Source organism: Chrysemys picta, chromosome 15 (assembly GCF_011386835.1).
Source record: "Chrysemys picta bellii isolate R12L10 chromosome 15, ASM1138683v2, whole genome shotgun sequence".
NCBI lineage: Eukaryota > Metazoa > Chordata > Testudines > Emydidae > Chrysemys > Chrysemys picta.
Genome location: NC_088805.1, coordinates 29,905,674 through 30,049,852, shown reverse-complemented (window position 1 = coordinate 30,049,852; position 144,179 = coordinate 29,905,674). Strand labels below are relative to the sequence as shown.

Below are 144,179 nucleotides of genomic sequence, written 5' to 3'. Positions count from 1 at the left end.
CTCTGAGTGCACTGCCTGAACTGAAGTGACATTAAAACACAAGATAGTGCTCTTGCTACTTTGTCCATGAAATTGCCTTGACAGAAGAGAGGAAACAAATTCACTCATGATACATTTTTAAGGTCCATAATTAATAGTGAAGACATCTGCTAGAGAAGAAAGGGAAATTGTCACCTGCATGGGTAGCGTGGGGGGCATTTTGTTCTGTTCTCTGCTATTTAAAGCAAGAGATAAAAATGCACCAACTCAGAAATATGTAGGTTCATGTGAGTCCAGCAAAAATAGTTCCAAATGAGTCATTCCGCATGCATGAGTGGTATAGCGTATGCCTCGCATGGGGCTGTTCAGTCTTACGTGGAACGACTAGAAAGAGGAGGATTGCATCACTCACTTCTTGACCGGTCTTATGCAAATGTAGTAAGATTTCTGTTGCCATTCCTGAGAAAGGGAAGAATAGAGCCTTTGGTTTCACGACAGAAATGTAATCCAGAGAAAACGAAGTGGCGTTATCTTATAGTTACAGCTGGAGTCTGAGTGTGTGTCCCTGCCACTGACACATTGCGTGCCCTTGGAGGAGACTGTACCTGCCTCAGTTTCCCCAGCTGTAAAGTGGGAGTGATATTTGCCTCCATCTAGGTATTTCCCATTCCCTCACATCATGGTATTTGGCTTCCCCATAGTTGATTATGAGCCTATTTTATACCCTGAAGTGTCAAACATGTGGCACGTATTGCATATGCTAGTAAAGAATTCAGGAGGGGTAGGAAGAAATAATTATATGTAAAAAGGCTTTGAGATGCAAGGGGCTGTAGGAGATTAGGACTGATGGACTGCAGCCTATCACAACTCCTGAATTCAAAAGCCTACAGAGTGCTTTACCAACTGCTCATGATCATAGAGTGAGGAGACGGCAACACCTGCTCTTGATGACAGAGTTCGAAATTCTTGCCCTCCTTTCTCTCTCATGCCCACTTCCTCCTTCTCTCCCTCCCTCCTGTTGTTTAAAACTCTTGAGTATAGATAAAGCCAAGTGCGTGCTTTGGTCAGGAACTCCCATCCCCAGGGATCATGCTGCCCAAGGTGCCCCGGTGCCCTAGAGAAAGACAGGAAGAGGCACCAGGATCAGGCGAAAGAGCCTCTCTTACAAGGGGTGTTAGGGGAGTTGCTTTGTGGGTTAACAGCCGCTCAGCTCCTCCTGTCTCTAGGCCTGGCTCGCATTGACATTAGCCTGGCCTGTGTGATGGTGCAACGGTGAGGAAACCATAGAAATGCTCAGGTTCACTGACATCCCGCAAGAGCTGGATTTAGTAACATTCCCATGAGCACATCCTCGCTCCTCAACAAAGGGTTCTGGCCTACCAGAATTCCCTCAGGAGGCTGCTCTCTTCAATGGCTGTTCACCTCAGACTGTTGTTATCGGTAGTACGGAAACACCTAGGTATGTCAACATGGCAATTAAACACCCGTGGCTGGCCCGTGTCAGCTGGCTTGGGCAGCTGGGCTATGAAACTGCAGTGTAGACCTCTAGGCTGGGGCTAGAGCCTGGGCCGGCCGACCCTCCCCACTCAGGGGATCTCAGAACCCATGCTCCTGGCCTAGCCCGGACATCTACACGGCAGTGTTATAACCCTGCAGCCCGAGTCAGCTGACCCGGGCCAGCCACAGGTGTTTAACTGCCTGTAGACATACCATTAGAAGCCTCAGCCAAGATCAGGGTCCCCTTGTGATAGGCTCTGTATAAACACATAGTGCTTCAAAGAGCTTAACGTCTAAATAGACAGGACAAAGGCTGGGTACTGAGGTACTGAGACCGGTGACTTGCCCAGGGTGACCCAGAAAGCCTGTGGCGGAATGAGAAACTGAACATCTTGCGCCCCAGTCCAAAGCTTTAACCGTAAGACCGTCCAGAAGCCATTGATACTAGAGAGAAACAAACTCATGGTGTGTGGGAGAAACCTCAGCCGGGTCAGGGTTTGATTTTTCAAACCAAACCCACAGGTGGTTAAGATCTGCATCCTAATTTATCCAAATTCTCAGCATTTAGGGGACTTGAAGAAATAGTTCCCTCTACCAGCTGGTCAGCACTTTGTCAATAAGAGAAACCCCATCAACCTCTTTGGGTCAGTTCGATAAGTCAGGGACATTAGAGGAATGCTGTCACCTGGGTAACAGAATCTGCCTCCCTTGAAATGTGAGAGCAGCTGCAGCGGGTACTTTGAACATGTTGACAGCTGAAAGAGATTGGGAATTTCAATGAGAGTGTGGCACTTACCTCCTTGCTATTAGTCAGCTTGGAATATTGATCCCATTAGCAATTCCGGGCTTGTCTGGGGAAGTGACACATGGGATTATTTGCGTGCTTATAAATAGGAATTTTTCTTCCATCTGACAAAAGAAGTTTTACCATGGTAAGGAAAACAGTGTGATGGAATCTTGTTACCCCCTCCCCACACCACCACAGGCCAGCAACAGCTGTTGCTATTCGTGTTCACCAAAATGTTTGCAGCCTCTCGGCCTGTCATGGGAAAGTCGGGATGGATTAGAAGCATACACAGGGCATCTATGGTGATTTGGGGAGCGTCTTGAAAATACAACCGTGAATAAAGCTGGTGAACATCAGGAACCCAATAGGGAAAGACTGATTTTTATTGGGTATTTGGTTATTGATGTAAAGGTATGGGGGGTGGGGAACAACCCAAAAAAGCCCTTGTCCTCAGGGCACCTTTGCCAAAAATATTAAGAAAATCAAATTCAGAGTAAAGCCAGGAGCTGCTCCACATCCCCAACCTGAAAATAACCAACTCCAACTTCACACAGCCATCCGTCCTGTCCTTAGCCCAGTAATGGACAGACTTTGCAGTGTGCCCAATAGTCAACAGACTCAGGCTATTTCAGATCATGGGGGAGCAGATACCGAAGTCAGGGTGTCCTCATGGGGAACGTGCTCTGTTGTTCGGAGGGGGCTCCAGCTGGAGTGAACATGCCGTCTGCATTTTCTGCATCTTCCAAGAAGGCCTTTTAGAGCTTCCTAGGCCAAAACCAACATGGTAAACTACTTTTCTAGGACCCCCACAGGCAGCCAGTGCAGCCCCCAGAGCACTGGTATCGTGTGCTCCTAGGGAGGGATTCTGCTGAAGAAGCCGGCTGCCCCAGGCTGCCCCAGCTTGAGTTTGTGGGTCTCCTTAGCATGCAACCAGGGTAGCCAGGGCCACATCAGAAAGAAACAGTCAGCACCCGCTGGCCAGATGACACGGGGGTCACTGCTGCTGGGAATCACGGTCCCCCACAGGGTGTGAACTCAGGTGATGACTGGTGCCTGGTTACACTGGGCATAGAGGAGGCAGCACGTCTCACCGCCCAGCGTACTCTCCCTGCGCTCCTGGAGGCATCCTGCTATACAGACACCAGGGGCTAAAATCTGTGATGCTTCAAATCAGCCACCATTTTGCTCCCTCTAGGACGGCAGGATTTGGCCGAATGCCTCCCAGTCCCACCGCTCAGGGCAGGCCCAGCGTCGCTGAGCTCCACAGATGCGCAGCTGAGGCATAAAAGTGCCAGCCAGGGTGGGTGGCTTAAAATCGGTCTCTCTTGACATTCTTCTGTGAGCAGCAGAGAGAGAAAATTGATTTGATCCTTAGATCTTTCATCAGAGCATGGACAGAACTTCCCACACACATCTGCACACGTGTGCACATCTGTGTGCGCGCGCATGCACACTCTCTCTCTCTCTCTCTCTTTCTCTCTGCCTTAACATTAAAGTGCTGGCAGTGAGATTACCAATGTCCTTCGCAGGCAGCCCCGATCCCATGACCGGTCACATTTGGAAGGTGAAGTGCGTGCGAGCTGATGTGCGGTAAAGAAGATGTTCTAATAATCTGGCTGGGGTGAATGTGAGCATAGGACAGGGCTGCGATTTGAAAGGCAATAGGTGATGGACTGAGAAACACAAACCTTAGATTTAAATAATGTAGGTAATTAACTAGGGCGAAGGACTTGGCCTCTGGTGCAGGGTGTTTCAGACAGTGGAACAGGCTGCCAAAAGATACAGTGAACTGCCATGTTTTGCCATACCAGACATTGGACGTCATTAAGCTAACTTGTCTGCCAGCTCCTCATGGCAGTGTTAGAGGTAGGGCGTCAGTTGCATTATTCGCCGGCAAAGGGGATGCTGCTCCCGGATCAGCTGAATGAATGAGACTTCCATCTGCTGGACTGATTGTTACAGGCGTGCTGGACCTCTCACTCTATGTCAATAGCTAAGGTGCCCGTAGATGGCGCTCCAGAACAGGGAGCATAGTTTCTGGCTTTTGTAGGACCAAGAAAACATATACCCTGCAATGGCTCCCTCTAGCAGCTCTTTCCATCGGCTCTTGGCCTGGATCGAGTCTGCATTATGCAGCCTGGACTAGCTCCTACAAGTCCTGCCCCCGGGGTGGCTCAGAATCCAACTTGGGATGATTGTCAGGGGCCAGGAGGGGGGGCATTGGTCTCTGATCATTCCAAAGGCCTGGTTAGGAATCCTGAAGTGATGTGCCCAGGATGTGGAAAAGTGCTGAAAAGGGGACAGGAGGAAGGAGTTAAAGGGAAAATAAAGAGGCAATCCTAGATCAATGGTGACGCTCCCGTATTAGCCTCCCCCTTTGCATAGCAGGAATTTCTCGGGGCTGGAGTGTGGGGTGATACTCAGGAAAAGGGGCCAGAACAACTCAGGAGAGGAATTTAACCAGATCCCCTGCTCAGGGTTTAATCAGCTGGGTCAAATGCTCAGGTTCTGAAGCACTGAACAGCGTCTCTATAATCAAAGCCCTAAAGCCCCCAGGAAGGCTGTGAAAGCTCATTCTGACTAGGAGACTCTGCCTTACTTGCTAATCTACAAGCACCGTCGTGCACTTCTGGGGGCCGTTACACTCTGAAGTGCTCTGTGAAAGCAGCATGATGGGGCTCTCTGTCTAGTCTCCCTGTCACTGCCAGACAGACCCATCTGGCTCACGACTCGGTGAGTTCCAGGACGCTTCCTCTAACTGCTGCATCACCAGCTCCACCTGGAGTGGGAAAAGCAAGCGATGTTTCAGCAGGCAGAGTGATTTTGCCGTCTGAATCCTGGTGATGATGGGTGAGGCAGGGTTGAATTCTGCTTGCTCTCCTAGAGCCGGTTTATAGATTAAAGCCAGAAGGGACCGTTAGATCCGTCTAGTCTGACCTCCTGCCTAACCCAGGTGATTAAATCTCACCCATTTATGCCGGGGTGGAGCCTGATAACCTGTGGTGGGCGTGCCTTCCAGAGAGGCAGCCAGCCTTGATCTGAAAGCTTTGGCCCCGGGACTGGTTGTTACGTGACCACTTCTTTTGTGGCAGTGCCTTGTACTGCATGTGCCACGTGCCACAAATCCCAGCAGTAATTTGTAAGGCCTTGACCCTCCCCCCAAACTCCATGTGGACGCAAGAGTCCCTGCAGAGAGCTCATTGCAGGATCAGAGTCTATTCCATTAAGAATTTGGACTCGTAACCAGTTTTCTCCGCTTGTTTAGTAAGCAGGAGTGCTGTGGGTTAACCTTGAAGCCCCTCGCGTGTCTGCTCCGTCTCCGGCCTCCGACCAGTTTTCCAGCACTAGCTCCGTTATTTATGTTGTTCTTCATTTCTGGTGAGAGGCCACAACAGGGAGAGCTGTTATTGCTGGTAGAGAGCAGGCTTTGAACAGCTGCCACTGAGCAATGCAAAGCCCTTTGCTAGCAGAATCGCTCACAGTTTCTGTCCTGCCTCTGGAACACACAGGCTGCTCTGCTGCATTGCCTGGAGTGGCACAATGATGGGTGGATGGCGAGCTTCCCTTACCCTGGAGACATCAGCAGGAGCTAAATATGCAGTGGCTTCTACACCAGGACCTATGGCGAGCTCACTCTTTAATCTATGGGCCCCACACTACAAGAAGGATGTGGAAAAATTGGAAAGAGTCCAGCGGAGGGCAACAAAAATGATTAGGGGTCTGGAGCACATGACTTATGAGGAGAGGCTGAGGGAACTGGGATTGTTTAGTCTCCAGAAGAGAAGAATGAGGGGGGATTTGATAGCAGCCTTCAACTACCTGAAGGGGGGGTTCCAAAGAGGATGGAGCTCGGCTGTTCTCAGTGGTGGCAGATGACAGAACAAGGAGCAATGGTCTCAAGTTGCAGTGGGGGAGGTCTAGGTTGGATATTAGGAAACACTATTTCCCTTGGAGGGTGGTGAAGCACTGGAATGCGTTACCTAGGGAGGTGGTGGAGTCTCCTTCCTTGGAGATTTTTAAGGCCCAGCTTGACAAAGCCCTGGCTGGGATGATTTAGTTGGGAATTGGTCCTGCTTTGAGCAGGGGGTTGGACTAGATGACCTCTTGAGGTCCCTTCCAACCCTGATATTCTATGATTGATTCTATTAGCTTGCTCCTTGCCAGGGGGAAATGGGGAAGCTGCATTATCATGTGTACACTGGGAACAGAAGTAAGAAGGTACAGCGTACTGCAGACACACAAATATCTCCTCTTCAGAGCCCTGATCCAGTCAACAGAACCTCTATGGTCCCAAAGACAATTTCAGATCCTTCCCCAAACTATCTGCATCCCTTGAGTCAGGACACCTGGCCCTTCCAGGACAGGATTTCGCATGAGATTCTTGCTGCGATTTGGGATTGGGAATGCGATGGGACAGCCTGGCTCCTGGCATTCTGGAACACCCACTTCTGGAACACCTACTTCTGGAACACCCACTTCTGGTCCTGTTCCTGTTGGAACCAGGAGGTGCAGAAGGAGAAGGGTGAATGGAAAAAAATAAAATTATATATATATATATATAATATGTACGTATGTGTATGTATATGTATATATATAAAAGCTCACTAATAAAAGGCAGAGAAGAGCCCAAGTCAAAGGCTCATCTCCAATCAATCCCCTGCAGTTTGGATCCAGACAAAGCCGGAATGTGAGCTGCGTGGCAGGCTATTTGTTTGGCCTTTAGTTGTCGCTGTTTTCTTTAATAAACTCCCGCTGAAGAAGGGCTGTGATTCCACGCAGGACAGGCCAATTCCTAATGTCAGTTAGGACGTAAATGTACCGTGATGTAAATTCAGAGTAACTCCTCTCAAATAATTTTGCCTTGAGTGGAATCTCTCCAGATTGACATCTAGCTTATTAATTAATTAATTAAATTTTGTTTTACACGGGTTCCTTCAAAAGATCTGCCTCTGGAGACTCTCAACCCTGCACATCTGCAGTTCACATTCTATTTAAATCAAGCTGCCACACTGACCCCCATTATCTGCCCCAAACCTCATTTATCAGGATAAATGTGAAGAGCCTCCATTCTTGCTGGGTAAATGATTCTAGTGTGTTACCAACCGTATATAAAAGAGATGAGAAAAGAAATAAGCCATGAAGAGATAACAGGAGACCTAGGAAAGAAACATTACTTGGGAAAAGAAGTAATAGACCCTTAGCCATGTCTCTGTTCCTTTCCAATTTTTATATCATCTTCTCTCTAGCAACTGCTTCTGTTAGAGGTACAGTCCACAGTAGATAAACAGCTACGCAGGAAAGAACAAAGAGTTCCAGGGATAATGACAATTAGTGGATTTCTAGCTGGAGAGGCCAAGTGCTACTGAGTAATGCTATTACCCATGGTACTTGCCACATGGCCTGTGTGACAATACATGTACATTTACTGCTGGTTCTCAATGCGTTGCCTCTAGCCAGCCTGTGCTGCAGACAATTAGATGAGATACGTTCATAATCATTTCTGATTAATGCTGTTGTGAGGAGCTGGTTCTATTAACTGAAGCTGAACTCCTAGCTATAAACTTAATTGATATTTTTGCCTAGACTCTACTTATCCACTCGTGTTACAGCCCAGCATACAAGACCCCGGTAAAGGTTTATGGAGATTGGAGGCAATGGCACCTTTGGATCTGGCTTCGGTGTTTAGGTTTACAAATAGTGTTTTTTATGCAGAGAACAATCGGTGTGGGACCTGGAGTGTGCTTTTATGCTATGTGAGAGCCCCCAAACATGAACGGTTCCTTGTCTAGGCTATATTAACGATTTCAAACTAACTTCCAGGCATTTTCTTATTAAAAATAAATTTAAAAAGGAAAAATCTTTGCTGATGATTTCACTAAGCGGAGAGCCACATGGAAGGGCTGCACATTCCTCCGTAGTATTTTGACAGGGTGAAGAGTGTTAATCTTGTCACAAGGGAGAGTCGTTTAGAGGTCAGAGCTGCAGACGGGAGTCGTGTCTCCTGAGTGCTGTTCCTGGCTCTGACACTGACCTTGGCCTAGTCACATGCCTGTTTTCATGTGTGTTGTGAGACTGGTTTGTAAAGCACTTTGGGAACCGCAGATGTAAAGACCTATCAAAATGCAAAGTATTATCATTATTCTAGTGCCTCACTGTTGGTATAATAAAAAACGCCACCACCCCTCCTCTAATGCGGTCTTGGGAGGCATCAGGCGAGGTAGAGGTGTTAGTAGAGGTGTTAGTAGAGGTGTTAGTACCATTATACGAGGCACTGGTGAGACCTCATCTGGAATACTGTGTGCACTTCTGGTCTCCCATGTTTAAGAAGGATGAATTCAAACTGGAACAGGTACAGAGAAGGGCTACTAGGATGATCCAAGGAAAGGAAAACCTGTCTTATGAAAGGAGACTCAAAGAGCTTGGCTTGTTTAACCTAACCAAAAGAAGGCTGAGGGGAGATATGATTGCTCTCTATAAATATATCAGAGGGATAAATACCAGGGAGGGAGAGGAATTATTTAAGATCAGTACCAATGTGGACACAAGAACAAATGGATATAAACTGGCCATCAGGAAGTTTAGACTTGAAATTAGAATAATAGAATCATAGAATATCAGGGTTGGAAGGGACCTCAGGAGGTCATCTAGTCCAACCCCCTGTTCAAAGCAGGACCAATCCCCAACTCAATCATCCCAGGCAATCATCCCAATTAGATGAAGGTTTCTAACCATCAGAGGAGTGAAGTTCTGGAACAGCCTTCCAAGGGGAGCAGTGGGGGCAAAAGACATATCTGGCTTCAAGACTAAGCTTAATAAGTTTATGGAGGGGATGGTATGATGGGATAGCCTAATTTTGGCAATTCATTGATCTTTGACTATTAGCGGTAAATATGCCCAATGGCCTCTGATGGGATGTTAGATGGGGTGGGATCTGAGTTACTACAGAGAATTCTTTCCTGGGTATCTGGCTGGTGAGTCTTGCCCACATGCTCAGGGTTTAACTGATCGCCATATTTGGGGTCAGGAATGAATTTTCCTCCAGGGCAGATTGGCAGAGGCCCTGGGTTTTTTTTGCCTTCCTCTGCAGCATGGGGGACGGGTCACTTGCTGGAGGATTCTCTGCACCTTGAAGTCTTTAAACCACGATTTGAGGACTTCAATAGCTCTGACATAGGTTAGGGGTTTGATACAGGAGTGGGTGGGTGAGATTCTGTGACCTGCGTTGTGCAGGAGGTCAGACTGGATGATCATGGTGGGCCGTTCTGACCTTAAAGTACATGATTCTATTATTCTTGCATGGCAAACGGAGAGAAGTACGCACACGCAGAAGCATTGTCTATATAGTGGGAAATGTATCGATGTGAAAACAAATGTAAACAGCCAAACAAATTAGAAGCTTTAATACAAAAGTGTTAAATTAATGGTACAACCACACTCAGAACCTGGCTTTTCGAAACTATAAAGCAGGACTCATTTGCGCGTGCAGTTGCGCGGTGATTGTACGTCCAAATCAGATATTTGTGCGTGCAAGGGGATGGCTATTTGCACGTGGAAATATGCTGTTGACACGTTTGGTGGCTGGGTTTGGTGTTCAAATGAGATGCATGCTTCTTTGCCTGCTTCCCGTTTGGGAAACCTGGCCTCAATAGCCGTCCATTTCCCCACAAGCTGAGAGTTTGCTTGAAGAGGGGGGTAATTTATTTCCTCGGCACCGCAGGTGCTTATGGTGATTTGCAGGGAGCTAGGACAACGGGGTCCCTGCCCTGAGGAACTCACTCACTGGAATGAGAGGGGGTGAGGAGCTATAAATGAGGTACAGTGAGGGCCAGTGGCCGCCTGAGGTCACCCAGGGAGTTAGTGGCAGAGTTGGGATTAGAACTCTGCTCTGAGGCGAAAAAGGGGGCCCTACAGGTGAAGAACTAGAGACACGTTCTCCCAGTGGAGTTTCTGTGATGGAACGGGGGTACCAGTGGCTAGGGTGCGAGCCAGGGACTTGGGAGACCAAGGCTCAGCTTCCTACTGTGCCGCGGACTTCCTGTGTGACTGTGAGCAAGTCACCTCCATGCAGCTAAGACAATTCACACCAGCGGAAGAGCTGAACCTTAATTGTTCTGTTTCCTGTCTGTACAATGGGGGATAATTATTATTGATCATGTTTATTATGGTAGCATCTCAGGGCCATCTGAGAACGGGACCCCACTGTGCTAGGTGCAGTACAAACACAGGGTATTGGTTTGTCCCTGCCTCAAAATGCTGACAGTCTAAACATTTGAATGGGAGGTAGGGGGCCATATAAGTTCTGTAGCTAGATAGAGCTACAGGTGCCACGTTTAGCATATTGGTATTAAATGACCTTTTTTCTACGCTACAAACCGTGTTTTGGGACGGTCATGAACCTGCGCAAGTCAAATTATAAATACACTGGATTTCCATTTTCTGCAACAGTTGATAATGGAGACAGTAAATGTAGTTTATGTATTATTCACCAATGTGGTTTATACATATAATTTAGCAGGGGCTCAGGTTAGGCCCTTTCTTCTAAGTTAAAAAAAAAGCAAAATGGAAGTAATTTAAATAGACAGTTTATGCTGTTGGTGTTCCAGTAGCTATCATCAGCTCTGTTTGGGGTGTCATGTATTATTCATGAGATTTCATTAATATGTAAATTTTTGCCAGTTGATTGGCTCTCCTGGCAAGGTTCCAAGTATCTTATAAGTTATATAAGTGCCGGGCTGCGTGGCCTGACTGCTTAGTGACACTTCAGCTGCAGGGTGGTCTGTAGGCTGGGAACTCAGTGCTAATCAAGAAAAAAGGACCCCAGACCACAGTCATCTGCACATCATCTAAGCAGTTCACAAAACACGGAGGGTATCAGACTGAATTTTTTAAGAGAACCTTTATATACACATAGTATGGGATTTTTGTTCAGTCTGCAGCAACCAAGCTTTACCAATAGTGCAGGGTGCACTGACCGGGATGATACATTCCTAGAACTGGGAGCGGGCTGGAAACCGCTGGTCAGATCCCGGAGCTACTCTGGTTTATGGAAGATCTGGCCCCGTGGTTGGCAATACCAAGGAAAATAAATCCTAAAAAAGCAACTGCTCCATTTCCCTCCCTGGCCCAACAGTACCCCCAACAGGGACACATGCTTTGTTCTCCTTTTGACCCTTTCCTGAGAGTGAAAGATGGATTGTGCAGAAACCGCCAGCAGAGGGCAAATGTTGACTGCAAAATGGCTGACATTCCTCAGTGCTAAAATGGCCAGTGCGAGGCTGGAGAAGATCATACCCTGGTACCCAATGGACAAGGTGAGACTGGGGCTGATTCTAACTCTTCCACGGCCTTTTCATTCCTTTTGGGGGGAATTGGAGCCAGGCCTCAACACGTCTCTGTTTCTTGTAACTCTGTGAGGAAACAAATGAAAGTTCACAATTCATGGCTGGGCAGCAAATGTTTTTTCCAGTCGAGCAGGTGACATTTCAGACAGCTGGTAGTTTCCGGTCTTGCGGCAATCCGGATAGGGTCGCCACCTTTCGAAGTGCTGGTAATTGGTACCCCGAGGCCCCACCCTCTGTCCTGCCTCTTTCCCCAAGACCCCGCCCCATCTCCACCTCTTCCCTCAAGGCCCCGCCCCTTCTTCACCTCTTCCACTAGGCCCTGCCCCCTTCTCTGTGTCTTCCTCCCAAGGCCCCACCCCCATCACTTGCTCCTCTCCCCCTCTCCCCCATTGCTTGCTGGATTGTTTCCACCTCCCCCGCCCCCAGCTGGGCTCCCTCTGTTCTGGGGCTGGGACGGGAGCTGCGGCAGCTTGACAAGGAGCCCGTCTGCAGGTAAGAGTTGGCCCCCGCTGAGCAAGGGCTGGCACAGGTTAATGACCCGGCGCCTCTCCCTGCCCCGTGGTAACCAGACTTTTGGTGTCCAGTTAGTACATCAGACTGGACACTGCCATGTCCCCTTTTCAACCAGACTTGCCAGTGGAAAACCGGGCACCTGGCCACCCTAAATGGCACCCGGACACAGAAAACAAAACCTGGCTGTCCGGGGAAAACCCAGACAGGTAGCACTGGCAACCCTAAATCAGAAGGACCGATTTCCTTTTCCTGCTGCCTCCAGCCTCCCCTCATTCAAATCCCCACTTCTTGTATGCCGCCAACACATGTAGAAATGAGGAAACCTTCAGCCTGGAGCTGTGGAGACAGAACGTTACCTGGATTTGACTTTTAAACTTCAAAGTGGTTCCACTAGGCTTCAGGTGAAGATCAGGGACTCTCACTTGATCAGGATGGGGGGTGGAGGGCCGTGCCCCATAACGATGACTTTGGAGGCATGTGTTAGGCTGGACCATACCAATAGCGAGAGCACCGTGGCTACAGGGATGCTTCCCCACATGTATCATTTCACCCCATTTTTAAAGGATGATCTGGTCTAAAATAAAAATATGTTTCTCCAACCCATAGATTCCATGTGGGATAAAACACTCTACCCCAGGGCCCCACAAAAGCTGGGCTAGTTCAGAAACTGGGTGTATTTATTTTGTCATTAATGCTTTTCCTCTCGCCCTCTGCTGCTCCTTTCTCTCTCGCTGCCTGTTCATTATTACCCTGTTCCCCGCTCCCCCAGCCCGTAGTGTCTTTGAAGCACTACAAGTCTCAATGACATTGAGTTTGTGTTAGATTTTCAAAGCCATGATGTATTTGTGAGGATTCAAACTTCAGCTGAATGAACCGACTCCTCCTTGACTGTACATTCGGGAGGTCGGGGAGATAGGAGCTGAGGGCGCTAGAGAACCCACAGATCCAAACATTTACTTGTCTCTCACAAGGGTTTGCTATTGATTCTGCGCCACACAGCCCAAGTGAAGAGTTCTGAGTTTCCGTGAGAGCTGTAAGAAGCCATTGGGTCCTGCAACTGACCCCAAAAGTTCTGGTAGATAAATTAATCCTGAAGAGACTTTCCAGAAGTTAAAGGGGACAAAATAATCCATTCGATCACACAAAACATTGGAGCAAACACCTCTGGTTGGTAGCGACTCAGTTCCTCTCTCTCTACACAGCACGGAGAGCCATCATGGTCTGCTTTACACAGGTTGTGACCAAGACGCAGCAGGGAAAATGGAATTACGCATGGTCGCTGCCACCCTGGATAAAAGATGCGAGTCAGATGTGTTTGTAGCCTAATTAGGAGTGCGAAAGTCATGCAGTGAAAGCCCAGGTGTGACAAATCCCTACTACAGATTTGCCACAAGTTTCTGAGAGAAAAGACCCTCAGAGACACAATGTAAAAAATCTCACATGGGTCTAATAAGGCAGGGAAGAAAACCAATAACCCAGCTATAGACATTTTTTCCTTGCTAATTTTCTACCCAGCTGGGAAAGCATGACCGAGAGATGCTGTACGTGTAATTGTAATCCATCTAGGCCAGCCCGGCTGGCCAGGAGGCTAACAGGGTCTAGAGGGCGCGTTGCTACAGGAAATTAAAGGAAGATAATTGCAGAACACCTCTAGCAGGACATGTAATTAAAGTGAAATTGTAACAAAAGTTTCAGGGCTGAACTGCCTGGATAAATGAGGGGGTTTATCTCTCTAGCCATGCCATTGGGTCAGCAGGAGTGAGATTAGCTTTACTGCCCCCCCTCCCGCCCCTCCAAGTCCTTCTGCTAGCACTATAAAAACAATACAATGAAATTCAAATGATAGCCCGGCTGCTACTCAGGTTGCTGGCAACCTTGTGCCCTGTGGTTTTAAACATGGAGCCTTGAGACTAAAATGTGAAATGAGTTTGGCAGTCCTCAGCCCAGCTCTCGGTGGAGAGGTGTTCCCGTCACACGAGTCTGTTTCATCACGGCCACCAGCTGCCACCTTCTTTGCAGCCAAGATAGGACTGAATGGACCGTAAGCCTGTCTCTCTCCTTTACTTGGCTTGAGCACTGCAGTAGTGGGCTTTTGCTTGCTCCGCGGCTTTCCACGCTGCATTAATACGAGCGGTGGCAGGGTCCAAGCGCTCAGCACTGGGTCGGCGTTATGCGCTGAAGTGAAGAATGGCTTTTTGCTTCTTTTGTGGCCATAAGGCTTTCAGTACTGAAGCTGTTTCCCCCTACTTTGGGGTTATGGAATTTTTTACACTCCTTAATTTATGTTCCCGGAGAGAGACTTCATTTCCCGGTCCGTCATGCGTTCCGGGAGGCAGCGTAGTATGGTCTAGTGGTTACGACAGGGGACTTATTGCTACAACGGCTCCTGTACGCCATTCTCCTAGTGATTTGCTGCGGAGCTTTTAACATCTGTGTCCCTCCCTTTGCCTAGCTGCAGAGTGGGATGATAATACTTACCCACTTCTCGAAGGGCGTCAGCGAGGGTCTGGAATGAGAGGCGCACGCAGAGTGAAAAGTAGTAGTATTAAGACGCCAGGTTGTAAGCACAGGGGCTCATGGAACCTTCATCACTTAGAGTGAGAACCATTCTAGTCTCCCAGCTCCTGTTACAACTCCAGCTACTACTGTTGAGTATGAAGCATGGTTGTTATTTATATTACAGCAGTGCCTAATGCCCTCAACTGGGATCAGGGCCCTGGTGTCCTAGGTGCTGTACATCCATGTAGTGAGAGAGTCCCTGTCCCAAAGAGCTTGCACTCTACATAGCCATGAAAAAAGCCATGTTACAGGTGGGAAACAGGCGCAGATTGCTACTAACTCCCTTGTGTGATTTTCAGCTTAGTCAGAAACTGAACCCAGAGCTCCTGAGCTCCAATCTAAACACAGCGAGAAACGTCGTGTCTGACCACCTCTGCTCTGACCGGAATTGTCTGCAGCCAACAGTGACAGAGGGCAGCCACTGGGTCCAGGGTTTGGGGAGAACAAGCCCATGTGGGGCCCACCGGAGAAGGCAGATGCGAATGTTTTTCTTTAAGGCCTGTGTGAATTCCAGCCCCTCCCTCTTCTCCCCCAGTGCAGTAATGGGCTTCTCAGTAATGTCACTTACCTGCAGGAGGACAGGCTGGGAACTGCCAGCTTTAATTAATGACATTTCAGATGCAATTCACACATTACCGAGGTGAGAAGTTTCTACTCTCCAGGTCTGTTCCCAGGCTGCTGTGCAGAGCAGAATGGGTGCAGTTTCCCCCTGCCAGGAAAAAGGAGCCTCACTGCCTCCGATAGCCTAGGTGGGAAAGCAGTTGCCGGGCTCGGAACTGCGCAGCGGGGCAAAAAGGCAGGTGAGGGCACCGGGAAAGGAACGAAAGTGGAGGGGGAACATAGGAAATGGCAGAAGGGCGGAGCCATGTCCCCAGTGGTGGGGATGGGAGATGAACTAGATGGGGCCCAGTATGGAGACTTTGGGTTGGATCCCCCGCACATGGTCATTTGTATGACAATAGCATCTAGCGAGCTCTCTTGGAATGGGGGTGGGGATTTTGCTAGGCCCTGTATATACACACGTAAGAGTCAGATCCTACCCCAAAGAGCTTACCATCTAAACAAGACAGACAGAGGGGGCACAGCTGGGAACTGGGGCATAGAGAGATGAAGGGACTTGCCCAAGCTTCCACAGGGAGTCAGTGGTCAAGCTAAGAATTCAACTCAAATCCCCTGACGCCTGGCCCAGTGCTTTAACCACTAGACCATCCTTCCTCTCCATGGTGCTGAATAACTCCTATCATTGGCCGGCACCTTGCAGGATTGGCACGCTGCCGAGGAGAGAGGACCGATGCGTGCCTTGTCTCGGCGGTCATTGGCCAAGGCTGACCAAGGATGAAGGAAAGTGAAGCTTTCTGTGAGCCATAGGAAAGCGAGGAATGAGTGAGCCCCAGGCTGCTCCCTTTAGGAGTTGGAACGAGTCACATTCCGCTCGACAGCCGAACTGCAGATGTTCAAAGACCGTTGCACAAATAGCCAAGAGATAATGGCTGGGGCTACGTTGACGGGAAAAGGCCCTTCTAAGGTATAGATATGGTGCTGAGAGCCTATGGTTCCGGAGAGAGAAAGAGACGTGCTCAACGCAATTCCCCTTGAAATTTGGGCAAAAGTTCCTATTTACTCTGAATGGGATCAGCCCCCGTCATTTATACCCCCAACTCCAATAATACCCTTCCCGGGTTCTGCGCCTCGACGCAGCGGGAGGTTCCTAGACACCTTTGGGGAGCGGAGCCTAAGTGCCTAAGACACGTCTGGAAATAGGACTCAGGTTAAGGCACTTGTGAAGATTTTACCCAGGGTCTTTTATGCTGAAGAACTTGCAGGAGGAGTGGGAAAGACTGCTCTGGCGAGGTGTATCTAGCAGCTGTGCAGAAAAGGCAAAGGGCATATGACTTCATCCATATAAACCAGAAACTTCACTTTCACTGGGCCATATTCTGCTCTCTATTGCCCTGGTGTAAATGCAGAGTCACTCCACTGACCTTCAGCTGAGTTACTTTGGATTTACACCAACGGAACAGGATAGAATTTGCTCCATGACCAACAGATCGTTTCCATTCCTAGCAGTGATAGAAATGATCTAGGATGGACGACATGGACGCAGACTCCCTTGAGTGCTGGACCTGGTCATGTTATATCTGCAAAATCCAGCCATCTCTTGGCACGGGTCTTTGAAACTCAAGTCCTCTCCTGAAGATGGCCCTCTGGGTGCTGGCAATTTACTGCATTGCTTCCAAGCTGGGAGGAAGGCTTCGTATGATCTGACCGTCAATCTAACTTTAAATACAAGAGCTTATGGTCTGTCAGAAAGAAAAAAAAAAAAGAGACATTAAAAGGAAAACACGATGCTAAAATCTTGCCTAATAAATCTTTTACTGTTATTGCAAATAAATGATTTGATGAAGGACAGAAAACTAATAAAAACGCAGGCCGTATCTAAGGTGTTACAGCGCTCCATGTGTGATTAATTTAAAATAAGCTCTCATCTAGTGATAATATAATTGTTTAAGAATAATCACGTCAGACAAATGGTACATTTCTTTCTGAGTGCAGGGACTCATGCTGTGCATTTACGAGTCGGCTTAAATTAAGATGGAACTTTTCTCTCCCCTGTCTTGTCTTTCCCCTGCCAAAGCTACACAATCAGCAGATTTCTAGGGGCCTCTTTGTGGAAATGATGTCATGGAGTAGGGTCTGCGCTGCTTGTGAATTCCCTTCCCGCCCCCTGTTTTCTTTAAAAGCCAACCGTTTTTTTTCAAACCTTGGAACAGATTTGGGTTTGGTTTGAAAGGTGGGTTAAAAACAAAGTTTGATGTTTCATCCTATGGTACAGGGAAGGTTGGGCTAGTCTTCATCATCCTAGACCTCCAGGGCTCCCCCCTGTAGCCCGTGGCAGTGAGCCGCCCAGCCAGGCCTGACAGCCTCTCTCCCCAGCCCCCCAACCACGGTTCAGAGCCCGAGCTCCAGCCCCAGCTGCAATGGCTGTACAGCTATTTGTAGGGCAATAGTGTAAGCCCGAGTCTGAGCCTTGTTGCCACGGACTGTGTAGCCGTACCCCATGATGCACTCCCTGATGATGGGCTCTCCTTGGAGGGGGGCAAGAGGGGATTTCTGACCCAATTGAGCCATCAATCTACTGGTTATCTCGGATCTGATACTTTGATTGTAAACCCTTTGGGGCCAGGCTAATTGTTTGTTATGTGTGTGAACAGCGCCTACCACAACAGAGCTCTGATCCTTGGTTGGGGACCTCCAGATGCAACTGTAGCGCAAGTAGCAGCTGCGGCTCAGGAACTCGACTTTGGTTTCTAGTCCTACCACACTTCCCCCTCTTTGAAGTTCCTATTTGGTTTAAAATGCCGACTGTGATCTCCAAAGCAAACTCTTTCTGAACCTAAAGCAAGGAGCACATGGGTTTACCACTTGAACAGCTGTCCCACAAGCAGAAGCGTGACCTTGTGGTTAGGCACTACCTAGGAACCCGAGTTCCGGGTTCAGTGTCTTCCTGGGCCACTTCTTGCGTGCCTTTGGGTGCGTGGTTTAGACTTGGCGGTACATTGGCACAGCTCCAAAGTCCACGTAAATAGAATCACATAGCTGCCTCCATTTGCTTTGGCAGCCTAGTTCTTCAAGTGCTGAATGCTCTTGGCGTCGGCTAAAGTCCACAAGAGTTGGGAGCATTCAGCACTGCTCAGCATCTGGGCCTTAATTTGTGGCCTGTTGTATATGCTGCCACACCCGCAGAGAACTACCGTTTCAATTCACATCTGAGTGAGAAATCCCCGACACCTCACACGCCAGCCAAAGCTCTCCCTTCTCTGCCCGCCTCATCTTCCTCCTTGATGCAAAGTGCAGAAGTGGTTCCTAGACTAAACCCTTTGGTTTTTAGTTCATGATTAAAGCCATGGTATTTTCAAAGGTTTGCCTGGTGGAGAATGTGGGCAGCATTTCGCTCTCTCTTCTGGCTCCTTTGGGGTGACTTGGGCATCTTTAAGACAACACGGATTCCTGCCTTGCTATAAAACAACCAAACAGCCAGGCAGGTTTTGAACTGGAGATTGCTAGCTCCTCTCTGGGGACTTGAGCTTCACTCCCAGAGCTTATGTTTTTGGCACTTGTAAAATTTCCGGTCTTACTGCCCATGTTATGGACAAAATGATGTCCTTGCTCAGGCACATCTCCCAGTGTCGTTACTGGGTGTATTTCCTTAGTGAGCGTCTGATCCCGCAGACTCCTGGTTACATGAGTCATCTTTACCCTTGTGACACCTCTCACCTAAGGACGACTCACACAAATGCAGGGTGCTCGTAAGAGACAGTCCCCGTCCCAAAGAGCTTACAATCGACGCCGATAAAAAAGGCCAAGAGTGCCAGAAAGGAGTCGGATTACCCGCATTTCACAGATGGGAAACTGAGTCACACAAAGGCAGTGACTCACCCAAGAAACCCTGTGGGCAAGTGGGAACCTGAATGCTGCTCCAGTACTGCAGTCACAAGAGCATCTTTCTGCTCTGCCAGCCATTAAGGGGAGCTGCGGCTCAGGGTCACATTGTTACTACAGGCCTCTGAAAGTGCAACTGCCAGTCAGGCAGCAGCTTAGAAAGGGGTGATGCATGAGAGAGTCTGAAATGTCTTTTGCAGTTGCAATGGCCTGGATCTCACCAACCTCATTTATTCTTTGAGTGAGAGCAGCTCTGTTTTCAGCCAGGCATTTCTCCCTTAATGAGCTCCAGCCTGATTAAAATCACGCTTTGAAGACGATGTCCCTCTTGCTCCCAATTAACTTGGTGGCACCTTCGACAGATTATGGTGGTTTTTTTCCCCCTCCCGACTTTGAGTTGGCGCTAATTTAAAAAAAAAAAAGGAAAGCAAGAAAGTAATTATCTTTGTGGAAGCTGATTTAATACCCACACAACAACAAGACATCGGCATTCAAAGAGCATTACAGTGGTGGAGAAAAACCCACAAATGCACTGGCCTTTCATAGCTTGGGACCGAGGCCCCGATTTTGCAAAATTCTTAAGCACATTTCAGCTCGCAGCAAATGCGTAAGTTCCTTTGCTGTCAACAGGACTTTACGCAGACATGGGTTTTCTTGGGGTCTTCATATTGGGAGGGGAAGGGGATTGAGGGTGCAAATGTCATTTTGTTTAGATGTAGGTTCCAGACAACGTCAGGGAGTGTGGCTTCACAGAGCAAATACCCCATGCTGTTCCTGGCACATGGTGGCATGGTGATCAGATATAACTTTGGAGGCGTTTTTTCATTGTCTGTGTATAAATCCACAAAGCACGTGGCTTGCTTGGGTTAGAAAAAACAACAACAAGGGGGCGTGAGGAGAAAGCACCGAGACAGGAAACTAGCCTCATAAAGAAAATCGCCTGGCATCGGAGAGACGGAAAAGGTCTGGCGCCAAGCCCAAACCACTGCTTACAAGAGATGCAGAGATGGGGACACTGGAAGCATGCAGTACGGTGACTAAGACCAATGGATCCAGCGTTAGGAGACCCAGTGTAGCCACAGCTGATCTCAGTCTGACCATTATGGTCCTGAAAGCCACACACAGGGATGAAGAGATGCAAGGTGCCCCCCTTTGGATAAGGAGGTGGGCACCTCACAATGAAGCACCATAGGATGCTGCCTTCATTCTCCCTGTGCAAGGGCATGAGGGCAGCATGGCATGTCCACAGTGTTTGTCTCTTGCACAGCTCCAGGAAAGTGGATGGGCTTAAAAGAGAGGAAGGCCTGGCCCCGGAGAGACAGCATCATGCTGTGTGCTCTGCCCATACCAGGACGTTGGGAGAATGTCACTTAAAGCGGCCACGGGCAGCTTTTAGAAAGTGCAGGCAGGAGCCCCCAGGCTGTCACCCCCTAGTGTTCACCATCCTCTCTCTGCCCTCCTCGACGGGATTTCGGACTGAGCCAGCTGGTGCCACGCTGCTCCTGTGTCTGGTAGATGGGTCCTGCAGCCCGAATCTGCGGTAGTCCCATGGGTCATGCTTTCCAGGACATCGGGCAAGTCTCTTTCATCTTGAGAGTTTCTTTCAATGAAGTTGAGACTTTCAGAAAGTTTGGCCCTTTGTTGCATTTTTAGGATGAATTGGCAGCTGATGGCTCGTGTCACCCAGTGAGCGTTGGCCGCTGGAATCTTTTCTAGGTGACAGATCGCTTGTTTAACAGCTGTCCGCCCTCCGTGCTGCTTCTTTCCTTCATTATGTTTCAGTCATCTTGACTGACACATGCAGAGTAAAACTCGGACACTTTTTTTCTAGGACACTAGTTTTTTTTTTTTAATATTAAAAAGGAGGGGGGTGGGACTTTCAAAAATATTCTTGTTTGAAAGCTCCCTTGTGATGATGGCAGCTAAAGCAATGCTGATGAAAGGCCATTGATTCCCCCCCCCCCCACACACACTTGGGCTCATCCCCATGTTAAAATATAATAGAGAACACATTTCGATTCCTTTCTCTCTGATTTACCCGCACACGAAAAACGTCTTTGGCTACAGATGTGTGGGGGTCAGAGTCAAGGTGGTATTAGCTGTGGTTTCAAACAGCCTGCTGGCCTCCGTTAGGAAAATAAAGGAGGACATCCCCCTTCCACCTGCAGGAGCTGGGAATAGGCGTTGCTAACAATGGGCTGCCTTTACCCCTGGTGAGTGGTACGGTACTCCGCGCCCTGTGCTCCCATGGAGATCAGGAAGTCTCCTTAAGGCTAACAATATTACTGAGTGTGAATGAGCAGAGCGGACTCTGGTCCTGACCTGGGACGGCACAATGGCTTGTCCTGCCATCAGCACGGTTCTGCAGCAGGCAGAAGACCACCCCATAGCACCATTGAGAAACCCTAAAGCCCGCTGGTCCAAACTGGGGCAGAGCTGAGAGCCCCCTTAAATCTACAGTGACTGGCAGGAGGGGCTCGGCCAGAGACCCAGGCTGCAGCGCCGGTGGAAATGGCCATAAGTTCACAGAATATCAGGGTTGGAAGGGACCTCAGGAGGTATCTAGTCCAACCCCCTGCTCAAAGCAGGACCAACCCCAACTAAATCATCCCAGCCAGCAGCACAGTCCATCCAGCGCTTGGTAGCTCAAATATGAGTGTTGATTCTCTTCCTCTCTGGCCACGTTTCCTCCCATCCCTCCCAAAGTTGGCTCCTTGCTAGCAGGGAAGGAAGAGAGAAAAAGAGCCTGTTTTGGTCATTCTCAGGAGGTGCGCCAGGGTAAGGATCCAGGCTGAGAGAGGCCTGACTCCCCCCATCTCCCAGCAAACCAGCTCCCTGTATTCTCTATACACAGCTCACTCATCTCCTGGGGCTGCCCTGTTAATGGTAATGCCGCGGGGGAGGGGTGAGCACAGGGGTGAAAGTAACTTAAAGGACTTACCGGTACTCCAGAGTCCTGCGGAGGGGGTGGGGCCTCAACTGGAAGAGGCGTGGTGTCTACCGGAAGAGGTGGGGCCTTTAAATCCCGGGGCTTTTAAATCAGGATTTAAAGGGCTCGGGAATCCGGCTGAAGCTAGGAGCCCCGGGCCCTTTAAATCACCCCCAGAACTACCAGCTGCAGAGGCAGCCGGGAGCCCTGGGGTTTGGGCAGGGGTGAAAGTAATTTACATTTCTTACCCATATGGTCCAATCGCAAGCAAGCAACCCCACCTCTCCTATGTACTTCATGGATCCCTCCCATTGCATGACATAGATATAGAAAATAAAGCTGCTACTACTACTAAAAATACTGTCTGTAATAAAACTTTAATATTGGAATAAGCCTGAAAAAGTGAAAACTCACTGACACATTTTTCTCCGTGTCTTCCCTCCTCTTCCAGTCAGGCTGCCGACGCTAGGCCGTGCTTTCCCCCTGCCTGGCTCTCAGCATCGGCTGCAGGGACTCCCTCTAGCTTGCAGCAGGGAGCAGGGAGACTAGCTGAGGGAGGGAGAAGCCTGCCTCCTGCATAAGAACAGTTTAAACTCAGCTGTTCCCTGAGCGGTTCAGCCCCCGGGGTTAGGAGCTGTTTCTGGCATCCTTGTTAATTTCACTCACAGTTGTTGCGGTGGGAAGGGTGTGTGTGACCATGGCAGGGGCAGTTCTTTTCTGCCCCCTGGATGAGGGGATCTCCAATACTACTATAATACAATAGTAGGGGTCGGTTGCTGGGGTCGGGACAGTCGGCAGCAGGCGGCAGCTGCATAGTTTGTGACACACACATTCATACTGTATGTATTACTGGCCTGTGGGGAAGGTGCCAGTGCTCTTTTAAGGAGTGGGGGGGCGGGGGGCAGGAGACAAGTGTTTCTGGGCTAACACACCTCAGGAACTTCTGCTTAATGTGTGCTGCTTAATGGAGTCCGTCCTTCCCCAGGGAGCTGTTTGTTGGTCCAACTCCTACACTGAACAGCTCTCTTTTTTGAGAGCTCCATCCATACTGTACATATACATTTAGAATATACCTGGATCAGAGTAGATTTAGATCTGCGAAGCAAGACAAGAAGATTTTGTTTTCCCAGGAAGACATTCATGTGGCTGTTCCAAAGTTAGCTTTTGAGTGCCATACGGCACCCCCACCTGGGAATCGCGCGGGCTTGCTATTTACAACGGCCTCAAACAAAGCCGATCAAAGCCCACGTGAAGAAAGGTCTTCCAATTATAAGAACTTAATTAACAATTTGTCAGTTTTGAATCCCGAAAAATGGCAAGAGAATCCAGAGAATCCCCATTTTGGAGAAAAGGAAAGAAGAGCATTGGCTGAGGGATCAACTGAGGGATTTGTTGAATTCAAGGCTTTTGGAGGAAAAAACATTCCTGGTAAACTTAAAAAACTCGTCCTTGCAGTGGACACCCTTGCTGCAAGCGATGCTGACTGCGAAAGGGGATTCAGTGCGATGAACAACATCATTACAGAGAAACGGACTGCACTTACCACCCGTCATGTGGCGGACTTGCTATTCATTTCATGTGTGGGACCTCCTTATACTCAGTGGAATCCCATGCCATATGTGAAATTGTGGCTTGGAAAGGGCCGACGTGCAGCACATTCATCTCAAGGCATGGCACGACAACAGGGAGAGCAGCGAGAGCAGCTGTATGGCCCAGTGTGGGAGTTGCTATAAGGATGCTTTGCTCCATCCAGTCCTTCCCATGGATGCCCCTTTCTTGCCCCCGCTGGGCTGGCCCACTCACACCTTCCACGTGCCAGGACTGAGCCGGGGGCTGGGGCGGCTTTGCTGTGGGTAGTGGTTCCCGTTGGAGCTGCAGCCCCCACCTGCCACCCCCTATTGCTTGTGTTGTTGCTGCCGCATGTCCCCCAGACCTCCGTCTCCTCCCCTGTCTCCCGGGCAGCTCCCTCCCACAGCCTGGAAGAGAGAACAGCAGCTGCTGAGGCTGGAAGTTTTCCTGGGGACACCATTAAGCAGTAACCCAAAAGCTGGGCCCACAGATGCGCTGGCAGTGCCCAGCCAGACCTTGCCTCTTACAGAAGTTCCTGAGGGATAGTAATACATACAGTGTGTATGTGTATGTGTATGAATGTGTCACAAACAATGCAGCTGCACCCTGCCGCCGACCCCCAGCGACCCCAGCAACCGGCCTCTGTGGGCTGCTGCTGCCTGCAGAGAGCCAGCAGATGCCCCTGGGCTGGGTCTGCCTCGGAGTAAGTAACCAAGGCAAAAAACATAGTCAGCCAGCTAGGGAGGGAGCCGGGGGGCAAGGGACTGCGCTGCACCATGCCCACCAGTGCCCCGCTTTTAGGGTTACCATATTTAACAAATAAAAAAAGAGGACCCTCCACAGGCCCTGGCCCCGCCCATTTCCCAACCCCAGCCCCGCCCCAACTCCGCCCCTTCCCCACCCCAACCCCGCCCTAACTCCGCTCCCTCCCACTCCCAGCCACGCGGAAAAGGCTGCCCGAGGGCTACCGGCTTCACGGTTTGCCAGGCAGCCCCCAGACCCTGCGCCCCCGGCCGGCGCTTCCCCAGTGCAGCTGGAGCCCGGGAGGGGAAGCACCCAGCCGGGGGCGCAGGGTCTGGAGGCTGCCCGGCAAACCGTGAAGCCGGTAGTGCTTGGGCTTCGGGCAGCCCCTATGCCTACGGACCCTGCGCCCCCGGCCAGGGACTTCCCCTCCCGGGCTCCGGCGGTGCAGGGTCCGGAGGCATGGGGGCTGCCTGAAGCCCGTAGCGCTCGGCTCTTAAACAGAGCCGAAGAGTCAGGGGAGGAGCAGAGCCGCCGCGGCCGGAGGCTCTACTCCTCCCCTGACTCTTCGGCTCTGTTTAAGAGCCGAGCTGCCCGAGCGCTACCGGCTTCGGGCAGCCCCCATGCCTCCGGACCCTGCGCCGCCGGAGCCCGGGAGGGGAAGTGCCCGGCCGGCGGCTGGGGTCCGGAGGCAAGGGGGCTGCCTGAAGCCCATAGCGCTCGGGCAGCTCGGCTCTTAAACAGAGCCGAAGAGTCAGGGGAGGAGTAGAGCCTCCGGCCGCGGGAGGGGAAGTGCCCGGCCGGCATTTTCCAGGACATGTTCGGCTTTTTGGCAATTCCCCCCGGACGGGGGTTTGATTGCCGAAAAGCCGGACATGTCCGGGAAAAACCGGACGTATGGTAACCCTACCCGCTTTCCCTAGATCCTCCCTATTTCCTAGCAAGTCATTTTTTAATCTCCCTTCCAGGCACATAAAAGAGTACAGGGGGCACACCAATGGGTGGCTAGTAGTAGGGGAAGGCAGGGGTGAATGAAGGACAACTGAAATAGCCTTCATGAGATATATAAGATATTTAGAGAAAGTTTTGTCAATTTCAGCCTCTGCACTCTGCAGGCAGGACAAAACAAAAAGAGATCTGAGATTGCGCCCTATGTCCTAAGGACATTTCAGGTGTTTAAATCAATATAGAAAGAGGGTGGAATGAAAACTACTATTTCTTTCAAAGGAGGCACAATAATTTCCCTGAATATCCAGTTTTCCCCTCCAATCCCTGTGTGGTTTTGTCTATGGGGGCTATTTGCTTTCCCGGTGAATCTTTAGTTACTTTAGCAAAATTGTTTTGCCCAAAATAAACCCTGATCATCAGGACACATCTTCCCACCATATTCTCCATGTTTTTTGTGTTTTTTTTTTTAAAAACAGTAACATTTCAAAGAGGATCTGCAAGCAGTTTGGACATCACAACCATGATCCTCTGCTGGGGAGGGAATGGGATAGATTTGAACTTGGAAATGGTTCCTGATTTTGATTATATTTTTTGTGTATAGGAGATCCCCTCATCCCGGGGGCAGAAAAGAACTGCCCCTGCCATGGTCACACACACCCTTCCCCTCCCCTCCCCCCCAGCAACTGTGAGTGAAATTAACAAGCATGCCAGAAACGGCTCCTAACCCCGGGGGACGCAGGGAACAGCTGAGTTTAAACCTTTCTTATGCAGGGGGCAGGCTTCTCCCTCCCTCAGCCAGTCTCCTTTTCTTACAGGTCCTCTGTACTGGCCCGTACCGGCTTACTTTCACCTCTGGGTGAGCACTTCCTCCTGGGGGTGCAGGGCCTGGCACATCACGCCCCAGGAGGGTCCCACATGTGGCACGGTAGCCAGGCCACTGGGCTACCCCTCGCCATTAGCCTCACACCATCTCCTGTGCATGAGTGTCGGAAGAGCCCGCGGAGTTTGGAGGAACATCCCGTTCCGTTGTGGCGGGTGCGGACACCGGCGCAGTCCGGTTCTAGTTACTTATTGCGCGGCAACAAGGAGGCCAGGTTGCGATGTAGCGCAGCAGAATGAGAACCAGGACGCCTGGGTTCTATTCCCAGTGCCGCCGTGCACTCAAGAGGGATGCTGAGCAAGCCATGCCATCTCCTTGTGCCTTGTGCATGGGGCCCATAACGAGTTCTGAGGCTTAATTCATTTGTGTTTGTAAGGAGTCTGTACCCAAACGAACTAGTACGTATGTGGCACCTACTGTGCGGCAGATCAGACACTATGGTATAGTCCATGTGCCACACTCTTCTAGCCAGACTCCTGCTGGCCACCAGATGAAATCCCTGAACTCCCCAAACAGCGCATGCCATTAACCTGACAATAACATAGTTCCTAGTGCTGTGCTTTGCCAGCCCTTCAGTTCTGGCATCCCTCCCCGGCCTGTAATTAAAATGCCTCTTCTCTCCCCGTCCTGCTCTGCCGGGGGTGCCTCTCCTCCTCGTTAGTAACACTTGCTCGTCGGCTCTGGATGATGTATTGCGCTCATCCCTCACCAGAGCGAGTTATTGCTTTAATGAGGTGCTGGCAAAATGCATCGTCCAGAGCCAAGCCCGCTGCTGCTGCTGATGTATTACTCAAAAGAAGGCAGCGCCCAGCAAAGAGAAGGGTCTCCGGGAGCAGATTCAATAACAATTACAGAATTAAAGTCAGATAATACGCGGCCTTCTGGAAGTCACTTCCCTGGTGCCAGGTACAAATGCCGGCAATACATCAACCACAGACAGCAGACCCGCAACCCTGCCTGTTGGGCCCTGCATGCATTCCCTTTTCACAGGTGCTAGGAGCCGGTACCTTGGGCTGGGTTTTGCAATCGAGTGTACTTTGGTTCTGTTCACTAGTCTGCAGCTGTCTGGGCTGCTGTAGACTATTGCCTGGGCTCTCCCATTCTGCTACATGTTCTAAGTGCAGTGGTGCTTGGGAACCTCCAAACCTTGATCTTGTGAGTGACCTAGAGCACGTCCACTGGCACTGGAAGCAGCCAGCACTAGGATAGCACAAGAGGCTTCATGGTCTCGGGGGAGTCTAGAGTGGCAGGCGGAACTCAGAATAGCCTGAAGTGGCAGCACGAATGCGGTTATTAGTGGTGGGTACCGCTGCATTAGAATGTAAGACTCCGCAATCCTAGGGAAGGGTATTCAATAGTATTATGGGATGCAGCTCTGTGCAGGACAGTGAATGCCATCCCCGTACCTCTAGAAGGCCGTGAAATATGAGGAGTACAAAGAGAATCGGGTTTCAGGAGGGACCTAGATTGGTGAAGGATCTGGAATGCCAGGGGCCTGGAAGCTGAAAGAGACACAGCACAGCCTCAGCATGTTGCACTGGTCTCTCAGCCTGCCTGCTGCATCACTTGTTGCTCCTGGAATACAGGGGGGGAAAGTGGGATCACGCTGGGGTTCTGTTTCCCATGGAGACATCCCCAAACCTGATCCCAAAGTTCTGAGTTTGCAAGATTGAATTGGGACTCTCATAGGGATAATCTTTTCTTGTGAGATGTTCCTATTTCTGGCTGGAAACACCTCGCAAAAAGCCTTTCTCCTTGTGTTTTGGTTCCTTGATCTTACCTGTGAACTGGAAGAGATGATGTGCAAAAATAAAAAATCCCGGGGAAAAATGCTAAGACTTTTGTACCTCAAAAAGGTGTCGGAGATTGGGTCTGACCTGAGTCCTGGGTGAAGATTCAGGGCAGTTCTTATTGTAACAGAGTGGCTTGCCCTTTAAGAGACTGTTGGGATTTTGTTTTTTTTTCCCTTAGAGAAGATTTTAATTTCTTTCCTGTTCTGGGTTTCCTTGGTTTGTGTGGTATGAGTGTGTGAGAGAATGAGCTCTGAATGAAATGGGAAAGGGAGTGCATTCTTGTTTTCCTTCTTCTTTCACTGAAGCCTTTTGTCTTTCTCTCCAATCTTGGAAAATTAGGAACAGGACAACCTGAGGCATAGGACAAAGAATAATCCCCCCAGAAAGCATGGAAGTAGTTTATAATAACCTTTCTTGTGTGGGAGGGGTTTTTTGTTTAGGGTTTTTGGAGGGGTTTGGGGCCTCTTTTCTGAAAGCAGGAAGAGGACAAATAAATGCAATTTCTTTTATCCTTTCTGAACTGGAGGATCTGCTTTTGCTATGAAGAGCTGATCTCTGTGCCATTTATCCAACCAGGAAGCTTCAGAACTGAACCTAGGAATGAATCTTCCTGATTAGAGGTGGAAAAACATTTGCAGTCCATATGGAAAAGTCCTATAGGGTTTATTTAGGGATGAAACTAATGGGTTTTTATAGAAATGTAATAGGGTTCTGAGAAATTACCCTGTAACACGTAATAGAAAGTGATCTCCTTTCTGTCGGTTTCGGAGCCACCCTTTCGATGGTTTTCCAGTCCTGCTAGGGGGACAGTGTTTGAAGGTACAGTAATTCATCTTTGTCAAATGAAGATTGTGATTTTCCTACCTAGCCGATCCCATTTTGATTGCAAGTCTCATATCAGGTAAACATTAATAGCAGCAAGCTTTTTAAAAGGAACAAAAAGTGACACTACTGAATTATTTTTCTATTGTCTCTTGATGGCAAACCATAAATCATACAGTTGAGTATATAGAGCGTTTATATATCGTGGGCTGGGCAAGATCAAAATTTTCGGAGAGTAAAGACACCTTGATAATAGTCTGCCTTGGAGATAAAATTAGCTGTGGGGTTTGTTTGCTTCTGTTAATCAGATCAGCTATAGATATCTGGAGAGAGATTCCTAGTGGGCTGAGGATAAGATAATACCTTGCACCTCTTTAGTCCCTTCCGTCCAAGGATCCCAGACCACGTTCCAATCACTAGTGAATTAAGGCTCGCCTCCCCACCCCTCAAGAAGCAGAGAAATATTATCCCCATTTAAAAGGTAGGGAAATGGAAGTACAAAGATGATAAGTGGCTTGACCCCCAGGTCACACACAGGGTCAGGGACAGAGCCAGGAACAGAAACTAGGTCTCCTGATTTCCAGTCTTGTGCTTTATAAGACCAGCCTTCTGGTGTGGGATGGGATGTGGAGGACATCTGTATGATGCCAGGCAAGGGAGGAGTTAAAACTTTATTCCAAGGTAGCCAGGAGCAGCAACCAGTTCTGGACTCATACAATGAATAGCCATCTAGAATTCTGCCTCCTAGCTTAGGAACATAGGCTGTTCGTCTCAATGGGAAGACAGAAGTGTGCTGGGGGAACGTTAGAAAGTCTTGTTTGCAACATACTATTTCTCAGAGGGGGAGAATATAAACCAGCAGCAAGGAGAGAGCTAGGAGGTCAGGTGGTTTTGGACTTAGAGCCATAGGAAGTTCTCCCCTTTCTAGCTTTATTTTTGGGACGGGGGGGGGGGGGCATTAAATCCCTTTGCTCACATTCCTTTCTTCCTGGCTTGACTATCCACCACGCCCCCTTAGCTCATCATCACCTGGCCCCAAAGCCGAACTGAATCCCAGCTTCTTTCACGGTTTTAAAAAGTAGAGTCAAGTTTTTATCATGCCTTGTGGAATCTCCATCCTTGGAGGTTCTTAAAAGCAGGTTAGACAATCACCAGTCAGGGATGGTCTAGATAATACTTCGTCCTGCCTCAGTGCAGGGGATTGGACTAGAAGACCTCTCGAGGTTCCTTCCAGTCCTACGATTCTGTTTGTGAGTTTCTGCTTGTGACCTCCAGAGCTCAGAACTGAAATAGTCTCCAGATAGCTCTGACCCACATGCATAGTTCAGATCTGTGCTCTTAGCCTCATTCTCTCTTTACGGCGAACTGATCATAAAGCAGGGTTTCTATGGGAGTGCTGGGGGGTCATGGCGAATTGCAAAATTCTTCATGGCACCTCATAAGCTTAACATGGCTGCACATGAATCTAGCAGCATTAACAGCTTCCCTTTCTGAAGCTGGCTCCAGACTCGGCTCTTGGAAGACCCAGGGGAGACTGAGAACAGGCTATTTCAGATTTAGAGCATCCATGAACTCTGTGTATTTTAACAAGTTACTAATATATAAATGATTCATAGGATGTTTCCTTTTGCTGTGAGTCACAGATGCATCATGGCAGAAACTCAAACTCTTGATAAATATTTAACCCAGCTGTTGACATCAAGGGCCTGCATTATTCATGGGGAATGAATTGGGGGTGCCAGAGGTTACGTTTCTTGGAGGTCTGGTTTGGACAATCTCTAATCCTCAGTATCCGGTTTGTAGTACATTTTCCCTAGCTTTAGTGGACTGCGTACTCCTGGGATTGTGATATCTTCCCTCCATGTGGAAGCTGTCCGTCTGGTATTACTCTATTTAGGGAAGGTTTCTGATGACTTTTGAGCAGTGCACACTGGCTCTGGCAGTGACCATCAGAGCAATGAGCATCCTCCGTTAGTCCACTGGGGATGGGGTGGGGTTTCCGATTACTTAGGGCCAGCTCGCATAGCGGGGCAAGAACTCAGTGGCTGTTGGGGGATCTCTGAGTAGTCAGTCTTATTGCAGCTAGTATTCTTCATCCCAGTGGTCCCCAAATATCTATGGCCTGTCTAGGGCACTTGAGGGATCGCATTGAAGTCATTTTTGGCCCAGGGACCATCTTTTTGTTCTGTGATTGTACAGTGCCTAGCACACTGGGGTCCTGCTCCATAAATAGTAACCATAGTAACCATGCCTCATCCTCTCTCCAGCCCCTTGATAGGCTTCAAATTCTATGTTCATTTATTAACACTAAATACTTCCAATAAATACTTAGAAACAAGCACACAAAACAAAACAAAGCCAAGAGTCTGGCTGCATTGAGCCATAGAGATATGAACCTGCCTCGCTGAGCAATTCTGAGAGCTGATTATTGTAACCCGTATCTTTCCCCTCACCAGTTTATGACCCTCACTTCTTGTGGCCATGGGAGTGGGTGGATGGTGCTTCTGGGTAACTAACCTTATATGGACCCTCTCCATTGCCCATGGAAGTGATTGGCTCCCCTAAGAGCTGGAGCAGATCCTTCGATGGGTTTATTATTCCGTCACAAGGTCGGTAATTGTTCTTGCCATTTCTCAGACAGGGAAAGGGAGATACAGATTTACCCAAGGTAAATAGTGAGCCTGTACCGGAGCTGGGATTACAGCTCAGGTGTCCTGACTTCCAACCCTACGCGCACACAACTAGACCGCGCTGCCTCGCTATCACATCCGCAGCCTTGGTGGTGGCACCAGGGCAAACTTCCACATCCTCCTACCCTGCCTTGGAGGAACAATGCGAGAGACATTCACACGCCCTTCCCACCCAGCCCTGGCCTCTCTGCTGAGTCTGCCACCCGAGATGCCCCTTTTGTCAGTGGGCTTTGGGACGTGGACACCCGTCTACTGGGGACCAGCCTGAGGCCTCTTCGCCTCAGTTCAGCGAGGCCGCTGAAAAGCCAGCTGACTGCAACACAGGCTTTGAATTGGACTGGATTGGAAGCAGCATTACTACTGCCCTGAGCGATCCAGTATCTCTGCCAGGGGCTGGCTGGGGGGTGTCTAATGCGCCAATCAAGAGGGGACCGAAAGTTGCTAAATTATCCCCCGAGTATGCACCAGAAATATTTATGCAGGCCGCATTCTGCATGAGCCCGTGAAACGACTGCCGGATGGATGGAGTTAAATTAACGTGGGTCGCAAGGATGAATAATTTAGTTCCTGTCAGCTACTCTCCCAGCCCACGCCTCTCTTCCTTCCAGTGGCTCTTTGTCAAGCTCTCACGCTCCATGTTGTTGTCTACCCTCCCCCTAACTCCTACCCATCTTCCTGCCTCTCTGATTGTGATGCTAGGCTCACCCTCTTCCACACCATGTGCTGTCCCACCTTCTCCTTTGCACGTCAGCCCTCCGCCCCCTTCTTCTTTCTGTCCCCAGAGCAAAGGACGTCATCCTTCGGCTCCTGTCAGTTCTCACCCCCCAGTCCATACAGACCCCAGCTCCTGATCTATTGCTCTGACCACGTCAAACTCCCTACCCCCCAGCCACGCTTTATCTCCCCCCGGCTCCTTTTCCCGCACCAGAGCAAACTGAACCTTCTTGGGCCAGGTTCTCCACTGTCCTGCACCTCAGGTATGTGCCTGAGCGCCCAACGCTCACTTTGCACGGCTGCACCTTGCAAGCACGCTCACTTTGCACCGGTGCAAATGACAGCCCCAGGTGCAGGGCACCTGGGGATCTGTCTCCTTGGCTTTGCTTACAAGGAGATGACAGCTGGGATTCTTCAGTCCTCCACCTCCCGCAAGCCGTTTATCCTCCCTGAGCTGGTCTGCGAGGCCCCGCCGAAGCCTGGCTTCCATTGAGACACGTAGGAGCTGTGAGTCAAAACTACTGGTTCTTTGGTTCATCATGGAAAGCAAGCTCTGCATGGGACCCAGGAGCCATGCGCCAATCACCACCCGGAGCATTTTGCTTGTGTGATGCTTCCGTTCCCCCACGCTTTGCTTCATTGGCTTTTGAGACTGTGTTATTAGTAGCGCCCAAGAGGTGCTGGGTGCTATACAGACATATGGGAAGATACAGCCCCTGACCCACAGAGCTCAAAGAGTGGAACAATGGGCGCACACAGTACTAGGAAGTGAAGCCAAAAGACTGAGGCTGAGCCAGGAGTGAAAGTAACATAAGACTTAACGGTATGGGGGCCAGGCTCTGGGCCCCCGGAAGGGTGGGGCCTTGGGAGGAAGGGGCGTGGCCTTGGGCAGAAGGGGCGGGGCTGGGGTCAGTCTCCCCCAGCCAGTCCTTCCATGCAGCCCGGCCCGTGCTGCCTGGGGCTCTGGCCGCTGCCCCTCTTGCCCCCCTCCATCGGCAGCCCTGGGGGAGGGGGGAAGGGACAGCGACGTTAAAGCTGTGTATGGCTGTGTATGGGCTGGTACTGGCGGCCACTTCTTACCGGTAGGCCATACTGGCCTGTACTGGCCTACTTTCACATCTGGGCTGAGCTTAACAAAAGTGAGGCCCCCAGACCCAATTTGACACTGGGACCTGGGCGGAGGTGCGGAGAACCTGCCCTCTGAAAATCAGGCTCCTTTAAGGCCTCTCAGGTTGAGCGCCCCCAAGTCACTGGTCACTCTTGAAAACCTCGGCTTTGAGCTCTTCATCAGCCGGGCGATGTCAGTCCGCATTAAATGAAACTCGGCTCCTGTGCCGAACGCTGGAGAGGCCTCACAACCGCAGAACCAGGCCTAGCAAGATCCACTTCCGATTCCCTCCGGGAGGGCCTGACATTATTCACAATACACATTAAAATGCTGTCTGCATAGTTCTGTGTCTGTAATGTAATTTATTCGGCAGCGACACTGAATAAACAAGATGCATTCACTCTGTCTCTCCTGGGACATTACTCGGGGCTGGTGGGGAGAACTTGGAGCTGCCTCACACTAAACATTTGGAGCAAGATTAGAAACTAAGGGGGGGATATGATTGAGTTCTGTAAAAACATAAACAATGTGGATAAAGTGACTAGAGAAGTGTCATTTACCCTTTCCCACAATACAAAAGCTTAACCCGATGAAATTAATAGGCAGCAGGTTTACCACAAACAAGAGGAAGTACTTTTTACAGAATGTACAACTAACCTGTGAAACTCCTTGCCATGGGACATTGCGAGGGCCAAAAGTATAACTGGGTTCAAAAAAGAACGAGATAAGTTCATGGATAGGTCCATCAATGGCTATTAGCCAAGATGGTCAAAGATGCAACCCCATGCTAAGGGTAACCCTAAACCTCTGACAGCCAGGAGCCGGGAGGGGAAGACCAGGGTGGGTCATTCCAAGTGCCCTGTTCTGTAAGCCCCCCTGAAGCTCTGGTACTGGCCTCTGTCAGAGAAAGGACACTGGGCTAGATGGCTCATTGGTCTGACCCAATATGGTTGTTCTTATGTTCTTAAACACTTGCAAGCTCTCCTGCCCCTTACCAGATTCAATGAGTCTCCTTATTTGTTTTTCACATTACATCAGTCCAGGGCTCCGGCTGAAATTGGGAGCCCATTGTGCCAGGCCCTGTACAGACACAGAACGCTTCGAAAAGCTTACAAGCCAAATAGCGGAGACGGACAATGGGTGAGAGAAGGGCAATGCTCTTATCCCCATCTGATAGATGGGGAGTTGAGCCACAGAAAGATTAAGGGCCTGGCCCAAGTGCATCTGAGGCAGAGGCAGGAACTGAGCCCAGGTCTCTTGAGTCCCAGGCCAGTACCTTAAAAGCCGAAGCTGTTGACTTTATGTGCACGTCTGCTTTTCACATGACAGATCCCCGGCTCACACTAGAGCATGGGAGAACTGGCTGACGCAGTTGTGCTGATGCAGTGATGTTGCTAAAGCAAAGTTCCAGCTGAAGGGTTTGTCTCCATCTTCAATTGCTTTTTATCATCTCCTGGAAGGTAAATCAGGCTCTCTCCTTTAATATTTCTGAGCTGCAACCCTCAGCTTGGCAATTGAAAATCCAAAGCACAGTTTGTCAATAGCATTTTCTAATCCCATTCACTTCTGGCAGAGGCTGGCCCCTGCAGAATACTCAGGGTGAGTTGCGCAACTGGGAACAAAAACCAAATTCTTTTTTTTTTCATAATTAAAAATACATTCTTTGCGAATGCCTGGCGAGTGTGTGCTGTGTCATTGACGAAACCCCCTTGTTACACTTCCTCTGGCTTTTGTCCTCAGCTTCCTCAAATCCAAACATTGCAGCACAGTCTCGGGTTTTCCATTTTCAAAAAGGGCAATTTTGGCAGCATTCAGGACAGGCTCCATGGCAGTTAAACCGGCGATTGACTTGGTCCATTGCGTCAGAGTATGAGCTCCTACTTCCTATTAGCATGCTCAGGTTTATAGTCTTTATAGATTACTCTGTCCTCAGCAATTTTCAATGCACCCTCTGTCAGGGACAAACTGAGCAGTTTGGCTCATAAAAATAACTCACACCTTCACCCCAACCTTGAGCCGAACCTGAAATCTGAATGGCAGCATTTTACCCTTTATGTGCATTGATGTGAATGAGTGCACAAGGGGCAGGGCCTTTCACACGGCGCAGTCCCAGCCACCGTGTCTTGTTTACAGACCCAGGATCTGGTGAAATTTGCCCTGTGAGGCAGAAAGTACTGCCAGGGCAGGAGGACGTTTCAGCAGACGGATGGGTGTTTGCTGTGTCTGGGGATCACTTCCCAGCCACTTGGAGTGCAGTCACTGCTGGGTGGACTGCACAATGGGCTGGTACTTGCCACCCCACCCATTGCTTTAGCACAAGGAATCATAGAATCATGGAATCATAGAACTGGAAGGGACCTCAAGAGGTCATCTAGGCCAGTCCCCTGCACTCAAGGCAGGACTAAGTATTATCTAGACTATCCCTGACAGGTATTTGTCCAACCTGCTCTTAAAAATCTCCAATGATGGAGATTCCACAACCTCCCTAGGCAATGTATTCCAGTGCTTAACCACTCTGACAGTTAGGAAGTTTTTCCTTATGTCCAACCTAGACCTCCCTTGCTGCAATTTAAGCCCATTACGTCCTATCCTCAGAGGTTAAGGAGAACATTTTTTCTCCCTCCTCCTTGTAGCAACCTTTTATGTACTTGAAAACTGTTACCATGTCCCCTCTCAGTCTTCTCTTCTTCAGACTAAACAAACCCAATTTTTTCAATCTTCCCTCGTACATCATGTTTTCTATACCTTTAATCATTTTTGTTGCTCTTCTCTGGACTTTCTCCAATTTGGCCACATCTTTCCTGAAATGTGGTGCCCAGAACTGGACACAATATTCCAGTTGAGGCCTAATCAGCGTGGAGTAGAGTGGAAGAATTACTTCTCGTGTCTTGCTTACTACACTCCTGCTAATAAATCCCAGAATGATGTTTATATCATATCCAAGTGACACCCGGGGGCTGGGTTTAAGTAGGTAGAATGGCATTAGTTACCCAGTCCTTGAATTCAGCCAGGCCACCCAGGCTAACACTACTACCCCTGTACAAAGTGCCATGGAATCACTAGCAACCATGACTTGTCAAACCCTTCAGTTTGTCCATTGCAGGGATTTCTGTAGCGTCCACCATTGTAGTATCTCAGAGCTGTTTTGCATCTGATCTGAACGCTGGCCCCTTAGATGGAGCAGCGCTCCCTACCTGCATGCTGGGGTACGAGCTCGCCAGTGCTGACGCCAGGGAAGGCTGGTTGCAAACAGAAGTGATGCTCCGCATTGGGAAATAGCAGGAGCTGTTCTCTCCCCCCTACTCCCCCCCCCAGAACAAGTGAGAAAGCAGCTGGACAAGCTTCTGGTCAGTAATAATAATACAGAAGCCCAGGGGAGCCCCGTGACCTCACTCCAAACTGCAGTATCAGAACAGGACACGGGGCCATCTGAGAAGCCTGTGTCATGATCCATCAGGGCACTGATGTGTCCTGCCCCGCAATGCAGTGCACAGCTGGCACAGGGGGGCTGCAGAAACACCAGAAGCAGACGCGCTCCCTCAGTCAGCAAAAAGCAAGTGGTGTGGACATGAGCAGGTCTGTTATCATCCAACCAGCAGAGGGTGGTAACAGCCAGATCTGCTGGAGCCTATGAATATTTCTCATCGAGGGTTGGTGTCCCCTCCCTTATCCCTTGGCCAAGCGCTCTCTCCTTCTCTTTATAACTTAGATTAAAACACGACGACGTGCACAGGGAAAGGAGAAAGGTGCCCAGAGAGACAGAGAGGCTGCTGTCACCCGACATTACAGCTGGGGCTCAGTGCTGATGCATGCCTTAGACCTCGGGCTTTATTAGCTGGAGGGGACATCGCAGCATATGGAACAGCAGCGGAACAGCCTGTCCCGTCTCCTCTCACACTAGCCCATGTCCCTTTCTTACAAGCAGTGGCCTAGAAAATAACCTGCCATGAAGGGCTGTTCATCACCAGGGCATGCGTTTTTTTAGAGCAAATGCATATTAGCTTCGTTACAGCTTATTCGGGGGGGTTAATTGGCCCTGGTTGTCTGACCCAGCTCAGACAAAACACTGTGCTCCATAAATCAGAATAAAACGTCTGATTCTTCCAAGGTATTTCCAGATCAAGATGGCACCTGGAGCACCTGCCTCTTCCCCTTACACCTGGTCTGGATAGATACACCAGGATGGCGTTTCCTTTCTGACCGCTGGGCATTTTTAATGTCTCTGGACCCCTGCCAGTCTCTGGAGGCCAGGGACTTGGAGTCAAATCCTCCCCTGATTCACACCAAGTGCAAGAAACTGAGACATGCCTCCCTACTGTTTTCCAGGGAAAGTCTGACATCATGTCCCTGCTGACTTTGGTCTATGCATGTACTCAAGAGGCCACTGAATCGACGGTTTTTTACCCACATTAATTTTTGATCTTTGCCAACAGTGTCAAAGGAGGAGAGACGGAATGGGCATCATGCCACAGATGATAGCAAATAATGACTTTTGAAAATACAAAGGAAACTCAAAACCAAAGGCTCTGGTTTTGCTCCTAACTACGTTTGTATAAATTGGGAGTAAGTCCCCTCTAGCTGGTTGAAAATTTTCCACCAAAACATCTTTTTGAAGGAAAATGGCCTTTCCAACTAAAAGGGAATCTCTATTGAAAGGGTCCATTTTTGTCGATAATTTTCAGATTTTTATAAAAAAAAGCCAAAAAACCAAACCAACCAACCAACCAAAACCAACAAACAAAACTGAAAATGTTTAGGGTTTATTTTGACAAAAATCTAAAAGACATTGAAGAAAAATGGCAAAAAAGTCATTTTTGTTGGAACTTTTTGGGTGGAAAATAATAAATTGCCAACCCTCACTAAAATCCACTGAATTCAATGAAATTACATTAACAGAAGAGAGATCAGACCCAAATCTGTGTATGGAGAGGAAGAGGAAGGTCCTTCAGGGACAATGACTAGCACAAAAGTAAAACCAACCACTTAAGTTTTACTGTTCATAGTGAGAGAAATCCAGAAAGAAAACAGAGATGGCGAAAAGTAAATATGATAGTTAAAAATAAGTCCCTTATAATGAGCCGAAGTGACATTTGTAACACAGATGATTAATATTTTTAAGTTATATGATTTCCAGCTGGACACAATCCTTTTTAAAATATCATTTGAGTTATAGAAAACCCATATTTTAAAGATCAATACCATAATGAGTCTGAGATTTACTGTTGCCATCAATAAAGGAAAGGGGATAAGCTCCCTCTAAAGTTCCCCTAGGGTTAGATTAGACTGTCTGCAAGGAAACTTAATTGATTCTTTCAGCTAAAACCTTTTCATCTGCACAGACAAGCTGAAGCATTCATTCTGTATAATGTGACACGGGACATTTGCATACAACTCTCAAGCATAGATTCCTCCCTGTTGGGCTTTGATTTGTTTTCTTTCCAAGGGAAATTCTGGATCTGGCTTCCATCAACAAAATTAATTAATTCGTTTTCTCTAAGTTGGGGAGGAGGGGGGTTGTTGCAGTTTTCAGATAACTGCCTCATGTAGGAAGCAGATTTGTGTCTGTGCACTGCCCCTGGGATTGCTCTCAGCGGATTGCTCTCAGCATTTTCAGAATGTGCAAATCCAAAGAGCCCTGTGTGGGTGCAATGGGATGTCTAGCAGCCACAAATAATCTGCCAACCTCCTGGTGCGCCTGCAGCTGCCATAGGGGGACATCTTCTGCATGGACTGCCCAGCAGCTGAACAGAGAGGCACATGGCCAGCGAACGGCACATAGAGGTCAGGTGCTGGGCTTCAGCAGAACCCACATCCTGACCCACTCAGCTGCAGAAAGGGCTACTGTGAGGTGGGGCTTTAAAGGTGGCGTTTGGGGGACGGGAGAAGAAGGGACAGGGCCAGCCTTTGGGGCCGGAGACACGGCTTCACATTGCCTTACTCCAGCGTCAGAGCACCACAAATATAAAGGCTGTTTGGCCTCGGGCCCTTTGCCCCCCAGATGCAACGTTGGAAATGTAACCAGTGAAGCTGGATTTGGCCATTTGCATTTGTGATTTCCCCTAAAGCTCCTGGGTTTCTAGCCTCCTTGGGACCAGGGAAACCTGCCAAGAGCTCCACATGAAGAGACGCAGGCTGGGAGCCATTTCCAGTGCAAAATAACAATAGCCACTTCCACTGGGCCTCGAAAACCTCTGGACAGCCCTGCATCTTCCTGAGTGCCGTCTACCGCGGAGAAGGGAGCGCAGACTCTAAAGAAGCTGCCACTAGTAGCTCCGCCGAGCTACGTGCATGGTGACAAAGGGAGGCGATTTGGTCGAGTGGACTGAGCATGCTTCGGGGAGCGAAGAACTGCCACAAACACGCACAGGCCCAGCACAAGACGACAGGTTCCGGAGAGACTTGGGCTAGTGCTTTCCCTCCAAATTTTGTGTGAAAGGGAGTCGTCTTCCTTCTGAAAAGGCTAGTTATCTCATAGTGCCATTACAAACACTGGGGGCCTCACAACCCCTTTGGGAGGCGAAGCACCATATTAGAAGTGAGGAAACTGAGGCACAGAGAAGACGGGACATGCTCAAGGCCACTCCTCCGGCAGTTGGGAAAAGAAACACGTGGCGTGCCTGCTCCAAGCACTACCCCATGCATTACCTGGGACAGCTTCAATTAACTGCCCCTTCTGACGAGCTGCTGTGTAGTTTCCATCTCGCCTCCGACATAGGGGCCTGGTTAGTTTATAAATTAGGCCCATCAGCATTTCGAAATGCCTGTTTGGCCAGCAAGAGAATTGTCTGTGGGAATAAACCGGGAGTGCCAAATAATAAATTCTTGAGTCTGGTTCTAAAGGTTGCAGCGCATGTTGAATTATTCAGGCTGCTGTGAGGTTAGTTGTTAGCTTTCTGTTTCTCTTGCCGTGATGGCTTCATGGACAGATTGATAGATGAAGTCGCTAAAACACATGGAGGCTGGCAAGAAAATTCTGCACTGTAACTTGCTGACACAAGGGGCTGTGTTGTTGTGGCAGTAGCATAGGCTCCAATCTGCCCGAGCCACCTGGATCTGCCCCGGCTTTCACATGCACTGATGGTGCAAACGCTCGTCCCTACATACGGGGCTTGTCATTCGGGTTTGAACAAAAGATGGGAATGTGCACGACAACACGCACCCCGGGCTGTGCAGAGAGTCCCTGACTGTCATCAGCCAAGTGTGTGGGTTGCCTCGCAGCCACAGTGTCAGAAAAGATCCTGCATTCTTAACAGAGGAGACGGATCGAGGAAAGGGGCTATAGCAGACAAAGCTTCCTTCCCCCTTTCGAATGTGACCCTCACCATTGTATCTGGCTGCCTGTTAGAGAGACAGGTTCGTCTTATGGCTGAGGCTTTGGACTGGGACTCGGGAGAACTAGGTTCAATTTCTGGTTCTGCCACAGATTCCTTTGGGCAAGTCCTTCAATTTCTCCGTGCCTCGATTTCCCCTCTGTGGAATACTTTGCTATCGAGAGCCCTGATCTACAGGCTGCTGCAATCAATGGGCATCTTTCCATTGATCTCATTGGACACTGGATCAGATGCTGTGGATGGAAGCTCCTTGGGGCAGGGCCTGTCTCTTACTATGTCTTTGTACTGTGCCTAGCACAGTGGCTCTCTGATTTCTCTGGGGGCTACTGTTACACACCCAAATCTGGGGCAGTGGCTATCAGGTACATTGACCATTTGGCTTCCAATTGCCTCTTCTAACGTGTGCAGCCAGCGCCTGGGGCAGAGCAGGGACTTGAACCGGGGTCTCCCAAGTCCTAATGCTCTAACCACTGGGAAATCCATCCTCTCTATAGCTTCCTGCTATTAGTAAACTCACCCAGCCATTTCCTGACCCTAACATGTCACTCTCTCATCCCCCGCCCACCCTGCAGCAAGCCCTCCTAACTGCCTGCCTCCTAACTTGCTCTTCAGACACCTTCAAAGAGGTTGTTTTTGAGTGTTTGCCAACTGTTGCCTGCTCATTTCTGCAGTTTTCCCTTTGGAGGAGGCCTGCTGCAAGCTCTCCCTGCTGTGTGTGGAACTAGGATACAAACACCCCTGTCGCAGTTCCCTAGGTAACAATTAACAGGCAGCTAATGGAATGTTGTGGTAGTTGCTCACCACTTACAGCTGTGAGCCCTGAGTTTCCTCATTCTCTCTCTTGATATTGCCAATGGAGTAAGACAAGCTAGAATGTGAGAGAGGCAGCCTGAAACACCCCACCCTGGTAGCAGGTGTTGATCCTCCTGGGGGTTTTGCTGACTCACACTTGGACATAAAGGCGGGAGGAACAGTTCTCTAGAGAGAGAAGATCTAGGGCACGGGCTGAGCAGTGCAGGGGGAGGAACCTGAGTTGGGGGAGAAGGTCTGAGCTGAGCTTTACGGTGTTTGGCTGTTTAGGCCCATCGTAGGAAGGGGTGAGAGAAGTGAGTCTGGGTTCTGCATAGTGTGTTGACTGTATTTGATAGGATAGCAGGTGGCACCTGATCACATGTTCCATCCTCCCATTGGTTTTCCTGTTCATGCACTGCTGGGTTTGGGTGGGCTCAGAAGTGCTGAAACACCATAGGATGAAGCTGGTGGGGGGAGCAAGCTTCAGTGGGGAGCACACAGGCCTCTGAGTCAGGAGATCCATGTTCTACTCTCTGCCCTGCCATTAACCGCAGGCAAGTCGCATCCCCTCCTTGTACCTCGGTTCCCCTTCTATAATGATTACTCTCCTTAGCAAAGGGCTTTGAGATCTAAGGATACAGCGTGACCTCTGGTCTAGTCAGAAACAAAACACACTTAGATATCAAACAATCATTGAGACGTCCAGCTTTGGAGAGCCGGAAGGTTCAGAAAACCATCCAGACTTGTAGGTGTTTATCAGAGCTAGGCCTTTGAAGGCTCGCTGAGTGCTAAACACGAGCTGTTGCTCCGTGTTCCTCGGAGGGATCCCAAACCTGCCAGAGGTGGAGCCATGTCAAGCTCCACTGAAACCCAAGGATCGATCACTAAAAGGAAGGAGAAGCATCTCGACTAGTGGCATCTGGTGCACACTCTGTAAAACTCAGAGGATCCCTTGCAAAGAAACTTCATTTGGGTTAAATTGACACGTTGAAAACTTAGAGCTCAATTTTTTCCCGTGGCCCCATCACAAAAATTAAATCTGTCTGTTGTGGCTTATGCCCTTTAAACACCTTGGTAAATGTGCAGTTACCGGAGCCACCTGACAGCTTTGTGAAAGTGACCACCAGGGAGTTTGAACCTCCCAAAACCCGGTAATAAACTCGTTTCTTCTTTATGGAATCAAAAAAAAAATCAATTTTTTCTCTGCAATTAATTTCTGGGCAATCGCTTTCTATTACAGGCCTCATTTTAAATGTCACTTGGGCTGAAGGGGAGAGGAGAGGCAGAGAGTCCACTGTGCCGGCATGAGAGTCACACAGAAGGGCATTTTATAGGTCAGGTGATGCTTATTAAATTTGCAGACAAAGATCCAATCCCATTTCTCATCATCAGCATCATCTATTAGTGAGTAGCATCAAGACATCATAGCTGCAGTCATGCAGGAGAACAGTAATTGCCAGGTCTTGTAAGCTGAACTCCCAAATTAGTTCTGCCCTGTACTCCAAAAAAAGAAAGGGGGGAAAAAAAGTCTTGGAGCAAGTGCAATAGACCGCCGATCCCACCCTATGTGTTAGCGCTCGTGGCAGTTCTTCATTAAAGTGTCTGCTGTTGCTCTGAGCAGAAAATCGCTCCCTGGAGAAACAAAACTTTGGTCTAGGTGGTTGGAGACAATACTAGGAACCCTGGGGGCTATTCCCAGCAGTGCCACTGGCTCTCTGAGTGTGCCTGTGCAAGGCGCTCCACCTCACCTGCTCCAGTTCCCCCATGGGAAATGGGTGCTTTGAAATCCTTGGATGAAAGGAGCTATAGACACGCACGCTGCTGTTGCCTTTGGGGCAGTGAGACTGCTAAGGGTTCATGCCAGGGTGTGTCGCATCTGAGTCACAGACCTGGGGAGGAGTTTGAACCAAGATCCTGGATCCTGACAACTCCAAATCCAAGCCCTCTATCTCTGTTATAATGGGCTGAACCTCAGGGTATCCGCGACTGTGCTGGAAACAGCCGATGAACTGATCCTCCTGCATATCTCAGGCCTGTTTTTTCAAGAACATTTAAATGAAAGAGACATTGACCAGGAGTGGTGGATTAATGATTTTGCCGCCCCTAGGCCCTGAAATAATTGTCACCCGCCCGCCCCTGGCCCCACCCCAACTCCACCCTTTCCCCGCCCCCATTCCAACCCCTTCCCCAAAGTCTCGCCCCAACTCCGCCCCTTCCCTGCCCCTATTGGATCCCTACCCCAAATCCCCACCCCGGCCCCGCCTCTTCCCCCAGCGCGCTGCGTTCCCCCTCTTCCTCCCTCCCTCCCTGCCCCGCGAAACAGCTGTTTCGCAGCACAAGCGCTGGGAGGGAGGGGAGAGAAACAGGACGCGGCGGCGCGCTCGCGGAGGAGGCAGAGGTGAGCTGGAGTAGGGGGGGCGGGGAGGGGAGCTTCTCTGTGGGTGCTCAAATTTGCCGCCCCTGCAAATTTGCCACCCTAGGCCTAGGCCTTGTTGGCCTAAGCGATAATACGCCGCTGCTGACCAGGAAACCTGCATCTTAACTACTGTCTTGGCTGATGGCTACTTCGCCATAGGCCAAAAGGTGGAATGCAGCAGCCAGGCCTTGCGGCTGTGTTTTCCCTTGTGATACACTCCTGCAGTGGTTTACAATTCAGTGCTGGCATTAATTAAGTTCTCAGAAGAGCGGCCATGTCTCCTGTGCGAAGATCAGCATGCGAAGCCTTCAGGGGTTGACAACAGGTTAAAAATAACACAGCAACAGGATGAAGTTGGCTCTTCAGTGCGGGCCAACGCGCCCCTTTCCTGGGGACACTGATGTCACAGGGAGCTTTACCTGAGTAAAGACCGAGTGAAATCAGAGGCAGGGCCTCAGGATATGGAATAATAACATGGAGCAGTAATACTGAGCAATGGTTGCCACGGTGATGACACAGTGAATTGCCACTTCGGGGGCACATGGACTCCTAGGCCCCTTCGTTTCCATGCAAACTCCCCTAGTGTTGAAAAACATCCTCCTTCGAGCAGGCAGAATTGCCTCTACCTCACCGATTCCTCCCACTTTCCCAAGAGGTGTCAGTAGCTCTGGGCAAGCTCTAGCCCTGGGTGTGCAAAGCAGCAGGGTGCTGGTCATGGGATTATCCTTCTAATGCTTCCTGAAAAGGGGAAACGGAGAGATCACTTGATCATTACCTGTTAGGTTCACTCCCTCTGGGGCACCTGGCACTGGCCACGGTCGGTAGACAGGATACTGGGCTAGATGGACCTTTGGTCTGACCCAGTCTGGCCGTTCTTGTGTACGTCCTGACCTACGCCTGTTTCTAAGTTATTGGAGGGGGTCCCGGTCATTGCGGGCTTGGGCTGTTTTCAATAGCAAGGCCTATCTGAGCTGCTCCCCCTCTGCAGGAAGAAGCACGCTGGGCCTGTTGTGGTTCCCTAGAATGAAGAGCAGCATGGCAAGCTGCCGGAAGAAAACGGTGACATTCAGCAGTATCAGGCGGTTGATCCAACGCCCACTGAAGGCAACGGATGTGCTCCCATTGACGTTAACAGGCATCAGATCACGCCCTTATTCCTTGCGGCTCATGCAGTTAAAAACAAATAAAAGGAAGGGAGATGAGATGAGAGGCGTTATCCGTAGCATTAGAGAAAACAGCTCACGGCCAGTGGATCAAAACCAGCTCCATTGTTTTATTTTGATTCTCTGTTGATTGGAACCTAATCAGCAGTTGAATGAATTATTCCAACTCCCCCCCCCCTTCCGCCCCCAAAGTCTAATTGCTGATTGCTGGGTAAAGGAAAAAGCAAGTGGTTGGCAGCACCTCCTGTTATTGGAAAGTATTAAACCAGGGGATTATTGCATTGCATGAAAACCAAAGAGCGAGAGAGAAAGAATGTGTGTATGTGGTTTTCAGTCATCTCCCTATATGTGTGTTTGTATATATGTGGGTATGAGGGAAGGAGAACAAGCAGCCTTCAGCCGTGGTACAGTGAAAGTTGTCTATGAAAGCAGCACAACCTATTGATTCCTAGGTGACCTCTGAAGTGCGGTGTAACGGATAAGCACATATTAAGCTTCAGCAATTTTGCAGACAACACAAGCCATTAAAGGGAGATCAGTATCATAATTCACACACAACTAAGCGCTGCTAAAATAATGGCTCTGGACTGAGCTGCTCGAAAGGCAGGATATTCGCAGGCAAGGAAGAAAATTGTTCCTTAAACTACCCCATCTTGCATCCATTTTTTGTCAGGCTGATCCTTGCCCTGGATAAATTCCGAGGAGACAGCAGCTCTGTGCTACGTTGGTTATGAAATAGGGGAAAAAAAAACAGCTGTGAGAGACTAGAAATCTAATCTGTACCCTAGAGAAATGATTTTTGGATAGAGCTGTCTGCCTTTGAAAGAATTACCATATACCAGGCCAATTATTCAAATCGGATCTGCTACTTTATAGATCTGATTAATGTCAAAATACCTGATTCTGGCTTGGGCTTTCATAGTATAATTGTCTGTTCTGAATTCCTCTATTATACTGTCGTTAGGGTGAAAATGTTTGGGGCACCTTAACGATCGAGGCCACAGCCAGCCCCCCAGACAGAAATATTATGTATGGCTTTTTGAAAGCGAATAATGATTTGATTTCTTTTTGCAGCTTGTTTGTTTCAGGGAACGCTTGCTTCTGTCTTGTGTAAGTTAGCAGAATAGCCAGAGTCTTGTGCCATGGGATTTTGTCAACTGAATGAATAGAGCAGGGACCTGGGAAACGGGACTCCTGGGTTCTGGGCCAGGGTCTGGTACTGACACACCATGAAGCATTGGGAAAGTCACTTAGGCCCAAATTTTCAAACTATCTGGATCCCCAACTTTAGACACCTACCATAGAAGCTAATTTTAGGTGCTGAGCTTTTACAACTCCAATGAAAGCCGAGAGCTGCACGTGCTTAGTACCTCTGAAAATTAGGCCCTGGATATCTACACTTGGGCAACCAAACATGGAGGTGTTAAAAACTGCACAGCGAGGAAGCCAGTTTGCAGGGTAACAACAACTTTATTGAACCTACATATTTATGAGCAATCTCCTGTCCCTATATGCCAATAGATGGCATTCCTCATATGTACGACTATCTCTATGTCCATGCACAAACGCGCACACATATTCTACTTCAGTGGTCCCCAACCTTTTCTGTGGGGCGGGCGCCAGATGACTAGCCGCCAAGGACTGTGCCGCTGGACAAGCAGACGCCGAAATGCCGCCGTGAAGCGGCAATGTCAAGAGGTGTCGCCGCTGAAATGCCGCCGAAATTCGTGAAGCGGCAACATCGAGAGGCGTCATTGACAGGCATCGCCGTTGAAATTCGGCGGCATTTCGGTGGTAGCGCTTCTTGACGTTGCCGCTTCTCGGCAACATTTCGGTGGCTGCTTGTCCGGCGGCCAGTAGGCGGGCGCCATGGCGCCCACGGGCACCGCGTTGGGGACCCCTGTTTTACTTTTTATCAAGAACTCTTGCAGCAAGAGACTTACAAAATTTGAGTTTATTTTTTTAAATCTGGGCCTTAATCTTTCTGGCTTCAGTTTTTCTCTCTGTAAAATGGGGCTTTCGACATTTTCATGTCTCCCAGCCTTTAGGAAAGACCCTTGAATGAAAGGTTCAGAGGCATTAGGATTTTATACTTGCCTATCCTCTGATATGGTAGACTTTCAAATAACATCACAGATGCTAAGACCAAAGACGAGTGTCATGCTGTACAGTTGTAGAATGTACTCTGAGTGCTGCCAGCCATAAAAAGTGCCTGAGGAAAAATGTTTATGATAATAAATTCCTGTAACAAAAGACTTAGTGATACATCAAATCTCTGAATATTTATGGGCAATTGTTAGATGGGTTTTCTACAGATTCATAGGGATGTCCCAAGGTGGAAAACTAATTTTATATTCACCATTAATCTTGCACAACAAAACACATGGCGGGGATCCCGTTGGGAATTCACATTAATTGATTGTGGCATTAGAAATGAATTTGTGACTCATTAGAAAGGAGCTGAAATCTGTTGTGCTGCGTATTCTCATTTTGTTCTTTTGTTTTACCACATGGTCGGCCAACAATATGAAGCCATGTGTGGAGGCAGCATGCTCTGTCCCTTGAAACCTGAACTCTTGCCAGAAGTGTCATCAACGGGACAGAGTATTCAGAAGGGCCCGGACAGGAATCGGATAGAAGGTTAAGAGGATTGTGCTTGTGTTATATTGAAAAAAAGTCTGAGGGGCAGGCTAGCTGTCTGCTATGTAAATGGACAATATGGAGAGAAGAGGACTTGATTCTTCTCATTAGTCAGTAGGGATGGAGCAAGACAGTGTCATGGATTTTAGCTACTGTAGGCAAAATTGAAGTTAATTATAAGGAAACAAACAATGTCCTGCACTTCTGGGAATTCTTCTTCTTTCATTCTACAATCAGTCATCCCACGTCTTGCCTTGTCTTTGTCTCTTTTTGGATTGTAAACTCCTCTAGGCAGGAAGCTGGTTTCCCACAGAGCTGCCTGAGATTTTGTTTTTCATCAAAACATTTTTTCAATGGGAAATGGCTCTTTTACACACATGTAAACATTTGTAGAGAGTATTCATTGCTGGTGTAACTTTCTGCGGTAGTTTTTTGTTGTTTGTTTTTGTCTTCTGTGGAAAAAAAACAAAAATGTTTGGGTTTAAAAAAGTGGAGTTTGGTTTCTAAAAAAACAAACAAATTATTTTTACTGAAAATATTTTTCAAAATCATTTTCTTTTCGGGGGATATGGGGTCAAGTCTTTTTTTGGGGAGGGTTTTCAATTTTTTGATAAAAACCTGAAATGTTTTTGGAGGAATGTGGGGGTTTTTTATTTTTGTTTTTTTACAGAAAATTTTCAAAATTACCCACAAAAATCACATTTTTTCCCCACTAGCTCTAGTCAAAGGCCACAGTTTTGTGTGTACGTGTCTGTGGTTTGCAACACCGAGAGCTCTTTGAATGACTGCTCCTAATAAAACGTACAAATCCCACTTTCTCATTCGACAGTGTGAGGTTTGCAGACATCCTTGCCTATCTGTACCTAGACTGGAGTTGTATTTTAGGCACTCATGTCTGAAGATACAGCCAGTGGCACCGGTATGGGTGCCTTTGAATTAAGGTGAATTTCCATCTTGCTGGCTGAAAAAAGTGATGCCAAACCGGATGTGGGAGTGAGAAAGGGAGAAGAAAGCAACAAACGAAAAACGGGGACAAGCTGCAGGTGTTCAGAATGTAGCTACTGTTCAGACAAAGGCAATTTGTATCCCTGTGAAATACTGTGAACATTTGGTTTATGAGGGTGAACAGTTGGATACCTGAATTACTTATAAGGAGCTCTCTGAGTCACAAATGTAAGTGGGTAATTCAGTCCTTTGGAGCTTATAAATAGAGTTTAACTACCTTTCGTGATCTCAGGGGCCGGAGTTCTTAAAGAGAAGCTATTTACCCAGTAAACAGGGAGTTGCTGAACTGCCATATTTCAAAACAATTAGGATGACTGGCAAAGGAGGAAACATCCTCCAGGTTGAGAGAGTCAGGGCAGTCAGTTCATAGGGGATCTTTTGGCCACGTTAATTACTAGCCATTTTACCATCCTTGTGATGTAAATAAGAATAAAGTGTGTAGAGATGAGACACTGTGCTCAGCTGCCTGCAGGGGGTGGAAATACTTAGGAGGGATGAAAGACAAGGACACTGTTTCAAGACCCTTTAAACCTCCAGGTTCAGTATCAAATCATAAAGTGTCCAGCAGGAAAAGCGGTTGCCTTGTTGGTTGGGCTGTCAAGCGATTAAAAAAACTAATTGTGATTAATCGTACTGTTAAACAATAACAGAATACCATTTATTTAGATATTTTGGATGTTTTCTACATTTTCAAATATATTGATTTCAATTACAAGACAGAATACAAAGTGCACAGTGCTCACTCTCTATTTATTTTTTATTACCAATATCTGCAGTGTAAAAAACAAAAGAAATAGTATTTTTCAATTCACCTAATACCAGTACTGTACTGCAATCTCTTTATCGTGAAAGTTGAACTTAGAAATGTAGAATTATGTACAAAAAATAACTGCATTCAAAAATAAAACAATATAAAACTTTAGAGCCTACAAGTCCACTCAGTCCTATTTCTTGGTCAGCCAATCACTCAGACAAACAAGTTTGTTTACATTTGCAGGAGATAATGCTGCCCGCTTCTTGTTCACAATGTCACCTAAAAGTGAGAACGGGCATTTGCATGGCACTGTTGTAGCTGGCGTCACAAGATATTTACGTGCCAGATGCGCTAAAGATTCATATGTCCCTTCATGCTTCGACCACCATTCCAGAGGACATGCATCCATGCTGATGATGGGTTGTGCTCTATAACAATCCAAAGCAGTGCGGATTGACACATATTCATTTTCATCATCTTGAGTCAGATGCCACCAGAAGAAGGTTGATTTTCTTTTTGGTGGTTCGAGTTCTGTAGTTTCCATATTGGAGTGTTGCTGTTTTAAGACTTCTGAAAGCATGCTCCACACGCGTCCTTCTCAGATTTTGGAAGGCACTTCAGATTCTTAAATCTCGGGTCGAGTGCTGTAGCTATCTTTAGAAATCTCACATTGGTTCCTTCTTTGCGTTTTGTCAAATCTGCAGTGAAAGTCTTCTTAAAATGAACAACATGTGCTGAGTCATCATCAGAGACTACTATAACATGAAATATGTGGCAGAATGCAGATAAAAAAGAGCCGGAGCCATACAATTCTCCCCCCAAAAGTTCAGTCACAAATTTAATTAACGCATTATTTATTTAACGAGCGTCATCAGCATGGAAGCATGTTCTCTGGAATGGTGGCCGAAGCATGAAGAGGCATACGAATGTTTAGCATATCTGGCATGTAAATATCTTGCAACGCCGGCTACAAAAGTGCCATGCGATCGCCTGTTCTCGCTTTCTGGTGACATTGTAAACAAGAATCAGGCAGCATTATCTCCCATAAATGTAAACAAACTTGTTTGTCTTAGCAATTGGCTGAATGAGAAGTAGGACTGAGTGGACTTGTAGGCTCTAAAGTTTTGCCTTGTTTTGTTTTTGAGTGCAGTTATGTGACAAAAAATCTACATTTGTAAGTTGCACTTTCATGATAAAGAGATTGCACTACAGTACTTGTATGAGGTGAATTGAAAAATACTATTTCTTTTGTTTATCATTTTTACAGTGCAAATATTTGTAATCAAATATAATAATATAAAGTGAGCACTATACACTTTGTATTCCATGTTGAAATTGAAATAAATATATTTGAAAATGTAGAAAAACATCCAAAAATATTTAATACATTTCAATTGGTATTCTATTGTTCAACAGTGCAATTAAAACAGTGATTAATCGTGATTAATTTTTTTTAGTTGATCACATGAGTTAACTGTGATTAATTGACAGCCCTACTTGTTGGTTGAGAATATTGCTGATCCCTGTGTTTGTTGTGATTGGAACACTAAATAGTATTGTGGCAATTGCATCTGTCATGACTAGACACACTGTATGGGTTGATGTAGGATAGTAGAGGTAAGAGATGGAAAAGACCTACTAGATCATTAAGTCCATTCCCCTGGTTGCGTGGGCTATAAAACTCTGCTATAGGATGTGTCAGATATTAAATGGATACTACACATGCTGGCCCTCTGCACAGGGGTGAATTTCATACTAACCCCACTGCTACAGAAATCGAAAGCCAAGCTTGTTTCACATTCAGCGAGGAGGACAACACTTTGCTCAGAGGAGAATGACAGATTGTTTCACTGGTGCTGATCAAAGCCACGCTCTCCAGAAACACACAGCAGCCATGCAGGGACTGACAAAGGCAAACAAAGCGCAAGAGAGATTTTGTTGAGAGATACATGTGATCATTTCCGAAAAGCACAAAGAAAAGATCCAGTGCAAGGCAAAAGAAACAAATATGGGGCACACTTTCTATTACGGTTCCATTTATAGAGGGTGTGTAGAGGGTTAATAAAGAATGAATTGACATTTTAATAAATAGGTAACAAATTGTCAATAGGTTGCCTTTATCTGAGGTTATAGCCATCCATAATGCTTTCTATTGATCTGTTGATAATACTTAGTACTCACATCTGTAACAGGCTTACAACATCTGTTACTCATGATTAATTCTTTATGAATTGAACTTTAATATTCATTGTGACTCATGAGAGTGCTGTGACACACAAAACCTTTCTCCAGACTGACAGCTAGGCAAATGCTTTCCCTAGCTTAGACTCCAATTGAGGGCAATGATAGCTGGATCAGGTCCATACCGCATGGAAAACCTTTTATTTCTATTTTGATGGTATTTCAGTTTCCTTTGTTTCTACTTTTAGCAGTTTGAAAGGAAGCCGCCTGGGCACTTTTTGTTCTCACTCTCGCCAGGTCACTTGGAGCTGAATCCTCATTTCGCTAATTTCACTGGCTTTGCAAATACCTATGGCTTGAGTTAAAGTTAAATCAGCCTCCTGCTGCAGGGTCAGTCATTCTGCATTCCTCCCAAGAGCCTCTCTTCTGCTAAAGAGTCCCCGAATTCCTAAGCTTTAAGACACACACACACACTATCACTGTGTTTTCATGGTGCTATTTCTTCTGCAGGGCCGGCTCCAGGCACCAGCTTAACAAGCAGGTGCTTGGGGCAGCCAAGGGAGAGGGGCAGCACCTGTGGCAATTCGGGGGTGGCAGGTCCCTCACTCCCTCTAGGAGCAAAGGACCTGCCGCCGAACTGCCGCCGCCAAACGCGGCTTTTTTTTTTTGTGTGCTTTGGGCGGCAGAAATGCTGGAGCCGGCCCTGTTCTTCTGCAGTTCCATTTATCCCTGATCTGCAACAAGTCCTCCTTGTTTTCTTCCTCCTATGGAAAAGCCTCTTACACTTGCTATGCTGCTGGGCCCTTTATATGGGGGTATAGAGTCACCTGCATTTCAGGTGCTTTCACGGCAGCTCCCTTGAAGATGAGAAATTTTGGTTAATCTTATGGTTTTTCCCCCCTGCAAAGTTTCATTGCCAACCAGTCGGCTTGGAGGGAATCACAGCTTCAGCTTTGGTTCAGTGTCACTGCTGACACGATGCAATGTCTAGGGAGCACTCAGAATTGGAAAGAAGACCCACCACTGATTAAATACATGAACATCCAACTCACTCTGAGGTGACACAGGGCATGCTCACAGCTGTACCACAGGAATTACCAATGGCATTCATCCATTACCATCAGATGATCTCATTAGCATAACCACACTCATACTAGTGCATCATCTCTTTAGCTTGTCCACACCCAAACCCAGATAAACTCATTAGATCTGGGCCGGAAACTGTATTCCCATCCAGTGGGAATATTTAAGATTTCAAAAAATTTTCTCAAGACAAATAGTTATAATCTCAAAAATAAATAAAATAAAATGGAACCAACAAACTAAAAAAAAAAAAAAAAAAAAAAAAAAAGTTGCAGTCTGGGCCAATCAAAATGTTTCATTTTTGGTCATTTTGAAATGTTTTGTTGAGATGTCAACTTTTTCCTTTCCCCTCCCACTTTTTTTTAGTGTAAATTAAGTCAGATTTCAAAACAAGAAGTCATTCTCATCATGAAAACCCACCACCCTTTGTTTAGAAAATGTCAAACAAGATGTTTTGACAATTTCAAAAAAAAAAATTGCACTTTTTTTGAATTAGGAAATTCATTAAAAAACTGACAATTTCCCACAGTCTCTGTTTTGGTGAACAGGCATTTTTGGGTAGAAAAAGCATTCAGCCAAAAATTTCCCCACCAGCTCCAATATTCATTGCAACACTTGGAGCATCCTATCTCTTCTTACAGTTACTAGGAGAATACCCTTCCCTCACTGTGCATTGGTCATCTGGAGAGAGAGGAGTGTGTGTATTAGGCAGCTGCGCTATGAGCCATGACATGAGACTGGCGATGGTGGTGCTGAAGTATTTTATAAACAAGCTACATTTTCAGCACCTGAACTACTGTGAGAATTAATAAGTTGTCTTTCTTGTCTTGTCTTGACATTTTACTTACTATTGTGTGTGGTTTTACAAAAATCAATTGCGGTGCAGTAAATTTTATGCTGTGTGGTCTCTCTGACATGTTTATTTTTAGTCGAGCATCGCACTGCCTTAAAAACTCTACGTTATTCAGACAAACTCTGGTGCAGTGTTGCTGTGAGCTGTTGAGACAGCTGCTGTGTTCCATCCTGGAGGTGGCTGCATTTTGATGTCTGGAAAGCACTCTTGGAACCATGCTAATTCGAGATGTATGTGTTATTATCATCCTCAATAATTCATCTGATGTTTGACTACATTTTTCACTAAAATGGTTCTTAAAATATTTCTCGTAGTGATAGCTAAAATGGTTTGAAAAACATGGGCTATTTCTGAATGTAGTGTTTTCAGAGGCTTACAGATAATAACCATCACTTGCATTTATACAGTGTTTCAAAGGACTCTAAAGCACTGTGTAAATTTTATACAGAAATAATTCACCACTGCAATGCACCTACCTCTAGTGTAGAACACAGCAGCTGGTTAACAGCAGACAGCAACACTACACAATATTTGCAAGTCAGAAAGGGAAGAAGAACCCTGTATTCAATTGCAACTACAGGATGTAATCACCCAGAGAGGCATTGTCCAGGGCATTTAGACTAACAGACCTATTTAAAAAAAAAGTGCTATGGGATCTTTAATGACTAAGTGACAAGGGAGATTTCAGTTTACATCTCTGCTGAGAGGCCGCACGAAAATGCCCTCTACCTCAATGAGTCACTGATCTCATGATGACACTTCCTGAATCATTAACTCCATTTCCTGCAGTACCTAGATTTTCCACTGAAGGTCTCCCAGCCGACTACTGACCAGGACTTGGCCCTATTTAGTGATGCAATCAAAACCTGTAGACCTGCCAACTTTCCATTGACTTCAATGGGTTTTGGATTAGGCCCTGGTTGCTCTATAACAAGGGCTGAACATATATCTCAGCAGACACAAGGGGGGGAAAATACCAGTCTAGCAGTGGAAGAAGTGAGCCATTCCCAAGATTTATAATCTATAACACTCTTAAACGTTAAAGCATGCCTTGTGCGTATTCTTACCTTTAGTACAGCACCTGCGTATACTTCTAGCTGGAAGTGCATTAAAAATTGCAAGCTAGATAGTCTCATCTGAGCGGGGATCATTTATTCTGAAGCATCTCCAGGAGTTTTTGATTTATTGGGAATGGATCAGCTGTGTCCTTAATATAGCTTATGCTTGTGCCATTAAATTTCCAGAGATTAAAAACATGATGGAGAATATAAATTACATACTGGCTTGAAATAGATGTCCCATGGTGCCCATGCTAACAGCAGCTCCTACGGAATGTTCACAACACCACCTGGTGATTACAATCGCTTTCTCCTTGAAATGAGACCAGAATTATCCAGAGATAGGAAGTTTGTCAGTGCAGCCTTAATGGATTAGGGGGGAAAAGGCTCTTGGTCTATAAAAAAGGAGCCATCGGGGTAGTGATGGCCTTAGAAGAGGAATAAAAAGAATCTTATTTCTCCAGCAATCTGCACAGCTTGGCCTTTGTCCGAATTGCTCAGGGGGAAAAAAGAGCGTTTTCATACCACAGTCACATAGTCGTCTTGTCTGCTATGGCTTTGCAGCTGGCGTTGGGTAGCCTGCATGCTGTTGGTCACTGGCAAAATAGAGGTCTGGGTGGAAAGGAAATAACGGGTCAGATCCTCAGATGAGGTAAAGGAGCCTAGATACCATTGACTTTGATGGAACTACACTGACGGACATGAGCTGAGGGTCTGGGCCAGATCAGTTGTTTTAATTGTGCTCATTGACCATTTGGTAAAAGGATTCGGGCATGCGCTGTTTTGGAAAGCGGTGCCTGTATAGCTCTAATATGTGTCCATATTAGCAGTAGCGCTGTCTGAACAGTGTATATTGAACGAAACATTCCATGCATTTTTGCTTTTGTTTGGTTTGTGAATCGCCAAATGTGTGGATCAATAATTAATGTTACTTTGAAACCAATAATTAATGTGTTCGATAATCACAAGCATTAGTGGAATAGTACAGATGAATCTATTCCAGCCTGGAGGGAGCTGATGATCTGTTCACTACAACATTTGGCATGCCATAAGGCACCCAAATAACCTTAACTCTGCCCTCTAGCAGTGCCACGCAATATATATTTATGATGCATATTCGTATTAGTGGTCACAGATTAGATTCAAATGCATCCTACAGAAAAATCAGTTGATTTTCTTCATTTTTTCCCCTCATGATGTCTCTGCAGGGCAGTCAGTGGGGGCACCCGGATCTACACCAGGGAGGGCCTAGCCCTATGCTTTTATACTATGCTTATTATTATGGTATAATACTGGTGTGACTCCATTGCAGTGGCCGTACTCTTGGGGTGAGTGAAATCAGAATCAGGACCACTGTCTCACTTTTAGCCTGAGAGAGAAGTAGTGTTAATTGTCCCCATTTCACAGATGAGGAGCTGAGAGACAGATGACCTGCTTCTGATTTCAGTCACCGTGCACTGGTGTAAGTGACCAGACAAGCTGCCTGGCAATAGCGAAACCGGGACAGAGAGATTAGCTGATTTGCCCAAGGTCACAAAGGAAGTAGAGAGACGCATTAAATCCAGGTCTCCCGAGTTCCAGGTTAGGCCAAAAGGAGCTAACGATTTCCCTCAGTTCCTGGATTGAGACACCTTAAAAGGAGCTGATTTTCAGAGAGTGGGTACTCAGCACTCGCTGAAAATCGCTTCAAGCTGGGGAGCCCAACTCACTCATCCCTTTCGTTGAGTGCTAAGGCCTTTGCAGCTTAACAACACGACCTTCCTTTCTCCCTGCATCATCTCTTGTCTGTTAGTCCAAGCCAAGATGCACATGCTAGGGTTTTTCTCCCTGAAGTTTAACAAGCTGAACCTCTGCAAAAGGCCCTGGATGGAAGTTTGCTGCTGGTTCTCATGGCCCAAAGGGTCTCAGCCCCCCAGAGGACGCTTTATGTCTCCTGAGGCTCGTTAGTCTTTCAAACAACTTCTCTGTGGAAAGACTGAACCCCTCCCCCCACCAGCCATGCAAGTGCTTTACAGACTACAGAGCTGATCCTGCCACCCCTGAAGTGAATTTCAAGATGGCCACCCGCCTCAATGGAGCGGGACTGGGCCTTTATTGTAAAGAAACAACGGGTGTTCCCTTTAATATTTAAAGAGCTGAGCTACATTAACAGGTGTGTGCGCTGCCTTGCAAACAGGCTCTTTGGACCAGGGAGATACCCAGCAGAAGCTACAGTCACAACCTGAGGCAGGCTGTCCGCTCTTTTCTCATTGATCAACAGCTCGGGCTGGGGAAAACGCAGACAACAGCACCAAAATAACCCCGGCCACCAAAACACCACTCTGATCTTGCAGCCTTCAACTACCTGAAAGGGGGTTCCAAAGAGGATGGAGCTCGGCTGTTCTCAGTGGTGGCAGGTGACAGAACAAGGAGCAATGGTCTCAAGTTGCAGTGGGGGAGGTCTAGGTTGGATATTAGGAAACACTATTTCACTAGGAGGGTGGTGAAGCACTGGAATGCGTTACCTAGGGAGGTGGTGGAGTCTCCTTCCTTGGAGGTTTTTAAGGCCTGGCTTGACAAAGCCCTGGCTGGGATGATTTAGTTGGGAATTGGTCCTGCTTTGAGCAAGGGGTTGGACTAGATGACCTCCTGAGGTCCCTTCCAACCCTGAGATTCTGTGATTCTATGACGCGAGCATGAAAGGGACACTCTGCGGAGAGCAAAGAAAACGGCCAGTTCAGTTTTTGGTGTCTCTGAGCAGAAACTATAACTCAGTTTGTGACTGGGTGTTTGGGGCCTGATCCTGTGAGGCCCTGAGGCCGCTGCATTAAGTCTGGACCCAGCTGTTCCGTGGCCAGCCGTCTCCTCATGGTCGTTTGTTTTGTCACCTGGGGGCTGAAGCCAAGTTATGGTGAAGTACTCGTTCCCGACATGGGAATGAATCTGCTGAAACAGTAGATTGAGTTCATTCACTTCCCCACCCCCATGTGCTGTACCCCATCTCTGCATAACTGCTGCCTGTCACTCCCCCAAACCCCAGAGTCTTCCTACGGGTGCCGCAGGGTGTACGTGTGGCTGTTTTGTGTTCGCTCTTGATTTAGCTTGTAAGCTCCATGGACAACCCATGAATCTAAGAGAGGCGAGAGACTGGCTAAGGCCTGTTCTATTCCGGTTCTTATACTGTGCCCATCACAGTGGTATCGGGGCGCCTTTAGGTAGTGCATTAAGTTAATGGAGGTTATACCTTCCTCTGGGCCCACATTGTGCATGCTACCCCATCACAGTAAGGACCCTTATTCTCCTCATGAGGAAACATTCCCCTAGCGTTCCAGCTGGGGGCAGGTTTTGGCCCCCAGAAGAGGCTGCATTTCCCCAGGGGACCCTTAGGTGTCAAGAACCATCCCCCATAGAGAGGCCCGGTAACTCTGAGTTGGCTCTGGCCCCCAGCAGCCATCCTCGCAACAAGGATCCATTGAGACAGAGCTAGCAGGGACGCTGCCCCAGCTGGGCCATCCCTGAACCAACAATGCCCTGGGACGGGGGAGGTCTCTGGAAAAGATCCTGCAGTAATACAGCTATTAGAGATATCTGGGGGGCAGGAGCATTTCCCCCAGCACTATCCCCTGTCCTACCCGCTTCTCGCCTCAGCCAACCCAGTCTCCATCGCCTCTCCCTGCACCCGCAGAGCAGCCTCTGCAGGGTGTGGAGGGGGATGGAGATTGCACCTTGGAGGTGGGAGATCCTCCATCTATGGGACCCAGAGGAAGGATGTGATGTACACCTCCTTCTGGGTCACCTCAGCCTTGGACTCCCTGCCTCCCAGTCACCGGCTAGGGTAGGTGAGGTGTCTAAGGGAGCATGTGGCCCTCTCACGTACCCACCACCCCGGATTCAGCCCCATGTTGTCATCTGTGGTTGTGCAGCGCGAAGCGCACCACCGGGCCTCATGAAATAACACCAGCTCCCACGTGCGGGCCCTGCCTACGAGTGGGGAGTGAGCCATCGGGAATGCCACCCAGACAGCAGGCGTGGGAAGTCATTTAGGGTCCAATCTAAAGCCCACCAGAGACTTCCCTGGGCTTTGGATAAGGGTCCCAAAGCCGGGGGTGTTACGTCTTCTGGAGAAACCTGTAAAACATTCTCCTTGTCTGGTAATGGGACATACACGCCCGCTTCCTATGGGCGTGTATGTCCCATTAATGTCGATGGGAATTCAGCAGAATGATGGTGGCAGGGGGGAGTGGAGAGAGGACACCAGACCGTGGTGTAGTCTTCACCTTGACTTTCCTCGGTGCTGATACAGAGAATGACCTAAGATTTCCAGAGGGACAGCGTGTGAATCAATAGCCTCCACTCTTCATAAATTCAAGGCAAGGTGATGGTCTATCTCCAATCTGCCTGAGGGATCTGAGGACAAGTTACTGGAGAATGCTGAAAGGGACGACCTGTTCTGAAGTTAAAAAGTAACATAACCGAAGGCGTCTGTGGGCAGCAAGCCCTTGTTTTTTCCAGGATGGACCTGCCAGGGCACTTAACTGCTACCTCACAGATCAGGAGAGAGCCCCTAGATCCCCCGTGTCTGAGTGTCGAGCCCATCTTTGTGATGGCTCCATGCTCACAGGCAGCAAAGGAGCAGAAGTGACTCTCCGCCCCGCCCCTCTCTCCTCGGATTCCACGCCTTCTCAGACACACATTGCGTTTCCTCACCCCTGCTCTGTTCCATGAGCGTCCGCCGTCCAGCGTGGACAGCAAGGCAGCACAGGACGCAGTGACACACCATTAGAAACGCCATCTTTTGCATGAGCTACCCTGGAGCCTCTATTATCTATCCCTGGTCACAGTGCAGAATGGTGGGAGTAAAAGAGCACCCACCCCCCGCCCCCCAGCACACATTGAAAACAGTTAGATACGAGCCAGATAACCCAGCCAGCACCGTGGCTGTCAATAAAAGAGAGCTGAATGGCCAGAGACAAGCATTGCTCTTGCTGTGTGTGTGATGGTTGCTTCATGTTTTACTGCATCCCTAGTATCTAACTCACCGCTTTGCAAAGCCTTTGGGATGCTCTGAAGGCAGAAGATGCTATATAACCAAACACTGATATAGTAGCTTTAAAGTTCCCTTTTTTTGCATTGCCTTATAAACCAAAGAAGTGTTTTCCTGCTATTTATGACCGTGATTCTCCTATTCAATGGCAGTACTTTCTGCCAGTGTAAAACCCTGACTACAGATGCAAATTTAGTTGCGGTCTGAATTAATTACATAGCATAAAAACGCGACTCCAGGGAAGGTTTATGTACCTATTGTTAATACAAGAGACGAGGAAACCGTCTCTTCCTCTGAGAGGAGTGCATGCTGTTTTCAGGCCATGTTTTCCTCGCCTTCAGCCCATTCTTCTCATGGCCACTCCAGGGGTCTTTCAAGTTGTTGCTGAATCTCCAGCTGTTTCTGAAAATACTAAGACTACCTAGCACAAAAACCGAACGTCATGGTACAAACATTAGCTGATGTTAATCTGCCGGTAAGTGGATCAGACCAACCTGCGTGAATTTATAATCATTGTCAATCTTCCATCAACTAGAGCAGTAGTTCCCAAACTTGTTCCACTGCTTGTGCAGGGAAAGCCCCTGGCGGGCTGGGCCGGTTTGTTTCCCTGCCGCGTCCGCAGGTTTGGCGGATCGTGGCTCCAAGTGGCTGCGGTTCGCCGCTCCAGGCCAATGGGAGCTGCAGGAAGCGGCGCGGGCCAAGGGACGTACTGGCCGCCACTTCCAGTAGTTCCCATTGGCCTGGAGCAGCGAACCGCAGCCACTGGGAGCCGCGATCGGCCAAACCTGCGGACGTGGCAGGTAAACAAACTGGCCCGGCCCGCCACGAGCTTTCCCTACACAAGCGGCGGAACAAGTTTGGGAACCACTGAACTAGAGGGTGATACTGTCAGTTTCACATGGGACTCTGAACAAATATTCCAGTTACAAAATGGCTCTGTTTACTTTGACTGTATCGTTTTTTTAACATCTTTGCTTCTATCGTTCTTTAATGGACACAGGCACGAAAACAGGACCTTTGTGTCTCTTGCTGGTTAGACCTCACCAGCAGCCATGATGACCCCAGAGTCATTTCCAGAGCAGCAAGTTTATGCTGGCCTCCTTCGGAGCAAAAAATACGGCGTCGGTCTGGTATCTCGGCAGACTAGTCTCCAAGCAGAATGTGTCCTCCAGGCCTGCCAGATCCAGCAACTGTTTCCAGTGGACAGGCGAGCAGCATCTCGGAGGCATGGCCACCTGAAATGCAGGGGGCTAAGCCTTCAACCACAACACCTCCTAGTGGCCACGTTGTGTGCAGGTGACGTCTAGTTGTCCAGTGCAGGAGCCTATATGGAAGTTTTGCCATTGACTTCAATAGAACCAGGATTTCACCTGAGGTGTTTTCACATGCTTGTTAGTCTTTATATGTCCCGCCACTGCCTGGCCCAAATCGGACGGGGAGGGGGAACAGTTTGCTCTGTGTTGATTCCTGTGATTGAGCCGGGGGTAGCCCCAAGGGGTTCGGAAGGAAGTCACATAAAGCCTCATGGGCTACAGAAAGTTACTGCACCACCGGCGGCAGGGATGCCCCCTTCTGAAGAGCACCCGTTCCTCAGACAGTTCTTCCCCTGCCTTTACAATGACTCGCGTCCCTCCAGGCTGTCAGTCTGACCCGACAGGAGTGGAAAGGAGCTGTCTGTTCTCATAAGCTGCAGTTGAATCAATAGGGCAAAATTAAGCAATTCAATTGTTCCTGGTAAATTTGCGTACGTTTCCATTGACGGCTCCAGCCAATGCTTAATTTGTAATGAAAGAGGTGTCGGGGCTCCAGCAATTGCCGGGGTACAAGCAATTTTGGTACATAACTGATGCAGCAGGCCCAGAGGTGCCGGGGCTCTGAACTGCCAGGCCCAGAGGTGCCAGGGTTGGGCTCAGGCACAAATTAAGACTGGCTCCAGCCCTCATCGGGGATAGCTTTTGTTTAAGGGAGTCTTCTAGGCACCTAGATGGATGGTCAGGTGACGGGGGATGAACTGCTAATGACTTGTATAATCAGTGCCTAGGAAAGAGATGAATTCTAGAGCTAAGCTGCTTTGGAAAGAAATGGGTCTGTCACACGGCAGCCTTAAAGGCTGCTTGCTACTGCATCCATAGGACAGATGCCCTGTATCTGCCAACGCAGGCTTGTTCTCTGCAGTACGTTTGTTGAGCAGTAGAAGAATTCAGGGCCTTGCCGGTCCGTTTTCCATTGCAGTAGAATGATGCATCCCCAGAATACAGGACAGCACCAGTGATGCAGAATCAGGTTATTTTCGTTGTGTCATTTGTTCATTTAAAGAACGCACACAAGTCCTGCTCTGTCAACAGGAGTGGTGAGAAGAAACATGCTGGCAACTCCACTTGCAGAAACCTCAGGTACCTGTCCTCTGAAGCCACCTGCCTTGTGGGCTCTCAAAAGTATCTCTGCTTAACACAGGAGAGGGTAATCAGGTGTGTGGACACCCCTATGCTGGTATAAGAGTGGCTTCTTTCAGTTTAGCTTAAGCCCTTTCTCAAGTGACATAAGTTAAACCAGGAGAAGCGTGTCCACACAGTGATTTGTGGTGGTATACGACAATATTGGATTAAGTTCACACCTTTGTTTATCCTGATATAAGAAGCCCACATTCTCCTCTTCCTTCCCAACCCCTGATTTTTTACCGCCTTGCCCGCCCAAGTCTTCCTGGCCTGGAAAGATGAGCCTGGGCTGCTCCCCCTCGCTGTACGGCTGCTCTACAACACCAGAGAACTGCAGAGCTTTACCTGCCAGAGGAACGAGGGCGTCCTCTGCATGACTCAGGTGCTGCTCTGGTGGGGCAGCTCGAGCCAGGCCGGCCGTTTGTCCAGGTTTGAGCCGGACAATGCTGGTTTTGTCTGGTTTGTCCCCTGTCTAGCACTGATATAAAAGCGGATTGGGTTTTGTCTGGTATCATGTCTGAAGGACGCCATTTTGCAGAGCGCGCCGCTCCATCTCTGCCGGTGGGACCTTGTCATGCCTACGGGCGCGGGGCAGCACACGCTGCAAAATGGCGTCCTCCGGGCAGCGTGAGTGCGTGCGCACTGTGTGTGTGAAGTCATACCGGTGGGGGAGGGGCAGCCGGCTCGGCAAAATGGCATCCTCCATGTAGCATAGCCCCGCACGCATGTGCTGGTGGGGCTGGGGTCACACAGGTGGGAGTGGGGACAACCAAAGGGACGTCTTGTATTCTGGGGATGCGTCACTGGCTGCCCTCTCTTTAACTCTTTCTATGGGGAGTTTCACCTTGGGACCCTATAGATCAGTGACCTTTGAATGGCACCTTCCAGTGTAACTGTTGGGCCTCCACTGCTTACATCTATTACAAGCAATGGGGTTCTCATAACGTCCCTTGGGAGACGCCTGCACAGTCCACTTCCTTCTATTCACCCCCTACAGACATTTATCATATCCCTGTTACTCATCCCTCGGCGAACATAGAGAGAGATGGTTCTTTTAATCTTTCCTGACGTTTCCTGTGCTTTATCCCCACTTCCCATGACTCCTCAAGCATGTCTCTTTTTAAACATTCCAGTCATCCAGGAATCACTGACTGCATCGAAATGAAATCTCACTCCATGCTGCCTAGCGTTTACCGTAACTCCTGCCGGTTTTTGGTGAGCTCAGCGTAGTACTTCCTCCTTGTGAAGAGTTGAGCAGGTACCGGTAGCGTTCCTGAATAGGCACTAGAGCATCTTGACAAGGAATTGTGTGAACTATGTGGCCAGCTGGACTGAGATCCGAGCTGGGAGCCAGGAATGGCCAAACTCTAATCCCAGTATTGCTACGTCACTGCTTCCTCAACGGCACAATGGGGAGAGAAATAAGTACATTACAAGGGGGTTGTGAGGGTTTCCATAGCACTTGGCAAGCTGCATAAATGCGAAGCTTTGTTATTAGCTATGGGTTAATGGTTCTCTTCACACCCGTGAGGCAGAAACGTTGAGATTGGTGTTTCTCTGAGAGATCCGCTTTATAGAATTAGCCAGTCAGCACTAATGGGAGTTCAGCAGATGGAGGGGGGCAAGCCGGCCATGGGGGTTGAGTCTAGGAGAATCTTCCCCTCCAGTGCTGCTCATTTGTATGCTCCTAACTCTCTCCTGAGATATCCCATTTTCCTGTTTGCCTTTTTTTTTTATTACTGCCATAAATTGGGATGAAGCTTTCAAGGATTTTTCTTTAGTAACCTCTAAAATGCTTTTCCCTGTCAGTAAACTGCATGACTTAATAGGCACTCTTGCTTTGGGTTGGTTAGCCCCCAATTTTCTCTGAGCTGTTGTGCTAAGATTAAGTGCTGAACAAGTCTAGTATCTGATGCATCCCGGCAGAGGGTTAGATTCGATAATCTACTAGGGCTGTTCATTCTACCTGCTATGATCCGGTTTTGTTTTTGTCAGTATGAAACTCCATTCTCCATTCACACCAGCCCAGGCGCTTTCAAAATATCCAAGTCCCCTTAGGCAATGTCAACAAAGAACGGCATTCCGTGTTTGACATGATCATCCAGAATGGTTAATGTATGGCGGGACGGGCCAAACTCTTCCCAACAGAAATGTTCTTGCCGTGTGCTCATTCCTGAATATAACAAACTAGTGTAGCTTCTCAGCAATGATTCTGAATTGGAGACAGTCGCCAAATAAAATGTATAATGTACTCTGTGTGTAAGTGTGTGTGTGTGATGAATGTGTTGACAGATGGGCTGGAGAAGAGAAAAATCCACCTGCTGCTCCCCCCAAACTGGAAATGAACCGGAACCAACCTCTGAGTGAAATTTACAAAACTTCAGGAACTAATGCTTCAGAAGGGACGAGTGATTTGGGGCACCTCCTTTTGGTTTCTAACCTGAGAGGGGTAGGCAAAAAATGGCCTGCGGGCCAGATCCGGCCCATCTAACATTTCTGTCCAGCCTCCTTTGCACCCAAAGTCCCTCCCAGACCCCTCACCCCCTCTTGCACCGCAATCCCCTGCCACAGCCCAGAGCCTCCTCCTGCACCCAAACTCCCTCCCAGACCCCTCTTTGGGCCTACTTGGCCTGCTGACATTTGACCCCTGGCCTGAGAATACAAGGAGAAACCAGAGGATTAGAAGGGCCCTAGAATGTTCCTCTCAATCAGTAAATCTGACATGTCTCCTCAGAGCCCATCCCATTTTGCTGTCTCTCCCCTTCGCAGTGTGATTAATAAGCCTCCAAATGCAGCCAATTCAGCACAGACTGCATTGCTAATGAACGTCATTAAAGATTGCAAAAGCAGAAGTCGTCCAAATGCTGAATAAAGCTTTTCTCTCCCCTCCAAGTCATTAAAAATGGCATGTCTGAATCCCAGTGCTATCCCAACTCCCCAGTTTTGCAAGCAAGGTAATGGATGTGAATCTGAAAACCGCGCTCGTCACTTAGATGCTAGTACAACACAGCAGCATTTAAATATTTCTTTGTAATTAGATTCCTGCTTTTCCAAGAACACGGTGAAGTTTCTTCAGGTCTCCAGCACCGTTAATTAACTGAGAGTCAGAGTTCGCAGCACCCACAGAAGCCAAAATAAATGCCAGGCACTTGGGAGTCTGTTTTGGGCACAGTATGTCTCATGTCAGAGCTTTATTTGCACAAGAGAGGGAATGAATTCAGTATTTATTAGGCAATAAGATCAAGAATTGGAATGGATAAAATGGGTTGGGTGGAACGAGAGTTGTCCTGAAATTTACACCCCATAATTCACCCAGAGCCTTTTATGAAATTTGGAAAACTTTTGTTCTGTTTAAGGCAGTGAAATGTCTCTGAAGCAACAACTGAAGTCACCTGCCAAGGCCGATTTCCTAGCTTAGCACAGGGAGCTGATTTCATAGCAATGGCAAGAAAACATGCCATTTGCCTATTAGAGTTGGCCATTTGTGCAGGTTTCACCATATTTGGGTGTGACTTCATTGCAGAGTTGACCAGGGTCGGGGGCACCCAGGTTAGCCTCGCCTGGGTGTGAGCAGTCTTGCATGAGTCTCTGGGTCCTCACTGGGGCTGAGCTCACCCGTGTGTGTTGATAGGACTTCTGGTGGCATATCCCATGGTTCCCTGTCCTGCAGTGAACTGAGCCGCTCTAGGATTCTGTCCCAGTGACTTGTGGAAGAACTTGTCTGTCCTGCTGGGCATGCAGGGGGAATTGTGGGAAGGCCTTGGAGGACGAGCAGCACTCCAGTAGATTAGCTGGCGTCCTCACTGCAAAATGGGTGACTAACCAGCCCGAGTGAAAGCAGCACTGGGGTTTTAGCCTATAGCCTCAGATGAACCAGCTCAGATGGAAAGCACCACCACAGTCAGATGAGAAGATTGTGTGTGTGGACAGGATGGGAATGAGGGGCTACACCCAGGTAAGAACCTGAGTTAACTGCCATGAAGACCTATCCTTTTGTTGGTGTCACTAGGCATCACCCTAGGTAACTCGGGGGGGGGGGGGTGGAAGACGACGAGTGTCGATGAAGCCCTCCTGCTCTAGGCCAAAGTGAACCGAAACTCCTCCATGTTGAACTCTAACCGACCTAAAATGCCAGCAGCTGAAAAGCAGGATGTGTAACAGTCAGCTATCAATTGGAACACAGCTCAAACCTGTCTAAAGGGGTAGAGATAAGGGGGCCTACATGCCTCCAGCTGAAGGACAAGATAACTTGCAAAAGGGAAAATTACTAACAAGCTACAATTACAGCAGCCAACATTGCTTAATGTAACTGCTACAAGGGAAGGGAGGAAGGGGGAAGCTAAGCTGAAGTAAACAACTTGGGTATAAAAGGGAAAAACTGCTTGTATCTGTGTGCTTGATTTGAGACATGCTGGTCTCCTAGTGCCTTTTCAGAGATCTCGAATAAACTTTATCTGCTTCTCCACCCTGGTGTGTTCACTGGCGCGAAGCACACCGGGCAACGAACCCCACTGTCTGTGCTGGCAGCAGTTCGAGTGCATCTATTCTTTGGCTGAAAGATATCTCCAGAAAGGCCATTCACAGCTGAACCCTGTTTCTGTCAAATTCCCTGCCCAGGTAGGTGGCACTTCAGAAAAGTATCCAAACAGAACTTTGCAACCTTCCCATGATTTTGCATATTTTAGCAGCAGTGTTTATGACATGCTGGCTCTCAGACTGTGATGGTCACAGTCAGGAAAAACGCATTAGTTCTGGATCCAGTTCAGTGGGGCACATTCATGTTGTCTGCAGTGAAAAGGCCAAGCAAAATGAGATTTCCATGTGCTTCTGCAGCTGCCTGGAGATATATTTCTCTGTGTGTGAGAGAGACAGAGTGAATCTGAGCCATAATATAGCCAATGTTATCAGTGAAGAAAGTAAGGAACCTTTGTTTTGTAGCTACTCCTGTGCCAGGGTATAGAAAACAAACCCAGGCTTCTCATGACTGCACAGCAATTGCACTGAATTCAGAGGCTGTGAGAAATAGCCCTTCTAAAGGATGGTAAGCTCAGAGCATCCCAGGGTTGGTAGTGAGAGGTTTGGTACTGGGATTTAGCGGGCAGTGAGGCGTTTGAGGGTCAATGGAGATCTCTGGAGAGGAAGCAGCCCTAGTGCGTTGGGAACAAATGTAAAACAGCCTTTGTAAAGGCTCAAATTAGCCTTATTTTTAATTGGTAATAGAGAAACAATGGGCTGGTGCAGGGAGCCTTCTTGAGCCAAGAAAGGGTGGGCAGAGAGGGACCTTTATAATTGGATCACCCGGAAGTGATTGAAAGAGGAACTAGATAAGAGGGACCTTGTGTGGCAGGGGAATATTTTGTAACGGACACCAAGCCCTTTATAAGGAGGGTGGCAGAGCAAACAGGAGCCAAGGAGAGCTGGCAGTTAGCTGTAGGTGGGAGGTACCAGCTGTGGGGAATGATTGCTTAGGGCCTATGAGGTCATGTGCTGACAGCTGAAATTAGAAAAGCACCAGGGCTGTGCAGTGCATTCAGCTCGCTCACTCTCTGTTACTCCTGCTGGTCTCCGCTTTTGTTGCAAAGCTCTTAGAAGAGAGCTTAGTGTAGTTACCCTCTCAACATGTGCTAAGCTGTGTGTGTGCTCTGAAAGCCAGGGTGTCTGGCTGGATTGTTTGGCTCTCATTTATTTTGCTGCACATGTTGGGGGGAGGGAATGTAAAGTCCACGGTGAATAAAGAACAGGGAAATGGGAGTTATTCTGCCACTGACACAATGTGTGATCTTGGGAAAGTCACTTCCCCCCCCCCGCCCAATTCCCACAACTGTGACAGGGAGATAGTAACTAAGCCTCAGAAAATTTTGACTTTGTGTTGAAAAACTAAGCACTCCAAAATTGAAAATTTTTGACCCAAACCTCAGTGATTTCTATTTGGAAATGCCACCGTGGTGCCTCCTGAGAGCAGTAGTATGGTGCTTCGCAACTCCATGCTACTGCGTGGGCCAGGTTCCTCAGCTGAACTACATCTCCCATGATGCACCATGGCATGCCTGTAAAGCCCTCTGAGAGCCTCTAATGGGTGGGATTAGAGAAGAGTAGAGTGCTACCGTGGCCTTAACACTGGTTCTCAGGCCCGCCATTCACCCGGCCCTCCAACTGGGATTTGAAGCTGGGTCTCTTCCTACCAGTTCACAGCAGCAGAAGAGAGGCAATGCTCTTTCCCCACCGTTGCTTTTAGCGCTATGAGTAGCTACGCTCTTGAAGCAGGCTTCCCTTCCCCACCCAGTGCTTGAGTGCAGACATTCACATTTGCTGTGCCACACAGGCTCCAGTGACGCAATTTCTCTTTCGGACACCACTTCATCGGCCGAATTGTCTTCAGCTACCTAGGCTCTACCGTCCAGTCCTACGCATTGCAGTAGGCATTGCAACATGAAGACCCAAGCACATCACATTAATATGGAGATAGCCACCCACAGTATAGATGGCAACTAAGCTTGTTTTCGGCAATGACATCAGAACCCCAGACATCTTTGCATGGAGCCCTAGTCAGTTTCCTTGTTTGGTTTCTATTTATAGGCCATGGATTGCACCAAGTTCTAAGTATTTTTCCTGTAGTTCTGTCAAATCAGTAAAACATATGAAGCAAAATGTCTCTCTGCCATCCGGCATGTGGGATTTTGAGGTTTTTTTGCAATGATTTTCTGATTCTATTTGGAGCTCAAGGCAGTAATGGCATATGTCCCTTTATTGCCATAGGGCTATGAAGCTAAGAAAATGCATGGCGTTTTCAGTGGAGTGCACTGGGAACAGAAAAAGGTTTGACAGACTGGTGGGTGTGACAGACGGTCCTCGGGCAGTGGCAGATGACCTGTCCTGAGATAAGAATTGGAACACAAAGGAACTTAGAACATAAGAACATAAGAACGGCCAGACTGGGTCAGACCAAAGGTCTATCTAGCCCAATATCCTGTCTACCGACAGTGGCCAATGCCAGGTGCCCCAGAGGGAGTGAAGCTAACAGGTAATGATCAAGTGATCTCTCTCCTGTCATCTATCTCCACCCTCTGACAAACAGAGTCTAGAGACACCATTCCTTACCCATCCTGGCTAATAGCTATTAATGGACTTAACCACCATGAATTTATCCAGTTCTCTTTTAAAGGCTGTTATAATCCTAGCCTTCACAACCTCCTCAGGCAAGGAGTTCCACAAAACTTGGGCAAGGACAGATTCTTGTTGCTGTAGCAGAACCTGGGTTTGGGGTGCAGTGTTCCTGGGAATTCTAGGAGGTCCGAACCTCACAGGCAGGGGCCTCTGGACATGCCACTTACGGAAGGCGTCCGAGGTGGAGCATTGCCCAGAACATAACCTGGATCCACCTTCTCCCAGAGAGAGGAAGTATAAAAAGCCAGCAGAGAGGTTTATCCTCTTTAACTAGGGGATGCAGAGCAGACCTGAGGTATCTCTGAGGGTTACAATAGGGGGTGCTGTGGAGAGGGGCTAGATATGCACATGGGGCTAGGCACCCCATGCCTTGGATTGGAAGCTCTTTGGGGCAGGGACTGTCTTTTCGTTCTGTGTCTTTATAACGCCTCACACTCTGGGGTCCTGCGCCACGGCCGGGGCTGGTGGGTGTTACAGTAATACAAATAAATCATCATGATGACGATGAAGGAGGAGGTCGAAGGCAGCTGTGTGTACTGACTGTCTCCAACGTGTTGTCTATTTGGCCCAAGCAGTTAGTTAATATTCAAGGTCTTGTGAGGTTGTTTTCATTATCTGTGACTAAACTGGGGCGACTCGTGAGCTGCTCACAAGCAATTTGCAAACCGAGATGGCGGCATAGTGAATCACTCACTCTGGTTTAATCATTCCGTTCTGACCTCAAACCAACGTCACCGAAACTAGAGGCGAGAGAACGCCTATTAACCAGTGGCGTGCCATGACAGTATTAGTAAGGCACGCAACAGCTTGCTTGCATGCCGTAGGTGGTCTAAAATGGCATCCTCCATGAGGTGTCATGTTGTGTGGGGGATGCCATTTTGTTTTAGAAAATGGCTTCCTCCATGGGGGCTGGTAGGGTGACCAGACAGCAAGTGTGAAAAATTGGGACGGGGGTGGGGGTAATAGGAACCTATATAAGAAAAAGACCCCAAAATCGGGGCTGTCCCTATAAAATCGGGACAGCTGGTCACCCTAGGGGCTGGATGGAATCGGCCCGCAAGCTGCCATTTGGACAATGCATAGCCAGTGGGGCGTGCAATGCATACAGAGACGGCACGCCTCTGCTATGAACTCATCTTGTCGGGCTCCAGGCAGCATGGCCAGGTTGTTCTGCCCCACTGCTTATGTCCAGGTCACTTTGAAATGTCCAAAGTGTCGGGGTTTCAGCCCTTTCCCTTGGGGGCAGATCATTTCGTGATCTAATAGCTCACACCAGGATGTTGTTTGTCCTGCTCTTCACCCGACATTTCCCCTTGTTTAAGTTCGTTCCAAGAGGAAAAACAAAGCAGGTTTCTGAACAACGGTCTATTGTCCTTCCCCGCCGTCCTGACTGAGAAGAGCTCCATGCAGCCTGTACACACCAGACATACAGAACATCCACAGCCACGTGGCTTGCTGCACGTTTGACACAGGCCGTCTTTGCCAAATGGGTGTATTTGAATGAGACGCTCAGCCGAGCTGGCTGCTGCAGAGTTTGTCGGCGTGAATAAATGGCTGCGAGCTGTATAATTCGCCACCTCCCCGGCATCAGCACCGAGCCCACTGCAGGGTATAGTAAATGCTTAGTTATCAGATTGTAACAATGTTTTCAATACTAATCTACCATTAACATTAATTGACGTTAAGTGGCCATTAGTTCAGCGTTCCACATGTTCCAAGAGCCATTCCAGCCTGCCAGAGAGCCAGGGAGTTCACCAGCATGGAAAATGGGAAACACAAACAACCTGTTTCTTTCTCATGCCAATAGAGAGCTGGGGGAAAAAAATTCTCTTGCAGAAAATGACTGTTGCCTGCTGTTTCCTGGCCAGGACTTGGCCAAAGAACCAGGGATGGGAGGCGTGGGGGAGACAGCTTTACTGGTGGCTTTGAGGTCATGATGGTTTGAGATGGGCAGGGGGTTTGCGACTGGGAACTTGGATGATGAAGGTGATTTCAGCAAAGGACCCAGCCAAGATCAGGGCCCTATTCTGCAAAGTGCTGTCCACAAATGTAGTGAGAGCTGGGGGCTGCCCCCAAACAGCTTACGCTCTAGGTAGACAGACCAGGGGTAGGCGAAAGTGATCTGTAACGCACCCGCAGAATGCCCTGGATAAGGGTTTGCAAATGCCACGTTAGTGCCACCGTTTTATCTGCTTGTTGAGTAACTAAAATCATTGTCGGTAAGGCACTTAGAGCTGCTCTTTCTTGAGCGTCGGGTTGTATGTGTAGTTTCAGGTATAGAAAAAGCATCGATTTATGCTAAAATCCTTACATGTGTACGTGGCCCTGTGTCTGAAGCTGATCACTGTGCCAGTAAGACTAACAGTCACCGGCACGCTGATCCCTTGAGGTGTCCCTGGGGGGAGGGCAGGGATCACTGAATGAAGCCTTTGTTAAAATTCTGCTCCAAAATCGAAAATAACATTGCGGGAATTTTTTTGTCTTTTGGGATGCGGCTAAACCAGCCCTGCCAGGGACGATTCATCCTGCAACTCCTCAATATCCTTTTGCTTTTGGAGTGAAACAGATGGCACCACATATCAGCTGCTTTCAAAAAAATGACCCAGGATCCATCCATCCCCGCCTCCGCTTGCAAAATGACCACCCACCCTGCACCCGGCTTGACGCACACAGCCTGGACGGGGAGCTCCGCTAGCAACACCCCCGGGACGGGCTTTCTGAAACAAAGTGCAAACATCTCCAGGAAATGCCTCCGCACAAGTTTGCCAGGTGGATTTGACTCCATGGTTACAAGAATGTTTTTGGTGGTTTGTTTGTTTTTGTTCCACCCCATCTCTCTGTGAGCAGCTGCGGGGCTGGATCATGGGTAAGGGTGGAAACCTTTTGGTGGAAGCCCCTTGTTATGATGTTGGCAGCATATCCCTGAGCTGGACACATCCCCAAGTGCTGGCTTCTTGGTGAGATTTCTGCTATGTCTTGCTACACTGGCTGTGCAAATACAAGGAGACGTTTATCTTTGTGGTATTACTGCCCTTTCCATCCGGAACCTAGGAGCGCAGAGGTTCATGGAAAATAGAGAATACCACTAAAAAGTGAATTGAAAATGTCCCGATCTGCAGAAAGCTTTGGGCCCTCGTCTTGATTCTAATTTTGGGCGGAGGCTCAGGTTGGTTGTGGGTTTATCCTGATTTGCCCCTTCTTTTCTCTGCATGTAGGCGAGGAAAGGGCGTTAGTGAATCGTGTTGAAAGTTCCCCCAGCAATGGAAAAGCTCCTACATTCCTTCCACAATAAGAGCATGACATCTGCTTAGCGATGACTCAGGCCGTTTTTCATCCCAGAAAAAGTACCCACACGCCCAACCACATGAGAACTTGTTCCTGCCAGGAGACGGAGGAGGAAAGAGAGGAAAATAATGGGACAGGGCAAACAGCCTGTGTTAGATAGGACAAGGCTAATCAGGAATTTGGGCCTGGTGCATTTGTTCCTTTAATTCCCATGCAATGGACCAAAGACATGAGGAGACTCAAAGGAACATTGTCAGCATCATTAACGGTGATTCCAGTTACTGGCAGCGATGTGATAATTGCATGAGAGGAATTACAGCTGGAGAAACCTACAGGTTCACATTACACGCAGCTAGAGAAAATAGAGAGCTCCCATTCATGGTGAAATCAGAAAAGCAGCTCACTGCAAAAGTCGGGAGGCTTTTCTAATTATGCCTTAAGAAAAAGGCATCCCCTTGCTGAAGGGATGAGCAGCCCTGGAGACTGAAGACCACCTGCAGCTTATTCCTGGGACAGGCCCAGAGCAGACAGCTGCAGTGCATGTTCCCCTCCCTGCTGCAATGTGACTGAGGGCTGTCCTGCAGGGATCCCACCCAGGGTCAGGCAGTGCGGCTTCCCAAGCTCAGTCATTCCTTGGCCTGGGTAGAGGAGTCTAACCCCAGGGCCAATGGAGGTGGGAGTTCACTTGTCCACGAGGTGCAGCCCCGATCCAGTCCATTGCATGACTAGTCATGCTGGCATCCGTGGGCGGTTGCGAGCAAAATGTGCGCTTAGGTGCTGGGCTGGATCAGAGCCAGAGCCTCGCTGGATTGGGCCATGGGAGTGGCAGCGAGATGGCTTCGCACTTCACAGAGCCATCAGAAGGCTGCCAGGGGGTGGAGACCGGCCTTCGCTGGGTTCGAATCAGGACCACCTGCTCTCCTGCTTTGTGTGCATCTGAAATAGGGACACTCGTCCGTTAGCGGGTCGATCCTGCAAGGTGCTGGGTTCCGGCCTTGGTACAGCATTGCTTGTAAGCATATGAGACCCAACAAATCCTGCATCTTGTCAGGGGGTTAGACTAGCTGGGCCTTGCAGTCCCTTCTAGCCCGATGGTTCTGTGCTTCTATGTGACTCGCTCCCTTGATGTCAATAACAGCATATCAGACCCGAAGGCAGATTTACTGAGGTCAGCCCCCAATCTCAAAGACCTCACTTTCACTTTCACTGGCAATTTGGTCCTTGAACCACTATGCAGAAACTCGGAAGCTCCCGGCGATATTTTTTTCCCAGTGAGTGGAATGGATGTCCAGAAGCTCCTTTGAAAGCCCACATTAGACAAGTCTTTCCACATTACCTCTAATGCAATGTGACTGAAGCACCAGACCTTTAAATGTCAGACAGAGACAGTGTGTCACAGCTTAGAAACAATGCAGGTTTCTTTGGAGAAACCAGACCCACAACGATCCTTCCACGATGGGAAATACTTGCTCTCAGCTGTGCCAATCTGTAGATGTCAAATTAAGGAAATGCCCCCAGCATCAAAGGGTGGCTGGTAGGTAATCCTGCTGCTGAATTTGGAGATGTTCTGTCCCAGGTTACAAGGCAGCTTTGAGTAATACACTGAGAACTTGGTATTAAGATAAAACCAACAAACAAAACCCCAAGCCAACAGCCTCGCTTCTCTGATGAATGCATCCAGTTTGGCCGGGGCTCAACCACCCACAGTGGAGAGGGAATCTTGTGTAGAATCTGGGATTGATGAACGGACTCAGCAGAAATCACTAGCGCTTGTCTGGAATTCTTCAATGAATGTTTCTGGGTTTTTTTTTCTTTTTGGAAAATGCTGATTCGTTGACATTGAAATTTTTCTCGGAAAAGAGTCAGTTTCAATGGATTCCTGAGTTCGAAGAAATGTTGGGGAAAAATTAGAAATTGAGAAATGAGAAATGAAATGTTCTGACAGTGTCTAGTTCAGAGTGCCCTAGCGATTTATAAATGTAACCACTGAAATGGTTGAAATGATCAGAATAAAACCTTTCGATTGACCCAAACCAATGTATTTATTTATTTCAGTTTATGAACATTTTCAAGATTTTGATTTTTCATCCCAATTTGGGATTGGAAATTTTTTTACAATCTCAAAAGTTTTCGAAGGATGGGGAAAGTTTCCCTCCCAGCTCTAGAAATAACAGTCGTCAGCAAGGATTTCTCTGCAGGAGCAAATCGGTATCAGCAGAAATCAAACGACAGCTACAGTCAGCAAAATGAACATATGGCAAAACTTCCCAACAGCCTGGTTGCTTTATCCAGACCTCAGAACTTGGGTGTGGAATCTTTGCCTTCCTGTCGGCACTTTTCCCCTTTGTCTCTCTCCAGCTTCCTTCTTTTACTGATGGGGAACTGAAGTACGTTTGTATTGAGATACTATTCAGGGACATCTGGACCCTTTGATTCTACAGTGTTGCTGTTGCATGAGATTTACCTGCAAACCTTAATGCACATCACAAAGCAGAGGCCAGAGTGTAGCTGGGTGTTGGTGCTTCAGGAATATCCGTTACTGAGTACTGGGGCTAGACTGGGGGTGGGACAAGGATAGTGGTATTCTGACGAGCTCTGCCCACAACATAAGCTCCACGCATGTGACGCTGTGGATTGTGCAGCGATTCAAAATATGAACACGTGCTCTCCAAGCTGCATGGGGCTCCCTGCGTGGGGCTGCCCCTTGTTGGGGCTTGAATAGGCCTATGGCAAGGGCAGCTCTAGTCTGGGTTCAGGGGTGCAATTGCACCCACCGAAGTCAGGCCCGGACCAGCGTGGGCTGGGAGCACTTGCACAGGGGCCTTGGCTCACGTTTGGCCTGGCTGCTCCTCTGTCATGACAGCCCGGCCAAATCGGAGCGAGCAGGATTGCAACCTGCCACTCGGGTTTGGTGCCCATCATTGCTAGGGCAGGGAGTGACTCGCCTGCCCAGCTGGGCCCAGACCCAAGGCAAACCACCAGGCCGAGAGCCCGGAGGCAGGACCGGGTTGGAGGTACCGCTACCCCTGGAGCTCAGCGAGTGGCCCCCAGCTGCACACAGGGCAGTGACCCCACAGCCTGGGCCCTCTCTAATGCCCATCCGCACAGGGAGGACAGTGACCCCATTGGCCTGGCCCTCTCTGCCCTCCCTCATTCCCCCCAGCCCCATGGAGAGGGCAACAACCCATAGTGCATGTATTGCTTCAGGAGGCTGCATCCACCCCTGGCCCATGGACTTTACTAGGCTCCTTGATTGAGGAAAAACCATCAGGGCTGATATCTCCCAAATGCCCCCACCTTATGGCTCCCCAATGAGCCATTGCTCACAGCAAACCATGCAGGTCAGCTTTCCTGTCTCCCACACTGGATGTTTCAATTAGTCAGCTATATTTACCCCTCACTGGGAGGAATGGGGCAGTCCAGGCCCCTCAGTGTTATTGTTCCAAGCTAAGATTTTGGAGGCAAAGGTAGTCGCTTCAGAGGGGTGCAGGTACGGTATATGGGCAGGGACTGGCTGTTTCCAAGCTCTGATGGGGTTCACGACTTCACTGCAGAGCACATTTAAACCAGACTTCTAGACAGAAATGTTTCCAAAGGATTGAATTCACTGAACCAAAGTTGTATTTTCACGGATTAACTGAAGCTTATAAAATAGTTCATAAGAATAGATAATAAAAGTATTAATTTGCTAGACCAAAAGTCAGCTGAACCTTCCATTCACTTGTCCGGGTCACGATTATAGCATTAAGATGGACACGTGTACCAGTGTCTGTGCTGCGTCCCGTTATGTATCAATTACTGCCAATGCTGAATAAATGCCTAACTCAGACATTTGCAAACAAACGAGGAATATGGGGCCTCAGGTCTAAGGGCTGACACCATTACTAAGTAAGATTTTTGAAATGCCGCGGGCCTATATGCACAGATGCTCAGCACCATGGATGCTGAAGACCTCTGGAAGTCAAGCCAAAATTGGGCATTCAGAAATGGAGGCACCCAAATTTAGTGGATTCCCCATAATTATTAATACATGTTTATACTCCATCCTTCCCACTCTCTTAACCCATGCAAACTTTCATCAATCATCATCATCATCATCATCGAATCATAGAAGATTAGGGTTTGAAGAGACCTCAGGAGCTCATCTAGTCCAATCCCCAGCTCATCATCATCGTCTTTTAACATCTTACTGCATGTTTGCTTGGTGACAGTACAACGCACACAACAACCAAAGCTTGTCTAACCGAGCACATACCTGTTTGGCTGAGCAAACATGTAGAGTAGATGTGTACATCAAGGACAATTACCTTCCACCTGTGCTCTGCAGTGAATACATCTTTCTGTAGCTCGCACGGTTTGGTCTTCTGAGCTGTTGTATTATTCAACTCCCTAGAAAGCACTTTGGGTTACATTGTTTATGAGAGATGCAACACAGAATAAAGCTGCCTTGTATTAAAAGGTGGCTTTCGCGTTAAGTCACATCCTGGAAATAGAGAAGCTGTTTTGATTGTTTTTTTCCTCTCTCTCTCTCTCTCTCTCTCTCTCTCTCATAACAGTTTTTAATCTCAGTGATGTTTGAATGAAAAGCATATCAGCTGTTAGTATTGCTCAGACAGGGCGTAGCAGCCAGGACAGGAAACAATGAAGACAAATGTAAAGTTGTGGGCCATTAATCTCAATCCTTTGATATGTGAAAGCCCCTCAATCCTTAGACTGAATATGGCAACGGAGCAATTGCTTCAGCTCTGGAAAAAGCCACTGTCAGTGTGTGGAAACAGAAAGCATCGGAGAGGATCAAACCAGGAGCTAGCAGATTAGGCCAGGGGCTGAGTCAGCCGGGGTTAGGGTGTATTATAAGGCTGACCACTTTTAACCTGCAGGAAAGCAAGAGCGTCCGTGGCTGGCAATTGGATACGGGTCAGATTGAGTTTGCAAAAATGCAGGCAGCTCAAAGCATGGGCCCTTGGGCTATTTATTATGGGCCACGTGTGAGCTGAATAGTTCAGGCTGTGTCTGACCAGAGGCTGTTCAAAAGTAACGTTGAGTTGACTGGAGACCGGTAGAAAATGCCCCAGCCCCTTGCTGACACATTCTCCCTTCCGGCTACTTCCAGGTGGGCCCTTTGCTTTGTTCAGCTGCAAAAGCACTGAGCTGGGGGGCCTGATTCTCATTTATGCTACGGCCCTTTTGCAGTGTTCTCGCAGGGTAAAGGAGCCTTTGAATGGGTACATGGCTTTTACATGCACTGGAAGGCCCCATTACACATTCGAGTGGTGTAAAGGTAGGGTTACCATACGTCCGGATTTTCCCGGACATGTCCGGCTTTTGGGGGCTCAAATCCCCGTCCGGGGGGAAATCCCCAAAAGCCGGGCATGTCCGGGAAAATCGGGAGGTCAGCCGGGCCGGCGGGGACCCCGGCCGGCGGGGAGCCGGGTCAGCCGGGCCCGCGGGGAGCCGGGTCAGCCGGGCCGGCGGGGACCCCGGCCGGCGGGGAGCCGGGTCGGCCGGGCCGGCGGGGAGCCGGGCCCGCGGGGAGCCGGGTCGGCCGGGCCCGCGGGGAGCCGGGCCGGCGGGGAGCCGGGTCAGCCGGGCCGGCGGGGACCCCGGCCGGTGGGGAGCCGGGTCAGCCGGGCCCGCGGGGACCCCGGCCGGCGGGGCCGGGAGCCGGGGGGTGCGCCGGGCCGCCGGGGGCCGGCAGTGCTGGGCGGCCGGGGGTGGTCGGCTGGGGCCGGCACCCCAGGGCCCGAGCTGACCCAGGCTGGAAACGCCGGGGGGCCAGCCTGGGCCGCGCCTCCTCCCCCCACCCCCCCCTTACCTGCTTCAGGCTTCCTGCGAATCAAATATTCGCGGGAAGCAGGGGAGGGGGCGGAGACTTTGGGGAGGGGCGGGGTTGGGCAGGGGTGTGGGCGGGGCTGGGGGCGGGGCCATGGGCCGTGGAGTGTCCTCCATTTGGAGGCACAAAATATGGTAACCCTAGTAAAGGGGCTTTAGTGTAAATGAAAATAAAGCCCAGTGATAAAGAAATTCAAAAGGTTCATGGTGATGGGATGTGGAATAAGCAACCCAGACTGGTGAAGCGGATTGGGAGGCCATTTTAAACAACGATCCTCAGGGGTGATTTCTCAGGACAAGTAGGATGGGGTTTGCTGACTAGGCTTTGCACCGGCTAAAGTCTAACTTTTGCCCCGCTGCCGTAGGCTGGCTCTGACCTCTGCGCTGCCGTGTGCCCGTTGAGGCCCCAGCAGAGCTGTGCAAAAAGTATTAGCCAACCTCATCTGAATGAACGCCAAGAACTCGCTCGGACGGTGCTCGCAACCCCCTTTGTGCTCCTTCTGGGCACGTTTATAGGAGGGCACTTTTGGCCACAAAAATGTTCACGGAAAGAGAAAGTGTCAGAGTGCTTGTCCAAATAGGTATTGTAAGTAAGGCATACACACGAGTATTCAGTCCACAAGGGTGCACACGGCGGGTTTGGGAAGCAAAACCAGCTGAGGAGAAGAAACCTTAGGTTTAGGTGGCCACTCACACAGCATCAGTAGCAAACATTTGGAGCATTAGTCCTTGTGAATGCAAGGAATCCGTAAGCTGAAACATTAACATGTATTCATATTGTAGTAGCACCCAGAGGGTCCCTTCAGGAACCGGGGCTGTACTGGGCTAGGGGTTGTACAAACATATAAGGCAAAGCTGACCCCTCCCCCAAAAGATCTTACAATTTACAGAATCTCATTTGCATAAAAAGTTTTGATAATGATTAGCAATGAATACCGCCGTAAAAGTCTCAGCTTGCCGCTAGCAGGAAAAGTGGCTAAACTGGTCAACTAAGTTGTTCCTCTGTGAATAGTTTTGCACTCCAGTCATGCTGGCAGCTGATAAGCAAAATAATTTGGTTAATTAGACAATAGAATCTCGGGAACATTTGGATGAACTGAATTTAGAGATTTCACAGCTTCACCCAGTGGCATCCAGTGGGTCTGTTCATCCAGACTCAGGGCGGGCTGGAGCGTTAAGCCCATTAGTGACCCTGGAAGAAGAGCACCATCTACTGAGCTTCTATCACCACCAACTACAGAGTGGCCTACCCTGTTACCAGATACCGTCGTCATAGCATCCCTTAATAAAAAGCTGCGGCATTGAACCAGTATTGACTCAGCCTACAGAACCTCACCGGCACCATTGCCTATAACACCCACCCCGTAGTGCCTCACCAATCTATTAGAATTCTTTGGGTGGTTTGGGGAGGTCTCTTATACATGGCCAGGCCTGACCCTCTGCAGATCACAAACCGAGTCAACCTGGCGCTAGTTATTCCTGTGGAAATTATTCTTTACAATAAAAAAGAAAAGTGTCCCCCTGTCTCCAGTCAAACATTCTGGATGGAGAATTTTCTCTCATGTCAATATCCTTTAGTCTTCACTCTATTGCTGAACATAAGAGTTACTGAGCTCTGCAAAGGGCTCTAAGTCTTCATGCAAACCTCATGCTCTGGATTTATAACTTCTAGGGCAGGACTATCCGCAAGTGCTGTTTGGCTTTCCATGATACGACTGTTTCTGTTTTTCATGCCTAGGCCCAGATCCTGGGCTTGTTGAAGTCAATGGAAAGGCTCTTATTGACTCCTGTGGCCACTGGCTCAGGCCTTAAAACACACCTGTTGGCGTACAGAGGAGCGCAAAAACCTGAAACGCCAGCTTATTGACCTCTGCCAAGACGCCATTGTGGACAACAACCTCAGTCAGCCTTTGTTAACCAAGACCACAGTCAGACTTTTAAAATTACAGTGGACTTGGCTGAATGTGGTTTTTTGGTTTCTTCTGACTAAGGAATTAGACTGGTTTATATTTCCTCCCACTTCTCCCAAATTTCAGAGTTTTATCGGTGGCTGGAGTATTAAAAAAACAGCATCTAAAAGTAGCCTGGTCATGTGCAGAAATATTGCCGTTTTTAGATCTTGGATTCCTTCTGGCATTTCCTGTTCTGAAAGTGAATGGAACTTCCATATCTCCGGATTGTTCAGGGCTTTCCAGGGCCGAAACATTTCCATCCCCTCTTGCAAAACGCAGAAAAGGTTTTATTAGCCTGAACAACCTGCTTGCCTTCCGCCCTTTATGTTGCATCCTTCTGGCTTCCCTCCAGTTTTGCTAGCAGCTGCCAGATGTCTTTCCTTGCAGATCGGAACAGAACTTTAAAATTCAGTACATTTGGCACCAAGAGTCAATGTCTGATCCCAGAGAGTTCACAATAGCTGCTTATGACTTGAAGCACATTGAAGACTGCGAAGAGGTAAAAGAAGATCTCACAAAACTGGGTGACTGGGCAACAAAATGGCAGATGAAATTCAATGTTGATAAATGCAAAGTAATGCACATTGGACAACATAATCCCAACTATACATATAAAATGATGGGGTCTAAATTAGCTGATAACACTCAAAAAGAGACCTTGGAGTCATTGTGGATAGTTCTCTGAAAACATCCACTCAATGTGCAGCGGCAGTCAAAAAAACGAACAGAATGTTGAGAATCATTAAGAAAGGGATAGATAATAAGAGAAAATATCATATTGCTTCTATATAAATCTGTGGTACACTCACATCTTGAATACTGTGTGCAGCTGTGGTCACCCCATCTCAAAAAAGATATTGGAATTGGAAAAGGTACACAAAAGGGTAACAAAAATGATTAGGGGTATGGAACAGCTTCCATATGAGCAGAGACTAATAAGTCTGGGACTTTTCAGCTTGGAAAAGAGACGACTAAGGGCATAGGTGCTGGAACTGCAGCACCCCTGGCTTGAAGTGGATTCTATTATAAACAGGGTTTATGGTTTGGTTCAATGGCTCACAGCACCCCCACTATACAAATTGTTCCATCGTCCCTGACTAAGGGGGGTTAAAATAGAGGTCTATAAAATCATGACTGGTGTGGAGAAAGTAAATAAGGAAGTGTTATTTACTCCTTCTCTAACACAAGAACTAGGGGTCACCAAATGAAATTAATAGGCAGCAGGTTTAAAACAAACAAAAGGAAGTATTTCTTCACACAACACACAGTCAGCTTGTGGAACTCCTTGCCAGAGGATGTTGTGAAGGCCAAGACTATAACAGGGTTCAAAAAAGAACTAGATAAGTTAATGGAGGATAGGTCCATCAATGGCTATTAGCTAGGATGGGCAGAGACGGTGTCCCTAGCCTCTGTTTGCCAGAAGCTGGGAATGAGCGACAGAGAATGGATCACTTGTTGATTACCTGTTCTGTTCATTCCCTCTGAGGCACCTGGCATTGGCTACTGTCAGAAGACAGGATACTGGGCAAGATGGACCTTTGGTCTGACCCAGTATGGCCGTTCTCATGAAGGACATTAAGTTAGTTTGCATTTTTTTCCACTGTAATTCACTTATTTTCAGTTATAGAATCATAGAATCATAGTACTGGAAGGGACCTCGAGAGGTCATCTAGTCCAGTCCCCTGCGCTCACAGCAGGACTAAGTATTATCTAGACCATTCCTGGCAGGTGTTTGTCTAACCTGCTCTTAAAAATCTCCAATTATGGAGATTCCATAACCTCCCGAGGCAATTTATTCCAGTGCTTAACCACCCGGACAGTTAGGAAGTTTTTCCTAATGTCCAACCTAAACCTCCCTTGCTGCAATTTAAACCCATTGTTTCTTGTCTTCTCCTTAGAGGTTAAGAAGAACAATTTCTCTGTCTCCTCCTTGTAACAACCTTTTATGTGCTTGAAAACTGTTCTCATGTCCTCCCTCAGTCTGCTCCAGACTAAACAAACCCAATTTTTTCAATCTTCCCTCATAGGTCATGTTTTCTAGACCTTTCATCTTTTTTGTTGCTATTCTCTGGACTTTCTGCAATTTGTTAACATCCTTTCTGAAATGTGGTGCCCAGAACTGAACACAATACTCCAGCTGAGGCCTGGGTAGAGTGGAAGAATTACTTCTCTTATCTTGCTTACAACACTTCTGGCTAATACATCTCAGAATGATGTTTGCTTTTTTTGCAACAGTGTTACACTATTGACTCATTTTTAGCTTGTGGTCCAGCTATGAGCCCCAGTTCCCTTTTTGCAGTACTCCTTCCTAAGCAGTCATTTCCCATTTTGTGTTCTACTTCCCCAAATCCTTGAATCTATTTCATCTTCTTAGAAAGTTTGAGATGCAAGTCAGTTCCCCCTGAGATATGCCGTGGCCATCTTCCACAATGAGCTAGGTGAATGTCTACTCACTCAGTTCTTACTTCCAGAAACAAACCTCCAATGGGTATTGTGTGTAGCTGATGAATAACTTCACACCTTTTGAGAAGAATGGATTCTTGCCAGTGCTTTGACTGAGGCTATGATGGGGGAGGGGGGCTGATAAATATATGACCTAATGGCAGTTTTCTATTTTGGTTCTTGCTACTTGAACTTGGAACCACCTTTAAAGCTGAGAACAATCAGCTTTTGCTGAGGAGTTTTATTTATGAACTTTCCATTGGCCGAGGCACTGGGTTCTACTTCTACCTAGTCTTATGTGCTGCCAACCTTGGCCAAATGGAGGTGACTGCATCTTGGAAGTAGTCAAAATACAAAGACCATCTGCATTGCTACTTCAGGCATAAATTGGTTGTCAGATGGGATCAGGAAGAACTTTGTTTGCCTGGCATTATACTTCGTCATGAAGCGCATTGCACTTTTTGTGGACTGTACTTTCCATGGACATATCTGACACTGGTGCCTTTGAGATAGGATATTGCATGAGATGGGCATGTTGATCTGTTATGAAGTGGTGTAACCCTCCTGCCCATCTAAGTTGGCAGAACCAGGGCCGGGTTCTGTATCTAGGGGTTCCGTTTCAATAACACAATGCAAAACCGTCTCGAGCACCCACCCAGTGACCTGGGACAATTACATACCACCCCATGGGCACCTCTAAGAGGCAATACTTCCCCTCTCGCAAGCACGGAGTCTGAGTGTAGCAGAAAATGTTTAATAACATGAGGTAAACGACATCAGCATTAAATTGGAAAAAACACCACAAACAGGATTCATAACACAAACAATGAGCAAAAGACCCACCCCAGCAAATTGGGCCATGTCCTTTCCCTTTGGTTCTTGAATCCAGCAACCCAAAAATCACCCAGAGTCCCCAAAGTCCAACACCCCCAAAGTCCCTTGGGTCCAGCAACCACCCAAAGTCCCAAAAGTCCAACAACCCCCAAAGTCTCTGTCCCTGGTCAGTGCAGCCCCAGAGTAAAAGGGGGGCACGCAGGGTGTTAAGGGGCACCTTATGTGATCCAAGGCTGACCGGCCGCCTGTCCGTGGGGTTCCGCCGCAGCCTTCACCACGAGCCAGTCCACAAACTGCCGTCCCACAAACTGCTCTGCTCTACGAGCTGCTCCGCTTCACTCACCGACCTGTGAGCCACTCCAGACGTCCCCACAAACGGCTCCGTTCGCTTTTCCTTGGGCTGCTCCAGCCGTCCCCGCAAACTGCTCTGCCAGCCGCTTAGCAATATAGCTTCAGGCTCCCCCACTAGTTAACACAGCACTCAGTGATCTCAGCTCTTAGTAACTTTAGCTCTTTTGTGATTTCAGCTCGTAGTAGGGGAGCCCCAGTGCTGGTGCACCATTGGCCCAAAGTGAATTCAGCTCAGCAGCCTGTAATAGACTCCTAAAGGACTCAAAGTTAGCTCTAGAGAGTCCTGTGGCACCTTTAAGACTAACAGAAGTATTGGGAGCATAAGCTTTCGTGGGTAAGAACCTCACTTCTTCAGATGCAAAGTTAGCTCTGACATTCAACAGTGGAAAGAGAAGATGGTGCAATTGGGGTTTCAGGACCTCAACGGAGGCCCATACTATCAGGTGCAAATACCTGTCCCCATCCTCTCTCAATTCATTAGGTTTTGTAACCCATGCCCCTTGTCAAGCAAGTGCTACTTAGTTAATGGTGAATCCTTCTGTCATACAACAGTTCCACTGGCCTTGATTCACAGAATCAGGGTAACAAAACTTTATTCTTTCTGCCCCAATAACAGAGAAACTGGGGATCCCACACCAGCCAAAGTAACCACTTTGAGTTGCTGTTGTCTCATGCCAGGCAGGTGGGTGTGCCTATGCAAACAAGATCAGCCCCTGGAGTTCTTTTCCACACTCGCCATAATTCACCACCAGATATCCGGGTACAGCTCATCCTGACTCTGCTTACATCGGCAATTCCTACAACCTCTGCTCTTCCATCTAAATTTGCAGGGTCCAGAAGATTTAATCCTTATACCAGGAGAAGTTTTATCAGAAGTTTCTCCCTTAAAATTCAGTTCCCAAACTTGTGACAATAGAACTACAAATGTAGAGAGTTAAGTAATTCACCAGGGGTGGGTGTGTTGGATTGTAAAGCTGGAGGCCCTTGGTTTTGAAAGGAGCTGGGAAATCAGTGATGCAAATATTTGATTTTCTTCATGCTCTGACTGTTTATTAAACCTCAAGAATATGACTCTTAATTAAGTTTCCTCTGTCTCAATACCTGACAATGCAACCAGGTTAGGGAGTCAGAGAGCCAGGTGTTTAGATACTCAGTTTTTATTCCATCCTTACTCCAGTGAACTCCCACTGAGCAGACACTAAGTTAGGATCTCAGGCTTTTGGTCTATTTAAAGCAAAGATAGAAAACTCCTCTTTTGTCTGTTAGTTGTTTGCCCCTCCCCGTTCTGGGAAGGAACCATTCCCTTCATTATATGGTCCTGGGCTTCATCCACCCTTGTTCAAAATGACCCAGATGATGGGGCTTTCAAATGACTCAAGTAACTGGAGGGAGAGCATTCCACAGTCTGACAGGCCTCACTCTTAGGAGATTTTTTCCCCTTACATCCAGACTGGATTTCCTCCTGTTGCTCCTAGCTCAGTGCATTTTCTGATTCCAGAGCACGTCTATTACTTCTGGGCTGGTTTGTTTCGTGTTTGTTCACTGAGGTTTGTGATCGAGGGATGCTGCTTTTCTTTCATGTTTAGGATGCTTCTTAATCTGACTGTCCCCTCCAGGTTTGCATGGGATCCTAGCCAGTGGGAGGGGTAGGCAGAATGCTGTGCCAGAGACAGAGACTTTAGATGCTCCTTTCTCAACCTCCTGCTTCTTGTTGTTTTGCTTCACCAACAGCTGTCTCTTTCCATGGGTCCTTAGCACTGGCCTCTGTCACTCCTGCCACCCCCACACAGCACCCTGCCGCCAGGATTGCAGTACTGTAAATTCACCTTCGATGCTTGAGTCCCAGTTCCATAATCATGATCTAACCCCAAGAAGGTCTTGCTGAGGATGCATCGCCAGAAATACACCATTGTTAAAACCCAGCAAGGTTTGGGCAACTGCTTTGGGAAAAGAAAAGAAGAGTTCCTCTATGGATCTTCAAGCTGGTTTATTTCCAGCAACAAGAATATATATTCTAACATAAAACCTCTGTTCAGATACTGCTCAGGCTGCCCCACTAGCACTCAGCAGTCAGGAAATGGCAAAGTCAAGGTTGCACCAGTAACCTTAACTCTGCCCCCTTGTGCACATGTATTACTGTGACAGAGGGCCAGATTATTTTGTACACTAAGGCCTCTTTGCATCACACTAGCAGGAAAAGGGGGCCTTACTATGTCTTTAAGGCCCTTTAGCACTGCCAGAGTGGTGTAAAAGAGGCCTTCTTGTAAATGTGAATCTGACCCACAGTCTTTAATTACGCAATCACATATTATTTCTTATTTAATACCACAGAAATCATACAGTCTGTGCTACGACCTTTGACACCCTTTCTGTTCTATTCAGTTTCTATCATGGTCATCGCCGTAGTATCTGAATGCCTGCTTGTCATGCTTTACGCGATGTGTAGCATTTTAGAGAGCCTTGTGTATGCTACATGTGCCAGACAAAGAGAGCCCTGCACCTTATACTGTGCACTACAGGTTAAATACAAGCATAAGAGTCATGAAACAAATGAAATGAAAAAAACTCAACCTCCTTCTCTCCCTTCCTCTTCTCCTCCTCCGCCACTAGAAAAGGGAAGAAAGTTACACAGTGAGAGAAAGGGAAGTCACTTTCCTATCCCCCTTCTCCCTATGCCGGGGGAAAACAAAAAATGTGGAAGTGTTCCCCTCATTGAAACTTTTTAATTTTCTTGTTGAGCCCCCCTCTCTCCCCAATTTTGTGTTCTGAATATTTTCTTTCCCAGAAAACTCTCCTATTTCCTGTGCGACTCTGGCGAGTAGCCCCTGCTCTCTTCACTGCAGGGCCGAGCAGCACAGGGCGGGACTGGGCCTTACACTCTAAAGGCAATAGCGATGATGTAATATCCTTGGGCTTCTGTAAGGCGTATGACTTGGTACCGCATGACATTCTGATGAAAAAAACTAAAATGATGTAAATTACCCTGGCACACTTTAAATGGATTAAAAACTGGCTAACTGATAGGTCTCAGAATGTAACTGTAGATGGAGAATCATTCTCGAGTGAGTCTGTTTCTACAGGGGTCCCGCAGGGATCGGTTCTTGGCCCCAGGCTATTTAGCATTTATATCAATGACCTGGAAAAGAACATAAAATCATCCCCGATAAAGTTTGCAGGTGGCACAAATGTTGAGGAAGTTGTAAATAATGAAGAGGACGGGTCGTTGATACAGAGTGATCTGGATCGCTTGGTAACCTGGGCACAAGCAAACAACATGTGTTTTAATAGGGCTAAATGTAAATAGAACATCTGGGAACAAAGAATCCAGGCCATACTTACAGGATGGGGGACTCTATCCTGGGAAGCAGTGACTCTGGAACAAGATTTGGGCTTCCTGCTGATAATCAGCTGAACATGAGCTCCCAGTGCTATGTTGTGGCTAAAAGAGGTAATGTGATCCTGGGCTGCATAAACATGGGAATCTCGCGTAGGAGCAGAGAGATTATTTTACCTCTGTGTTTGGCACTGGTGCGACTGCTGATGGCATAACATGCCCAGAATTCAAGAAGGATGTTGATAAATTGGAGAGGGTTCAAAGAAGAGCCACGAGAATGACTAAAGGGTTAGAAAATCTGCCTCATAGTGATAGAATCAAGGCACTCAGTCTATTCAGCTTAACAAAGAGACGGCTAAGGGGTGACTTGATCACAGTCTGTAAGTACCTGTGTGGAGAACAGATATTTGGTAATGGGCTCTTCAGTCTAGCAGAGAGAAACTTATTCTAACCCAATAGCTGGAAGGGGCAGCTAGACAAATTCAGACTGGAAATAAGGCATATATTTGTAACAGTGAGGACGATTAGTCATTGGGACAATTTGTCTAGAGTCCTGGTGGATTCTCCATCACTTGCAATTGTTAAGTCATGATGGAACATTTTTCCAAAAACATTTGCTCTAGGAAATTTTTGGGGAAACTCTTTGGCCTGCATTATCTGGTGGTCAGGCTAGACCATGTGTTACCTGGGCCGCAGGGGTGGCAGGGCAGAGGCAGTCCGGACCCCGACCCTGGGCCCCTGTCGCATGGGCCGGCTGCCCACCCGCCTACCCTGGTCCCCTGCTGTGCAGCTGCCCCGGACCTCGTGGGGCTGGACCTTTTGGGGCTGGGCAGGCCGGCAGGCCTGACCCTGACCCTGCCACACTAGGCGGTGGGACAGCCCAGACCCCTCCACGCCAGACAGCTGGGAACCTGGTGGACCCCAGCACGCAGGCTGGACTTTAGCACACAGCTGAGCTGGGCCGCGGCTGTGTGCTAATCGGGCCGCGGGTTGAGACCACTGGGCTAGACAATCACTATAGCCCCTTCTGGCCTTGGAATCTATGAATCTACTGCCTCACACAGCCGAGTGAGGGCTGCGGCAATCCAGCCCCTCGGGGCAGGATGCAGGTGAGGCAGTCTAAGGTGCATGACTAATGCAATTTATCACATGGCTGCCATGTGCAAATCATTGAGTTAGCCCTCCTACCGCTGCTACCAGTGCCCTTCCTCCCACAACCCCCCCAGCAGTTCATTGCTCCCTTCTTCTCTATTTCGATCGTGTAGCCTGAGCTATCACTGATGTGTTCATTATATTGAATCCCCAGTTATCACTTTGAGGGTGACAGGTTCTTGTACCAAGCTCAGGCCCAGTACATTTAAACGATTATGTAGTTGGGAACCCCGATGTGCACAGTTGCAACAGTCACACTATAGGGACTCCTCTAGATTTACATATAGTTTATGAATACATTTAGCACAGTCACAACCACCCCCACTCAGGAAGGTAGATCGAGATACTGCAGAACGGACCCATATACTCACATCATCCCTTGCAGAACAAGCTGAAATGTGAGCCATCGTCTTCCTCATCACCATCACCTTCTCCCTCATCGCCAGTGGCATCATTTTGGCACCTCCCAAGGACTGCATCTCCTTCTCCTACCGCCGCTAGGCTGGGATACAACTCTTATAAGATGTTACGCTGATGCCGCTATGTTTGATGCATATTCAGTAGAGGATTTCCCCCTTTTCCTCATTTGTATTTCCTCACCTTACTAAGGTTGGAGTTTCTTCTGTAGATTAGTATATTAACCATCTCAACTTATTATCACATACGTCAATTCATTACCATGGCCCTCTTGTGGTTAGGTGTCTGAGGATGTGGCGCATGTACGTATTATATATGTCAACTTGACACTTTTGGGGTTGAAGCATGTTCCTGTGGGCAGAAATTTCCCTTAAACACTCTTTTCAGCTCTTCAATACTTGGGGTTTCCATTGGGCTGTTTATCTGTGTAAAGTTTATCTGTTCCAAGTTCGTAGACCTCAAGCCTTTATGCTAGCTGCTGAAGCCAATGTCTTACAGGATACAGGCCTGTAGGTTCTTTGTGTTACTGCTGAATATAATAAAAGCCAAATATAATTGTGACACATGGCCAAAAAGCTTTAAACATCCTGCAGGAAGAATGACTCAAATTCAACCCTTAAAGTCATGTGGGGAGATAATCTTTGTGTTTTTTGTGTATTTACATGTATATGGGTAATGGTCAACAATGTAATCAACAGTCCCTGTCTGTGCTGTATTCTGATAATTCAGAGATAAAAAAAAAATCCTAGCATTTAAATGAATTGTAAACACAGGCTATCTCTGTATTCATCTCTCTTTGAAATGTATAGCAAATCATCTGTGAATGGTGGAGGAACAAGCCAATGGCCTTATGTTAATTCATATAGCTAAGTGCCGGTGATGGACCTCCTTCAAATAGGGTTACCATACGTCCGGATTTTCCCGGACATGTCCGGCTTTTGGGGGCTCAAATCCCCGTCCGGGGGGAAATCCCCAAAAGCCGGACATGTCCGGGAAAATCGGGAGGGAGGGCTGGGCCGGGGTCGCGGGGCCGGGCACGCGGTGCCGGGCCGGGGTCCAGGGGCGCAGTGCCGGGCTGGGGCCGCGGGGTCGGGCCGCCGAGGGGGTGCGCTGGGCCGCGGGGCCGGGGGGGTGCGCTGGGCCGCCGGGGCCGGGAGCCAGGGGGGTGCGCTGGGCCGCGGGGCCGGGAGCCGGGGAGGTGCGCGGGGCCGGGGGGGGTGCGCTGGGCCGGGCCGGGGCCGCGGGGCCGGGCCGCCGGGGGGGTGCGCTGGGCCGCGGGGCCGGGAGCCGGGGGGGGTGCGCTGGGCCGCGGGGCCGGGAGCCGGGGGGGGTGCGCTGGGCCGCCGGGGCCGGGATCCGGGGGGTGCGCTGGGCCGCCGGGGCCGGGAGCCGGGGGGGTGCGCTGGGCCGCGGGGTCGGGCCGCCGGGGGGGTGCGCTGGGCCGCCGGGAGCCGGGGGGGTGCGCTGGGCCGCGGGGTCGGGCCGCCGGGGGGGTGCGCTGGGCCGCCGGGGCCGGGATCCGGGGGGTGCGCTGGGCCGCCGGGGCCGGGAGCCGGGGGGGTGCGCTGGGCCACCAGGGGCCGGCCGGCAGTGCTGGGCGGGCCGGGGGTGGTCGGCCGGGGGCCAGGGCCGGCACCCCAGGGCCCGAGCCGACCCAGGCTGGAGCCGCCGGGGGGGCCAGCCTGGGCCGCACCTCCTCCCCCCCACACCCTCCCTTACCTGCCCAGGCTTCCCGCGAATTAAATGTTCGCGGGAAGCAGGGGAGGGGGCGGAGACTTTGGGGAGGGGGCGGAGTTGGGGCCGGGGGAGGGGGCGGGGCTGGGGGCGGGGCCAGGGCCCCGTGGAGTGTCCTCCTTTTGGAGGCACAAAATATGGTAACCCTACTTCAAAGTCATCCCAATTCCCTTTTGTTCCCCGAGGAAATCCCAACTCGTCAAAGAGGACATGAAATTGTATAAAAGAGCCTTGGGTCCTGATCCCGGTTAATCTCGGATCTGCTTAAACTTCATCAGGGGAAGTTTGAGTTGCAAGATGAGATCCCAGTTCTGCTGGTACAGCTCGAATATGAGATTGGACATTGGACTATAACCTATGAACTATTTCTGAAAGAACCCTTTGCAACTACAAAGCTCACCATCTCTGCTATGAATCTGAATCTCAAGAACTGAATTCATGTCCGTCTGTATATTGATCTTTTAACCATACTCTCTCTCTTTTGTTTTTTAATACATTTTAGTTTAGTTGAAAAGCATTGACTGTAGCATGTATTCGGGTAAGATCTGGGATATTCAATAACCTGGGAGGTAATGTGTCTGATCCTTTGGGATTGGTAGAACCTTTTCTTTTATACGATGAAATAAGATTTTCAGAAATCATCATCATATTTGACTTGGGTACCTGGATGAAGGCCTGAGGCTGGGTCACTTTAAGGGAACTGTTTTGTTGGCTTCTGGGTAACCAGTGCAGTAGTAGAGAAGCTGTTTTATGCTGGCGTGGTACATTTAAGTATTGAATTATCCACCAGCTTTGGGGTTTGTCTGCCCCATTCTTTGCAGTTCACCCTAATTGAGTGACCTCGGCTGACTCCCCACTGGGACCCCGGTCACAATAATGCAAAACAGTGAATATAATAAAGGCAAGATCGCCCAGTGGGTGACAATGGCAAGTGCTCTGTGTTTGTGCAATGCCTTGCAGAACGGAGTCTTGCTGGGTATGTCTACACTGCATCTGGGAGGAGGCAGATGTGCAGATGGTTTGTCTTGGGCTGGAGCTCAGCCACTCAACCCTGGGGTGGGGAGGAGAAGGGGATGGCTTGAGAGCCTGCATGCCAGCCCGAGTCGCAACCTCGAAGCAACATCTGCACAGCTATTTTTATCACGCTAGCGCAAGCCCCACTCACACAAGTCTGTGGCCATGAGCTGGGAGACTTCCTCCCAGCTGCCATGCAGACATGCCCGCTGGGCCCTGGGGGCACTACCACAATACAAATGCTAAGTAATGACAACCAGAAAAGCCGTCTGAGAAAGTCAATCTGAAGCAGAAGTCGCAGAGGAAACTTTTTGAAGTCAGATTTCAAGAGGGGAAGTGACTCAGTGCCTTGGAAAGAGATGGGATGGTTGGGAGACTACCAAAGAGAGGTGGCAGCCTCACACACTGGGATCAGAGATTAATTGCTTAATTCTAGCCAGATTAGAGAAGCTGTACACATTCCTCTTGAGCCTCGCTCTAACCACATCAGGGACGGGAGGGGCTCCGCTTTGGAGGCCTTTGGACCCTATAAGCCACCATCAAACAGAACTCAGAGTATGTCACATTTTTGGCAAGAATACATGAGGCCCAGCTGATTTCTGTCTAGGGTTGGGTCACCGGCAGGACTCCTGCCAATTTTGCTAGATCACTGTGTTATTTTCAGATGTTGCTTTAAGAGGAAACCCAGCCAAAAACCCCATCCTGAGATTTTGGTGTGGCTTTTTTTCTCTTGCCTTAAGATCAGATCGGAAAGGCACTGTGTGCACTTATGTATGTGTGTGTATCCAGGTATGTGTATGTCTCTCTGTTGAAGGGCCATAGAATGCTTTTTCCCCTGGAGAAGGTGCAACATCAGAAGGTGCAAGATAAACCTTAACCAGCTCTTTGCACGGTGCTGAATGCCTTCTCTCCTTCGAGGGGCCGACCTACCCAGAGCTTTGCTGCAGCCTATGGGGAGCTGATTCCATGTGGCAACTCATTGATGCAGTCGGTGAACTCTGCGTAGTTTCATCCTGTCTTTAATACCTGGCCCGGGCAGTCCAAGGAGAGAGAAGCAGGCCCAAGGAGGACAGCGCCAATCAGAAGGTACTGAAACATTTTGAAATTGGACCAAAGGGACAAGGATGGGGTGGACTAAGCTGAGCTGCCCTTCCCACCCTCCTCCCACCTCTGAATTTCTCTGCAAACCCCGTGTCCTCCATTAGATGTGCCAGGGTATTTTACGCAACAAATCCTTAAAGAGCTCTTTTACGCCCTTAAACCATTTCAAAATAAATTGGTGCCGGCAGCCCAGGGCTCCTGACGCCTAACCCCGCAATCAGCACTGAAACTTGCTGACGGGGACACAGCTATTTAGGTCGGAAGCTCCACAGGGACCTAATCAAATGGCAGGGGAGGGGGGGGATGATTGGGCAGCTGCAATTCGATTTGGAGAGATGCATGATGAGGAGGAATGATCTAAACTTCTCCCCTGTGCGGAAAGGGGCTGAATGAGCAGGTGCCACAAAGGGGAAAGGAGCTAAGAGCCCCCTTTTGAGAGCTTGATGCAGTGGCCTGGCCGGTGTGCAGAAGCTAGAGTAGAAAATAGGATGCTCGGATGTGTTACCGGTGGGACGGAGGGTACTATCAAGGCATTTATAACATGATGGTGTGTCTGCTGGGGGAGTGCCGGGTTCACATTCAAAAGCGATAAAGGAGATGCTAAGAAACAGTTCAGAGGGACTTAGCAGGGGCTCTTGTGAAAGACACATTGTGATCTTGATTTTGTTGTTTTACCCTAAAGAGGAGAGAAGAGGTGTCTTGACAATAATAAACCCCAGTTGTGTGGTTCGGGCTAATCTCCCCTGTAACATGTGAGCAAGGAAGCGCGCAGTGAAACGGAAAGGTGGTACATTTACAGTTCGGGCATGACTTCTTGTACAGCCGACCTGTGGGACTCCCCGCGACAGCAGTCCATGGAGACTAATGGTGTCAGGACGTTTTTTTAAAGGCCTGAATAGGTTTGTGGTTGTTAATAGTATTTGCTGCTGCCTGAGTTTGACCTATGGTGGAAATGCAGTTGTGACTAATTGGGGCATCTAGATGCTGAGTACCTTTGAAGTTATTCAATAGATCGCCATCCCATAATCGAAGTCCCCCAGGCCAGAGCATCGCAGCGAGGGGCAGGCGTCCTCTGCACTTGTTTGGCCGGGCTGTGTTCCCACGCGGCTGGCTGCAAAATAAGAACCGGTATACAATAGATATGAGAGCAGATACCCATTGGTCTGGTCTGATGTCATTCTAGATGTCTCTGATGTCTAGAGCGATATTCTAGAAACAAGGCGGGTGAGGTCGTATCGCTTACTGGGCCAACTTCTGTCCGTGAGAGACACAAGCTTTCGAGCTTCCCCAGAGCTCTTCTTCAGGCCTGGGAGCCTACCACAGCTATAGCAATGCTGCGCACAGCGATGAGTCTGACAGATTTATTTAGAGCCTTTTCACAAATGGATTAAAGTCGATCCCTAGGAATCAGAGATTCATTACAGCAGCAGAGTGAGCGGTTCCACGAATCCACCTCCTGGGAACTCCTCACAGTCCTGTCTGTCTTGAGAGGAGCACTCCTTGAGAGGAGGGACCCCACAGACAGACACTTCCTCCCAGCCTAGGGCCCTCTTCTCCTAGACACACACTTCCGCCAAGACGATGGACTCTTGTCTTCTTCCTGCCCTTGCATCCCTTATCGATGAGCCAGCTGAGACCTAGCCAGCAGCGCTGGGCTGTATTGACATCTATTTTTCTGTCTCTAATTTACTGCTCCATGTTCTCTCATCTACCTGCCTGACGTCTAAGAGGAAGGTAGTGTCATGGGGTAGGGGTACTAGAACATTAGAAAACTAGAAAAGGGGGAATGAGATTGGCTGGGTGAAGAAAGTATTCAGCTCTCTACCTGAGAAGCATGTCATCTTTCAATGGCCGGGTGGTTGCAAGTGAAGGCCAGTCATTTAAATCGCTGCAAAAGTCTTGAGCAAAATGGTAGCTGGAGGCAACAGGAAGATGTTGACATCAACCTACAAGAAGTCAGTGCATGTTCCTAACTTGCCACAGCAGATGAAGGTCATTCCACACCTGCTGGTGCTCCCTGATTGGGGCAGGGAAGTCTCTCTGCTGAGTTCTTGTGTGCCTGGCAACTGAACCTAGAGATGGAAAGGTCCAATGAGATCCATTGTCTGCCCAGGGTGTGTTCAGGACTCATTCCCTACTCTCCAGTGTTCTGTCCGGTCTAGTTCGAAATGCCCCCAAGGGTTGAACTGATTGGATCTCACGCCTAAGCTATTCCCTTGTAAATTTAAATGTTACAAGACAACTGTGCAGGTAGACGAGTTTGCTATGCACCCCTTTGGCATTTCTGCAACCTTCAAGTGCATTCTTGCCAAAATTCTGTTCTCCTTTCTCCAGAAGAAACTCCAAAATTACCGGCCGCGTTAGCAACTTTCCTCCTGATTTAACTTGGGGTGGTTTTGTAAGAGGCAATTGTGAAAGAATAAACAGGACTGACGCTAGTGTATCGGATTCCTCTTTTCGAGCATTGGGCTCGCTTTGGTTATGAAGGATCCAGTGCTGGGGTAAGAAGTCAAATCTTGCTGTGTTCAGCAAGTGCGGGTCCTGTATCAGCAGTTATCAGCCCAGCCCTTGCTAATTGCTGCTTGACGACTATAACAATGTCTCATGGAGGGTGAAATTCACCCTCTGCAAAGGGGAACAAAAGGCTCTGTGCACTATTCAGGTGGGACTTAGGTGTGGCAAAGACATAGTGCAGGCCCTCTGAACAGGAGTGAATTTCATGCATAGCCCTAAATAAATAGTGGTGGCATGAATTGCGCAGCGTGATGCCGCTGATTCTCTCTGGGCCTTTCCCCAGTGTCTTTTTGAGTCTCATGGGTTGGTGGCGGCGGTTGTTTTGATTGGCAGGAGTATTGGTGTCTGGTTTTCTCTCTTTATTTGTTTTCAGAATTATTCGCTCCTGCAAGCCACTCCCTTCTGCCTCTAGGTCTCCAAGCCAGGCTCCTCTCCCTCGCTGATCACAAGGCAATTCCATTTACAAGATGTTACACGAAACAAAACTGGGCAGGGTCTAGTCCCCCTCTCCTTGTCCGGCAGCAGCCTGGGGTTCCTCGGAGGCCTCCCGGATTTTGCCATGGCGCTCACAAGCTGAGATGTCACAGCCGCAAACCTCCAGTGTAAACAGACCACACACAAACCCAGCAAACCCAGAGACGTGTGGCCCACTCCCACTGCTCACCGCACTGCCTCCAACTCTGCGGCCTAGAATGTGCCGACGCCCACGTCGGTGCCATAGCTCTAGGAATTAAAATAATGTCCTTGAATGAAGTACTTGTAACTCAGCTCTACTGCATTCTCCCACCCCCCGCCCGCCCCTGCCCCATGAGCCACTGAACATAAGAACATTAGAACAGCCAGACTGGGTCAGACCAAAGGTCCATCTAGCCCCGTATCCTGTCTTCTGATAGTGGCCAATGCCGGGTGCTCCAGAGGGAATGAACAGAGCAGGGAATCATCCAGTGATCCATCCCCTGTCACCCATTCCCAGCTGCTGACAAACAGGGGCTAGGGACACCGTCCCTGTCCATCCTGACTAATAGCCATTGATGGACCTATCCTCCATAAACTTATCTAGTTCTTTTTGAACCCTGTTATAGTTTTGGCCTTCACAACATCCCCTGGCAAGGAGTTCCACAGGTTGACTGTGCGTTGTGTGAAGAAATACTTCCTTTTGTTTATTTTAAACCTGCTGAACCGAGGAATGACATCAGACCACTGCTCCGTGGGAAATCTTCTATCCCCCGAGGGGAACTATCCTTCCACTGCTAGGTGCTAAGTCCGTAGACAGAAGTCTTTGGGGGCACAAATTGTACTATAGAACAGGAGAGAGCTATCCAGGTCCTGACGCGTGACCGTTGAGGTGTGTTTCTATTGCCTCCTGGAGCTGTGCTGAGGTTGCACATGTTCATGTACAGTCTTCTTGCTTTGGTTACTTGCTCCTTACTCTCTATGTTACCTCACCCTTGTTCCTGTGTTAGTATTACACTGCCAGGCTAGTGGAGGGACCGTGCTCCAGGCTCTGATCAGAAACATGACCAGTGGCCTTCCTGAGTCCTTAGCATTGTGCACACTGAGCTTTGGAGACAGCTGACACCCTGATTTACGTCCAGGGAGGAAGCCAAGGCTGGCTAGGGAGTTTCTCTCTCTTCACTGCTAAGAAATCTCAAATGTCCCCAAATTGCTGGCAAGACTTCTGTCACTAATGGAGATCTAGGCACTGGCTGCAGTCGGAGAACGTTCCGCTCATGCTATTCCCTTCCACTGCCATATTTTGCTCGGCGTTTCTCAGAAGCGGAGACGGGTCCTGGCAGATTTGCCCGGACAGACTCCCTGTTCCAAAAAGCCCAAGGGAAGAAAGAGTGGTTTTGTCAGCCAGCAGCCTTCTCAGCAGCTGTTAGCACCTCTCAGTCAATCTGCCAGCTTGGGAATGCTTCCCCCAGGAAGGGCACTTCAAGGAGCTGCTCTGTGCAAAGCTAGTGCAATGTCTGGGAGCCATCCCCTGACCAGACCTTTGGAATAACTCGAGAGAACTGCCCCACCCAGAGAATCCTCGCCAGGTTTTCCCGGAGCCCTGTGGGGCAGGCACAGGGCATTGGCTGTTTGGGAGATTACCCAGGCAGGTGCAGACATGACAGATACGATTCATGGTTTCTATAGCAGGCTACCAACCCACCTCAATGCCTTAAGAGTCACCTAACAGGATGCCACATTTAGTACCGCTGCTTTTATTTAGGGTGACCAGATCACAACACTAAAATATTGGGAGACATTGGGGTGCTGTCAGCCCCACCCACAAGCCCACCCCCACTCCTCCTAGGCTCCGGCCCCAGGTCCCGCTCCCTCCCTGCTCGGCTCCCTCCCACTGCGCCGTTCCTCATCCCCTGGCCCCCTGCTGGCTTGCTGTGTCCCTCCCTCAGTCCCCCACCCACCACTCACCTCCTCACCCCACCCCGCCTGCTTGCCGCTCGCTCGTCTCTTCACCCCCTCCCCACCCCGCCACTCACCCCTACGGTGCTGACTTCCCCTCTGCCGGGTAGGTGCTCGCCCCTCACCCCAGCCCTCTTCCCGCTCAAGCATCCACCCTCACTCCGCCCCCATTCCACCCCCTTCCCCAAGTCCCCGCCCCTGCCCTGCGTCTTCTCCACCTCCTCCCTGAGCGCGTCACGTCCCCGCTCCTCCCCGTTCCCTCCCGGAAAGTGCTAAGTGCTGCCAAACAGCTGTTAGGCGGCAGGAAGCGCTGGGAGGGGGGAGGAGCGGGGACGAGGCACTCTGGGGGGAGGGGGAGAGAAGGAAATGAGGAGGGGGGAGCTTGGCTGCAATTTTTCCCTGTGGGTGCTCCAACCCTGGAGCACCCACGGAGTCGGCACCTCCCTCCCACTCGCCTCCTACCTGAATATCGGGACAAATGGCGTCCTGATCATACATTGATCGGAACGCGGGACAAGGGTTAAATATCGGGACAGTCCTCATTTTACCGGGACATCTGGTCACCCTACTTTTATTTGAAATGGAAAATAAAATTAGAAGGGATAAAATCTCAGTATAACGTCTGATTAACCTGGAGAACTACCTCCCTCCTGATAGTACGCTGACAAACGTCTTGGTGAAAAATAAAGCGAAGAATTAGGCTTTTCGGAATAAAAATAGCCCCTGTAGTTAGGTGCTCAGAGACTATGGGGATGAACGCAGTATAAAAATGTAGTTGGCTGGTGTAGTTCTATCAGGTAACAAATACAAGAGCTATTAACCCTCAGACTTCAGGGCAAAGGCTGTTCAACCCCTGGGTCAGGAAGTGGATCATGCATCAGGGGATAATAGTTCAGAATCAGCCAAGGAGGTGAAGTTGAGGACTCGGAAAAACTGGCTCGAACGACCTGAGCCGGGGATGTTTTTATCAACCTCGTTTAGATGAGGTGCAAGTCTTGAGAGCTGCCAGGAAAGTAATTATCTTTCCCATTTTCAGCACTGCTTTGGTTTGCATTTGCAGCCCTCACCTGTAAATTGTGCCAAGGCAGCACTATTCCTCTGGTTGTTTTAATCACACTTTAAGATCTTCCCCGTGTATCTGCTGGAACAGTCCAGCCCTGTGATGGATATAGGGCTGGAGGATTTAAGGAGAAACCTAATGGGCTTTGAGGAAGTTCCAATGCGTGGCCTACAGCAGAATGTCTGGGAGGAAGAGCTGTGCGCTGAATGCTAATTTAAATGGACACCATTATTGTTGGCGGGGTTTAGGACAAACTATTCACTGCATTGCCTGAGGAAGGTTACATTTGCTTGAATAGGGTCAGCTGTGTTCTCTTTGACTTGCCCATGAAGGAGGAAGGACTGAGACATGAGCAAATGGCTCCTGCGATATATTCCGCATACTCTACATTCAGGAGAAAACAGAACTTTTAAAAAAAATCAGGGAGTCAGATTAACAAACCCAATCCATTTATGACTATTTAAAATGATGAGATGCTTTTTCCTCCCAGTTACGGAGTGTCAGAGCAGAGGGCTGGGAACCAGCACTCCTGGGTTCCTTTCACAAGGCCACCACTGACTCATTGTGTGGCCTTGTGCAAGTCACTTAACTGCCCCATGCCTCAGTTTACCCATCTTTAAAAGAGTTACCTGCCATCCCAGTAGCACTGTGAGGCTTAATGTTTGGACAGCACTGCAAGTTCCTCTTCATCTCTCTTCTCTTTTCCACTTTTTCTCTCCCTCTCCATTTGTCTTTGTTTCTTTCTATCTTTGTCTTTTTTAAAACGTTGGGTAGGTTCTTGATACAGTGAAAAAAACCCCACTTTCCTTACGTTCTTACCATGTTCAGGCTGACCTTATCTTTGTCTGTGCGTTCTCCCACAAGGGGGAAATCCTGGCCCCACTGAAGACAATGGAAGTTTTGCCACTGACTTCAATGGGGCCAGTCTGTCACCTGTGGCTTTACATGAAATGCTTTCTATGTTGTTGAAGAATCACAGAACTAATAACAACTGTTTCGGGGATTTGGCTACTTCCCTGGCAGTGGGAGAGTCTTCGCTACAGAACATTCGCTACCCAGGAGTTCAAGATATGGGATTGTTTGTACATCTCCACTGGACTTTATTTTTCTAATTATGAGGAATACAAGCAGGGACTGATGTGGCTGGATAAGAAAGGCCCTCTAGAAATTCAGACCGTTCTACGCTATTAAGCTCTATACACTTGGACCGGGTCTGCAGCAGGATTTAAACAAAATTTTTTCTCCTACCCACTTCCTCTTCCTGTTTTTAAAAAATGTCCCCTGGTTGTGGATGGAGGGCTGCCTTCCCCTAGGTGGACTAGATCAGACTAGTTTATGTGTACAGCTGTTTATCTCCAGCAGATCAGCACATTGAGTTTATGCTTGTTAGAGGTGAAGACCACAAAATGTGTTTGCCAGGCTGCACAGACGCAGAGGGCTGCCAGAGGCGGTATCTGTGTGCACGAGCAATGTGTCACGAATGGTTACGCACTGGTTAATGCTACAGGGGAAATGCTACTGGTGATTTGTTGGTGTAACTTGGGGCCTTTGTTCTGCTCTGGGTTAGAGATGGGCAAACAATGGAGCAACCCACCAGATCCCCTCAACATTTGGAGGCTGGGACTGAGTTCCTGGAGCCGAACCCACCTCTGTGGTTTTGGATCCAGCTCAGAACAATCACTAGAGAACTCCAGGCAAGAGTGTGAAAAGCTCCCTGATGGGATGGCACTATATGGGTGGGGACGTCCTCTCCCTTTCTGATGTTACCCACAAAATGCACCGTAAGGACATAAAAGGACTCGGATTAAGCTCGGCCCAGCTGCATGCACTCATTGTAGTGTCCACCACTGGCCAAGACCTCCAAGAGCAGCTTGTCAGAGTTTGGCGCCCTCTGACCCAAACCCGGGACCTACCCTTGGCTTGGCTTGGTTTGAAGACCAAACTCCGAACTCCAAGCTCAGCCCTATGTGGCTCTGAGCCCCTCTTCCTCTTTGGCTCAGCCCCACCATAACTGAAACATGCCAACAGTAACTTCACTGTAGCCATGGAGTGCAAGAGCATTGTGGGTAAACAGATGCAAACGAGCCCACTGAACAAAAACACATTGAATTGGCCATGGCTAATGCTTGCTCACACGTATAGTGTGGTTCTTTGTCACTGGCTAGTGGCTTGACTAATTAACGAGGTTTATGCTGCTGCCTCTCAGCTAATGAACCTGGTCCTTAAACTCAGCCACTTTAATAACAATCCCTAGCTCTTATCTAGTGCTTTTCACCTGTAGCTCTCAAAGCGCTTTACAAAAGAGGTCAGTACCAGTATCCCCATTTTACAGATGGGGAAACTGAGGCACAGAGAAGTGACGTGACTTGCCCACTCTTGCCCAGAAGGCCAATGACCAAGCCAGGAATAGAAACCAGGTCTCCTGAGTCCAAGTCCAGGGCTCTAGGCCCTAGGGAGTCTTTTACTCCTGGAGATGGCAGCAGCAGTCCCAGAGGTGACTCAGCCGGGGGTGTCATTACAGGGGGTGGAGAACAGCTGCTTCCTTTGCCTTGGTGGGAGGTCTTTTTATTCCGTGCATTACTTCAGACCCGCCAGTGAGTGGATGCAGCTGGGCAGAGCTCAATCCCGCTTCTCTTTTATGGCCCTAAAATACATTTTGCGGGTAACGTCGGAAGGGGAGATTATTCCCCCTTCCAATCATCCTCCTCCTCCCCCCACCACAAAAAGCAGTGAAATAAAATCCAGCTGGCCAGAGAAGGCCGAACGACTGGGGTGATGAGGTCATCAAACGCAGACAGACGGCAGATGGAGTCGGCCCGCCCCGGCGAGCAGCGCCCTCTGCATTCATCGCCTGAACCTTCTGCCCTGGTTTGGAGGTGTAGCTCTACTGAAAACAACCAGAGCCCGGGGACTGATGCAGAAACGCATGCCCACATTTTGCCGGGGCATCTTGGCTTGCCGAACGGCAGCCCCGTTCGGAAAATGCAGACCGTGCTCTCAAAGGGATTCTTTGTCTTCACAGCGAGGTCAAGATTAACCTCCCCATGCTTTTCACACTGGGGCCTGCTGCTGTCTGTGTCCCACGCCCGCGGTGACGCCCCGGTTGTGCCCTGAGGAATGCCAACTGCTCCAAGCACTGAGCAGGTTCCTCCCCAGCCTCTGCAGTTGTGTGGAGGATGCAGTTTTCTTCTTCGAAGAAGGAAGTAACCTGTGTGTCTCTCCGCTGTGGTTGGGAGCGGGGGACAGAACGCTCTCCTGTCGCTCGGTGAGTGTGACGGGAAGGAAGGGGGACTTTCCACACTTGTGTACCAGGCTGCCGGAGAGATCCAGAGCTCTGCGTCACCCGGCCAAAAGCGAGCTTCGCTGGTGCTTAGACTGTGTGTCAGCTTCCTGTCATCCCCTCGAGTCTTCCCCGGCCCAAACCTCACCTAGCAGGTCACAGTTAGTGACCTCCAGCTCCCAAGCTCCTCAAAGCTCTGAAATGCAAAGCCTCTACCCCTGTGGGTTCCCAGCAGATATTAAGTCTGCTGCTCTGCTGAGTCAGTGCATTGCAACGTGTTGATTCAACTGGAGTAAATACACCCTTCCCGTCAAGCACAGCACTGAACTGGCTTGCAGGAAAAGTGAAACCACTTTGGGATCACTTAAACTGTGCTCTTTTGTTACCAAACGCAATGGGTCGCAGCTCTAGAAATGTTCAACCTTGCGTTTGGGGTCTGCGTGTCTTGGGAGGGGTGGGCGAGAGGGGTGGGTTTTCTTTGTTCCCTTGTTGTTGTGTCAGGGATAGGACCCCGCAGGGGATGCGGGGAGCAGAGCTCTACGCAACCTTGGCCTGGAACGGCCAAAGTCCTTAGTCCGAGCTTCACCGGCGTTCACAAACCTCAGCCCCTGCTCGCTAAGTTGTGTCTGGGATTGTGTGCACCGCTGGGACGGCACCTCCTTTCCAGGGTCCCTCCCTTAGTGCCCCCCAAAAGCTCCAGGACTGTGGAGATGAGGAGAGGAGGTACCTGCTGAGGAGATGGGGTGGCTGAGAGGGGAAAGGACAGGGTCAATAGCATGGATTCCTTTGGAAGTTCCAGTTGGTGGAGTTATCAGTCTAGGTTACTTATATATCCCCGCCATGCCCCCGTGAGGCAGGGCAGTGCTATCATCCCCATTGTACAGATGGGGAAACTGAGGCAGATAACATATGACTTGCCCAACATCACAGTCTCCTACGTCCAAGGGTCTCTCAGAAAATACCAGCTGAGAAGTTTCTTGAGTAGCCTGGAAGGAATGGGTCAAGCTTCCTCCTGCCTGAGATTTTGGGGGGAGGGCAATGTCCGTTCTCTTGTGAATAGGGCTCGTGTTCTTCATGATCTTTTCATGGGTGGATGGTGCTGCATGTCTGGCTTTGACAGAGGTGGGCTCCATCTGGGTTCTCACCAATTCACCTCCTGAAAAACGCCTGCTTCCTTTGCCCAGCGACCGCTGAGATGCAGTGATGGCCTTCAGAAAAGCATGCGGTAGGACTGTGTATCACAGGAGATGTTCCATTTGGTAGGATAAGCAGCACAGGGAGGAGGTCTGAGTTAGCTGTTACCACCCAAGAAAGCGATTGTGGAGTCACTGTAGATTGTTCTCTGAAAACATCTGCTCACTATTCAACAGCAGTCAACAAGGCTAACGGAATGTTAAGAACTATTGGGAAAGAGACCGAAAATATCATATGGCCACTATCTAAATCCATGGGGCACCCATACCTTGAGTATTGTGCCCGGTTCTGGTCGCCCAATCTCAAATAGATCATAGTGGAACTGGAAAAGGTTCAGAGAAAGGCAACAAAAATGATCAAGAGTATGGAGCGGCTTCCATATGAGGAGAGATTAAAAAGATTAGGGCTGTTTGGCTTAGAAAAGCTTGACTAAGGGGCGATATGCTCAAGTTCTATAAAATGATGAATGGTGGGGGGGAGAAAGTGATTAGCGAAGTGTTATTTACCCTTTCCCACAATACAAAACCCAGGGCTCACCCAATGAAATTAATAGGCAGCAGGTTTAATACAAGCAAGAGGAAGTATTTTTTCATACAACACACAACTAACCTGTGGAACTCATTGCTGTGTGATGACCAAAAGTATAACTGGGTTCAAAAAAGAATTAGATAAGTTCATGGAGGATAGGTCCATCAATGGCTATTAGCCAAAATGGTCAGGGATGCAACCCCATGCCAAAGGCAACCCTAAACCTCTGACTTACAGAAGCCAGGAGTGGCAGATGGGTGGATCATTCCATAATTGCCGTGTCCTACACACTCCCCTCCCAACTCCGGAACCGGCCACTGTCAGAATCCAGATTCTTGACATCGTCTGATGGACCATCATCTGACCCAGTACGGCAAGTGTGGTGGGATTTTCCCACCCAGCTATGTTCAGAGGTGTTACAGGTTCATGACATGGCACCTATTTTCACTCTTGGGTGTCAGTTTTTTAAAATAGACATAGAGTCACCACATCCTATTGCTAAATAGCACTTCCTCCTTGTGTTTTTTTTTTTTTTTTTGTATTTTAGAAAGGAGAAGCATTGACTTAGCTAAAAATCTATCAGCTGCATGTGCAGAAATTACAGAACCCATGAGTCAGTTTTGTATGTAACCCTAATTGTTCAGAAGTGCCGGACAGATGTAATCCTGACTCAATTTGTATGTGGATTTAGAACTCTGAGATTACCCAACTGATCACACTCAGACCAGGTAAATGTATCCCCATTTATAATATAGATTCCTTTCTGATTATTCACAGGATTGCTTCTCTCATTGGCTCGCTTGGATAGTGAGTGGGATCTAAGAGGGTATAAATCCTGGGGAAATGCTTTCTTTGCAGAGACCGTGTAGGAAAAGTTTTATGGCATTTGCTGTTACAAAGGGATGGCCGGGAAACTCAACAGCATTGGCAGGAGCGGGTACTGCGGTGATTGTTCTGGAATGATTGAGGGGTGTTTTTCCCATGGTGGTTGTGAGAATGATTTTGCTGGTTAGTCAAGTTTCCCCAACTCAGATTCTTCAGAGAGTCTTTACATGCATGTAGTTCTGCAGCAGAAGGCTCTGTGCCTGGCGCTGGAGCACTGGGCATTGTACAGTCACTTCGTTGCATGTACCTTTCTGCTTGTGCTGGAGAATGCTAGTTTGCTCACCCTGAAGTTTCTTACAGACTTTCTAAAGTAGGGCATAGAAGAGTCATTCTTTAGAATGAAGCAGGTGGAGAAACCTCGCCAGAGAAGCTAGATTGGAATAGTTATTCTTTTCGATAGCACGGCCACATCCTCATCGGGGGTGGCTTGGCAGCACTGGTTAAAGCAAAACCAGACCGGCGCATGCCTTGGCTCAAAAGCCCATCCTCGAAAGTCTCCAGAGCCTTGAGAACGTCCCACAAGGCTTATTTTCATTTTCGCAAGTGGTCCTGCGAGTTCTTTTGGAGGTTGTGGGACTCTGGAGTGAAAGCCTGAGCTCATGAGCTCTTCAGCCCACGTTCAGGGCCAAAGTAGCTCAGACGTGCTTCGTTTCAGCTGTCTGATGCTCAGCTGAGCCGAATCTCTACCGCTGGTGAGATTCACCCATCACCACCCTAGACCCTTGTCTTTTATAATCACGGTTCTTCTTCGGCTGCTTTGGCTTTCTGTTGAGAGCAGCGATCTGCTCAGTAACTAACGCTGATGGAGAAGAGGGGTGGGATGATCCCAGACTGAGGCTTGTAAACACACACAGTTCTTTGCACTGGGTTGGATCTGGATCATGGCATTTTGCCAAAGCCCTGGGTAGGGGGCAGCCTGCAGCCGTCTTGACCCAGGAAGCCACATTTCTCCCGTTCCGACCGAGGATTGCTCAGACTGTTCCACCCCTCTGTGGCCAGCTCTGCAGGCGAGTTTGGAGGTGGGGATAATATGTCTCTCTCTCCTCTCCCGACTCCGGTGGGGGGAATTGCATTTTAGTGGGGCATGGAAGGAGCAGCCTCTGCAGTGCCTTGACAGCCGGGAGGCAATTGTCCCCTGTCCAATTGTGTTGGATGATTGGAGAGACTTCTTATGCCTCCCCCCCCCCCACGCACCCTAGAGCTAGGGACAGGCAGGTCCTCCGTGATAGTACTTAGCTCTTTGCCTTCCCAAAGCACTCTGTGTAGACTTTGGGCCATTCCCAGTTTGCCTGAGTCATAAACCAAAGCAGGACTTCAGGATCTGGCCCCCAAACCTGGAGGATCCTTTCAGAGTGAATTCTAGTGGGGGGAGAACACTGCAGCTCAGAGACCAGGGATGGCCATGCAGCGGAAAGCATCGGAGTTCTAGGCACCGCGAGCGAGTCGTGGGCCCACCCAGCACAGGGAGCCGAGAGGCAGCTGTTGTTTTACCAGCTATAGGAGGGTGGGGACTGGAGGGAGAACAGCGGAGCTTTTCTTTGCAATGGTTTGGCAGCGTGAAGCCACCCAGAGCAGCTGAGGAGGCTGCATGCAGCTGGGAGCTGCTCCCGGCTCAACCAAATTTCTCACGACTTGATTGTTCCTGGAGGGCCCAGCTCTCATGTGGGTTTTTCACCTTGACGAATGAGTCCCGGGGAGCTATTCTGGGTGCCTGATATAATGGAGACATCTCCTTCCCCTCAGCAAACAGTGACAGCCACAGGAATCACCCCCAAGCAGCCAAAAATACCACAGAGGATAAAAAGGCCATTTTCTTTTTTCATTTCTTTCTGCTCTGTCTCGGACATCCTGCATGGTTTGCAACAGAGGCTCTGCTCGTCTCAGTAGCCAGGGTGCAGTGATCATTTTGACTTGTCCCTGGGTCAGTCCCAGGGCAGGACTGAATTCCCTCCGGCCACCCCTTACAAATCTCCTGCAAGGCTGAAAGACTTCGCGTAAGTTCTTCAAGAAGCAGAATGGACTCAGTTCATCACCCGAGTAATGGTGCAGATGTGGTCATGAAAATGGCAGCAGTCTGCGTGCTGGTGCTGTTCCTTGCTCGCCTCACTGGAAGAGCGAGGAGGGCTTGCACAGTGGCTGAGGCATGGGGGTGGGGCATGCAGGTAGACAGGGAAAGAAAGGGGTAAGTGGGCCATGAAAATGGGGTTGTGCCCATCCTTGCACGCAGCAGTCTAAGGGGAGGGTGACTCCCTTTGGTGTCTACACTGAACTAGCCCATCTCCCCGGCCGGCTCTGGCTTGTTACTGCTTCCAGGGGGCATAGAGGGTCTGTGCTAGCACATCCAGACTTGCAGTGTCGCCTCCTGATTGCTCAGCATTTTATACTCCCGTTGCGCTGGGTCAGTGATGATGCCAGGGACGGGGTGGCGGAGAATCATGATGAACCATTGGGGGTGTATTTCCTGACCCCGGATCCTGACTTCACTTTCTCCAAATGTTCCTGTAAACGTCCCGGGTTCTGTCGGCGCTTGGGCCAATGAGCCAGTTCGCCAGAGTTCTCAGGGAAGCACGCATGGCGCTCCAGCGCCGTGCCACCAAAGAATCTCTTTGGTGCGCCCGGAGCATGTCAGCGTGGGAGAACGGCACAACAGCTGGGCAGGGGTCTCGGTGAGTCGCGATTCCAGACGTTACGGAACCACGCCGGTGACCCAGGCTCTCTGAGCTCCTGATCTAGAAGGTTGTCAGTGGGTGGTGCAGCGTCAGAAACCAGTGAGAGACCCAGAGAGCTTGGTAGGGCTCAAAGGGTTTAGAAAGGGGAAATGAACAAGTGAGGTTTGGTTTGGATAAGCTCTTAAAAATTGGCTGGCTTACCCAGACCTTTTTGGTTTAAGATTTTCAGATCAGGATCAAGGGTTGTTGTTGTTTTTCTGCAAGCTCTCCAGGGCCTCCTCACTTGGCCCGCTCAGCATGGCTTAATGGCCCTGGCAGGAGTTGTTTGTTTCTGCTGTTTCCTAACGCAGCCACAGGTGCTGCAGAACTAACAACAGCAGGAAGGCCCAGGTTCCCAAGGCCCTTAAGCATGTCCCTGACTTCGGCCCTGATCCTGCACCCTGGCAGCCAACGGGAGTTTTGTCATTGACTTTAATAGGAGCAGGACCGAGCTCTCTAAATGCATCAGTTGCCTCATCTTATTGACTTTGGTGGTGCAACTTAACGTTAGGCACGTGCTGAAGTACCTTGCGGAATCAGGGCCTGTGGCAAAGTAGCCACCCTAACCTGCCCCCTCCTGACTGGCTGTAGCATTGCAGCGCCTTTTGCCTCAGTTTCCCCCACCTTATTTTAGCCTATTCCAGATGTAGCAGCGCCCTGTCCCTCCTTACAGCGTCCTGCCCCTTCCAGGGTCACAGAGCCCTTTAGCCAAGTCCAGCACAAATGTATCCAACCCTTCCGGCCTGCTGGGCTCATCAGGCTGCCACCTCGGCACGGGCGTCAATCTGTTGCTATTGCTGTTCCCTGGTCCAATCAGTCCCCGCTCCAGGGGCTGGCACACTCCTCCCTTTCCTCGAGGTTTCCGGCAGGCTCCAGCTGGTTCAGGTTCCTAGAGACACGGCACTTCCCACCTGGTCTCCTCTCCCTAACTGAGCTCACCCAGCTCTTGCTGGAGACAGGCCCTGCTCTTACGCAGCTGGGCTTTATTTTTAATTCATCCTGGTCCACTCTCCAGCTTCCCCCCGTCTGGGTATTTGGTCTCCCAGGCCCAAATTCCCCTTTCACAACCTCTAGGGAGGTGGTGGGATCTCCATCCTTGGAGGTTTTTAAGGTCAGGCTTGACAAAGCCCTGGCTGGGATGATTTAGTTGGGGGTTGTCCTGCTTGGAGCAGGGGGTTGCACTAGATGATCTCCTGAGGTCTCTTCCAACCCTAATCTATGATTCTTCTATGAAAAGCAGCATCTTGGAAGTGCTCAATTTGGTGGAGAAAAAAGAGCATTTTACTGGCCTTTTTATAGGCTGCAGAATGCCAGGAGAGCCTCAAATTAATAGCAACCAGTATAGAAAAGAAGAAAAATGATAAAAAAAAAGAACTTTTATTATTTCAGAAACAGCCTTAGTCTCTTGGCCTTTCAGCACAGGACAGACAGACGCATAAGCATAAATTGCTGCTTTTCCCCCCAGCCTCCCAAGAATTTCCCCTTCTTTAAAATTAAATCTGTCAAATGAATATGAGGGGAATGGAAGCAAGAAAACAAAATTATGCCTCCATTAAATGGTTATTTTTAATGAGCCAAATGCTCCGCACCTTAATTTGCACTGAAGTCAATAGACCAAATCCAAGGTTCTTTACGCAGTTTGCCCAAGTAAGAGACTTAGTACAAGCTGACCAAAGAGCTCCGGATTTGACCCACCAGAAACGTCCCCTTTGGACATGCAGAGTGAGCTACAGAGACATCTGCATTCATGTCGGTGAGGCTACGCTAGGGAGATGATAGCAGGCATTTGAAAGGACTGTCTTTCCTAAGGCAAGTGGGAATCCTAGGCCCCCAGGCTTGGCAAGAGTTGTAACTAAGGGAACACCCAGAGAACAGCTGCCTATGCACATCAGGATGGGAGAAGCTATCGAACTAAAGGCAGCGTGGTTCAGAGGTTAGGGTGCTGGGCTAGTTCACTGTGTGTTGTTAGGCAAATCACTTAAACACTGTGCTTCTGTTTCTCTCTCTGTGAGATGGAGACTGTGACGGGTTGGATCCCCCTTCTGGGTGCCACCTGATGTACTGGGGTTTCACTGAGCCTCTCTTGCTCCACCAGCCAAGGTTCCCTCTCCCTGCTTTGCTGAATTAGGGCCACACCCCGCTGCAGACACAGACTGAAGTGAGCTCTGTGTGAGAGGGCTCCCCCAGCACTCACATGCACACCCCTCCTTTTGAGAGAGAAACCCAGACTAACACTGGCTTGCACTGCAGAGAAAAATCTGCACAGCACAAGCTCATAAAAATCTACCCTCTTTCTCAATGTGAAGAGAGCTGTGCACGACTTCCCCCTCCCCCCAGTTAGAAATTACATAAACTGGGTGTTATTATAAACAAGAAATAAGTTTATTAACTACAAAAGGTGAATTTTCAGTGGTTCAAGGGATAGCAAACAGACAAAGCAGATTACCTTAGTAGATAAACAAAAGCCACAGACTGATCTTACCACGCTAGATAGGCAGGATACAAATTAACCAATTCTCACCCTGAGTGATAAACAGGCTGGCAGATTCTTAAGGCACAAGTTGCCTGGGCTTTCCCAGGTTTTCTTACACAAGCTAAAGATCTTAGCCTGGGACCATCGCTTCCCAGAGTTCAGCCTTTGTTCCTCAGGTGATTTCAGGTGTGTTGTAGGGAGAGTGAGGTCCCCTCGTGTTGTCATTGTCCCTCTTTTATATCTCCCCCCCCCCCCACACACACTTGCTGGAAAGCTTTTTTGCTGTGACCCGTGTCAACCAGTTCCCATTGTCTGGAGCTATCTCTGAGAGGTTTCTATTGCTCACGGTTCCTGGGGTAATCCTTGTGCTTGTGCGCATTTCTTAATAAGCCATTAACATTGTCTGGCCTTATCCAACGTAGCCCATTTGAAATACAGAGACATGGTCAATATTCCCAGCTTCAGATACAGAAATGATACATGCATACAAATTGGATAATCGCATTCAGTAAATTATAACCTTTCCAATGATATCTTACAAGACCCATCTTGCAGAAAGTACATCTTAGTTATACCATGTTCCTATTATAACCATATTTCCATAACGACTCTGGGGTGTGACGTCACAGAGACAATGATACTTCCCAAGCGTTGGAAAGCCCCTGGAGAGTCTTCTCATTACACCTTTTCAGACTGACATGTGTGTGAAATGTGGGACCGCTCTCACTGTGGGGGCCAGGAACCAGCTCTGCACATTTTATCCATTTCTAGGACTGAACCGGACTCAGTACTTTTTAAAGGCCTGGAACGCTTCAGCCCACTTCAAGAGGGTCCTGAGCTGTAAAGTTAGGATCCAGATTGGGCCCCTCCAAAGGCCAAGGGATGCTCAGACCCAAAGGTTTGGTTCTGGCCCAGCTCTGCCCAGTATTTTTTTTAATTTCTCTGTCTGTGCCATGCTGGGCTCTGTCTGAAACAAGAAGTCCATGTAACCATAGTAACCATGAGCATGCTATTTTCATCCTAAATGGACCCCTCCCTCTCCCGGCACTCCTCACTCCAAGAGAGAGCACGGCGTGTAAAAGTCACCTCTGTAGCAGGCAACCTCTCTGAGAGCAAAATGGCCACCCCATTTTTAGAAACGGAGACGGCGCAATGCATGGAAAGCATCGCAGTCTCATAGATGCATGTACTGGCTTTGTTACACGGTCACACCAATGGTTATTCCCGAACGCTGGCTCTCCATTGTCTACAGAGTGTTGTCAGTTGGTTTGATTGCTAGCCACCGTTTCCCAATGCTCTGCAACCATAACACTTTGTCTAAAACCTCTTTTGGGGCATATTTCTTTTGCCCGCCTGGTGTCCTGCTCCCACCTGCTGGTTCACCCCAGGGCAATCGTTTCAATATATGCTGTTCCCAGAATCTACCAGTCCGTCTAGGTGCATCTTCATCAGTACTGCCTGTACTGCAATGAGAGGAGACCCCTGACCTGCTATCTGGACAAAGATTTGCAATGCAGGAAGAGCTGGGAGAGGCTGTCTAACTCTCATGTATTGGCCTACTCCTTCCTTAGAATAAGTCCATAGGCTTCTAGCGGTAGGGGCCTGAACGGTTACAATGCACAGAGACGACAAACGCAAGGGACGCTGGGATATTCCAGGATGAATCAGTTCCAGAACGCAGATCCCAGGGGCTGGGACTGTCCCTTCTGGGTCTACCCCTTCGGCAATGACTGATGCAGTGTGGGGATGGACAAGCCATCGCTGCCATCGGTGAGATTTGGCACCAACAGCCAAATCTCCCATCCGTATTGTGTGTGTGTGTGTGTTACGGGCACCTGCGTGAGTGAGCTGCCAGAGCTCACATTGGTGCCTGCATTATTATTCACCTCCCTGAGTTGCCTAAGTCTCCTGGGAGTTTCTCTCATTGAGCGCTGCAGTCTGTCTCCAGGGAGGGAGAGTTACACGTAGCAGCCGCGGCATACCCCACGGTATCAGCGCAGGGCAGAGTTTATCACGCTTGCGATCTGACCCATGTTTGAGGTTAAACAACAGGGCTATTTCCTCACAGCTTGCAAGCTCCTCCGAGAGAGGAATACTTGCTCCATCTGTGAGCTTGGCAGTGACGTTAAAAACAACCCCAACCCCGACGTCTTTCCAGCTGGCAGACGGGAGCGTTGGTAGGATCGAGAAGTGCTCAGCGACCGCTGGCTCTCGGCTGCACTTGGAGACGGGTGGGGCTGGCTGGTTCTCCCTTCGCTAGCAAGTGTTCCCGGGCAGGGAGCATATGGAGATTTAAAGCCTCCCAAATCAGAGCCGGGCGCAGCGTCAGGACCTGCTCTGCCTAGATAAATCGAGCGAGTCCTGCTCTTGTGCCTCCCTCGTAAATCAGGTCCTCTGTGGGCGAGATGGGCTTTCCGGGGCTGCCTGGTTCATTTATTGTTGATGTTCGCGCAGCCCGGTTGCTAGTTCAGGAATGAGTCCGTTGCCATCTAATTACAAGTTGGAGTCAGCCTGCGAGGGGGCCAAGAAAGGGTGGGTCTCCAGCTGTTGTGTGGGCCGGTCGAGCAGCCAGGCTGGGTGAGGAGAGCCGGAGCTGCCTTAATCGGAGTCCCCTCGGGTCTCTGGGCCCAGGAGTAGAGGGGGAGCAGCTCTCTGGCAGAGGTGCAGGGAAGGAGACCGAGTGCTGGGAGGGATGTGAAGAGGCCTTGGGAAGAGACGCACAGCAGCTGGAATGCGAACGAGAGCGAAAATGCAGGGGGTGTCCTTCTCCTCCCATAGCGGCCGCAGCACGGAGGCAGGGGAGCACCTGGCCAGCCAGCGAGCAGGTACAACTTGAGCACCCCTAACCAGCACGCGCCTTTGAGTTGGGTGATGTTCCTTGGCGCTCGTCAGAGGAGTGGGCCTGTTCTGGGGGCGAACCCAGGCTCTCTCCTGGAGCCTGACACTGACTTGCTGTGTGAGTTTGGGCCGATCTTGGCACCTCAGTTTCCCCGTCTGTAGAAGGGGATGGTGAGACTCACCCCCCCGCCCCCGCTTTGAGGTGCTCAGACCAAAAGGGCTTGGTGCACAGCGCAGTTGTTATTTATTTGGCTGGCCCAAAGTGCTCCATTATCTTCAGTCTTTCCCTCTGCATTTCTCCTGGCTCCTAGATCATTTGCGATGGGGGCAGAGACAAGCAGCCATAATTTCAACAGTGTGAAACTAAGGCTACGTCTACACTACGGGGGTGGGGGTGGGGGTGTTAATTTCAGATACGCAAATTCAGCTACGGGAATAGTGTAGCTGAATTCGACGTATCTGATCCGACTTACCCCGCTGTGAGGACGGCGGCAAATTGACCGCCGCGGCTCCCCCATCGACGGCGTTTACTCCTACCTGGGCTGGTGAAATACGCGTGTCGATTCGGGGATTGATTATCATGTCCCGACGAGACACGATAAATCGATCCCCGAGAGATCGATTTTCTACCGCCGATCCGGGCGGGTAGTGAAGACCAGCCCTAAGAGACTCAGGGGGCCCTAAAGTCTCCACTAACTGCAGTGCATTTGAGCCTTATTCCTTCCCATCGCTCTCTGCTCTCTCATCAGCCAGTTCCCCCTTCTCCCCTGCCCTCCCTTCCATAGGACCATGCTCTCTACTCCTTGGCCGTGTGATTTCCTGCCACTTACCTAGCTCTCAGAGGTGCCTGTGTCCCCCGACACCCGTTTGCAACCCCTCGTGGGTCACAGCCCCCCGATTGAGAGCTCACGGCCTAACTAATATGCTTAGCCCCTAGTCCAGCAATCGGGTCTGTGGGAGTGGTCCCTTGTGGATCCAATGGGAGGATTGGAGCCTTCGATTTGCTGATGACGAGGTGGGAAAATGAAGTAGAATTGGGCAGGCATTCAAACTCCCTTGGCTCAGCCAGCCTTGAAGGACCAGAGTTTAAATAACATGCGACCCTCACAGCGTGACGGTCCATCAAACCACTGCAAACCCCTAGTCTTTGAAATACATCCAAAGTTGTCCAGAAAGCAATCGCAGACTCCATATCTAAGCCAGACCCTGCAGCACACACGCGCCTGAGTAATTTAGGGAATTATGGAGAGGGAGGTCTGTTCTTGTGAACTGTGTGACCCAGGCGGTCTGATTGCACTTGCCTCTCCTCTCGCCACTCCCCAGAGTGCAACGCGCTCTGGGTTTGCTGGGCTGAGTGAAGGATGCTGTAAAGAGCTGCCCGCTCCTGTGAAAGGTGTGATCCTGGAGGAATTTTCATTCACAGCCCTTCCCCCCTTACTCTTTTATTCCCTGACCTTACAGATCTTTGGAAGCTGCTTCAGAGATTCTCTAATGATCCTAACGATCAAAGTCAGTTTCTTCAATGGGAGAATTTCTATTTCATGCTTTAAATCATTCACCAGAGTGTTGGGTCTCATAATCCTTGTGCGGGGTACGAATCACCTCCGTAAGGTGGTTCGGGTCTCGTTTTCATACTCAGAATTGGTAATTACTGCAATATGCGACTGGACAAGGGACTGAAACAGACAACGCTGATGGCAATGGGTCTGAGTGCCCCCAATAAAGCAGCGGGCTTCCCTAAATTCTTTGTCTCCCCCAGACCGGCAAATGTGATCGAAGCAGTTAGGAAATGCTCCCCAGCTCTCATTCCTTTGCTTTTAATCTCCTACGTGTTCTTCAGGGGCCGCACAGCGGCCTCAGAGAACCGTGGCATTGCACGGGGCGCCGGAGTGGAATACTCACCAATCAGAGTGGAGCGCTGAGCCTGGCGGAGGAAATCAGGAGTTGCAGGGTTTAATTAGCGACCGGTTCAGATACTTCTTGGATGGGAAATAGCCACTGCCTGCCTGCTGGAGCATCAGGACCAAGCAGTTTGGAAGGCAGGGCCCATGTGACAGCCCAGCTGCCCTTGTTTAGGAGGGACCGGTGGAGTTTGTTAGGGAAATGTTGGCCATTTTCCTACTTGGTCCCCTGAGCTCCTCTACCACAATGGGCAGGACTTCAAGGGAACATCCTTATTTTCCTCTCTCGCTGCCCCTATTTACAGCTGTCAAGCTAGAAACGGGTCTGTCTCAGACCCCCACCCCAAACTTTGGACCTGGAACTCCATATGAACGTTGTAACTCAAGCCGCTCGCTGCTTGAACACCAGGGACCAAACACTGTGAGCTTTGGACCCATATCTCCCTAAAGAGGGCACTTATATTGCTTCCATCACTGCAGTAGCTTAGCCCTGCCCAGCACCCCTGTGCATAGGCGAAGCCTTACCATGCCCTGGTTCTAGGCATGGACCTGAGCACAGAGAGAGATCACATAACTCATCAGAGGAGCTGATGGGAGAGCCAGGAATTGAGCTCACCTCTCCTAAGTCCCAGCCCAGAGCTTTAAGCACAAGGACATCCTTCCCGTCTCGGGCTCCAGCCCAGTCTATTTGATCTATCTCGGGCCCCATGCTGCTGTCTATTTAGCTATGAATATGCCATTCATGTTCAACACCGAGGCCGGGAAGGACAGAGACAGTCGCGAAGGGGGAAGACAATGGGAGAAAGAATTTTTCAGACTTTTTGGTGTCTCAGAAAAGGTTCCTGTCAAGTTCTGGGTAAAGATTTGAGTCGGTGCTTGTTTGACCCACACCAATTTGACTCCACCCATGCCGCATAGATTCTGCTCTGAGAGCGGAGTTTCATATCCTTGCTCCACGGCTAGGATTACAGACATTCCCTCCATAGAGCCATGATGCTGAGTACATAAATCAGCCATGTGCAGACACTGCGCAGCCTTATCTCTGCTCTGGAAAGGAATGGTTTTAGAAAACAAACAGAGTGGTGTGTATCGGGGAAGATAACCAGGCTTTCTCTGAGAGCTGCCGGGTGGCTGGTTCCTGGTGGAGTGAAAGGACGGTGGGAGAAGATGTCACAGAATATCTCTTAGGCCTTGTTTCCTAGCCCTGCATGTGGGTTCCATCACTGAGCTGGGGGCAGGGGGTGGAGGGACCAGCTTCTGTAGCCTGGAACCTGCCCCCAGGACAAATCTTTCTGAAGGTTGTAACAAATCAGGATACCCTTATCCCAGGTTATTTGTCCTCGGAGATGGTCCCAAAATAACACTCCCACCCCAGGTCTAAACACCCTAGATCTTTGGGGGAGATTAAATTCCTATCTGGGTCTGCACTGAGGCCGAGCCTTTCCCTCTGTCGTGGGCCAAACCGCAGATCCAGCACCCACTAACTTTCAAATTTTCCCCTCTTATTTCACGTCTTCCCCTGCACTTGCAGGCTCCCTATTTAATATATTCCCCCCACCCACCCACCCACCTATCTTAAGTCTCTGCGCAGCTTCCTGTTTGCAGGCAGGCTTTGCTCACTTCCCCTTTCCAGGCTTGGCTACTAGGAGAGAGGGCAATTGGAAGGAAAGGCAGTTGCAGAGTGGAAAGAGTCCCCAGGGAAGTGATGGAGGTGACCCTCTCCCTGCAGAAGGCATTGGCCGGAAGGATGCAGGAGATCTGCCAATTGCATGGGCCGAGGTTAGGTTAGCTTACCCGAGTGGTCAGGCTTTGATTCATGGCTTCTTCTCTCATGGGAGTTCAGAGTAAAAGGATCCTGACTTTGCAAGATGCAAGGCTCAACTCTAGTGGCTTTTTCCAGCTAGAGCACTGACATGTGTGATCCTGGTCCCCTTGGTCACCCCAGAGCTGCTGTCGCTGACGAGGAAGTTGCCTATGGGGGTGGGGGAATCCCAGAAGAGACCAACCTGTCTGGCTGCCATCTCTTCTGCTGGGACTGTTAGTCCCTTAAGTGCTGAGGGAATGTGAATGCTCCTATTTTTGTATCTATATCTCAGGGTGAGATCTCAGCAGGAAGGCCTGAGAGGGCATAGATAACTGCAATATACAAGGCTGCAATTCATTGCAAGATGGAAGAGGCAGCGCGAGGAAATCAATGGGAATGTCCCTCCAGGGCTGCCTGTTGGGGCAGCGGTTAATGTGACTCATCGTGGCCCCACCTTCATTCTTAGCACCTCTGACCTCCCCGCTGCAGCTTGATTTTAGTGGTTTGTCCTCCTGTTTCTGCAGAAGTCTCTCTGGGGAAGCCTTGCCTTCACATTCAGTTGAACCTGGAGGAGCTGAGGGCTGTCTATGGAGATGTCAGTCAGACAGTACTAATACTTTGTGCCATTGAGATCCATGGGGAGTTCGCATTGAAAACCAATGGCATAATATGACCTGATAATAACAATACTTTGCATTCATATTGCTCCTCCCCACTGAGGCTCTCTGGGTAGTTTGCCAGTGAACCCTCCCAGTTTCTGCTCTTCTGGGAAGCAAGTCAGTGTTATTAACTCAGTTTGACAACTGAGGAAACGGAGGTTAAGGGATTTCCAATGTCTCACACTGAGGGTGGGGCGGGGGCGTTGAAGAGCTGTTTCTTTCAGAATTAAAACTTGGCTGTGGAAATTCCTCCAACAGCTGTGCCCAGGAGTGGAGCTGCTCTGCCCATCTGCGTTCCAGGCCCACGGTGGCCACCTCATTCCGTGGCCATGCTGGTGGTAGCCACCTACGGCACAGTGCCATGGCATGAGGAAGCAGACATCCCATAATAATCACCGATAACCCTCCCCACCATGTACCATAAAATCAGCAGATCAAAGGCCAGAGAATTTAATGGGACTTACGTGGTGCGTGAGCCTTGAGCCGATCCCTGCCCAGGCGGGTGAATTTTATGCAGTCTGGACTCAGGCAAGTTCTCACTGATGGTGAGATGGGAGCTCAGCTATTTTCAGGCCTGGCCCCCGAGGACTGGCTCTGAGCAGAGTACAAACTGAGCAACACACTCAGGATTGGATCCCAGAACAATACGGCCTTATCGATTTACTGGTAAGGTTATACACTAGAGCGGGGTAAAATAAGAACATTCCCCCCCACAAAAAAACTTTCATTTAACATTCACTCTCCACCCCACCCTCACCCACACATTATTTTCCATCCTTCTATGTCTCTGCATGTCCAGGTTTTAGCCCGAATGGGAAACAGAAGTGCTGAGATAACTAAGGAAATGCTGCCTCTTCTGGAGGAATTTCTGGACATGGGAAATTCTAGAGACCTCACAAGGCCTGGCCTGGAGAGCTGCCTACTCAGAGCCTGATTCAGGGAAACATTTAAGTCCATTGTAACAAGGTGGGACCACTCCTTTAAGGGCCAGGAGACCTTGGGCCAGTCTGTCCTGTTCAATTATCCCCACCTGTGCCATAACGAGCTGCCTCCTGGCCTGAGGGAGTGGAACTAATAGGGTCAGGGGTTGGCCTGATGAACAGCTGGGCCTCATGAAAAGGGCTGAGACATGGCAGTGAGGAGAGAAACTACCGGAAGCAGGTTTAGACTTCGTGGGGGAGGGGAGGGTGGATCCTGTAGGAAGGTGGCATGGAAGCCTACTAGGAAAAGGGTCTCCAGGTAGCAAGCCCTGGGAAGCAGTGCTCAGCTAAAGGCACAAGGGAGAACTTCGCAGGGCCTGAGAGTATGGGTGAAAAGCAGGGAACTTCAGTACATGGTAGCCCATAAGGGGCATGGAGCTGAGCCCAGAAGATGTGCTGAGGAGTAGCCCAAGGGGGGGCAGAAGAATCATTTGTTTGTTTGGCCTTTTAGTTAGACTTGTGTTACCCTGGCAGGGGACCTGGCTGGAGGACTAGGCCCCAGGAGTTGCAGAGTGATGCAGAACCAGAATGGCAGACAATAGGGGGTGCTAGAGTAGAAGAACGTCTGCAATGCCGAGTCCCGGCTTAAGGGGGCGCTCCTGGGTAAGCCCCTCCCATTACCCTTGGGCTTAACTTCGAGCATGTGTTTGCATCCCATTGAAATTAAGCATGTACTTAAGTGCTTTCCTGAATAGGGATATTTTCCCAAATCAAGGCCATCGATTCTACAGACTCAAGAAGTTTGAGTCATTTGGCTGATGGTCATTTAACCCTTGCGAACATCCATCCCAATATTCTGCAGCAAGGTCCTGAACACAATAGTGTCGGTGCAATGTAGTGTTCTTCTACGGTAGATAGAATACTGCAGTATTTCCCGTAATAAGGGAGCATCTGATCTTTCAGTGCTTCTGTAACCCTGAACAATTATCCCTGTCAGAGGTTTGCATGTTGCTAATATAAACATAACTCCTGTTGTTAATCAACTGCATTGCCAGGGATAGGAACAAAAGGAATCATTACAGAGGATGAGATTGCTGCTGGAAACTCCGGGTCTGTTATTTTAACGTATAAATGATATAATTGAAGAAAAGTCTGAGCCAGTGGGGTGTGAGAGAAGGAGCAACTTCCAGGCCCAAGGCTGACAACAAAACTATTTTCAGGCCCATGTCTGCTCCAGCCATGTCTCCGCTGTCTTTTATTAATGCTGGCAGAAGCACAGGAGGTTGGCAGGACTCCGCTAACCAAATGTTCCCCAAACATCTGTCTGCGATTTCCGTTACTCACAGAACTGGACTGGTCCCTCAGCCAATTTCATGTCTGCCAGCAAAACTTGTGAACATGCAAAATCTGGCTCGAACGTCAGCACTCTGTGGGCAGATTTTCCAGTCGGCGGGAGGAAGGCTGGGGCTGTGGTTGCAGATGTCGGATGGAGAGGATTACGGAGAGGAGCCGTGAGATTAGCGCTGGGACACTGCTAGTTATGAGAAAAGGAAAAAAAAATTGAAGTAGAAGAAATGTCCAACAGGCCCACGAGTGAAGCTCAGGTCGCAAAATACAGCGAGGCTGAGCCCAGAGCGCCCTGCTCGGTGTTTCCCCGGTATTCAATCAAAGGCTCCTGCTGAAATCCACGGGAGTTTGTCTATAAGGAATCAGTCTTGGTACAGATTTCAGGATTTAGCCTGGGGTTAGGGACTGAGCCGGACTGTCATTGTCCTCAGCGCCTGTGGATCAGACCCTTAACTAGCTAAGCGGCTTGCTCGATAGCCATCATTCAATAAAGCACCAGAATTGCGGGGCTGAGGGAACATGCTGGACCGGCACCTCTGGAGATGGAGGTCCTCTCTCTGCAGGGCGGGCACAGCCCAGGCCGCACAAGTTTCTCTCACACCCGCGGGCTGGTGCTTGGCCAGGAAATCAGAGTTCTGCTGGGCAAAAATGGGGGTCACCCGTTGGCAGGGAAAATAGGCTTTTTCCGTTTTGGCAGCGAAAGCTCAGACTATGGAGACAGTGTTGTTGTAAAGGCTCTGGCGAAAGCCGCATTTTGCTGTCAGTGAAGCATTTGCCCACACAGCTCAGCCCAGAGTTGCTCTCGCCTTTCCACATGCTTGTCGTGGCTTTCCCTAGGATGCATGTCAGGAGCCGCTGATTGCCCTGAAGGGCGAGTGAGCAGGACAGAGTGTTTTCTCTTCTCCCCCATGGCCAGATTCTGCCCTTCCGTTTGCCAGTGTAAATATGGAGGTGCTCCATTGACTTCAAGGTAGTTGCTCCAGCTAGACATAGAGTAACTGCACTCTGACCCTCTCCCCTGCTTGTAACCAGGGCATCTCTCTCTGCTTCTTCCTGTCTATGCACATTCACCCAGGGATCAGACCGGATGGGCTGCGGTAGCAGTCTCCCTGGTGAGCTCTCTGCCACCCTCCACATACCAGAGGGATTTGTAATGCACCATCGTACCCTCAAATCCCACAGTCAGACTCCCAGGATTGGCCTTCCTTTGCCGCCTGCGTGACTGTCCTTCCAGGTGCATTTACATAGAACAAACTGGAACACCCAAGATCAATGTGACTAGCAGGGTGGGTGTACCAGGGAATACCTTGCACAGTAATTTAAAGGTGGGATCCTGAAATTAAATGTAATAACCCCCACTTCCTGCTGCAGCACACCCACTTGGACCACCTATCCCCAGCCAGCGGCACCGCCACAAAGGCCTGTGGGTCAGCCAGGGCACCTCAAACCCCAAAAAGCTGATTTAAAAAAGATACCATCACACAATCCAAGGTGCGTGGAGATTCCATCAGCTTGTCTGTGACCTCTTAATGGTGGTGTCTCATGGACAGGGCTGTGCAAAGGGCCTGGCTTGAACCAGGAGTCCATCCCAAGTCAGCACAAACCTACGGCGACCAGCCCCGGTGCATGAAGGTTTGTGAGGAGGTGACACAGTCCCATGCACGTGTGTGCATTTTATTTGTTACTTGTACACCAGGTGTCTGCACCCTGCCGTCTTGTAGCCTAGAATGGCTTGTCATCGCTTACTAGGTGGGTGCCTGGCTGGCTTGAACAGAGTGTCTGGTGATGGTCTGACTGCACTGATAATCCTTGGGAACACAATGGACAAATCCATGGTCTGATTTAGACAGATAGATGAACACACAAACACAGGGAAACAAATAAATGAAGCTATGCACAGAGTTTGTGCCTCTGTGTGTGTATAGACAGACAGACACAGACACAAGTTAGATCTCTGTGCAGCCAGCCAGCTAAGCCATTTGAAAACATCTACTTATATATTCCAACCTTCGCTTAGAATTCTTAGCATCACCTGTTACTTTAGCAGAAGCTCATTGAATGCATCGGCCTAAACCTGTTCACTTCTTTGTGTGTATGTGTCTCTCTGGGGCTATCTGATAGCGAAGTGGCTTTTCAGCTGTCGAAGGCTCACTGCTCACTGTTCTCCAGCCTATTGTCATTATTAAATGGCTTTGAACCGCTCCCTGCTCCAAGCTATCATCCTCTGACGCCGAGGACAGAGACACACTGTGACGCAAATGATGGGGAATGCTTCCGTGATTGCCACTGTAAACACAGCTATTTAGATAATAAGAAACAAATATTTTCCGGCTAATTTCTTGGATTCTGCCTCGGCTCGGCTCAAGTTTCTACAATCTGCACCAGTTTATATCTACTCCTTTCTGGGGATGAACTGTCGAAGGATTTGTCACTGGGCATATGGTTTAAAATGGAGTATACAAACTAGCTATGTGGCTATTTTACTGCAATAACATTGGCGGTTGGAACCTACAGTGTGCACAGACCCAAGGTGGCCGTCTGTACAGGGGTGAATTTCACCCTATACGATGAATTTAGAATGCCACACTCCTTGTCGCAAGCAAATTACCAGTCAGCCCAATGGTCCCAGTACAAAGCCTTCATTTATCTCCATCTGAGTGTGCCAGACATGTCACATGTGCACGTCAGCCATGTCTAAACCAGTGCACCACCTGGGTCTGATGGGGTGCACCCGCCGAACAGGTTTGACGATGTCAGTCATTCCCACCCGATTGTGCCAGCTACCCCAATCCAAGGCACTGCCCATCCCAGATGGTGTCAACCAGTCGTCCTGGGCTGAGCATTGTGGGAGCATCCTGACTTGGGGTTCCCAGTTACCCCTGCATGAGCACACCAACCATCCCAGTCTGAGTGGGCTAATTTCCCTAGTCTGAATACACTGACAGACCCAGTCTGATTCTGGATCATACACAGCTTCTGCTTTAGACAGAACAGCAAAGAGCTGGATACCGGTGGCTGCTGGTTTATACTCACACGCGGTCGCTCCTTAGCTAATCACGTCTTCCAAGAGTGCTTGAATTACCTAGTTACTAGAGATGGTCAACAATTGTCCATCAAAGATTTTTTTGACCGAAAATGACATTTTTGGGTCTAAATACACCTTTCTTTGGGAAAAGTCCATTTTTGACAACTGCAAATTTTCAGTTGTCAAAAAAACAACAACATTTTTTAGTTTGCAGTTATACAACAAAGTGCTGAAACATTTTGCAGAAAATTTTTGACAAAAATGAAAATATTTCTGTATTCTTTGAAATTTTTCACAGGAAAAACTCCAATTTCCTGATCCGCTGTAACCACTATCCACTCATGCTTTATGCCATCAGCTGGTAACCGCATGGGTCAGGGAGTGGTTGCCTCTTCGGCCTGAGTGGTTAGTCAATATGTGGGGCCTTGCAGGGTTGTTTCCATTTTGATGAGGAATCAGTGATACAAAGCAGGTATTTTCTTGGTGCAAGATTGTTTGTTTTCATAGAACACACACAAAGTCCTATTTCTCTGAACACAGTAGAAACAAACAACAGCAGGCAGCTTCTTTGCTCAGAAATCTCCCAGTCTGACACTCCAGTGAACTCTGTGGACAAGAAGCTCTATCTCTTTGCTTCTTTTCTGGCTCATGCTCACTACTTGGTCTTCTGTCTCCAGCAACAACCAAATATCCTATCCCCTGAGTTTGCATCAGGGAAATCCCCCAGTCCACATGGCTTAGCTCCGACCTGCCAGGCAGCTTAGTCCTTGGGTGGTAGCATCTATTGTTTGCAACTGTCTTTACAACATAATGGGGCTTGATTGCTCCTTCTGTTGAGCCTGAAGGAGGATGGGCTTGGACGCCCATTGGCCTTAATGAGGTCTGTGACTTCCTTTGAATCCAAGAACCCACTGGTAGCAGCCGTTAGCATCTTTCAGAGTAACAGTGTCTTTCTCTACACATATGAAACATTGCACAACTGACCAGGAGGATATAAGTTTCCTCTTCCGCTGAGAGCATCAGTTAGTTTCGATGAGGCCGGGTCCTGGGGCTGAAGGACTGATTCCATAGGGCTCATCTGACAGGTTTTTCAGAAGCCAGTGAGATGTCTTTCCTGGGGTATATTTATAGAATAGAATAGCAGGGTTGGAAGGGACCTCAGGTGCTCACCTCCACCTGCAGTAGCATGGAAGGGATTATCACCCATTACTGTCTTCATGAGACCAGTCTGACAACTGTCATCACATATGCTGAGGGCTGTTATAAGGGGATGGGGATTAATTCTTCTCCACATCCACTGGAAGTAGGACAAGAAGTGATGGGCTTAATCTGCAGCAAGGGAGATTTAGGTTAGAGTTTAGGAAAAACTTTCTAACTGTCAGGGGAGTTAAACTCTGGAACAGCTTCCAAGGAAGGTTGTGGAATCCCCATCAGTGGAGGCGTTTAAGAACAGGGTGGACAGATACCCATCAGGTTTAATTGGTCTTTCCTCAGTGCAGGGGGCTGGACTTGATGACCTCTCCAGGTCCTTTCGAGCCCGACATTTCTCTCATTCAATGTACATTGTACCAATGCACTCCAGCTGAAAGTCACCCCTATGCATGGCTCAGGTGCCACGTACCTGGAGATGGCTCACTGAGTGTTACTTAGAGTACATGGAATCTCTCCCATTCCCAGGGAGGCTTTGATTGTCTGACCCAGCGAGAGTTTGGTTTTTTTTTAGTCATTTGCTTTGTACAGTCTCCTTTTATTGTCCAAATGTTAAAGTCCAATAAAAAGAAAGCAAAAAAGAACCAAATAAACAGAGAATCCCAATAAATAACCCACTAAATAGCTTTGAAATGTCAAGCTAAATGTCACTGTGGAAACTAGTTGTTCGGAGCAACATAAAACATAGAATTTTTAAATAAAAAAGACGGGTGTGAGCTCCATGCGAACAAAGTTCTGGTAACATCATAAAACTTCTCTTTGCGAGCATTCTCCTCGCTAGGTACTTAGACCTCCCTATTCCGTGGAGTGTCTGAGCACTAATCAGAATTCAACCCACCCCAACCACCAGCAATCTCTCATTTATATTGAAAGATTTCTCCAACCAATGTGCAACTGTCAAGGAGTTATTGCAGGAACCTCCGGTTCATCAGGTGTGTGTATGACACAAGATGAATTCTCCATTATCAGAGGGCATTGGGTGAGGTGGAGCTGATGGGCCAACCTCAGAAAGGTTCAGGGTTCAGATTCAGCAAAGAAAAGCCCCTAGAAGCTCTGATATTTATCAGAACCATCCACCATCCGAGGCCTGTGAAATTAGCCTGTGAAATCTCCCATGAACAGGGATTTCCTGCCACTGGTCAGGCCAGAGTTGCATCAAGAGAAGCTGTGATATTTTAAGCGATTGGCAGGATCACAGTAGTACAAATGAAAAACATGTGTATGAGAGAGAGAGAGAGACGGGTCAGAGGAGTTGGTGCGGAGAATTCAACTGACCACTTCAGAACCATCCTTCTGCTTGGATTTGGGTTAGCTCTAGAAATGGAGCAGAGTCCATAGGCGTCAAACTTTTCCCCTAGTGTTGTGGTCTGGGACTTAGGCTGTTGGATCTAGTGGTCAGAGGAGGAGCTGGGAACCAGGAACTGGAGCTGGAGGTCAGAGCCGGAGGCAGAATCAGGAGTCAAGCCCAGGGTCAGAGCCAGTAGCCCGGAGTGGGTGTAAAAGCAGGGATCTGGAACAGGGTAGGAATCAGGAAGAGGACGGGAAGGCAGGGTCTAATAGAGCAGCCAGTCAGGGATTCACCTCATTGCCCAGACAACTTCCTGTGCCTCCTTCTGGCTTAAATAGGGAGTCTGAACCAATCAGAGAGGCCAGAGGTCTCCTCCAATCAGGAGCTTCGTGGATGGTGCCTGTGTTGAGGTAGGGTCTATCAGCCCACACTCCCTGCTGGGTGGTGGCTGCAGACCTAGATTCGAAACTCAGGATCCCTCGTACCTAGCCAGTTCACCCACCCTTATCTTGTTTTCTACGCCCTTCTACAAAAAAGTTCTCCAGCCCTGTGCGGTAACAGTCAGAGACGCTACCGCTTCCCTTAGTGAGAAGGCAGTGCCGGGGCTGGGCGTGAAGGCGGATTGGATCGTTTGGGGGCATGTTTATATGAGGAAGGATGAGCCAGAGAAGGCAGCTCCCTGCTCTTTTACTGAAGCCTTCTCCCATAAAACCCTGCAGTGCAAATGAGGCCGGATCCTGAACATCGAGACCATCTGTGGTTTTGCCTTTCGAAGGTAACAATATGAAAATCACTGGTCTATAACGGGAACAGTTAGAACGGCTCATTAAACAGAACATTAATAGTCAGCTGTATAACAACCAGTTCTGCTGATATTGTTACTTCTGCTGGATCATCAACTTTAATTCCTCCTCACGACAATGAAGGGTTCAGCAGGGCCAGGCCAATACACAAGCTGTGTCCTAAAATCTCCCTTCTTGCAGTCACTTGGTTGTCTCCCTGCAGAGTGTCTCTTTGTCCTGGAGTGACCCTGACTACAAGGCAGCGGCTGAGGTGTCATGCAGCAGCGTGAGGCCCAATCCAGTGTTGTCACCTGGATTCCAGTTCAGGAAAGCACTTCAGGACAAATGGGACTTGAACACGTGCTTAAAGTTAAGCAGGTGCTTAAGGGCTTGTCTACGCCGTGCAGCAATGCACCCGACAGGGTGGGATTTGTAAAGCGCACTCAGGTGTTGCACATGCTGTGCTCCATGTGCTGGTGTGCACTAAAGGCTCAACGCACACTTCCTTAAAGCGCACTAGAGAACCTTTCGTGTGCACCAGCAGGGTGTACATGGCTCAATTCATGGGCAACACCTGAGTGGGCTTTACAAATCCCACCCCCGTAGGGTGCATTACCGCATCCTGTGGATAAGTCCTAAGGGCTTTCCTGAACTGGGACCTTGAGTAGTTGATGGACAAATTGCCAAATGCTCCTTGGTTCCATCAGCAAATCTCCCATAAATTGAGATTCTCAGGGATGGGCCAAATTCCTCACCCTGGATCCTAAACACTCCCTGACTTTTATTGGGAGCACTGGGGGGATCTCAGAATCTAGCCCTGAGCAGATCTGAATTGCACAGCATGAGCTCAGCTCTCAGCACTGCCAGGATGTTTTCTGAGCAATCAAGCTTGGGGAATCTGCAAAGCGAGGCTTAAAAATCTTGTTCCCTCGCCTCATTTTGCATACACACGAGATGCATCTTCCACATGAGATAGTGGCTACAGAGCCAAGGGCAGCATGTAATGACCCTAAGCATGAACATTGGAGAATGCCCTCGTTTATTTCAAGCTTGAGGTGAAGGGCTGGGTCAGTTCTTGCACAAAGGGGGCAGATGATATGGCACTGTATTTTGTGCTTTTATTACTGTTTGTTCTATGTCGATCCAAAGCCGGCTACTCTTTACCTAGGAGAAGAAGATAAAAATCAACCATTAGTACAAAACGGAGGCAAATGGCAAATATTGATTCAAACAGGAACAATTCTTATTGAATTCTGTAAATGAACAGATGTCTAGTATTATCCTGAGGTATCTAGCTCGGTTTGCCAGACCCAAGAAACGTAAGCAGCTCGGGAAATGTTTAGATGAACAATAAGGCTTATCCGAACCTCCAGACTTATCACCAATTGCTGGAGAGATGGGTCCAAGCCTCAACATTTGCATTTGAATGTAGATTCGGATGTGGAAACTTGCACAGTTCAGAGGTCTTTAGACAGAGTGCTTTGGTTCATTACTCAGTCCGTACACAGGTAAACTTCTTGTGACGGCGATAGGAATTTTTAACTCAGTAAATGGAAGATGTACTCCTATCACACAAGGAGGCTAATGAACTTTCCAGTCCATTAGTAACTAAGGAAGATGTTAAACAATATCATCTAGATATATATATATATGTATTTTAAGTTAGCCGGCCTGGATAACTTGCATACAAGAATCCTAAAAGAGTTGGCCGAGGATATCTCTGCCCACTGGTGTTATTTTGTAATAAATCTTGGATTACCAGAGAAATTTACCCTCCCAAGCTGCAGTGTGAGTGATACAATATACAATAGGCTGTGTGCACATCCCCGTAATTACGCTGTCACTGCCTCGGTCCTTGCCAGTGTGCAGCAGAGAAGCCAAGTGGTACTGGTGGTTAGGCGGCAGCAGACAGGACTGATGAGTAAGGTCTTCTATTTACAGAAACGGCATGTAGGAAGTTTCTATCTGAGTCAGGCAACTGTGATGTGAGCAGCGTCCATGTGACGACAAAGGATCCAGCCAGCAGAAAAAGACCCACAGCTTTACCAGCCAAAGGGTGGGGGAAATTGTAGCGGTGGGTGTTCCAGGGGCTCAGAAACAAGATTAAACGTCCACTGATTGATCACGTTTGGAAAATCCTTGATAAAGAGGCTGGAAGCAACAAGAGCTGGAGGGGATGGTAGCAAATGGAACTTTAGGTCAGATACACGAATTAATTAATTAAAAACACTGCTGTAGCCCTGGTAGCAAGAATTGCCAGAGGAAATGACTACATGCAAAGTTCAGATGAGTTTAACTTCCCAAAACAACCCTTTGAAAATCACGGGTGGCTGTTTATCCAAAAGCTCTGCATTAGCAATTATTTTGGGGAAGTTCTCCGGCCTCTGTGAGGTAGGGGGTCAGACGAGATGATCACAACAGGCCCTTCTGGCCTTGGCACCTAGGAATCATCCCTGTGATTTTTGTCTGAACCCAAGACAAACACTGGTTTCCTCCCTTCCAACTCACCTTTCTGAAGGGTGCACGGCCCTAGTTTGATCCCTGTTTTAATATTATATCTATGCACCTACACAAACAGGGAATGCTTTCAAAGGAAAGAACTGTCCATGTTGGTCTGGCTAATAAACCCAGGGGGTCTCTTTCCTGTATTGCAGGTGTTTCCAGCTATTCGGCGAGTGGATGAGGCCCCTGCTACAGGGACATTGAGAGTGGAGCTGAAAAAAATACTGGTGTGAATAGGTGAGATTCTAGCCTTAGTTACACCTGTGCAATCCCACAGAAGTCAGTTGAGAGGCATGTTTGCCCAAGAGCAAAAATGTGGCCTCAAAATGTGCAATTGAACGAATGCTGAGGAGGAGAAAGAAAAGCGCAATGATATTTTGCACTTATCGGAGGATCTCAAAGCACTTACAGAGCACCAATTAATTAAGCCTCAGACGCTCCCTTGGGTGGTGGGTGGGTCGTATCAGACCTATTTTGCAACGCAAGGGCCTGATTCCAAACCTCGATGAAATCAAACAGTTTTAGATCATGCCCTGTGGTACCAAATGCGAAATTCTCCACTCGGCCCTACGAGTGTAAAATCCACATTAAGGGCTTGTCCACACTTACGGCCGCGGTGCAGCCACGGTAGCTCTTAGTGAAGACGCTACCGACGCGAGAACTTCTGTCTGCACAGGTATTCCATCTCCCTGAGAGGCAGGAGCAATGTCGACGGGAGAAGCTAGTGTTTGAACCAATAAGACACTCTTAAACGCCACGGCCTGCAGCCTTTCCTTCATGTCTTTGAGCCAGGATTTGACTGACCAGTCCTGGATGGGCTTGCAGGCAGCCAAAGGCAGGTTTTTCCATAGAAATCGCATGTCAAGTGTGTGTACAATAGCAGCATGTTGGCCCCGTGCATGATTTTAACTCCACTTTGTGACATAATAGTGCACATTCTACTCTTAGATACATGCACAGAACTGCCAGCTTCTGTCCTCACATGCAGGTATGCAGCTCCTGTGGAGAGCTGTAGACACATGCATTGAAGGCAGCCTGGAGCAATCCATTTACGTGACAAACTAAGGGCTGTGGGACAACTCCTGAATTCTTCACTCCTGTTGATTTGGCCTTGTACACAGAAACAAGCAGAGGGATAGTCTATAAAAGAACCGCCTGGTGAAATTGTTGTGATTTGTTTACAGGTAATGGAGACCTCCAACAACTCTTCTGACTACTACGAGGATTATTCTGTTTATGATGATTTTACCACGGTTAGTGTTAAGCAAGAGCCATCACACGATGCAAAAGACGTTGCTAGAATCCTCTCTGTTGTAGTCTACAGCCTCACCTGCCTCCTGGGAATTCTGGGGAACGGCCTAGTCATCTCGATCATCACTTTCAAGATGAAAAAGTCCATCAATGCCATTTGGTTTCTCAACCTGGCTGTTGCCGACTTTCTTTTCAACGTCTTCCTGCCGCTGAATATCGCGTACACTGCCATGAACTACCATTGGGTCTTTGGGGCGGCCATGTGCAAGTTAAACTCTTTCCTCCTCAACCTGAACTTGTACAGCAGCGTACTGCTGCTGACGACGATCAGCTTAGACCGTTGTGTGTCCGTCGTCCTCCCAGTCTGGGCCCAAAACCATCGAACCACTACGCTGGCATGTTTGATTTGCGGCGTCGACTGGGTGCTTGGTGTGGCAATGAGTTCCCTGTCTCTCGTTTTCCGGGACACTGCAACTCACAAAGGCAATGTGATCTGTTTTAATAACTACACCTTGTCCGAGAATCAGTCTGACCATCCTCTGGGCATGATGAGACACCAGACTGTAAACATGGTCAGGTTTCTGATAGGGTTTGTCATTCCCATCACCATCATCACAGTCTGTTACATGATCATCTTCGTCAAGCTGAAACGAAACCGGATCGCCAAATCCAAAAAGCCCTTCAAGATCATTGTCGCCATTATTGTGACCTTCTTCCTGTGCTGGGCCCCCTACCATGTCCTGCAAGTCCTGGAAACGCAGCATGACCAAGTCTCCCATGTGGTATTAGAGACTGGGATTCCCATCACCACGGCTCTGGCTGCGGCCAGCAGCTGCATGAATCCCATCCTTTATGTCTTCATGGGCCAGGACTTTCAAAAGTTTAAGGTGACCATCCTCTCCAGATTAATGAACGCACTAAGTGAAGGCAGCACCCACTCGACTCTCGCTCAGAGGAGCTTCTCTAAGATGTCCTCAATGACTGAAAAGGATACCACCCTTCTCTGAGCTCTACCTTTGGTACCTCAGGGGCTCACCCAGGATAAGCTCCATCAGCTTTTATTTGGAAGCAAAAGATAATTGCACTGAGATCTATGAACGTTCTCTAGTGCTTTCAAAATATGGTTGACGAACACTTTCCAAGTGTTCCAAGCAGTGCCTGGGTTTTCCCTATCAAATCTGTGCATCTACCCACATTAGACATGTCTGATGATGTGTGCCATGAATCTTCACTATAGATTTTCTGACCCAGATTGTTAAAGGGACAAACCATAGCATGTTTTATATGCAGTCGCAATACCAACGCTGGTAGCTCTTCATGTACCTTTTGCTTGCACCTTTAGGGATAGCTTAGTGGGGGGAGGGATAACTTAGTGGTTTGAGCATTGGCCTGCTAAACCCAGAGTTGTGAGTTCAATCCTTGAGGGGGCCATTTGGGGATTGGTCCTGCTTTGAGCAGGGGGTTGGACTAGATGACCTCCTGAGGTCCCTTCCAACTGTGATATCCTTTAGGGGGAGGGATAGCTCAGTGGTTTGAGCATTGGCCTGCTAAACCCAGGCTTGTGAGCTCAATCCTTGAGGGGGCCACTTAGGGATCTGGGGCAAAATTAGTACTTGGGCCTGCTAGTGAAAGCAGGGAGCTGGACTCAATGACCTTTCAAGGTCCCTTCCAGTTCTAGGAGAACTCCAATACACTTTTCTCCTCATGCCTCCTGAACTGCTCCAGAGAAGGACAATACCACCTTAAAGCACCTGGAATCAAAACTGCAGATATGGATTATTATGTCCTAGAGTTTGGAACGCTCTGCGGCCAAAATGCATTTCCATCTTTGCCTATTGGACTAGTTAATTCGTTCAGTCTTTTGCCCAAATCAGATCCTCAAAGATTATACATGCTCACACCTAATAATTGTGTGTTTAAACCCTGCATTAGTGGTGACTGCACATGCAGTCTGGTATTTGCATGCACAAATCTCCATTTGCACATACAATTGCTTAGTCTATGGGAAAATTAGCATCCAAATTTAGAAAATTTGACCTTAAATGACTAGAAGACTGGGTAATGTAGACGTTTCCAGAGACAAAGGAAATTGAAGAGACTTATGCCAAAGAGAGATAAAAGTGCAGAGAAGAGAAAAACAGATTACTTCTCGCTGAAGTTGGGGAGAAGGTGGAGGAGGCCATGACTTGTAACTCTTAGCTTTGAGAACATCCTTCCAATGCCCACCACTAAGGATAAGATTATGTCACGGAAGTCATGGATTCTGTCACTTTCACAGCCTTTCATGACATTTTCCGCTTCAGCCCAAAGGTAGCAGGGGATGAGAGTTGTCAGCCAGCGGGGGCCGTGGAGCTGCGCCAGGCTGCGAGGGCCCCAGAACCCTCAGTCACTGCAGGTGGCAGGAGGCCCCAGAGGGTGTCGGAAGCACCTGGCGTGCCACCCATAGGTGGCGGGGGCACCTGGAGGGCGGCGGGTGGTGGGGGCACCTGTCCGTGACTTTTACTAAAAATAACCGTGACAAAATCTTCACCTTGCCCATCACACAGTGGGATCAAAATACGGTGCTACTCTAGCTGGGATATATATTGCCTATTATATAAGAAAATGATTATGAACATGTTATGTACAGTGTATGCGTATAGCCACTTAACCAACATTTTAAAGGCATATAATATATTGGTACTAGTATAAAAAAAATTTTAAATTGTGTTTTGAATATTCTTTTCTCATCAAGTCCACCTTAAGTTAGAGAGGATACAGAAGAACAAATAAATATCAGATAGAATACTGATAAAAACGTACACTCACGTAATACCTGTACCGCAAAGGGATCAGAAAGTGTTTCTGATATACGTACTACGTACCACCTCTACAACACAGCCACCTCTGGGGTTGAATGTGGCACCACATACAAAAACACTACACAACCGTTTCAGACAAGAAGTGAAGAATAACTTGTCTGATTAAAACTGAGCGGGAGCACTGATGGAAATGTCCTATAGAATTTAACAGGGGTAAAAGTACCAGGGCACTATAGAAATGTGAAAGGGTTATATAGAAGTTACTCTAAAGACCTATAATACTTACTAGAGAATAATCCCCTTTCTATAGTTTTATGATCCACCCTTTAGAATTTTCTAGTGGAGATATAATTATGGAGCAGAACTAGATAAGGTTGCACTGAGTTTCCCTTATAGCCCCCTCTTTGCCAGCTCTTGACCTCTCTATCTACAAAGAGGGGAAATCAGCCTCACAACTGGTGAGTTAGGTCTTCCACCACATCGGAATCGAGTCGGATTTGGCATTCCTGAGTTAGGACATTTGCTACTAAATTCTCTAGGACTCTGCTATAGGGGAACGCGAGGGAGGTAGAATTCCCAAAGTGAGAATTCGGCCAGGACGCCAGGGGGGGCTTGCCAAAAGAGCCATGGGATTTTTTAATGGCCCCTCAGTCTTACAACTCTCCTGGATGTTCGTTTTAATGGGCACGTTTGCCTCTGGTGCCTGCATTTCCTCTCAGAATGGCAAAGCCGCTAGAGCGCTGCGAGTCAGATGGCCTGACGAGTTCCTTGGAAATACCCTGCAACGGGTAGATCGGGAGATAGCTCCCTAGCGTCAGCTGAACAGACAAGATGCAGAGTCTCTTGGTCTTTGCTTCAGAACGGACCCCAGCCATGGTCCATGCTGTCAGCAAAACCTAGGTTATGTTTCTAGCACGCCTGAGTCAGGGGGGTTCCAGTTTCAGATGGGACCCTGACAAAGCACGGCCAGTTCATGTGAGAGTGAAGAAAAGGTTGCCATGAGCCCCTCTAAACAGATCCTGCTGAGTCTTTGGGGCTGGCGCCAGCTCCGATGCTCTCGCTAATCAGCACGGGGGAGTAACTGGATTCTTCATCCACCCAGCTAGGGTTTGGCAAGGCATCTACCGCTGTGGTAGCTTCAGCCCCAGGACAGCAAAGCTTTGAAGCACATAGCGAACTTTAAATATGAGAGTCAGTCCACTGCAGTCAATGGGCTTACACCTGTGCAGAGAGTTCAGTGCTTTGCTGAATCAGGAACGCGATCCAGCACCGTGACATTTTGAGGTGAGCGGGGGGACGATTGGGCTCAGACACGGCATCCCAGAAATGGAAAATTCTCAGCAAAATACAGGGAACAATCTTTTTGCAATTTCTTCTGGGCAAAAATCAGTTTGCCTCACAACCAGAGCAAATTCTGAGGGTTTCATTTTTCAAGGCCTGAGGCTCCAAATGGTGGAAGCATCCGTTGCCGATGGGTCTGATGAATAACTCGGAATCCCTGCAAGGGACTCCACCTTAAATCAGTGGCGCTCCTCAAGGGGTTTGCCTCTGGGGAATTGAATGCTGGAGCAGCCTACGTTTACGCAGGCCGCAGCAGCTACTCTCAGGGCCTGGGTCAACTGCCATGAGCTGGCAGGGACTAAAAATAGCAAGGTAGCCTGTCGGGCTTGGGCTAAAACCCAACGAGGGGGAAGAGTCTCGGAGCCGGGGCCCCAGCCCAAGCAGGAACATCTCCCCTGCTTTTTTAGCCCTGTGGCATGAGCCCAGGTCGGCTCACCTGTGCCCTGAGACTCATTGCCGTGCAGGTGGCTTTGCTGGATAGAGTTACCCTACGTTTGTCCCATACGGGGTTCTGAGCACGGCAACCCAAAGAAACCCTCCAAGCAGTTCTCCCAGGGATGCAAAGGGTTCCAGGCTAGGAGAAATGCAAGATTTAAATAAGCGTTTTGCTTCACTTTTGCTCTTTTAGGAAAGCTGGTCGAACTGCTGGCTGGGTTCATTTGATCCTGCCCCCACCTAGCGCTGACGTCCCAGGAAAGAAAGTTCTTTATGAGGTCATGGTAGTGCCATCATCCAGGCACATTGCCCCAGGACCTCTTCAAAGACACAATCAAGATTCTCATCTACGTGGCTTTCACCAGGCTCCAGTAGTGAACTATCTTCCCGGGTTCCTCCCCAGCTCCCGCACCCTATCTCCGAGCAGCTCACAAATCAGCAGTGGTAGCAACAATCTCTCCGGTGCAGCATGTTAACTCCTTTCCAGCTCGATGCCTATTGATTCAGAGCAAGGGAAAACAAAAACTTCTTAATGCTTCCTTTCAGTTGTGCGATACTGACACAAATTGCCCCCCTGACCCCGGCAGCGGGCGGCTGATGTGCAGCGGCCTACGATTAGATCGCATCTCCTAAGTGGTGGTTCACAAGCCCTGCTCGGAAGGGTTTAGCCCTAAATGCAGTAGAGCGGGGATCGGTGAATGGAGGGGGAAGAAAAAATAATAATACAACCAACGACTTCAGAAGTCATAAACGCCATGTGAAAATCGATGGGTTGGTTTATTGGCATTGGCAGCCGTGTAGAGAAAAGAAATCTATCGATCAGGCTCGGCTCAAGCCAGTCGCCTCGCAGCTGTGTTCCGGGTAAGTTTTAATCCATAAATAAAATTAGGTGGAACGACTGCCGTTTAAAAGCGATGGAGGTGCAAACTGAGAGCTTCCCAATAACGTAAGGCGCTGTCTGCAGGCCAGGTTCTGAATGACCGCCCAGTGGTTAGAGCCCCTCCCATGCCAAGCTCCCCCCCCAGCACAAAAGGGGGATGGGAAGGCAGGGGGGAGCTGAGGATTTGAGGAGTTCTACTCTCTGCCCTGCCCCCACCCCTGCCTCCGACGTGCCCTAGGCTGGGGTGGGGGCACAGCTGGCTCTGGGCACAAAGGGGCCAGCACCAAGGTGAGAACCGGACCCAGCATGTGGCTAAAGAGATGGGGCTGGCTCCGTTGCACTCCCAGAGTGTTTGGGAAGAGCAGAGGGGCCTGGTGAGGTGGCCTGGGGGAGCAGGGGATCAATGCACTCTGCATCATTCCTTAGTGCTGCCCCCCAGCATGGTGGCAGGGAGGGCAGAGGACTGGGCAGGGGGCCCAAGCTCGCTGAGCACGCAGTCAGACACCTTGTTAGCACACAGAGGAGTCCAGGGCCCAGGCCTGTAACCACTTTCCCTGGCTCCGGTGCCTATTGCTGGGAGCATTCACTGCAGTGCTAGCAAGTGAGCAGAATATCGGCCAGCGTCTGCGTCGTGGAATCCGCAGAGACAGGCGCCACCACCGCTGCTGCTGACTTCTGAGTGACACGCTGCGGCTCAGCTGGGCGTCCTGCTGGCGCGTGGTCGCCCTGGGGCTTGCAACCACAACATGCTTCTCCAGCAGCCCCGTGGTCACGTTCCCTCAAGGGCAAAACCAGCCAGGCAGCTGAGGAAGATAGGTGCCCGAGTCCCATTGGCATTGGGCACCAAACTCCCTTCGGCCCCATTGCACATCCCGCGCCTCCCGCCAGCGAGAAATACCCCACAGCCTGTCGCGTGAAGTGAGAACTTAAAATGATATTGTGCATGGCGCTTAACAACTACGCACCTACAGTTCATATTCAACCATGTTGTCTTTGCTTGTGGTTTCATTGTCAGGGATTAATTCCACACATGCTCCCCATCCCTCCTACGCACAATTATATTTCGTGGGGGCGGGGGGATCGATAGCACAGAGTAGAATGAAGACATATCTCCGGGTAATATGGCAACAGAGTAACTTTGGAGGATCTGGGCCATGGATCCGCTGCTGCTCTGGGAGCGCAGAACGAACCCCTACCCATCTCAACACACTCAGAAGGCATCAGACACAGTATGAATGGAGCCTTTGAGTACACCAGTGAAGTCACAGCAGTTGTCTGAGCCGGAGTGAGAGATGGAACAGAAATTCCACCAGCTGGGTACCACCGAAATACCCAGGGAGAATTGGGCTACTTGGATCCACATGGTTTCCCAATTAATGAGGACCATGTGCTTTGCTGTAGGGATGAGCAAACCCTGATGAGATTTTGATCCTGGTTGTGTGTTCCCTCCATCCAAAAATGTGTCCAGTTAGCTCAATACTGACCCTGACCTCCATGCCGAGGTTTCTTCCTTCCTGGCTGTATGCTGGGCTCACCCCACATACAGCCTCCCCGTGAACCTGGGATTCACATTTGGGGAGATGAGGCCGGGGGCCAGGCCACCTCGACCGCCTGGCTTCTGCTTCTGAATTGATTCTCAGGAGGGGAAGAATTCCACATGGCCAAGCAGTCGGGAGTAAATGGAATTCACACACTTCTCCTTTGGGGAATATGGCGTTTGGTTTAGGGTAGATTCCCTGCTTCTTTGGTTACCTCTGCAGCTAAGGGATATATTGTCATTTTGGTGGTTCCCAATTCCACCCCACCCCAGTATCCCGGGGGTAGTCATAGCCAAGGACCTTTGATGATCCAGGACCCTGCTCTTCTTGGGAGAGTAGAACGAACCCTTCTCCACTGGCTCAGCCAAAGAGAAGTGAAATGCCGGAGGCTTCCCAAGCAGTGGCACTGGCAATCCATGCCTGCCGAAAACTGCTGCATTTGAGATGGGATCGCAGCTTACCCCAGAGACCATCTGAGATGCCGGAGGCTCCGGCAGCTCACGCAGCCGCAAAGGCCTCACCTGACGGCTGCTGTGATGAGCTGAGGTGAGTACACTGCTCTGCTCCTACAGTGTGAACTACAGTCAGCTGAGGGCCAAGCTGGGAACACTAAACCTTTTGCTTCAAGTGGAGTTGAAAAGCGGGTCCCCAGAGGTGAGGCGAGGCGAGGCCATTTCGCCCCTTACCCTCTCACGTTCGGGTCTGTGATATGGTGCGATTGCTGGGGCTCTGGCAGGAAGAATTATCTGCAGGCGGCGAAGAGCGCACAGTGGTAATTGCCAATCTTTCCCCCTTCGGTCTGATGCTAGAAGGAGAGCGCACACCGGGGTGTATTGCAACCCTGGCAGTCATCCGGGAAGTATTCAACTGGCAAGAGGAGCGAGGGAATGTGTGCTGAGTGGTGAGCCCTGCCGAGAGAGCGGCATCCTATAAACACCTGGCCCGGGTAACGTGACCCACAATGCATCTTTCCAGGAACACTCGAAGCCTCTCCTTCCCTCCCGCAACCATACTGCATGCATATGGGCTGGCCCAACTTTGTAAGTCAGTCACTGGTCACATGATACACATACAAGGCTGCCAAACAAGACTCCAGGACAGCACCACTGGAGCTAAGGAAGGATTTCCATCAGTTGCCCATGGCATTAATGGTGATAACCTCTTTGTGGGCATGTAGCTAGTAGACAGCAACTGTCAGGGTTCCCTCCCCAATCTGAACTTTGGGGTACAGCTGTGGGGACCCTCATGAAAGACCCCCTTAGCTTATATTCCACCAGCTTCAGTTAAAAACTTCCCCAAGGCACAAATTCTTCCTTGCCCTTAGACGGTATCGCTGCCACCACCAAGTGAGTTAGACAAAGATTCAGGAAAAGGACTACTTGGAGTTCCTGTTTCCCCAAAATATCCCCCCAAACTCCTTCACCCGCTTTCCTGGGGAGGCTTGAGAATAATCTATCAACTGAATAGGTAACCAAGGTGAGCACAGACCAGCCCCTTGGCTTTTAGGGACACTAAAAACCAATCAGATTCTTAAAAAAACAGAACTTTATTATAAAGAAAAAAAGTAAAAGAAGCACCTCTGTAAAATCAGGATGGAAGGTAATTTTACAGGGTAATAAGAGTCAAAACACAGAGGATTCCCCTCTAGGCAAAACTTCAAAGTTACAAAAAAACCCCCCCAAGAATAAACCTCCCTCTTAGCATAGGGGCAATTCACAAGCTAAAACAAAAGATAATCTAACGCATCTCCTTCCTATTACTTACAATTTGTATCTTAGATGCTTAGTTCAGGTCCGGCTTTGGGAGATGTATTTTCCCTGCCCTGGTTCCTCGCTGACCCAGAGAGAACACACAGAGAGACAAAACAAAAACCTTCCCCCACAGAGTTGAAAGTATCTTCTCCCCTCATTGGTCCTTTTGGTCAGGTGCCAACCAGGTTATTTGAGCTTCTTAACCCTTTACAGGTAAAGGAGGGATTTTATGCTACCCTTAGCTGTACGTTTATGACAGCAACAGAATACCAAATTAAAAAATGAGGAGTCAGACCCCAAAATCATAAGACTGGCTTAAAAAGCACACCATTTTTTTTTTTAAAACTAATGACTTTTGGTTTCTTTTCCTTTGCATTCTGGTTGCTGAGCCTTGGGATTCCTGCATTTTCTGTGCTTAAAGGAAGGCTTGAAACCCACTATTGTTAAACAAATGGAAGCTGAGCTTCTCACTTACACAAATACCCCCAGAAGTTGAGGCTTTAAGAAAAACACCAGAAATCACAAGACTGGCAATGGTGAGATTAGTTTAGTCCCAAAACGTGATTTACCTTTTACATGGTTAGATCAGGGAAAAATACCTATGGATCCTTTATCAAGCAAACAAAACACCCATAGAAAGTTTTCAAATAATAAATCCCACTTCAAGATTTCCCTCCTTCTTATCACCCATCAAGTAACTTTCCTGCCAGTTGTGTTACCATTCAGGGAGACTGCATAGCCCATTAATAAATCTTTAGATAAAAGATGGGCTGAGCCACACGCACTAGCCAATTTCGTGCACAGTTAATTTGGGAGATAATTCATGCTTTGGCTTCTTGACTGCTAGCAATGAGCGGAAGCTGGTGACACGCTTATTTATATGTTGATTTCTTTGTATCAGACACAGCTATTACAATGATCAGTAAAACAGGGAAATCTACGGAAAAAAATCAAGACAATGATATTTTAAAAATGCAAATCAATGGGCAGATTCTTGTTGGGTTAGTGTCCAGGTAGCATGAAGATCATTTGTAAACCACTAGGCCACCTACCGTGGTCTCCTGGTGAGAAAATGATAACCTGCCAACAGAAATGTTTTATCTAGAGAATTATTTCCCTGCTATTGAATTCTATTGGATAGTTCCAAAAACATATGCAAAGAAGGAGATTGAGTTCTATTGGGTTTTAGATAAATTCCTGTAGAAACCTATCGATTCTGCCGCTGTTCATGTCTATATTATTTTGCATAAGGGGAGGAGTTGTACTGACTGACCAAAGACTATGACTGTCGCCTTGGGAGTGAGATATGCTGGGTTCAAAGCCTCCACAAAGCTGCAAGGGAGCTGTCCTTTTGTGTGTGTGACTCGAACAGAATTTCCAGGCTTGATGCAGAAATTCCTGGGGAGGTTCTCTGGCTTGGGCTCTGCGGGTGAGCAGACCAAATGAACAGGATGAGGATGGTCCCTTCTGGTATAAAAATCGATGAAAATCGATGTGTGAAAATCAATGAAGATGAACTATGAACTGTCCGGTTTTGCCCAATTTCTTTTAAAAAAGGCCATCGCCTTAGCTCGCGTAAATAAGCAAAGTTCCACCTGAAATCCAGGGACTGACACTGATTAACTCCCACTGAGGATCTGGTTCAAATTGTTCAAACAAATCAACCTTTAAAAAAAATCCAGTTCCAAGAGAGGTCTAACCAAGAACCTTGCATTCCACCAGCCCCACGCTTTGGAGGTGTTTGGATCAGGAGTCAGCACATATTTCATGTCCCATGCCTCAGTTTCCCCATCAAATGGAGATAATGATATGTCTGTCCCTCACGAGGCTATGGTGAGCCTAAAGCTATTAATATTTCAGAGTGAGGGGCCTAAACAGATCTGAGGATCTGGGTCTAAAATACGTTGTTGGTTAGACCTACAGAGCAAAGAGGTTTGGATAAACATCCAGCCACGTGTTTCAGCTGCATAATCCGGTGAGTGTGGAATTGATAGGGAGATGGGATGCCCTCGCACTCACTGACATGATCAGTTAGATGCTTATCAGAACTGTGGAAAGTTCACATCTCGTTAATTATCCGACACCTTGGACAGCGCACTTACAAAACATGAGCTAAAATACATTGAAATCAGCAGGTATTAAAACTCGCTGAGAGTTTTGCCTGAGAAAAGCCCTCAGGATCTGATTTTTCCATGATCAGTAATTAATTAACTAGCTGTCACAACAAGCCCCAGTAAGGTAGGTAAATATTATTAGTCTCATTATCCACATGGGGAAACTGAGGCACAGAGAGGCGACGTGATCTGCTCATAGTCACACAGCAAGTCAGTGGCAGAGCTGGGAATAGAACTCAGGCGTTGTGGCTCCGCTCCCCCTCCACTCTAACCATTGGACAAACCAGGTTCAAACTCACGCTCTGATCGTCGGAGCCCTGGGCGCATGGGACCCCAGCAACGAGCGAGTGTTGAGAGAAGGTGGAATCGGTCAGCGCTAAGGTCGGCTGATGCAGCAACTCATGGCGTTGGACGCCATCAGGTGGTCGGGGGACATCTACCTAGAACACATCGCCAGACATCGGCAATACCCGGAGAGATTAGCTGGATTGCCGTTGAGGAGCACATTCGGGAAGTAACTGAAATACTTCCCTGATGGATTGTATTTATGTACCCTAAATGCTCAATTACTGAGGGACAATGTTCACACTTTCGATATTTGTTTTCCACAACCAACTCTCTGTATAAGTTTCCAGGAGTGATGGACCCGAATGCTTCGATGCTAAGATCTAAGTTGTATCGATAAATGTTTTAATCTTATTTGGGTTATTGCCGATTATGTATTATATATATATTGTTTTACTTTTAAACCAACCTTTGTACTTTTGAATAATGTAAGCACTATACCCAGATGTACAGACTCTCTTTTCTGAACCTATGTATTAGATCATTTGAACATTCGCTTGAATACAGTTTGTATACCCGATGAGAGGGTCCCATGTGCTGAGGTTGCTGGCTTGAGGGCCACAGCAGCTCTAGCAACCTCCGCAATGATGAATGGTTGCCATGTAGCAAGGTATTAGCTGTGGGACCCTAATGATTTAAAGGGATGAATACATCACAGCCCATAAGCGCACCACACTGCATCTGTTTACTAACATGAGTGTCAGAGAGAGGCTCCCACAGGAAAAATAAACGGCAACGATTTAATTTCTCATGGAAGATTAGAACAGCTATTGACCTGTCTAGCCGGAGCAGCGACCCCAGCAACGGCCATTTCCTAGCTTTACAAATGAATTAGCAGAGATCGGCTGGGCAGGGCTGGTTTCTTTATGAATTATCCCTGAAAGGTGTGGGGCGGGGAAGAGGGTTAGTTACAGAGAGCTCTGTGTTCAACAGAGCAACTCCTGCTCATGGGTTTATAACACAAGGCTGGCTCCAGAAACGAGACGACCGGGTTGCCATGTGTAGTTAGATCTGCTATTTAGATGTCTAGCTCTTGATGTCACTGCTTGGCAGCTGGAGGAGGTGACCTCCCAGTAGGTCTTCCTCCCTCTGCTTTAACCTCCCTTGTGCTCTTAAAAGGGAAAAGCCAGGAACTGAAGCTGTGGCAATGACCATGGTGTTTTTTAAAAAGCCCCCGCGAGTTATTTAAGGCCAATGGCTGTAACATGTTCCGTTTCCATTGGGAAGACTTTATCTCTTACAGCTCTAGAAAACATCAGCCAGCCAGCTCCTTTCCCAGTAATTGGGAGTCTGTTCACAGACACCTACAGGAGCAATATATATTTTTATATAAAAAGAAAAAGTCAATAGGCAGCTGCCTGAAAAGACACTAAGCGATTTACAGGTCTCGTCAGCGAAAGCTCAAGTCAGACCCAGCTGTACACTGACTCACAAAGCCCGAGTAATTGAGCTGCACTGTCGAGCGGTAGAAACGCCTCTGATAATACCACACGCTGCAGAGAGCTGGATTTCCAACAGATCATCAGACAGCTCTCCCCCCAGCCCCCATGGCACGGCTTTTCTAATCTATCAAGTGTCTCATCTGCATAATCTTGTTAGTATCAGCTTGGTAGGGAGATGGGAGACCAGGCACATCCACCAGAGTTGTCCCTTTCTCATTAGATCGACAGAAAGATAGATTCCCCGATGTTTCCTGCTTTTGCCAGCCAGAAGAGCATCAGGTGAATGTGAGAGTCAGCGCATCGCTGCAAAAACAGGTGTATTACATGAAGATAACTATCTGGGTGTAGAATGCTAGTGGAGACAAGACTCATGTCATTTTTAGCCTGGATGTGTCCCGGTGATGTTAACCCTATATCCCCACTGGGTCTTGACTAGCTACATCCAGGTAACAACTACTAGCCCCTTGTTTCTGTTAGGATTTTACACCGCGTTAACTGTCTCGATGTAAAAACGCACTTTTTTGCAATGAGGCTGTAGCAGTGAGAAGGGCGGCTGCTGTGCCAGTGTTTTTATCTTGTTTGCTGGAACCAATTGCACTGGGAGAGTTCTTCCGTGTGAACCATTTAGAGATGCAGACTGTGAAACAATGAAGACATGAAATGGCAGAGAAAGGTCAAGCAGAAAACTGCAGCCAGTGGAACTTGGGGACTCCCAGTGAAGCTGGAAACCTCTGCAATGATCAATTCCAGCTGTTTGTGGTTTATTTAGGAACCTGCAGAACAATGGAAAGAGAACATGCAGGCATTCAAATACAGAAGCCCCGGAATGAAATCAAACCAACCAGCCAGGTAAAGGAAGGCCCCGATCCTGCAATCAGGTCCTCACAGCCAGACCTCTGCAGTCCCTGTGGAACCCAGGAATGTGCAGGATAAAGCTGACTGCAGGATGGGGGTCTAAGGTTTGGCTCCTGCTCCCATTGAAATCAATTGCAAAACTCCCATTGATCTGACTGGTGCAGGCCCTAAATGAAGGAATGTCCAATCCCCTTTGCCCCAAGCCCTCCTTGAAAGGGAGACAAGGCGATTTAAGAGAGCTAATAGCAAGTACTGGTTTATTCAAGGATTGTTCTGAAATTGTAGCCCTGACAGTAGCTGTTAATTGACTGTGTCTTACAACTGTAGCTTTGCCCAAGGGCCCTGCGGTAGGTGCCTATCGTACAAAGAAATAGCACTGAAAGGAGGGAGGATGTTTTTCCCTTACTCCGTAGGCTGCTGAAATGACGACTAGGACATGAGTTGTGTGTGCTCATTCCTAGCCACCCTGCTGCCCGTATCCTGGCATTTCTGTTGGGCGCACAGAGCCAAGTCTCTTCAAGCCTAATTGTTGCAGAAGGTTGTTAATTAGAGCTGGGGTGGAATGTCGTTATAGAGTAATTGGGCTTGTCTACATGTGGAGTTATTCGGGGGTAATTTAATCCACAGCAACAAGGCATTCTTGTTCTGGAATGAGTGTCCATACATGAAGTTATTCAGGGATAGCTAGTGAGCTTTAAATTTACATCCTACCCTAATCCAAATTAAACATGCAGTGTAGACAAGCCCAACGGCCTTAGCCCTGCAATCAGATACATGAACGTGGCCACCTGATTCCGAGTGGAACCCCAAGTGGTTCTGACTGCTGCATCAGAGCCTAGGTTAAGAAGCAACTGGGCAATGGTTTGGGGATAAACTACTGCAGGTGAGCAGCTGAGTAGGGTGTTAATTGGGTAGCTGGTGAGCATAAATAGGGAGTGCAGTGGCTGAGCATGGGGGATTTTGGCTCTGTAACCGGAGAGAAAGACAAAGGATGGTTTATGGCTCTGTGTTGCAGCTTGCTATACAGGGAAATCTGTTCTGCGAGCACAGAGCAAACTTGCTTTGATCACTACGGTTCTGCGATGTTCTGGGGGAATAAAGCGCTTTGCAGGTGTTCTGTTAGAGGCTCCCCCATCAAGACAGTTTGGATTGTAACACAGAGAGGCTCACAACAACAACAATATTTAGCACTTGGTGCTTTTCATCTGCAGGGAGCTTCACACATGTAAACTAATTAATCAAAGTGTCACAGGCAGCGCAGAATCTTCCCAAGGCTCCTTTCTGGTGGGGAAATGAACAAGCTTATTTGGTGGGTCTGAGTAGAGTCAGCAGGGAGGAAAATCAGGTCCATGCTGCTGCTCTGACAATACAGAAAACATGGGACTTAAGCCCTGTTGAAGTGGGTGGTGAAATGTCCAGGGGTTTGAGTGGCAAAGGAGCA

General features: G+C 48.8%; 1 protein-coding gene across 8 annotated transcripts; it reads left to right on the top strand.

The window, feature by feature from the left end:
- Window positions 1-66,353: 66,353 nt before the first annotated feature.
- Window positions 66,354-131,944, top strand: CMKLR1 (chemerin chemokine-like receptor 1). 8 transcript variants are annotated; one of them, XM_065568810.1, is made up of 5 exons: window positions 70,245-77,774; window positions 78,476-109,816; window positions 109,866-112,535; window positions 128,138-128,222; window positions 129,170-131,944. In XM_065568810.1, the coding sequence occupies exon 5, from the start codon at window positions 129,173-129,175 to the stop codon at window positions 130,241-130,243; it is 1,071 nt and encodes a 356-aa protein (XP_065424882.1). In that variant the 5' UTR covers window positions 70,245-77,774; window positions 78,476-109,816; window positions 109,866-112,535; window positions 128,138-128,222; window positions 129,170-129,172; the 3' UTR covers window positions 130,244-131,944. The 8 variants fall into 8 exon arrangements, with proteins under 8 accessions (XP_005298632.1, XP_005298631.1, XP_065424885.1 ...); XM_005298575.5 differs by lacking the exon at window positions 70,245-77,774 and adding an exon at window positions 66,354-66,661 and having other exon boundaries at window positions 92,474-112,535; XM_005298574.5 differs by lacking the exons at window positions 70,245-77,774; window positions 109,866-112,535 and adding an exon at window positions 66,354-66,661 and having other exon boundaries at window positions 92,370-92,641.
- The last annotated feature ends 12,235 nt before the right edge of the window (window positions 131,945-144,179 follow it).

What these genes read in the sequence shown, in the direction of transcription:
- CMKLR1 (XM_065568813.1), top strand. Translation starts at nt 129,173, where the DNA reads ATGGAGACCTCCAACAACTCTTCTGACTACTACGAGGATTATTCTGTT.